Source organism: Barbus barbus (assembly GCF_936440315.1).
Source record: "Barbus barbus genome assembly, chromosome: 26".
NCBI lineage: Eukaryota > Metazoa > Chordata > Actinopteri > Cypriniformes > Cyprinidae > Barbus > Barbus barbus.
This window is the reverse complement of record NC_136754.1, coordinates 7,192,406-7,311,346: the sequence shown is the minus strand read 5'-3', so window position 1 is coordinate 7,311,346 and position 118,941 is coordinate 7,192,406. Positions and strand designations below refer to the sequence as shown.

The 118,941-nt window shown below is 36.8% G+C and overlaps 13 protein-coding genes across 24 annotated transcripts in view; 4 read left to right on the top strand and 9 right to left on the bottom strand.

Moving 5' to 3' along the window:
- Positions 1–3,493: 3,493 nt before the first annotated feature.
- Positions 3,494–18,518, bottom strand: LOC306846453 (3'-5' exoribonuclease HELZ2-like; the record flags this gene model as incomplete). Its single annotated transcript, XM_079379861.1, has 18 exons — positions 3,494–4,710; positions 4,892–5,059; positions 5,187–5,352; positions 5,582–5,803; positions 5,877–6,011; positions 6,644–6,836; positions 7,020–7,139; positions 7,379–7,523; positions 7,602–7,757; positions 7,879–8,016; positions 8,901–8,986; positions 9,229–13,315; positions 13,489–13,564; positions 13,813–14,605; positions 14,912–15,562; positions 16,935–17,470; positions 17,572–17,679; positions 18,021–18,518. 18 exons carry the CDS (start codon positions 18,516–18,518, stop codon positions 4,598–4,600), a joined length of 8,391 nt encoding a protein of 2,796 aa, XP_079235987.1. The 3' UTR covers positions 3,494–4,597.
- Positions 18,519–26,730: 8,212 nt separating this feature from the next.
- Positions 26,731–34,274, bottom strand: LOC306846456 (guanylate-binding protein 1-like). The gene is made up of 11 exons (XM_079379866.1): positions 34,215–34,274; positions 32,973–33,172; positions 32,741–32,868; positions 32,510–32,619; positions 31,489–31,688; positions 30,331–30,576; positions 29,996–30,144; positions 29,623–29,754; positions 29,147–29,359; positions 28,432–28,534; positions 26,731–28,298 (listed from the first exon to the last, which is right to left on the bottom strand). Exons 2-11 carry the CDS (start codon positions 33,163–33,165, stop codon positions 27,889–27,891), a joined length of 1,884 nt encoding a protein of 627 aa, XP_079235992.1. The 5' UTR covers positions 33,166–33,172; positions 34,215–34,274; the 3' UTR covers positions 26,731–27,888.
- Positions 34,242–42,650, top strand: LOC306846459 (guanylate-binding protein 3-like). Of its 3 annotated transcripts, none has more exons than XM_079379873.1 (12): positions 34,242–34,363; positions 35,733–35,859; positions 36,107–36,303; positions 37,635–37,762; positions 37,972–38,081; positions 38,190–38,383; positions 38,776–39,009; positions 39,146–39,423; positions 40,021–40,233; positions 40,858–40,960; positions 41,155–41,348; positions 41,870–42,650. In XM_079379873.1, exons 3-12 carry the CDS (start codon positions 36,111–36,113, stop codon positions 42,089–42,091), a joined length of 1,869 nt encoding a protein of 622 aa, XP_079235999.1. In that variant the 5' UTR covers positions 34,242–34,363; positions 35,733–35,859; positions 36,107–36,110; the 3' UTR covers positions 42,092–42,650. The 3 variants fall into 3 exon arrangements, with proteins under 3 accessions (XP_079235999.1, XP_079236001.1, XP_079236000.1); XM_079379875.1 differs by having other exon boundaries at positions 34,335–34,496; XM_079379874.1 differs by having other exon boundaries at positions 34,343–34,422.
- Positions 42,651–44,887: 2,237 nt separating this feature from the next.
- Positions 44,888–49,626, bottom strand: LOC306846460 (guanylate-binding protein 1-like). 2 transcript variants are annotated; one of them, XM_079379876.1, is made up of 11 exons: positions 49,572–49,626; positions 47,988–48,194; positions 47,775–47,902; positions 47,579–47,688; positions 47,293–47,492; positions 46,923–47,168; positions 46,671–46,819; positions 46,309–46,440; positions 45,971–46,183; positions 45,770–45,872; positions 44,888–45,578 (listed from the first exon to the last, which is right to left on the bottom strand). In XM_079379876.1, exons 2-11 carry the CDS (start codon positions 48,175–48,177, stop codon positions 45,184–45,186), a joined length of 1,866 nt encoding a protein of 621 aa, XP_079236002.1. In that variant the 5' UTR covers positions 48,178–48,194; positions 49,572–49,626; the 3' UTR covers positions 44,888–45,183. The 2 variants fall into 2 exon arrangements, with proteins under 2 accessions (XP_079236002.1, XP_079236003.1); XM_079379877.1 differs by having other exon boundaries at positions 47,988–48,205; positions 49,572–49,613.
- A 930-nt stretch (positions 49,627–50,556) lies between these two features.
- On the bottom strand, positions 50,557–57,777 carry LOC306846461 (guanylate-binding protein 1-like). The gene is made up of 11 exons (XM_079379878.1): positions 57,243–57,777; positions 56,461–56,671; positions 56,248–56,375; positions 56,050–56,159; positions 55,763–55,968; positions 54,519–54,761; positions 54,271–54,419; positions 53,801–53,932; positions 52,736–52,948; positions 52,527–52,629; positions 50,557–51,601 (listed from the first exon to the last, which is right to left on the bottom strand). The coding sequence occupies exons 2-11, from the start codon at positions 56,648–56,650 to the stop codon at positions 51,213–51,215; spliced, it is 1,863 nt and encodes a 620-aa protein (XP_079236004.1). The 5' UTR covers positions 56,651–56,671; positions 57,243–57,777; the 3' UTR covers positions 50,557–51,212.
- A 50-nt stretch (positions 57,778–57,827) lies between these two features.
- LOC306846457 (guanylate-binding protein 1-like) lies at positions 57,828–65,496 on the top strand. 4 transcript variants are annotated; one of them, XM_079379869.1, is made up of 13 exons: positions 57,838–57,950; positions 58,313–58,368; positions 58,440–58,547; positions 58,641–58,835; positions 59,496–59,623; positions 59,857–59,966; positions 60,074–60,267; positions 61,164–61,406; positions 61,819–62,096; positions 62,243–62,455; positions 62,653–62,755; positions 63,147–63,340; positions 64,600–65,496. In XM_079379869.1, the coding sequence occupies exons 4-13, from the start codon at positions 58,643–58,645 to the stop codon at positions 64,819–64,821; spliced, it is 1,878 nt and encodes a 625-aa protein (XP_079235995.1). In that variant the 5' UTR covers positions 57,838–57,950; positions 58,313–58,368; positions 58,440–58,547; positions 58,641–58,642; the 3' UTR covers positions 64,822–65,496. The 4 variants fall into 4 exon arrangements, with proteins under 4 accessions (XP_079235994.1, XP_079235995.1, XP_079235993.1 ...); XM_079379868.1 differs by lacking the exon at positions 58,313–58,368 and having other exon boundaries at positions 57,828–57,958; XM_079379867.1 differs by lacking the exon at positions 57,838–57,950 and having other exon boundaries at positions 58,106–58,320.
- A 5,018-nt stretch (positions 65,497–70,514) lies between these two features.
- On the bottom strand, positions 70,515–76,544 carry LOC306846458 (guanylate-binding protein 1-like). 2 transcript variants are annotated; one of them, XM_079379871.1, is made up of 11 exons: positions 76,295–76,544; positions 74,687–74,904; positions 74,474–74,601; positions 74,278–74,387; positions 73,992–74,191; positions 73,622–73,867; positions 73,370–73,518; positions 72,390–72,521; positions 72,081–72,293; positions 71,896–71,998; positions 70,515–71,704 (listed from the first exon to the last, which is right to left on the bottom strand). In XM_079379871.1, exons 2-11 carry the CDS (start codon positions 74,874–74,876, stop codon positions 71,307–71,309), a joined length of 1,869 nt encoding a protein of 622 aa, XP_079235997.1. In that variant the 5' UTR covers positions 74,877–74,904; positions 76,295–76,544; the 3' UTR covers positions 70,515–71,306. The 2 variants fall into 2 exon arrangements, with proteins under 2 accessions (XP_079235997.1, XP_079235998.1); XM_079379872.1 differs by having other exon boundaries at positions 76,396–76,535.
- On the top strand, positions 76,442–83,007 carry LOC306846462 (guanylate-binding protein 1-like). Of its 2 annotated transcripts, none has more exons than XM_079379879.1 (11): positions 76,442–76,690; positions 77,000–77,194; positions 78,718–78,845; positions 78,979–79,088; positions 79,199–79,392; positions 79,590–79,832; positions 80,164–80,441; positions 80,545–80,757; positions 82,229–82,331; positions 82,495–82,688; positions 82,799–83,007. In XM_079379879.1, the coding sequence occupies exons 2-11, from the start codon at positions 77,002–77,004 to the stop codon at positions 82,988–82,990; spliced, it is 1,848 nt and encodes a 615-aa protein (XP_079236005.1). In that variant the 5' UTR covers positions 76,442–76,690; positions 77,000–77,001; the 3' UTR covers positions 82,991–83,007. The 2 variants fall into 2 exon arrangements, with proteins under 2 accessions (XP_079236005.1, XP_079236006.1); XM_079379880.1 differs by having other exon boundaries at positions 76,638–76,695.
- Positions 82,340–94,326, bottom strand: cspp1b (centrosome and spindle pole associated protein 1b). 2 transcript variants are annotated; one of them, XM_079379862.1, is made up of 28 exons: positions 93,811–94,326; positions 92,911–93,009; positions 92,772–92,829; positions 92,582–92,676; positions 92,444–92,503; positions 91,964–92,115; positions 91,749–91,808; positions 91,538–91,626; positions 91,031–91,127; positions 90,436–90,481; positions 90,240–90,361; positions 90,059–90,153; positions 89,674–89,758; positions 89,128–89,233; positions 88,771–88,918; positions 88,606–88,674; positions 88,395–88,507; positions 87,673–87,822; positions 87,291–87,434; positions 87,101–87,163; positions 86,737–86,797; positions 86,286–86,412; positions 85,729–85,841; positions 85,461–85,495; positions 85,270–85,330; positions 84,873–84,967; positions 84,135–84,249; positions 82,340–84,055 (listed from the first exon to the last, which is right to left on the bottom strand). In XM_079379862.1, exons 2-28 carry the CDS (start codon positions 93,007–93,009, stop codon positions 83,895–83,897), a joined length of 2,619 nt encoding a protein of 872 aa, XP_079235988.1. In that variant the 5' UTR covers positions 93,811–94,326; the 3' UTR covers positions 82,340–83,894. The 2 variants fall into 2 exon arrangements, with proteins under 2 accessions (XP_079235988.1, XP_079235989.1); XM_079379863.1 differs by having other exon boundaries at positions 91,749–91,805; positions 93,811–94,322.
- Positions 94,327–95,566: 1,240 nt separating this feature from the next.
- Positions 95,567–102,409, top strand: LOC306845542 (deubiquitinating protein VCPIP1-like). Of its 2 annotated transcripts, XR_013781993.1 has the most exons (5): positions 95,567–98,266; positions 98,523–98,609; positions 99,732–100,404; positions 100,812–100,844; positions 101,077–102,409. XR_013781993.1 is itself a non-coding variant. In XM_079378413.1 (4 exons), the coding sequence occupies exons 1-3, from the start codon at positions 95,686–95,688 to the stop codon at positions 100,379–100,381; spliced, it is 3,318 nt and encodes a 1,105-aa protein (XP_079234539.1). In that variant the 5' UTR covers positions 95,569–95,685; the 3' UTR covers positions 100,382–100,404; positions 101,077–102,409. The 2 variants fall into 2 exon arrangements, 1 of the variants encoding a protein (XP_079234539.1); XM_079378413.1 differs by lacking the exon at positions 100,812–100,844 and having other exon boundaries at positions 95,569–98,266.
- Positions 102,410–103,606: 1,197 nt separating this feature from the next.
- Positions 103,607–105,986, bottom strand: LOC306845544 (uncharacterized protein). The gene is made up of 5 exons (XM_079378415.1): positions 105,797–105,986; positions 105,669–105,709; positions 105,419–105,577; positions 104,276–104,349; positions 103,607–104,200 (listed from the first exon to the last, which is right to left on the bottom strand). Exons 1-5 carry the CDS (start codon positions 105,861–105,863, stop codon positions 104,050–104,052), a joined length of 492 nt encoding a protein of 163 aa, XP_079234541.1. The 5' UTR covers positions 105,864–105,986; the 3' UTR covers positions 103,607–104,049.
- A 266-nt stretch (positions 105,987–106,252) lies between these two features.
- Positions 106,253–112,594, bottom strand: adhfe1 (alcohol dehydrogenase iron containing 1). Its single transcript, XM_079378414.1, has 14 exons — positions 112,311–112,594; positions 111,875–111,924; positions 111,752–111,804; positions 111,391–111,444; positions 111,028–111,182; positions 110,730–110,926; positions 110,492–110,569; positions 110,263–110,368; positions 109,627–109,779; positions 109,406–109,504; positions 108,953–109,031; positions 108,244–108,340; positions 107,843–108,000; positions 106,253–107,072 (listed from the first exon to the last, which is right to left on the bottom strand). Exons 1-14 carry the CDS (start codon positions 112,361–112,363, stop codon positions 106,989–106,991), a joined length of 1,416 nt encoding a protein of 471 aa, XP_079234540.1. The 5' UTR covers positions 112,364–112,594; the 3' UTR covers positions 106,253–106,988.
- A 3,551-nt stretch (positions 112,595–116,145) lies between these two features.
- The window catches only part of trim55a (tripartite motif containing 55a), a gene marked incomplete at its 3' end in the record, with an annotated part of 6,715 nt that continues 3,919 nt past the window's right edge, over positions 116,146–118,941 (bottom strand). The window contains exons 6-10 of one of the 2 annotated variants that reach the window (XM_079378597.1): positions 118,795–118,882; positions 118,624–118,646; positions 118,401–118,525; positions 117,991–118,316; positions 116,146–116,454 (exon numbers count right to left, since the gene is read on the bottom strand). In XM_079378597.1, the coding sequence (XP_079234723.1) occupies positions 116,374–116,454; positions 117,991–118,316; positions 118,401–118,525; positions 118,624–118,646; positions 118,795–118,882 (643 nt within the window). The remainder of the gene's footprint in view (positions 116,455–117,990; positions 118,317–118,400; positions 118,526–118,623; positions 118,647–118,794; positions 118,883–118,941) is intronic. The other variant, XM_079378596.1, reaches the window with a different exon arrangement.

The following is a 118,941-nucleotide window of genomic DNA, read 5'->3' as shown; positions in this document are numbered from 1 at the left end:
TAGCATTACAGCACTTTCTCACCAATGGATGCAGTGAATAGGTGCCGTCAGAATGAGAGTCCAATCAGCTGATAAAAATGTGACAATAATTCACAAAGTAATGCACATCCAGTAAAACGCTTCTTCCAGTGAAAACATCCATTCCCTGTTGTCTTCTCACATCAAAATCCACAAACATATTTACTTAGAACTACTTTCACTTGTTAACAGTGCTTGAACTGTTCATATTTCTCTCCTGATTCAGACGTTTCACTGGAGAAAGCAATATTATTGAAAGGGGAAGCACCGGTTTAAAGTTCAAAAAATGTCTTGATGCTGGATTTCTTTGTCAGAAACACAGCATTTTGCTTCACAAGATGTTAATTGATGGATTGGAGTTGTGTGGATTACCTGTGGATTATTACGATGGCTTTACCATTCACTGCAGGGGATCCATTGTGATGTAATGCTAAATTTCTCCAAATCTGTTAAAATGAAGAAACAAACTCACAAAACAAAAATGTTTTGAGCAAATGTAAATTTTTGGGTGAAGCATTCCTTTAAAATAATGTTAATTATACTACTACCTACTACTGGGTCAGTGATAACTGATTAAGGGTTATGAAATATTAAATCACAGTTTCCTCAAACTGTAGATACCACAAACAATTAACGCACTTGTGGTTAGTAAAAAAGATCAAATCTAAGAAGGTATTCTGAAATCAGTACAGAATCCCAAGAGTTTAGTCACCCAAGTGTCACAGTGATAACAGCACCAAGCCGTCCAATCACTGGATTCATACCTCAAAGTGCATCCTAGCAAAGTGTGTTATATAGTGCCTTATAATTCCTCAAATATTTTATCTAGCCCATCAATTATAATTTAAACTGAGAAAAAAACTCTCACAGTTTACATACTACAGGATTCAGTGAGCGGTTTTCGGCTACCATGTGGACTGTGATATAATGAGGTCAGAATCCTTCTGTAAACAGCACAATGTGCTTGTTTATTGAGTGTGTGGGACTGTTCTCATTCTTCCATGTATTTTCTCAATCCTGCATGAAGACTTAATTCACATAAGCCTTGAAAGTGCAACAACTTTAAATGAAAACATGTTTTGCATTTGAGCTCTTTGGCTGAGACTGAGAATTAAAGGAGACTGAGATTAGTATCAATGAGAACCGAGGACTCAAGTACATTGACAGATGTATTAGCCATTTCGTAATGTTTGAGGGATTCATAAGGTGAACAGAATGGAGTTGTTTTTGATGTGTCTTAATATTATGTTGATAAAGAGTGAGGCCTGCTCTATGTATACAATCATTTCTTTATGCACTTTTAGAGACTAAATGGTTGAATTTGTTGTTTGAAATTTCACTTCTAACTAGTTCACGCTGCTTCAACAGACACCAAAATTATCAAAGCTAATTTTATTGCTCCAAAATTTCACTTTCATGCCTCAAGAGGCTTAATTTAGTTTTTGGATAGGTTTAATTGAATAAAAATTGCTTAGGAAAAAAATTGCTTAGAACTTTACAATTAATGATAGCATAGACCAGATAATCTGGTCTTGGAAGAATTTGATGGGAACTTTTCTGAGATCAGACTCCACAAGTCTTTTTAAGGCTTTATGTATGTTACTTGCTGTGTCTTTCCGAATCCCAGATGAGGTAAGAAGTATCAACTGCCAGCAAACAAACAATTTAATTTTGATTATTATTGTTGTAAAGGATAAGATGTTATCTATGAGCCTTATGACATCACGACAGAACCTTTAAATGATTAAAAACAGAAGCTTCTGGCTCTTCTGAGGAGGAACATTTGCTTTAATGACAGCGGCGCTCAAGCTGCCTGAACTCCAGAAGTCTGTCTAAAACCTGATGAGCATATTCTCCAGCATGATTTGAATATGGTTTAAATTAGATTTTCAAAGTTGGCTGAGACCTTTGAACTCAAACATTTGAAGACAGAAAGAACGAACAAACTGGGGTCATTAGGCACCATCTAGTGGTTATTGGATAAAACTTACCATTTTCAGTAGCTCGCCCACGAGAGGAGACATTCATTTAAAAATCAATAAGGTGGCCAGTCCACACAATTGGTGAGCAGTTTTACTTAATTAATTTACTTATTCTGTTGACCAAATTTCACATTCATAAGTGTAAATTTACCAATAAAAACCCAATTTTATGGTTTTGTTGACTGAAATATGCATTTATATTGAAAGTATCAGAGACTCTGAGAATAAGAAAGCTGTAAGAACTTTGAAAGTTTGTGAATTTTACAATATGTTTATTTGATTTTATATATACATACATGTGTTTATATGTATATCTTGTTTTTTTGTTTTGAAGTTTAATACTTTCCTCCCCTGGCAACTGTTTTGTTTGTTGTAATTTGTCTTTCTATCTTTTTTCTTTTGCTTTTCTTTTTTCTTTTGTTTCTTGATCACATGTTGTATGTTATTGTTCTTTGAATAATAAAAAAAACTTAAAAAAAAAAGAGAAAACATTCAGTAAATAAACTAAATTTCAATTTGGTCTTCAGAATATTTACACAAAGCTATTGAATGCTTTAGAAAACTTAAGTCATGGCATGATGTCATCTGAAAGCTGAATAAATAAGTTTTCCATTGATGTATGGTGTGTTAGGATAGGACAATATTTGGCTGAGATACAGCTATTTGAATATCTGGAATCTGAGGGTGCAAAATACTGAGAAAATCGCATTTAAAGTTGTCCAAATTAAGTTCTTAGTAATGCATATTACTAATAAAAAATTAAGCATTGATATATTTACGGTAAGAAATTTGCTAAATATCTTCATGGAACATGATCTTTACTTAATGTCCTAATGATTTTTGGCATAAAAGAAAAATCAATAATTTTGACCCATACAATGTATTTTGGCAATTGCTACAAATATACCCCAGCGACTTAAGACACATATAGGGTCACATATAATGACTTCTTTCAACAATTCTTGTCTTCTGCATCTCTGCCATTATCAAGAGTACCTCGACGTGTTCTATGTCAGCAGCACCACACGCATGGTTCGTGGTACTCTTGACAATGGCGAAGGATGGTGATGCGGAAGAGAAGAATTGTTGAATAAAGTCATTATTTTTGTTTTCTTTGCACACAAAAAGTATTCTTGTAGCTTCATAAAATTACGGTTGAACCACTGATGTCACATGGACAATTTTAACAATGTCCTTGCCTGGGAACATTTCAGTTACATTGCTGTCTATACAGGGTCAGAAAGCTCTTGGATTTCATCAAAAATATCTAAATTTGTGTTCCAAAGATGAACTACGGGTTTGGAACGACATGAGCATGAGTGACTATGACAGAATTTTTATTGTTGAAGGGGTGGGGTTTAAATCATCCCTTTAAACCCCACCCCTTCAAGCTCAAGTTCTTCTACACAAGGAAAAGGCTCTAAAAGTTCCCCAGTGCCCAACGGATAAAGTCCCAAAGAGGTTACACTACCCCATGCAATCAGTCTGAGCTTCAGTTCAAGTGTGATTTTATTGACATAAAATAGTACATTTGTCAAAGCTTTTTCAGTTGTAGATAATGTAAATAGCAGTCCAGAGTAAAAAAAAAAAAAAAGTAAAAGTTTTCAAATCAGTAAAGGAGGGTGACTTTTTGATCTAGTAATGTTGAATTTGTAGCAGAAAGTATTAAAAAGAATGTTTTAGTGGCAGATATCTTAATTTCTTACCACAAAATCCATAAAATAGCTGGTATACGCAGAATAATGACTTTATTCTGTTCTTCTGTTTATGCTGACCCATGGTTAGTTGTGGGAATTGAGGAATAGATTTGACTTACCAGCAGAATCCCCCCCCCCCCCCCACCCCCACATAACATTCATCAGCCCTGTTAGGTATCCAGCACAATTCAGCGCAACAAACACCAGTGATCAGTCTAAAATTAGACAATGTTAATGCAGGTGCTTGATACATTTTGCAGCTTAAATGTTAAATAACTTAACAAAACTTAACATAAATGTAACAAAAAAACAAGCCATTAATAAACAGATGATTTGTAAGCCAATTTCTGTTCATAAGTGAACAAGATATAGCACCCTTACAAATATTGCTGCTACACTTACATTATGTACATTTGTTACTACAGTAGGACTGTGGTAAGTTGACATTAGCCAGCACTGTTATAAAATAAAAATTCTTAAAGCTTTTTTTCCAATGCAGAGAATTGGTTTATATTAAAAGTTTAAAGAAAAAGACAACACAGACACTGACAATGATAGACCGAGAAATGGCTCAGTAGATCAAGATGTGCGATATGTACGAATTTTTAAAACAAACGTTTTTGTGGAAATCTATGTATCAAAATAAATGCCTTTTTATTTTACAATCAATCAACAAGAGTTTGTATAGTTATATGCAACAAAATATATGTAATTTCTTCTCTCAAGCTGCCATGGTTTTAAATTGATTGAAAATGTCAGCGATGGCTAGATTTTCAAATTTGTTAGTTCATTAATATAATCATACCCATTTAAAAATGTGGTGGAATTACACTATAAATTTGTTTAAAAATATTATCTTAAAAAACACTGAGTGTAAAATGCTTCAAGATAAAATCTGATTTAACGGACATTGTGTACTGTAATCTGGTCTGCAGAGACCACACAGCCTTGACCTGAGTAATGTTTCAGTAGTTTATTCCACGCTGTGCTGCAGTTCAGTACCTCCTGATTACCTAAAGCACAGAATTAAATAAAATACATTAATATCTTATGATAGTAAATTAGTAATGGTAGTAGCAAGGATTCTATAATTCGTTTCCATAAAACATTGCGATTTTAGGACATTGGTATATGTATTTCATTAAGAATATTTCATTTAAAATCATGCCTAGTTGAATGTAATATAGGGATTACCCAGAATGCATAGCCCATTCTGTGCTCTTGTGATGCCCACATTGATCTGGTTTTCATCACCAACAAAGCCAATGTGTTTGGAGAGCCATTCTCTTGAAGGATAAGGTTCAATCTCATTGCTGGGGCAGGAGCGAACCATCGACAGAATCACATAGCGCCACTCGCTACCTGCGATCACATCATTATAACACTCCTCATCACATTTTTTATAATGCAGGTTGAAAATGAACACAGACATTAATACAATTGTATATTAAAGCACAAACACAAGAGAGTCTTCAATAAAAAGTGTCACCTTGGCTCTTAGTAATGGTGGTGACTGTGATTCTCTCCATCTGGGGGTCAGTGGACTTTCTCAGTCTATCTCTGATCTGGGCCACCTGTGCATTGTATGGTGACAGAATGGCAATGTCCTCCTGCTTCACACGGCCCACTGATACCAGCTGACCACAAATCTCAACCTGCATAACAACACAAATCTGGTCCTCTAACTGTATACTGTATAATATATTAGTAAGGTGATATTTAAAACAAAAAGGGGATTTATTTTTTATTTTTTGCAATTGAAATATCGACTTTATTTTATGTGACAGTTACAAATAAATACTGTAGGATTTGTGCAAAGTTTGTTTTCTGGTGTAAATGGGGTATGTTTTTTGATAGTTTTAATATTTTTTATCTTTCACTTACAGCTTTCTCAACCTCTGCAAAGTTGGCTTTCGAGTTCTCATTCCCTCGTGCAGTTGAAACAACCAAACTGATCTCGGCATCTCGTATGTCTCCAAACAGAATGTGTTTGCTGTGTCTCGTTCTCTCAGTTTCAATGTGCAGAACACTGGTCCGTTCATCCACTTCAGTTTTCAGCCTACCCAGATAGTAAGCCTCTGATGGGAATCTGCAGATCTCTTCATGCTGAAGAAAGAGTACCACATTAAATATGTGTATGTAAGCGTGAATGTGAAGCATATATGTGTTTGTCTTGTACCATTCTGTACTGGGTGTCAAGCAGCAGCGCTCTATCCATGTAACGTTCAAACAGAGAGCGTGTCATGCCCAGTCTCCGCGCATGCTCATTCTTCACGATCGGACGCAACTGCTTGTGATCCCCCAACAACACAACCTGCAAAACGAGTATATAAGATTGTGTGACAAGGAACTGAAAACCCTCACAGAAGGTTCTGAATGAATGTTTGGAAAAGTAAGATGAGAGAAATGTAGCAAGAAGCAGGTCATTAGACAAAATTTGCATTCATAATTAAAAACGTGATACATTTATTACTTATATTATTTAAAATTGACTAAAATACTATATTTCATCTACTGTATTATATATTTTTTGTTACATTTAATTTTATATTTTTTTTTAAATGCTTTTCTTTTTTTCTTATAATCAAGCATAGTGCTGTGCAAAATGTGATGTTCAAACTTCATTTGTTTACTCTTCTTCTAAGTTTCTGCTGTATTGTTTTCAAATGTGAGCTGGTAAAGAGTTCTTGGTGTCCAGCAGCTTCCTATGAATTCTTTTAGTGTGCTATAAAGGGTGTCTTAAGATTAGCGTTCTTCCAATACTAGGTTTCTGTGCTTTAATAAGTTGGGCTATGCAGGCTGTTGTTTTTTGGAAGCCTGGGTCAAGTGGTTTGCAGAAGGTTTTTGATTAGCATTTCTATAGGCAACAATTTATGTCCAGTCTGTATAGTTTATATAGTTTTTGACGGATTTGTTTGCTATGGATAGGTCAAGGGTCACTCTGACCTTCTCAGGTTTAAAGCTGACCAATGGGACAAGCGTCTGGGGTTCTGTTGCCATGGCACACTCATCGATGAGGATCTGTCGTGCACTGAGTGTCTTGGTGAGGTTTGGGGAGGCAGCGGCCGTACAAGTGCATAGAATAATATCATGCCTTTCCAGTTCATACAAACGTGCAGAATTTAGCAGCTTCTTATATCTGGGGATACACACAATTAAGTGTCATGCAGACATGCATTTACGTGTAATCACACACATGTAGACATACTGTTGGATGTGGAGATGTCCTTTAGTCGGTTGTTGATGGAAATTAAGCTAAAAGTTTTTATAGTTGTATTTGAGTTTCTAAAGAAGCATTAATAAAACAGAGACTTATACTTACTCTTCTATGTCTGCATCTGTCAGTGAATTGGGTTTATGTGCAATTCTTTCATCAAAGTCAGTTATTGCTTGAGAATGAGGATTGTGAATCATTCGAATTCTGTGATGAAGTGTTATGTCCCTACGAAAGAATGTGAAAGTTTTGAGTACTGTTCAGATAAACTAATGATCATTGAGCACTTTTACATGCATACTGATACCGTGATTTCTATAGAAAGAGATTTGCAATAAAAATCCGGCTAGTGAGAGTAAGGGCATTTAATCATAATTCTTTCATTATAGATTCAATAACTGACAGTACAATATCAAATGTGATGTTACGTGATCACAAAATGTCAGTTTTTGGTTCATTGGTAGTACCTGAGCTCAGGTTTAGACCGCTCTTGGCGCAGTGATTTGTGTGATAACTGAAGGTTGCTACCAGGGTAGGGATACTCCTGCATCTCCATCTGTCTGCTATACACACGTAATTGCTTCAGCTTATCTCCAAACTTGAGCAAGTATTCTGTACACACAACACAAGCACATAAATTCAGAAGTTTTTTCTTCACACAAATTCTAGTTCTCAAAATGCTTACTGTACCTGCAACTACATCCACAGACTTGTTTGAGGGTCCACAGTAAAGAATAACCTCTCTCTTCTCATTGTCTTTCGGCTCCTTCAGCTTCCAAGGATTCTTAGAGTTCAGCTGTGAGAACCAGTACACTATGTACGCTCCTACAACTGTCTTTCCTGTTCCTATAAAGAATAAAGAAAAGTTTTTCTTTTTAGTAAAAATGGTAAAATCCCTGTGACTGAGTCCATAAACTGTCTGCTGTAAGATTAAACTAAAAAACTGTATATGCTCAGAATGTGTAACCTGGAGGCCCTTGAATGACAGTGAATTTGCCGTTCAGTGCTTTTTCCAAAGCTTTAAACTGGCTTTCATTCAGTCGAGGCAGACCTGCTGGTGGTTCCTCTCTCATGAGCACATATAGGTATAGAGGTTGTACAGAGCCTGTGGATTGATAAAGCCAAAAGTACTTTTAAAACCAAAGGACTAAAGTTTATGCAATTAATCTCCAGTGTAAATATATCATTTTAAATTCACATTGTGGTTCACTGTGGTCTTAAATATAGAAAACAAAAATTAATTTAAAAAATTGTAAAAATTAGATGCATTAATAAGACACTAACATCCTGTCCCGGTATATTATTAATAAATAAACTAGTGCTGTCAAACGATTAATCGCATCCAAAACAGTTTTTGTTTACATAATAAATATACACAGTACACACACATATATATTATGTATATATAAAGACACACACATACAGCATATACTTTACAAATAGAAGCATACTATAAAAATATAAAATTTAACTGTTTCTTATGAAGTCAAAATGATGTTGAATATGTTGTACTTGCAAGAAAAAAATACTGCAAAAGAGAAAGTTGTAATTAAGAACAGTCTCATTCACTGAGCATGTATATGCATAACATCTATTTTCAAATGTTTTCACAAACATTCATGATTCGCCAAATATTTCTGTATAAAATGTTTTGACAATCTACAAAAATTTTACAATAGAAACAACTGAAACTATACACAAAATGTACAGCTAATGATAGATCTGTAATCTGGGTCTGTATTATAGGAGTTGTATGTGTTTGAACTGGTTTTGAAGATAGCACACATGGCATTGCTTAAGGATCTTGCTATTCATGCTCTCAGTTCATGCTTGTACATCTTTAGAGATCGTCATGTTTGCTGAGAGTTGAAGAAAAGGCTGTGCAACTATTTGCATTACCATTTTGACTGCATACAGTAGTTTTTCAGAACCACACTTTGTGTTTTAAAAAATTTTCATCATATGGCATATTATGAATTTAATGCATACTTTCTTTCAGAATCCGGTGTCTTAGTGCAATGTTCTTAACGAGTTCATTAGCTGCTGGTAAATTATTCACTGCACTTTCCTTCCGTCTGGATGAATCAAGCAAAAAATAATTAGACATCAATGCAACTGGTTGTCATAACTTTACATCTCAATGTTGGAAATATATATATATTTATGAACTGATACATGAATATACAAAAAGTAAATTATATAATAATGAGATTTTGTGTAATGCAGTATCTTTTAATGTTAAGGGTTTAGTTGTAGTGTATTGAAGACTCATAATATGGTTGTGGTGTAATGGATTTGTTGTATGTCACATGCTTACATGTCTGGAATGAGTTTAGGGATCACCTCCACTGTGAATGTGTCATTCCTCTTGAACTTTGGAATTTTCATGGATGCATATTTTATGCTAAAGTTAATAATTTTGGACTTATTCACACTGTTATCTGGAGGATCCAAACATTGGGTTGTCAAACCATGGGCCACCCAAGTAAAGTATTCTGGATCAAGCTTTGACTGATCTGCATGGTTCTGTTTCAGAACTCTCTTTCGGATGCAGATCAAACACTTGGACAGGTCAAATTCAATTGCCCATTTCTTGACATATTCCACAGGCAAAGAGAAAGTTCCAGAGAGTCTGGAATCATTAAAGTATAGCATCCAAGTTATGGGCACATTCTCTATGACAACACAGTCGCTATCATCTACAGCAGTAGCAGCAGACTCCATTTCACAGAGAGGCTTCCATATCTGCACATATTCCTCTAAATCCTTATAGTTACCTTTGGATGGGTGGTTTGCAAGTTTGGAAAAGCACCTAATAGGATTGTCAGTGTGTTCCACACAAATCTCAAAGCTTGAACTCGCGCTGAATAACTGTACAGTTGGCGCCCAGTAGCCCCTGTCCCTTTCTGAAGTCAGCTGGACCTGCACAGTGTCTCCGGCTTTCAAATTGAGTCTGAAGTCAGTGTAATGATCCTCTTCAGACATAAAAGTGCGATCAGGATCCAATTGAGATGTCTCATGCACTTCATTGATCTCACTGTGATCTCTCACATCTGTTGCTAATACAAGGGATTTTGCCTCTTCCCACTGTTCGTCTCGTACTGCCTCAACAATGGCATGCCAGGTGCTTAGCTGTATCTCTGAACAGGATCTCAAGTTCTGCATTGGTGTCTGGGAGCTCAGTGAGTATATCCGTTTTTTCCAAGTCAGTGTCACCTGTTTTTGTTTACTGTCAAATATTGGTTGATCCTCAAGCTGTAAATTTCTGTACTTGACAGGAAGCTTATCCGGGAAAGTTCCTTTGTCAAACGGAAATGACAATTTGAAATTTTCACTGTCTGGATGAACAATGGTGACAAAAGCCACTTTGTATGTGCTTTGTTTTTGTAGATTGACTGCGAGATGTAGTGACTCTGCTTTACTTTCGTACTCTCGTGCCCTCATTTCACCTCTTTTACACTTGTCACATAAGAGATCAATGTCTGTCTGAGAGTACTCAACAGGACGTTCACAGAGAACCGAATGCATGAGCCTCTGAAGAACCACATCTATGTACCGGCGAATGGGTGAGGATGCATGTGTATATGAATCCAAGTGTAATGAATAGTGCCCAAGTAAAGCATCTTTGCAGGAGAGAGAACGAAGGAGGAAAGCTTTATCGATGGTGGCTTTTAACTGATCAGTCGCTGGAATTAAATGTGGATGAATGTCATCTGTAGAAATCAGATCAGCCATTCTGTAAAAGTCACATGTCAAAGCTGCAGATTTGATCTTTTGCCACACAGATGTCAGAATGATGAAACTGCCATAGTGCTGCCAAGGATGTGAATCCAGACGTTCCTCCAAAGCATGGAGAGACCCAAACTCCTCATTGTTTCTCTTCAGTCTCCTCACCAATTCAGGTGAAGCTGTCACTGGACAGCTAAATGTATTTGGAAAAGGGGTTTCTTGATCGATCAGCTGATCACAAGCTCTTTTAAATATCAGCTTCAGCTCCACCATCATTAACCTGCACTTGCTGTCTTCAGATGATCTGAGATCAACATGACTGGAACTGTCCACATGTCCAGAGAGTCTCTTTTTCTTGTGATCAAGTGCAAAACGATACACCACAAGGATGCAGCCTTTTAGAGAATCACAATTCATCTCATTTTCACCTGGCTGGTTGATAATGCTGTCAGTTTCACTGTAGGACAATGCTCTACTTGACTTTATGCGGGAAAGCATCAACTTTTGCTCCACTATTTTGCCTTTTGTCTTTTCCACTTTCAGAATTAAAGAGATCGCGCGACGATTTTTGCCTGGCGTCAGACCCCACATTTCCGATTGTGCACCCAAGTTCTGAATATTGTCCCCAGACACACAGCTAAAAAAATCTGCTTTGTGAACTCCAATTTCAAAATGACATTCAGAGTCACTGACAGAGATGGCATCTCGTAGGTGGCTAAAGTTATCTTCAGGCTTAGGATTATTGTTAGGGTGAACATCTCTAGACCCTGTAGAATACACAGTGAAGGTGACTGTGTTATTCAGGTCCACTCGATTTCTGTCAATATGAAATGTCAGGTGTGTGGATAAAGGAATGATTTCCATATATTGATTACTGATCATCTCTAATTGTTCTGCCATAGGAGGAGCCTGACACCTCAGAGGAGTGCAGAGTTTAGTGTCTGTGTGTTCTGTCAGAAATTTTGACACTTCATGGTTAAACATTATGTTTAACTCTTCAACCATTAGATTTGCTTCTCTCTCCCCTGGCTTCCGGTGTTTATCAGGTTGGGCATAGTTCCAGTCTTCTTTAAGTCGTGCTTTGCGATGGCTTCGGGCAAAACGGTAAGCCACCCTGACACAGTCCGCCAAAGTATCAAATCTTAAATCATCGTCACACTGACTTATTATATCCTCAGCCTCCCTGTAGTTCAGCTTCTCTTTAGATTTTATCTTGGAGAGGTAAAAGGTCCTTTTTGTGATGATGCCTGATTGCTTTTCCACTTCGATAATTAATGAAATGGCTTTACGATCTTCACCTCGGAGAAGGCTCCAAGATTTGGTGGCAAGATGTTTTGGGAACATGAACGTAGGTTCTTTTCCTGGATCATAAAAAGTTGCTCCCATCTCTTTTGCAAAGCTATCAAGTGAACTGCCCTTAGACACAAAACTAGCCACATCTGCAACATGAACCCCTATTTCATAGCAGTTTCCCAGATCATTAATACTAATGGCATCATCTAAGTCTATAGCTTTGGTTGGATCAATGGTAAAGGTTTGTAAACCACTGAAATCTCTTCTTTTCTTGTCATCAATTCCATCAGCTTTCATCTCTGGAAATGAGTCCTCTTGAGTCCTCAGAGTTAGTTTGAACTCTGATTTTAAAATCTTAAGTCCCTCCTCTAAAGATGTCCCAATTGGTAGAACATCCGTAACTCTGCCTAGCGGAAATGAACAGTGTTCTTTCCAGCCCAAAATCTGAACAACAAAAACATGGCTGTGTTTTGTTTGTTCATCAACACGGAAATTTCTTGTTATTGTCCAATTGCCATCGGAATACTTCCATACTGGAATAAAATTGCGAGACTTTTTCCTCACCAAGACGCACATTTTTGTGGTGTTGTGACTGAGGGGTATCAACATTTTTGGCACTAAATATTTGTCAGTGTTCTGTGTTTGTTTGTGATAATTTTCATCCTCGAAAAAACACACAAATTCAGAGGATGTTGGTTGTCTGTTTGTGAAACCTAAAACTTTCCCAGTAAGAAAGCCTTCATCATCTTGTCCAGTCTCAACCACAACTTCATCACCAGAGAAAGACATGCCAATGTTCTTCCTCCCTTTAATATTAATATGTTCAGATGGATTGTCATAGGGTACTACATATCCTGACTGAGGTCCCTTCATCACCAATTCTCCACGCCTGTAGATAGCAGGCTGTTTCCTAACCAGCTCCAATAGGTTTTCCTTTTCAGAGGAAGAGAATAAAGGCCTCCTTTGTTCGTTCTCTTCATCTGAGTCTTGTACATCAGAATCATAGTCATCCATCTCTTTCAATATAGCATCAGTTTCAGCCTGAGGAGATATATCACTCTCAGACATTTCTAACTTTTCTGTCTTTTGAAATTTCAAAATTTCCAATACTTCCTGTTGTAGGATGTCTCTGTTAAAGTTATCTGGTTTAACACTCCCCTTGCTGATGCAATGTTCTATGTAGGACCTCCACGTTTTTGAGCACTTTCCAAAACAACAAAGAGCACCAGCATCTCCAACTACAATCACCAGTGATTGGGCTCTGGTCAAGGCAGTGTTCAATGTACGAATGTCATTAAAAAACTCTGGGCAGCTTGACTCTGATTGAAGAAGTCTGTCTCTTGTCTGAACTGTTGTTATGATGATGACCCTGAACTGTTTCCCTAAGGACACAGAATTGTATAGGTAGATTGTATTTTTAAAATAGCAATAATAAATGAACAGACACAATTTGTGACTGAAATAAAATGCAAGACTGAGATTTTTTTTCCCCCTAGATGAATCAAACATTTTTCCTAAACTCCAGCAGACAGTGATGTTCTGAACCCCCCAGTACCTTGAATGTTTGCTAAATTTTGAACAGACACTCCATTAACTCCTTTCTGGCGGAGATGATTTTTGATGACATCAACCTGAAGAATTGAAAGTGAAAGGATGAATTGATGATGTATCGGTACTGTGATTGTAACAGAATTCATGTCTTTAAGCAGAATTGTAAAATTACTTGCATTTCTCATGCCTGCTTAATTAATATTAACAGTTGACATAATTATTGTTGACAGAGCATGTCAGCATGCAGCAAGTAAACAATATGGTATTAATAAGTTTTAGTCATAACTCATTTGACATACGTCAGAGTCATAAATGCTTTGAATTGTACCTGTTGGCCTTCACTAAGAACACAGATTTGCTTCGGCTCTTTATGACCCCATTCCACTGGCCAGTCAGTCAGAAGTCCTCTCACCATGTTGACCACACTGTGGACCTCAGCAAGATTGAACCAGGACATGGAGGTGGAATTCAGACAACATTCTCCTCTGACATGGTGAAAGATCAGGGGGTGTAGCCTTGGGTGGGGAGGGATCTCTCCTTTGGCCATGATCCCATCACTCACATAGAAGTAAGTGGATACAAAGTCCACTATTTCTGCAGTGGAACGGTAGTTCTCATTAAAAATGACTCTACTTTTCTTGGCAATGTTGCTGCTCTCATCCTGGTAGTAGCGGAAGAGACGATACAGCAGTGTGTGTTCTGATCGTTTGTCATCGGTTACAGAGAAAAGTTTTGGTGCCATCTGCATGTGGTCTCCTGCTAAAACCACTCGAGTGTGTTTGCCTGCTAAGCCCAGAGGCATGAGCGCTTCACCCTCCAGCATCTGAGATGCCTCATCAATAAGGATATGACTGAAGAAACCTTCAGGAAGCTTCAGCTCACGGAAATGCCGTGCCATCGATGTGGTGGTTATAATGATACGGTGTGACTCTAGATCAGACCGTGCTGGGCGAATGAAGGACTGTCTATCTGGAGAGCAGAGACAGTATTTCTGAGTGATGTCATCAGTTGCCTTGATGGAGGCTCCACCTCTGTTTGCCTTTATCCTGAGTATTTTGATGTTTGGGTGTCCATTTGTAATGTATGGATGGAAGTGCTCTCTGACATACAAGTCAGCAGAACTATATGGAACAAAACTCAAAATTAGATTTCTTAAACATACATTTTAGTAGACAGAAGGAATATATCTATACAGATTAACTGTTGCTATCTCTTTATTCAAATAAAAAAACTGATAATATTGCATTTTATGGACACATAAGTATCTCTTTGATGCCATTCTTTTGAATAATGAATTCTGATTTGGTCAGTTGTTTGGTCAAATACTTTTGTATATTTACCACTAAACTATAGTTATTGTATAATGTCTGATATCATTTTTCAGTTTATTTCTTCTCACAAAATTATGTAAAATGAACATAACTTACCTGTTAGTATATGTACAGATGAGCACTTTGTTTTGAGAATGAAGGGCCAGCTGTTTGGCTGCAGAGGCGAGACAAAGCGTCTTCCCGGTGCCAAATGGTCCATATATAAGCAAGGGAGGAGCCAATTTGTTGACCTCGCACTTGCCAAGGATGAAGTTCAGGGCGATTTGTTGCTTGTTATTCAATTCAGACTGTTTTGTTATGTTCACAGGGACACAACTGTTACTGAAGTCAGGCAGAACATTGTGCAAGTCTGGTAGGTGGTCAATAGCCTGGTGTATCTGACAGAATGACAATCTATCCAACTGAAACTGAACCTCCATTTTACACCTGGTTTCTTTCCTCAGCTGTAGCTCAGACACACACTGTGCAGACAGAAGAAGACCGATGTGACCCTCGCCAGCAGCCTGTTTGAGCACCAATGCCTCATATACATGGTTTCTGCGATCTACTGACACACTGGCCTTTGCTGGTATGCAATACACCAAAGCCATCTGCACCCCTCGCTTAAGCATCAGCCCTTCAGGAGAATCTGGTGTGAGCAAGCAGGACACCTTCAGAGTGGCAAAAAGCTTCCCTGCAGCAGCAGAAAACTGTGATCTGCCATCACTCAACTGGTTAGAGAGAAACACGCTCCCACAAACATTTAATCTATAAGTGTGGAAAAAGAAGAAAACAGGATGAACCATTAATACATTACATATGTAATTTAAATATTAAAAAAGAGAAAATGAGCATGCACCATTAAAATATGTCAAGAGTTCAAAAGAGTGGCAATAGTGTTGTCACTGAGACAAAGTGATGGGAGTATTCTATTTGAATGTTAATGCCAACCCATTCATCCACTTCTTCATTCAGCAATCTATTTATCTTTTAACATAAAAAGATATCATGCTATACATAACAACGCCAACAGATTTTTCAAGCAGCCCTGCCCATGGCTTAGCCATTCATGGAAACAGCAATTAACTTGTTAGAAAAGACTGCCTTTAAACTTTGCATTGCTAGGGAAAATATGCCTGTGGGTGTAGCTGACAATGTGACATAGATAAATTATACTCCTTAATGATAACGTGGCCCTGTAGATATCAACAAAAGGTTCTTGGACTTAGATCAGCATGTAGTACTATTTACAATTACATATTGGATCTCTGTTACCATAAGGATATAACCTCTCTTGGCACTAAAGAACCAATCATTATAATAGAATCCACCTGCGAACCCCAACCCGAACCTGTTTATCCACCTCTCCATTCTTTTATCTATACATTACAACAATGTGAACTTTGCCCACATTTTATACTATAATTAGAACAGGATTAAATTAGCATTTAAAAAGACTAAAATATTGGTAAACACAATGTGTCCTTGGTCTATAATTTTAAAAGATGCACCTTATTTTTAACTAGCACAGCCAAAACAGCTGTGCGAAAAAAGCTATGCTGCTTGATATTACAAACTGGAATTTGTTATTATATTATTTTAACTTCTTTATTGCAATCTTGCACACACTAGTTTGTTGCATAAATAGTTTTACTATTTACTGCACATTGTTATTCTTCTAGTTATTTAGATTAGTTATCTAGTTATCTAGATTGCCTAAACCAGGGGTGTCAAACTCAGTTCCTGGAGGGCTGCAGCTCTACAGAGTTTAGTTCCGACCTTGCTCCAACACACAAACCATGTAGTTTTCAAATATGTCTGAAGGACTTGATTAGCTGGATCAGGTATGTTTAATTAGGGTTGAATCTAAACTCTGAAGGGCAGTGGCCCTCCAGGAATTGAGTTTGACACCTGTGGCCTTAACCAAGGACACCCAGTCCTGTTCCTGGAGATCTACCTGCAGACTTCAGTTCTAACCCTGCCCCAACATAACTGTTTATAATTATCAAGTGCTCCTAAACATCTTAAACTTTGCAAGAAAGTACATCTCCAGGAGAAGGATTGGACACCCCAATCCAAATACTAACCCATAACCCAGGGGTGTTTCAAGTGATGTGCTATTTCTACAAGTTATTTGTACCTGCTAATGAGTTCTTCCTCTGCGATTTCCTCTCTGAACAGGAAGTGGTGAGCTCTCTCTCTGTAATTGTTCCGATGGAGTGGGGAACTGTGATCTGCATGGGGATTGAACTGTAGGTTAATCTGGGGTGGTTTGTTTTTACTAAGTAACTGCTCGTCCTCCTCCCTTCTGGCAAAGAAGGGCACGATAACCCTGTTTCCTCTGTTCCAGCGCTCATCCGAAAAAATCTCAGCACATCTTCTGACTGCTTCGCTCTCTTCTGCCTCATCTGGCTGGTCATGGAACTGCTGACCGACTCTCACTTTCAGTTTCCTAAGCAGAACTGGACGTATGTCAAAATCGAATACCAACCACTGCTCGTACACACCGGGGCGGAACGAGAGGAACGTCACACTCAGCTGGTAGGTGGAGTGAGAGGAGCGAAGGTGGTGGCCTGCAATGTATGAGATTGGGGGGAAGGTGTTCTTTAAACTGTCACTCAAAGAGAAAACGGCACCATTTTCTGCTTTCAGTAGAGCCACATGAGCCAAGGACCTCTACACAAACACACAAGACAAGCAAGGAGATAATTAGTAACTGGTGTGCATTACGGCTGAGTGTAAGATGATGCTGGTTAGTGCAGTTTAGTATTTCCTACCTCTGTGGTGATTGTAAATTTCCATCTGATTTCACTGTCTTCTTGTAAACAGTCCAAACTGAGATTCTCATCATGTGTGACACACACATCGTCCACCTGCTCGGAGATCTGCAAAAAACACATACGTGCATCTAAGATATTAAACATTTTGTTGTGGAATTTATGTTAATGTTTAAGTTAGTAGAAGTAAAATAATTCAAGGGATAGTTCACCCAAAAATGAAAATTCAGTCATCACTTGCTCTCAAATTGTTCCAAACCTGTATGAATTTCTTTCAGCTGTTGAACACATAAGAAGCTCTCCTCCTGTGTTTCATGAGGCAAAATTTGGGTGAACTATCCCTTAAATTTGCATGGTTTCAAATTCTTAAGATAACAGGTTTTTAAAACATTGAAGTTCCGTGGTTGTGCACTGCTGCATTGTGCAGTTTTTTTGTGCATTATACTTACAATAAGAATCTCGTTGCAGCTGCATCTGTACTCTTCCAGGAGTTTCTCCTTGTATGACAAAGGCTCATGAGCTCTCGACTGACCATCTTCTTGTCTGCTCTGTTCGTCCAGGCGCTGTCTCTGAGTTATCAGATTAATTAATCTTTTGTGGTCAAGGTTTGTGTGTTTTTGTAAGTTCCACACCGCAGCTTCTTCTGGGCTACTGGCAAAAGTGCAACGGTCATGATGCACATAGCACCCGACATCCTCCTCAAAGTACCAACACACTTCATATAGATTAGGGCGTGGGTAAGTGGGCCGCATAGACACAGGGCTCCATTTGTGACCTCTGACCTTTGCTCTAACCAGCAAAAGATTGTGAGAACAACGGTGAGGCGTTGCAATGATAGAGTAAGAAATGCGTGACTGTTTATGAGTACAGTCGTTACAAGCAGCTCTCAGCTCATACATCTGCATGAACTCCTGCAGCTGAGCATCTCTAGACTGTACTGTAGACATTTCTAGAGATTCAGGCCATAACACACATACAGTCTTTAGATGGCACTCTCAGCTTCAAGTACTGCTGTAGAATCAACCTAATGTGAGGAAAGAGAAGAACACCTCAGATGACCCCTGTATTTTGCTTCAGTTTGTATTCTATTATATTCTATCAGTTTAAATAGTTTGTTTTGATAATATATTATGTTAGGGCTATATTATAAACCTGATAAATAATTGACCTGGTTTTTGAGTCTTTGACTTTGAGTCTCTTGCTCATCAAGGCTGTATTCATTTCAAAAATACAGAAAAAACAGTGATATAGTGAAATATTGTTGCAATTTCTAATATTGGTTTCCTATTTTAATACCTATACTTTAAAATAGCATTTATTCCTGTGATCAAAGCTGAATTTTCAGCATCATTACGCCAGCAGTGTCCCATGATCCTTCAGAAATCATTCTAATATGCTGATTTATTATCAGTGTTGAAACTGTTGTGCTGCTTCATATTTTTTTGGAACCTGTTACTTTTTTCTTTGATTCTTTCATTAATCAAAAGTTTAAAAGAACAGCATTTATTCAAAATAGAAATATTTTCTAACAATAGAAGTCTTTACCATCAATTTTATCCATTTAACATCCTTGCTGAATAAAGTTTATTTAACTTTCTTTAAACTTTTTTAAAGTATCTTTAAAAAAGAAAAGAAAACAATTTCTGACCCCAAACTTTTGAATAGTTTATATTGTAACAAAATCTCTATTTTGACTAAACACTGTTCTTTTTAACTTTTTATTTAAAAAAAAAAAAAATCACAGGTCTCAAAAAATACAGGATAAAAATTTAAATAAAAAAGCAGTACAACTGTTTCCAACATTGATTAAAAATCAGCATATTAGAATGACTTCTAAAGGATCATGTGACTCTGAAAATACTGCTTTTCTTCACAGGAATGAATTAAATTTAAGTATATTAAAATAGAAAACTTATTTTAAATTGCAATAATATTTCACAATATTATTTTGTGAAATAATAGTCAGTATTTGACAATACTCAAATCCAGTATTTTATCAAATACATTTTTTTTTAAAGACGTTTCTTATGCTCATCGGTATTGATCAGTGAATTGTACAGTAAAAATGCTTTCTCAGGTAACCTAAAATGTACATCATTTAGTTACATCAAGGGTCAAATCAAATATAAATGGCACATTGAAGTTAAAAGTTACACACTTTTGTGTGCATGCTGTACAGGTCTGGTATAAAGAATGCTTTTGCTCAGGTGCCCGAAATATCCGCCCAATAGAGAAAAGTTTTGCTCAGCAAGAAAACAAATTAGAGGGAACATTGCTCCCACGGGTCCTTAAATTTGATACAACTAAACTGAAGAGTTTTTAAGGCCTTAGACAGCTTTAAATACGTTAAATGGTGTCACGGAGCAACCCTGTGATCATGAATGAACTGTATGCACGTACACCATATCTGGCACACACACATACACTGCATGCAGCATTAACATAGTCTGTTTGCCGGCACTGGTATCATGTATACACGGACCTGTACAATGTCTGAGTGTTCGAATGTATTGTGTATTATATGTTTAAGATATGTGAGGGTACGATGTGTATTTTGTTCATTAGGTGTAGTGGATATATGCACAACGTGTTGGGTAACATTAGCCGCTACATTGTTCATTCATTTGCATTATAAATAACTACAATACACATGTTTGATTTAAAGTATTTTATTTAAGGTTAGGTTACACAGTATAACAAATATAACTTAGCTGCTTGTAATACACCAGGGACCAAACCTGAATTGTTTTAAACCCAAAGCATTTAAGCATGGTGGACGCAGCATCTGAATGGGAGAAACCATTTTTGGTATGACGTCACTGGGAGGTACATGTGGGTCGTCGTGGTCGAGGGTCAGGTTGGTTTGTGTGGAGGGAGTAAGCAATAGAAGCTTGTGCTTGGAAGTTTGTTCATCAAACTACGCAACTGTTGTTGTGGCTAAAGTAGTGATGGTGAAATGAAGCTTTTCAAAGCACCAAGGCGTTCCCCTCAAGTGTATCGTAAAAAGGTTCATTACTCGAAGCTTTCCAACACTGCGCACACTAACGACATCTTGTGAAGGTGAAGATGGCCCATTATTATAATAATAATCCATTATTTTATGTATATTGTTGATTGTTTCATGTAATAAATCACTTTCTGCTCTGAAAACCCCAAAAGCAATACAATAAAATTCTTCTGAAATAAAGTTTTTCTGCGTGGATGCAGTACACAATAGCTTATTAATGAATTCATGAAAGAATTAATAAATGGGATAAATTAACTTGTACAGAAACTATTTTTTATGAATGTGCTTTGATCAACACATGCAGCCTTATTCAAATAAGCTTCATCCTTATTCCTAAACCTATGGATTCATAGGCAAGGCTCATGTAGGCATATATAATCAAAAGAAAGGGTCATTATTGTGAAATGCTTGTGAACTGGTTAGTGAAAGTGCATGTTTAGCTCTAAAATGTCTCAACATGGAGGATGTGTTGTTATTATAAGAAAGCTGTTGAGAGGAGGTCACATGTATTAATATATTGAAATTATTTTCATACATTTATGTAGGCCTATTATTGAACATATTTTATTATACATTAAATAAGCATAAAATACACATGTAAATATTTATTCATATTATAGTTCATTATTATAATTTATTATTTTTAAAATACCAATCTTACTACTACTACTAATAATAATAATAATAATAATAATAATAATAATAATTAGCTTATTTTATTTGTTGATACAAGTTGAAAATGCTGCCAGACTTCCGAACGGCGTTTTTTCTTGGCTGGTATCATGCTGACAATTCACAAGAGCTCAGTCTCTGTTCCGAGGTGCTTGGCACGAGAAACCTGCGCAAGGGGTTCGAGCTATTTTTGAATCCGATTACAAAGCTAATCGTCACTGACGTCACTGATCACGTGGTTATGGCAAAAGAATCAAGCTCCGGTACACTGCTTCACTGCCAGATGTTTCGTATTTTTGATACAAGCTTTATTTTATTTGGGCTAGTTAAATTAATTTTCGGGCTACCAAAATCTGAAGAGTACCTGCCCGAAGGGCTACAAGGGATTTAGAAATTTTGCGAGCCCTGGAATTAATAAAACATTTCTTCTCTACTTCTCTTTAATTCTAAGTCCATTGGTAATAAGCAAAGATGTTAAGCTGTAGAAAGACAAGTGTTCTGTAATTATCGGCCAGATCTGTTATGGTTATGTGAGAAAGAAAAGCTAGGGGTGTAAAAACAAGTCAAAACAAAAGCGGTCACAACACCTAGCAACCAGATTTAAAAGGCATGTAAATGCCATGAGAATCTAACTCCATAACAGGTTTTGGGTGAAGTAGCATTCAGACAGATGTTACCCACAAACCTCTTAACCTGAAACCTGTGAATGACAGTATGCAATGTGTATTTGCCAGGGTGGATAAATTGAGTTGTGGGTCATGTTAGGATTATTTTAGATCAGTGTGTAATGAAAACTATGTAAAGTGCCTTTGTAAATATTGCACAAATGCATTACACAAAACCTGCATATACATAAGGATTGATTTTATCTTCTGGTACACAGACAGGGGTCAGATATCAAAACACACAGGTTGTTGCTGAGCAGCCCTGCCTAATTATGAGGTGATTACTTCAGCCTAGACTTTTTATTACTTTTTATTACTGCCCAAATGAGGGCATATGATGCATCATATATCCTCATTTCACAAGTATGCAGAAGTTTTTGTGCTGGCACCAGGAAATTCTACCAGTTTGACTACTCTTGAGCAATCAGGTGCCATTTAAACAAGTTTATCACTTCAGATACTAAAAATGGATTCACATCTTTCCACACATCACATACCACACATTCACGTTGAGAGATGGGATGTTTATAGGTGAAGTCATTCATTATTTCCTGAGTGTGTTCACCAAGGAAAGGAAAGGTTTACAAGGAAATGTGCAGTGATTTTTTTATTATTATTATTTGAACCCTGCGCGTTATAGCACCTTTTTGCACGACTTTTATGTAGCCTCTATAATAACCGAACAGTTGGAGAGCCTTTGTCCTACTCGTTGTGGTTCCTTTTTCTAGTTTGTGACTAAGGTTTGGGACAGTTTGGCACTGCGGTCAGGCCAGCCTCCACTTCGAAAAACACGGCAATTCTAGCCGCCACGTTATTTTGTGGTGCGCGCATATACTAGGCCTTGCGGTAATAGCTTGTAAAAACTCCGATCAAAGGAAAAGCGATCTCTGGCATTCATTCTGCCAATTTCTCTGTCAATGAATGAATAAATTAATTAATCAATAAAAATAATAAGTTTAAAACGGTCTGATGAGAAATAACAAATACATTACATAATAAGAGCCCTCCAAAAACTCATGTTCTACCCCAGGGTGTCACTCAACCAGTTTCAAGACGATCTGATGTTGCATTACAAAATAAAAGCCCTCCAAAAACTCATATATGACCAGTTTTGTCTTTAAATTCAAATAGCTCTAAAAAAGGAAACTCCCTGTTTCCACAGATCAGTTTCAATTCAGATTAATAGTCCACTACCCCAGGGTGTCACTCAATCAGTTTCAAGACGATCTGGTGTTGCATTACAAAATAAGAGCCCTCCAAAAACTCATTCTACCTGTTCTGCCTGTGATTTTAGATGGCTCTAAAAAGGCAACTCCCTGTTTCCACAGACCAGTTTTAATTCATATTAATAGTACACTACCCCAGGGTGTCACTCAACCAGTATCAAGACAATCTAATGTTGCATAACAAAATAGCTTTCCAAAAACTCACATATGACCAGTTTTGTCTTTAAATTCTCTAAAAATGAAACTCCCTGTTTCCACAGAGCAGTTTCAATTCAAATTAATAGTTCGCCACCCCAGGGTGAACTCCAACCGTTTTAACTGATGTGTCATTTAAAAATAAAAGTCCTTTAAAACGAATATGCTGTTTTGTCTATTGGTTCAAGTTGCAATAGAAATTAAACTCCCTGTTTCCACAGACCACTTTCATATCAGATGGATTGTACACGTAATCCCTCCAAAAACTCAGAAAAATGCATTTTTGACTGACAATTCAGATTAAAAATTAAATTCCCTGTTTCCACTCAATATGTGCCAGTATTCACTAATGTAATATATAACGAGAATGAACATTCACAATATTGTTATCATGGGCACTTAAAAATACCGTGACAATTATTTCGTACAAATTATTCATATTTTTGGATTGAATTCATTTGAAACTTTTTTTTATTATGTTATCAAGTTTGATTGTGGCAGTTAGCTGTATTTGTTAGTTATATATATATTTTTTTTACCTAATCAAAATAACCCAACTGTAGTTTGTTTGAGATTAGTTGGAATGCACAATGAAAAAAACTGCTTTTTGAAATTAGTTAAAAAAAATTTATATATATATATATATATATATGTATATGTGTGTATATATATGTTTCCTTTTTAGATCTCAATTTAAAGACAAAATTGGTCATATATGAGTTTTGCGAGGGCTTTTATTTTGTAATGCAACATCAACTCGTCTTGAAACTGGTTGAGTGACACCCTGGGGTAGTGGACTATTAATCTTAATTGAAACTGGTCTGTGGAAACAGGGAGTTTCCTTTTTAAAGCTATGCAAAATCACAGGCAGAACAGGTAGCATATGAGATTTGGAGGGCTTTTATTTTATAATGCAACATCAGGTCGTCTTGAAACTGGTTGAGTGACACCCTGGGGCAGTGAATTATTAATCTGAATTAAAAGTGGTGTGTGGAAACGGAGGGGTTTTTTTGTGGAGACGGGTTTTTATTTTTATAACTATGTGTATTTACAGATAATGCAAGTTAAATGCAAGTTGTAGAAGGCTTTTATTTTGTTATTTCTCATCAGACTGTTTTTTTCATATTAATTGGTCTATTTATTTATTTCAGACCGTTTTAAAATTATTATTTTTATTTATTTATTTATTCATTCATTATTGACAGAGAAACTGGCTGAATGAATGCAAACGCTACACCGTTTCCTTCCTTCATCAATGTTACATTTTCCACTGAAATGTTAAGCCTGAATGAAAAAATGTTTATTGTGTTTTTATCTTAACGCTCGTAATGTTTTTACGACCGTAAGGACAAAGCGCAAACAAAGAGTAGACTATCTAGACCTATTTCTTATTATTCTCAATAGTGTTAATGACCCTGTTGTAAATAGACTATACTTCCTGTTAAAGCGTCGCACCCAATGGCTGATGCAAAGAAACGACAACATTGCACTAATAATGAAAATGCTCTTTATTATAGGCAAAATCAAGGTAAATGGAAAACAAGAACAGCGCGTGCTGTGTAATTAGACGCCTGAGAAGCGGCACGCCTAAAACGGAACAGTACCCATCCTTGCCACACAAATAAAACCGCTTAATTCGTTTTTAACCAACCTTTACATTTTTGAGTAGAGAAACGTGAGCTTACCTGCACTCGAAAACATCTCCATCAAGTGCACACAACACAAAACCAACTTCATCTACCTGTAGGCTATTACTACGCTACTATTACCGGCGCCCTTACTTGAGTTTCGTTTTGCTGGGAGTGAGAGAGGACTGTCATTGGTCACGTTTGCCCTTCCCTTTTTCTGTTTGCATAACAACAGAGCGCATTGAAAAAGAAATATGTGTCCATCCATCTACATGTCTGTCTGTGTCTCATTCACTTGTATCTGCATATAGGGTAGGATGGTGAAGATGTATCCTATAGGCAGAGCTGGGTAGATTACTTACAAATTGTAATCCGTTACTGATTCCAGATTACATGACAAAAATTGTAGTAACGTAATCCATTACATTACACATTTTAGGTAATATAATCAGATTACTTTTAGATTACTTTTGATTTAACTCGTTAATCACATTGGTTTAAATAGCATTATCTTGTACCATAATGATGTAAAAAAATTCATTGTAATTTACAACATAAAGTGCATGAAACATTATATTACATCAAGGTTTCCCAAACTAGGGTTCGTAAAGGAACTGCAGGGGGGTTGTGTCATCATAACCCGCTTATACTGTGCATGTGCATTAGCTGGTCTAGTCAGGTTTCTATGGGAAATTCGGCCCTTTCATTTAGAAGGTGGGACTATTCCTACATATTGCGCATTGCAATTTCTCCCATTCATAAGTAGGCCTATAGGAGTGAACCGTCTTTGTATTTTCATAGTCTTTGTTTTAAATAAAACACTTACTAAAAAAGATGAAATATTTTTATTTACCTGCATGCCATGTGATCATTAATCAACATCAAAGAAACCGTAACGATGCAAATGTGATATTTAATTATAGAAATATTTATTTAAAAATCTCAGGGGTACTTAAAGCAAATATATTCGGTGAATAAGGTTTAGATGACAAAAAGTTTTGGAATGCCTGCATTACATGTAACTAAGAAATAATGTGAATATGTGCATTTTAATTAATTAATAATACATGGTTAAAAAAGTAATAATTCAAATAAAAATGAATGTGTTCATCAATAGTTGATGCAATATTGAAACCCTTCTTAAACCTGAAATCATTTTTGTAAATCCAGTGGTCAAATGCTGTCCCCACCTGACTAATGACTGATCTCTGTGTGAATGTCCACAAAAATGGACTATAAATACATATATAATATGTATATAATCGCTAGGCTATTTTAGAAAGGAAAATGCAAAAGATGAAATAGAGAAATTAGTGAGAATCAATCATTTATGAATAATTTATTGCTATTGTGTGAATAATATGTAATCATGTAATCTATAAAAAAGTATTTTAATGAAAGTGAAAATGTCTGAAATGGAAATATTAAATAATAGTCAGTATTACATTTATTGCATCTCAAAGTAATTGGATCTTATTTAATACAAATCCTTCATTAACAAATACACACAAATCTTTGATATTCAACATAATGCAATGTCATAGATAACTATTTTCCAGAGACACAATTAGAAAAAAATAGATAAATTCACCTCAAAATGGTTTTGACTGACTAAATCTCACAATGTTGATATTCAGATAAAATGATACAATTAAGATTTTGTTATGGTAAAGAGAATATATATATATATATATATATAATTGAATATGACAATAATAATAATTGCAGCAAAACATTGCACAGAAAAAAAGAACCAGATCAGAGGTGCTCAGAGGAAAAACAACTTTATTGTAGAATATTGGAATGTTACAGTATATTATGCTACAATATATGCTGTATGTTTTGTGGACCAAATTACATTGACATGAAAATACATTGTGTTACACAAGTTTTTTTATATAAGTACATTTTTAAAGTTAAAACAGGAACTAATAAATTCATTTAAAATTAATCTTTCCATAACACTTCCTTTTTGCATCAACATAAAAAAAAATCAAATCATGTTTACAAATCCATTTATCAAAATATTGCAAGAAAATATAATCCATAATAGTTTAGTGACGCTTTAGGTAACTGTTACAGCTGTAGGTGGCAACCTATGAATGGTTTTGAGCCAGATTTACTGATAGGGTTTGTTACGTCCCAGCTCTAGGGTCTAGGAGAAACATAAAAATAAAGGTCTTTACAGTGGACTCTGTGATCTTTCTTTATTTTTATTTTTATCTTGTTAACCTCAATGACAATCCGCACACACAAGAGGAAGCGAGTGAACTTCAGGGTTGGGCCAAGACCAAAATAATAAACAAATTTAAACTACCTTTTGCCCAAAGAATCTTAATACCCTAGAAATTCAAACAAAAATACAGGGACTGAACTAACTCCCTGACTATAGCATAGGAACACTTGTTCCTCCCAGCAACATTCAGCAAGTCTTCTTCAGAATCTGGACAGATTCCTTTACCAGTGCACACTTAATCATTATTCATTTCACTCATCCATTGGAATGAGTTTGGGAAGGGACCCATTTTTGTTCCATCAATGGTTGACAGAGGCATATTTTGGATTCAAAGTGCCAGTTCCAGTGAATGCTTTTTGTGAATGCAGTGTGTAATCTCTACACCACTAATGGCACAAAATGGAACTGCAATCCATTTCAGCTACCCAACCACCAGTTGTGTATGTTTGAACTTTGATTACTTTCCATCCAAAAGATGGACTGTTCACTGCATGCACCTGCCATTTTGCTAATTCTATGGGTGCTGCTAACGGTGTAGAAATTACATTGTGCACTTTCAAGGGTGCATAATGTATGTTCAGGATTCTTAGCTCATTTAATACCTGCTCTATAAAGCGCATGCTTTAGACACAATGGAGATATGTCAGTGAATGGAAAATATGAATCAAGGATGGTTTTGTATCAGGTTTTAACGTTTCAATCCCTTTTTCAGGCTTTTCATCATTGATCTCTGCATGAGGAGGTTGGGAACCGTTTCTACAAGAGGGCAAAGAAATGGCATCACATAGTCCTTAAATATGCCACCACCATGTGAGCGTTCCGTTTCATCTTTTAACTTCTTTATTTCTTCCTTAAGGTTATCAGCTTCCTCTTTAAAGCCTTTCTTTAGCATCTCCTCTCGCTCCTTCAGTTTGCTCTCAATGGCTCTGTCCATCTCCTGCTGCTGCTGCTCCAGCTCCTTGTTGAAGCTCTCCTGCATCTGTTTTATCCTGTCCTCATGCCGTGCTTTCTCTGTCTCCGTCATTTTTTCCCTCTCAATTCGTTTCTCCTCCTCTTCTTTCAACTTCTGTTTCAGGAGAGCTGCGTTCTCTTTCTCTTCTGAACATTCAGTCAAGACAGAAATAATATGAAATGACAATGATAAAATAACCTCTACCCTAAGCAATTGAGATTTAAGCGTTCAAGGTGCCTGCCTACATTCTGTGCCTCAAAAAGCCTAGTATAAACTTACTATTAATTTGTTTCTCATTTTCAGTAAGTTTATTATCCATGCAGAGGATGCTGTTTGCTTCAGGTTCCCGTTCTTTCAGAAACTCTTCCAGCACAGCCTCAGCCTGCACATAAACATAACTTAGAACAGTGGTTTTTAAATCAAGTCATGCTAACCATAATTCAGTTATATTTTTCTTGAAATAAAGTGTAAACTGGGGTAAATAAAGTTCAGATACTTTGCAGATATAGTATAGTTTAGATGCACTTGAGTCACATACACTCACAAATGTGACCCTGGACCACAAAACCAGTCATAAGTAACACGGGTATATTTGTAGCAGTAGCCAACAATACAATTGTATGGGTCAAAATTATCGATTTGTATTTTATGCAAAATATTATTAGGATATTAAGTAAAGATCATGTTCCATGAAGATATTTTGGAAATTTCCTAATTTTCCTGTAAATATATCCAAACTTAATTTCTGATTAGTAATATGCATTGCTAAGAACTTCTTTTGGATAACTTTAAAGACGATTTTCTCAATATTTAGATTTTTTTTGAACCCTCAGATTCCAGATTTTCAAATAGTTGTATCTTGGCCAAATATTGTTACTATCCTAATAAACCATACATCAATGGAAAGTTTATTCATTCAGCTTTCAGATAATGTATAAACCTCAATTTCAGTTTTGTGGTCCAGTGTCACAAATAGACACTGAAGTGTCCTTACCCTTATACCTTTGTTGGGTTCTCTGCGGTACTGTTCAACAATGGCGTCTCTGTCTCTGCAGTAGAGTTCATATCCTCCAGACTGACTGTACTCTCCATCCTGCAGTCGTTTATTCATGTCAGAGAACAGATTCTTCAGTAGATCTCTGCACTTTCTCTCTGATGCCTTCTTATTTTCTTCCAACAAGTCTATATAGCGCATACATACAGCTTCCTATGAACACACAAAAGGAGAAATAATATCTCAAACATGGATAAATACACTTATACAAAGACAGAATGTATTGGGCACTGTGTTTGAATACATTGTTGTGTGAATTAGTTGTATCAATCTGATGGATGTAATTCATGCGGTCACCAGATATCAAGACATGAAACAATCTCCAACCTGAGACATCCAGTGAGATCTATAATACTTGCAGAAAGTATATGATGCATACATGAGTACACAAGTATTAGTCGCTCATTCATACTCACCTCCAGTTTCTTCAAGTATTCCATTTTTTCGTCTTTGAATGAGCGTTTCGTGAATTTAGCAATGGCCAGCCTGCTGAATTTCTGGTGCTCACAGGCCACATTTTCTATACTGATTGGTAATGTCTTCTTCACCTGTAAAAACAGTGTGCGTTTACTTAAAGGGTGTTCGTGCATTCACTGAAGAGGTCCAAGCCAACATTGGTGGTTCTGATTTTGGAGACATATTCAAAATGCAGCTATATACAAAGTTTGGTGTTCTGACTTCAAATGGGATTATTACTCTGTATAGAGACACAGAGATGTACAGAGAATGATAGAATTTGGAAACATGATCATATAAAAAACAACTGAACTCAATCAGAATGTGCCTCACCTCTTCCATTCCTGTCTGATATAGTTTCAGAGCTTCTTGAACAGCTGTCTGGTTTTCTAGATTTGCCAGAACAACCACTGCATTGTCCAGACAGGGCACTTCACTACTGCTGATTGTCTCTACATATATCTCAACCAGATGCCCGAGCACTGACAACACACACAAATGGTTAAGAGTACAGTAAATGCTCCACGGTATCTTCAAACCACAGATGAAGAGTTTTACTAAATAAATGTTTAATTAGTTTATTTGTTTGATCATGCAAAGCTTATTCTGTATCTGAAATGTGTTAAAGATTCAAATGAATGAAACTCTTCATTTGGTAAAACACTCACATCGGCCAGTAACTATGTGTCCTCCTTTCAGTCTTTTCACAGCACTGTTGACAAATATGTGGTCACAGAAATGTCCCGTGACCTCCAGAAATTGTTGTGCAAGCTCCTGGTCTTGTAAGATCTCCAGGCGTGTCATGTCTTCGTGGGAGGTAACGGGAAACGGGAACACAAAACACTTCCGGCTAGGGAAATAACGCTTAATACATTCACGAGGCAGATTGTAGTCTCTAACTTTCTTATTCAAACCTAAAAAGAGATTATTCAGGAAAGAGAAAGAAATATTCACCAAATCAGTGGCACTGAGTCAGTCAACATACTTCATTTCCGTTTTTCAGGCATTGTTCATTTACAGAAATACATACACAAATATTCAAATAGGCTGTGAGTGCAGACAAGTATGTGGTCCTGTAATGAAATAGCAATCGTACCAGTTTAGCATGTAGTCTAGATTGCAAGCATCAATGGTTATTTTGAAGACCTCACAGAACAGACATCATGGGCCAGTGAACCTATTCGTGTTTATTTTTACAATGTTTTTAAATTCAAATTCTACTCCAGAATAGAAATTAATCCAGTAGATGGGCAAATAATTATTTTAACTTTCCTGTAGCTCAAATAGAGAATGGTGCTAACAATGCCAATATCATGGGTTTAATTCCCAGAGTAACCAAGAATTAATCAAACTTATACTATACACCTGCTTATACTGTAAATAAAACTTATACTGTATAGCTGCTTTGGAAAACAGCTTCTGCCAAATGTGTCAGTGTAATTCTGCCTTAAGTCCATCCTTCGGGTGAGACGTTAAACCGAGGTCCTGACTCTCTGTGGTCATTAAAAATCCCAGGATGTCCTTCGAAAAAGAGTAGGGGTGTAACCCCGGCATCCTGGCCAAATTTCCCCATTGGCCTCTGACCATCATGGCCTCCTAATCATCCCCATACACTGATTGGCTTCATCACTCTGTCTCCTCTCCACCAGTAAGCTGGTGTGTGGTGGGCGTTCTGGCGCAATATGGCTGCCGTCATATCATCCAGGTGCATGCTGCACATTGGTGGTGGTTGAGGAGATTCCCCCCTTCTATGTAAAGCGCTTTGAGTACCCAGAAAAGCGCTATATAAATGTAACAAATTAATTAATTATAAATTAATGAAATACCTTTCTTCAGATTGAGGGCAAATTCAAGGTAATAGTCATCTGTCACTTTCTTCCCATCAATTTCCAAATCCAAAGTGAAATCTCTCACGACCCAGATGAACGAAGGGAAAAACCTCACAAACTCAGAATCTTCCTCTTCCTCCTCATCTGCTGCTTCTGTCGATCTGATCTTGATCTGCTCAGTGAGCTCAGCAACATAGCTGCAGCACATTAAGAAATAACAGCATCTTGTAAAGCGTATGTTTGTACATGTGAAAGAAAGTGTTGGGGGTAACGCATTACAAGTAACTCGAGTTACGTAATAATATTACTTTTTTCAAGTAACTAGTAAAGTAACGCATTACTTTTTAATTTACAAGAAAATATTAGTTACTTTTTCCCATTTACTGACTGGCAGTGCACTGTGTGAACATGCTGTTACTGTAGTTCTAGACTAAATGGGAATGTGCATGAATTCATCCCACTCCCAAAAAACAGATTTAGTATTCATCAAAATGAATTAAAACATTGAAATTCAAACTCAGAATATGACGCAAACCTGCAATAATTAAATGTTAAATAACACAAATGTATCTAATCCTATTTAATGTCTTTGCTGCTGAACTTTGATGATCCAGTTCAACCATACTAATAAGCAAAAATGACTTTAGATAAACTAACAATTGTGCTTCATTGTTTTTTTATTGCTGAAGAGAGTTGAAACTTCTTCTCCTGCGTTCTACTGTACAGACGTGAATTTCCTTTTCCTTCAGCCTGAGGTTTATTCATTACACTTTTTGGTGTGAAAGGGCTTTTACATTTGCTATAATTAGAACTTCTTGTATTAAAAACAATCAAGCCCTGCTCATATTTAAAAAGTAATGCAAAAGTAATGTAACGCATTATTTCCCATAAAAAGTAGCTAAGTAACGTAATTAGTTACTTTTTTTAGGGAGTAACGCAATATTGTAATGCATTACTTTTAAAAGTAACTTTCCCCAACACTGGTGAAATAGGAATGAGTTGTGAGGTTAAAGGATACTGCAGCTTTTCCAGTGCAGTGTTATCAATAGTGCCACGGCTGTTGTACACCAGAGTGCTGCTGAGCAGAACAGCCAGACAGAAGATCCAGCCGTCATTCTTAGAGTCTCCCTGAAACACACAGTGTCTTCAGATCAAAGCATTCATTCAGAACACAATACAACTTCCTTCTAAGGTACAATGGCAAACTGAGACTGGGAATTTATTAGTAGTAGTTAGTGACTATGCTCACCTTTGCTACGTCCCCAAGTCCCTCTGTATCCAGCAACACCAGAGTGTGTCCTTTTTTATTAGGGTGAGGGACACACCACATCCAGATGCCTTTAGTCTTTGATTCAATAGTGCTGCCAAGAGCAAATCCTGCAGTGACATTATTATTATTATTATTATTATGCAGTTACTGTTTTCAGATGTTCTCGTTATCATGTCAACATATACTGCACTTGAGAAGGACTTTCTCTCACCGGATTGTTGTCCTGCCAGGCGGTTCATAAGGTAAGACTTTCCTGTACGGTAGAGTCCCACCACAGACACCACCACCACCGGCTCATTGATCCCATCCAGAATGTCTTTGGCCTCTTTTCTCACACGCAGCTGCCCATTTTCATCGTTTTCAATAAGACACACTGGAGCTGGCATGTACTTACTACAAGACATGATCCTCCTAATTAAAAATCATACACACAAAATCAAACAGACTTAACATACAGTGTCAATATGACACAGCTTAGCTTTAGCTGTGCTAAACTGCAGCTAGGCTGGGCTGAATTATGGTATTACAGCTCTTGATTATGAAGTATTTCTAGTATTTTAGTCCGTGTGTAATGTCTCTAAATTTGCTCTGCTGTAATTAAAGAAATATTGCAAATCTTTAGGCCTGCGTAAACCACTGCACCTACATACAATTAAAGAGAAACAGCTTAACACATCTTCTGCCTTTAAGTTTCTTATCCTCTGCTATATGCATGATATTGATTGGAAAAAATGCACTGTCACTGGCCTATACGTAATGGAGGAGTCAAAAGTGAAAGTGTTTTCAGATTCAGTTCACACTGACAAACAACTGCTCTGTCTGTTATCTGAAACCCCCTGAACATGGGCTCTGTAGAATAATAAAACACATGTGCATGATTATTTATTTATTTAGACAGAAATTTCATTCCACAGTCATTACTCTTCATTTGTTTTTGTTATGGAAGCACTTCCCATCATTAAATTGCATTTCAGTTATAATTATAGCCTTTATACATTAGTGTTATTCCTCTGCAGTGGAATAACTAGAGAATATGTGGAGTAGCTGTTTAAGCAGTGCTGTGCTGCCCCCTGGCTACAGTATAATATGCAGCTCTTTTTTATTATTATTATAGTGTTCAATAAAATTTGGTCTGAAAATACCAAATATACCAAAAGGACAGTAAAATACCAAAGACAAATCAAATAAAACAAACAAGATCCAAACAAATAAACTAAAAAGATTGGTTGTTGTAATATCTTTTTTATTGCTATTTTTCACATCTATACATATATATATCAATAGATTTCATAGAGTTTACTTAAATATGAAAAGCACTCTTGAAATATGGAAGGCGATTACAAACATTTGAATTACTGCATTAGACTGTAGGCCTATGGTTATGTGTTTTAAGATATTTTATTTCAAATGTCTGCTTAAGTAATTTAAAGAGGAGGAAAAAAATAGATCTTACTTCTGCTTGCCTTCTGTCGTGGATGGTCCTGCCTGAAGCTCGTGTATAAATACTGAAGAGGTGGTCAGCGCCGTCTCAGAAGTGCCCTCCCAGAAAGTGAGGTGATTTCCGGGAAAACATGATGCTGCAGAATTGACTTCGTGAACAAGGTGAGCTATTGCAGAATAAAGATAGGAGATCTATTCGTCCTCATCCATATGAATTTGAGGTGATTGAGTTGGTGGTCGTATATTAATTTCATTTAAATATGGATTTTGTCGAACTCTTTTATTAACAAATGGGGTAGGCTAATTTATGAATTATACTACATTTAACGTTTGTTAAAATGTTTACATATTCTGTCGTGTGTGTGTGTGTGTGTGTGTGTGTGTGTTTGGAGTGGATACTGTCGCAGCAGATGCTATATAGGTTTTCGGTTTCGTTTTCACTTTCTTTCTTTAAAATTGCATGGCACTGAGTTTATCACATACGCCAGTTTGATGAAAGAGCCATTGTAGAGACGTTTTTCTTTTTCTTTCGTGAGCCTTTATGGTTTAGCAAGTTAGGCAAAGCACAACAAAGCGTACAATGATTGGAGAATAGCTATAACTGCAGCCTGGAGATCTCCAAATCAGGGCGTGGGAACTTCCAAACAGGCTGGGAGCTCAAGAACAGGGCATGGCTTCCTCCCATTGACGGACAGAAACATGAAAAGGGGTGCTTATTTGTGCATGGTTTCCTTTCCTCGCGTCTTAGCTCCACCCGCCTTTTATGATATGAGTGGAGGATGCAAAGAGCTCGTACACAGTTCTTTAATCACCACAGGTGAACTCTGTAGCCTAAATTAAGTTTTAGAAAACGAACACCGGTTCCACTTGAAATTCAGCCAAACAGAAAACACAATGAACTCTGACGTAAATCAAATTTTAGAACAGGAACACCTACTTCAACTCACTGCTTATATATATAGGCTATAGGCTTGCTATTTACCCTTACAACAGCATTATAACAATATTATGGCTTTATAAAAATACATTAAAATTCAAACAATAAACATGAGACAATATGATAAATAAAACTGTATTTATCAAATAGGTCCTATCATAGGACTCCTATGATTAATATTTTTCTAACTGTAACATTTAGCAAACTGAGTACAACTTTTCAAATTTGGAACTCGATCTTTTCTATCCTTCATCAGGCTTATTATTTTTGCATTTTAGGCTGATTTTGACAACAATGTATGCACTTTCTGCTAATATTAATTGTGCAAGTGTGATTGAGTAGGATAGCTCGCAGCGCCCTCTGCTAGTTAAAATAATCGCAATCATACGAGTGTCAGCTGGCTGCTCGGGCTTTTACTTTTGTTTGCGTGTTGTTTTTAACGTGCTGTTAAACGGAGACAGCACACCAAAGACCGGGGACGTCTGATCTATGTTTAGCTGTTTATGATAAACGGGTGATTTCTGGGAAGCCGCTGGCTGCAGCCGTTGTCTCGGCGAATTGAACCAGCTTACTTTCACTTTCACTCCCCGGCAGCATCCCAGAGAGCTGTGAACAAAGAAGCACATTTAAGACGGGAGGAGCCTGGGAAGATCGGGTTTGTGCGGTTCTGGATTCAAGAACGTGTATGCTTTCGGCTGTTGAAACAATCGCTTTGCTAACGGTAGGTCTAGGCTATAAACAGCTTCTTTTTCTAACCTTTTTTTCAGTTATGTATTCAAATTTTAGTTCAATCTTTATTATATATATATATATATATATATATATATATATATATATATATATATATATATATTTATATATATATATATATATATAATTATTATTATTATTTTTCTTCTTTTTTTTCTGTGTGTAATATGAAATTACTGGCTTCTGACTTTGTGTTTTGTTGTTTTTTTCTTTTGCAGAGTCATGGCGTGTAGCAGGCTCATGTCTGCTCCGGTGTGTTTTATTGAAAACGATGAAAATGGGAAGCTGCTTGTGAGGAAAGAGGCCAAAGACATTCTGGATGGGATCAGTGAGCCGGTGGTGGTGGTGTCTGTGGTGGGACTCTACCGTACGGGGAAGTCTTACCTTATGAACCGCCTGGCAGGACAACAGTCCGGTGAGAGAAAATGCTGAATAACTGAATACAGTCAAAACAAAAATTATTCAGACAGACACCAGATATAGCCAATTTTTTTTTATTATTATTTATGTTTTTTACTAGTGGATGCAGGACACTATAGTACATTTATTTAAGTGAGGATAGCAAAATAAAGTAAACTGTGACACATACCCAAAAATTCTTCATACAGTGGACTACCTGTAAAATTTATTAAAAAAATAAATTGGGACCAAGAATTATTCAGACACTTAGACCTGACCATGTTTTGCTTAAGTGTTTTTCTTTAATTGCTAATGCAACCTTTTTACACCACAGTTTGAACAAAGCATTAAAAGGTTAGTTCACCTAACAAATGAAAATTAGCCCATGTTTTACTCACCCTCAAGGCATCCTAAGTGTATATATATTTTAAAATGTTATAAATACGTTTTTCTCACTTCTGCTGACTGTCAGACCTGCAAGCCGTTCCGGGCGGATGACGTTATATAATGTTATAAATATAAATGATATTTATAACATTTTAAATTTGTTTATTTTTCTTAAAGTAAACATGGTACAGCTATCCTGAGACGGTAATGAAGAAAAAAGTTTTAATTATATGTGACCATGGACCACAAAACTTAAGTGTCAATTTTTTCGAAATTGAGATTTCTACATCATCTGAAAGCTGAATAAATAAGCTTTCCATTGATGTATGGTTTGTTAGGATAGGACAATATTTGAGATAAGACTATTTCAAAATTAGAATCTGAGGGTGCAAAAAATGACGTCACAGAGAGGATATCAGTCGCTTTTCTTAGAAATAGTATTTGTTTTTCAGAGAAAACCAACATGAATACAAAGATAATTTTTTTTTCAGTTCTGGATCTAGACTTTTAAAAGTTTTGTCATTTGGGCATCCTTGTTTGTGACCCTGGACCACAAAACCAGTAATAAGGTTCAATTTTTGGAAATGAAGATTTATACATCATCTGAAATCTGAATAAATAAGCTTTCCATTGATGTATGGTTTTTGCTGAGATACAACTATTTGAAAATCTGGAATCTGAGGGTGCAAAAAAATTTAAAATATTGAGAAAATCACCTATAAAGTTGTCCAAATGAAGTTCTTAGCTATGCATATTACTAATCAAAAATTACGTTTTGATATATTTATGGTAGGAAATTTACAAAATATCTTCATGGAACATGATCTTTAATTAATATCCTAATGATTTTTGGCATAAAAGAAAAATCGATAATTTTGACCCATACAATGTATTGTTGGATATTGCTACAAATATCCAGGGTCACATTTGTCATTGACTTTAATAATGTGATTGTCTCAGGCTTTGCTCTCGGCAGCACTATTGAATCAAAGACCAAAGGCATCTGGATGTGGTGTGTCCCTCACCCCTATAAAGAAGGACACACTCTTGTGCTTCTGGACACAGAGGGACTTGGGGATGTGGAGAAGGTGAGGAGGAAAACCACAAAGCATCTGTAGCAATGTAATCTCCTATATAGCAATAAAATCTGCCATCACCTTATATTTTCACTGTCATTTAATTAATCACCAGATGAAAAGATTCACTGCACAGAATTATTTGGCCTTTACATGGCCTTTTGCCACTAAATGTAAATTAGTGGCCACTTACTGGCACTCACATACTTTTAATATTTCAGGGGGATGAGAAACACGACACATGGATCTTCTGTCTGGCTGTTCTTCTCAGCAGCACTTTAGTGTACAACAGCTTAGGCGTCATTGACAATATGGCACTGGAAAAGCTGCAGTATCCTTCTCACACACACACATTCATGATGTATTCAGAGTTAACAGTTAATGAACACAGTTAATAAATGGCGCCAGTGTTATTCCTCCTGAACAGTGCTGAATGTAGCTATGTTACTGAGTTGACGGAGAACATTCGTGTGAAGGCAAAAGTGGGTCAACATGAGAACGAGTCGGCAGATTTCATGCGTATTTTTCCATCGTTTGTCTGGGCTGTTCGGGACTTTACTTTGGAACTGAAAAGGGAAGATAAACTAATAACATCAGATGAGTATCTGGAGGGCGCATTGAAACTCAAACCAGGTGAGATAGAGTTGACATTAAACACATACACAACATATTGTTTTACTAGCAGGTATATATGCCATCACAGACCTTTTTTGTCGTGTTGAAAAACGTCAGTCATTAGTCAAAAATGCAGAAATAACAAGCTTTCAAAACTGATTTCTCACTTCAATCTAATAGAGCTGAGCCAATGCTGATAGATGGGTTGTAAAAAGAAAACAGCAATGTTGAAAGCTAAAAAGTGCCAATCAACCTACAAATGGCCTTTGTAGGTTGATTGGCATTTCAACATTTCAAAAACAGTACAGTTTTAGGTATAACATAAAAGTGTCTATTTACATACAGCAAATTAGCACTCATAATATAATATACTCAATATATATTATAATTTCATAATTATCTTATTTTAGGTAGCTCACCTGTGTATAACCTGCCCCGTAGTTGTTTGCGGCATTTCTTTGCGGTGAGGAAGTGCTTTGTGTTCCCTCGGCCTGCAAGTACGCAAAACATGAGGAGAATGGAGCAGCTGACCGAGGAGGAGCTGGAGTCAGAGTTCCTTGAGCAGGCAAACTCCTTCTGCCGCTACGTCTACAACAATGCAGAACCAAAAACCGTCACTGGAGGCCGTACAATTACTGGAACAGGTGTGTGCCTTCACAAAATCCTTTAAAGAGAACAAATTTATGACAGTTGTTAATCTGTTCTGAGAACCAATGATTAATGGACTGTGTACAAAAGAACATACATTTGACTAAACTATGGAGTTGTGTTTGCTGACAGCTCTGGGTAATCTCGCTGAGGTTTATGTAGAGGCGATCCGCAGCGGGAATGTTCCGTGTCTGGAGAACGCAGTGGTGTCTCTGGCTAAGATCCAGAACGTCCGTGCAGTGGAGGAGGCCCTGCAGTTCTACATGACAGAGTTGTTCAACTTGGTTCAGCTTCCAATGCGCCCAGAAGAGCTGTCCAAAATCCACACAGATGCAGAAAAGGCGGCCGTTGAAGTTTTCATTACCATGTCCTTCAATGACAACGACCAGATCTACCAAAAAAAGCTCATGGTAAAGTACCTTCTGCATACAGATCAAATAAAATTAAGGAAAACCGGGAAACTACTTGGAGATCAACTAAGTTCAACTTAAAACTGAACTTGAAATCTGTCCTAGAAAATAATTTTTACCTTTCTGTCAGATGAAAGAAAAAAAATGCAGAAATGCAGTCGATAAAGCGTGAATTGAACTGGACACATTCATTTACAAAATGCTGTGACCATTTCTCAACAGAAAATAAAAAAAAAAGCTATCACAGACATCTTGTCTTTTGCTAAATTTTCAATATTATCTAAAAAAAAAAAAAATGCATGCACAAATACACACAAAAAATATCGCAGCCTGTTGTTTTACAAATTTCCATTTAATGGAACTGAATAATCAAATGGTTTACATATTATGCATTTATGCATGTGTGTAGTGTATTGAAAACATTTAATTAAAAGTATTTAAATGCATGAACCTTTAAAACTTGTACCACTCTTGTTGATTATAGTGAATATGTGCATAGATTCAATTAATGGAGATTCAGTCCATGTACAATATTCTGTGTTTATGATTAGAGTATAACCAGTTTTGCTCTCTCTCTTATTGCTTCTCATGATTTAGGGAAAGATTCATAAGGAATATCAAGATATGTCCCAGCAGAATCATGAAGCGTCCCGCATGCAGTGTGAGGAGGTTCTGCGTGAGGTGTTTGATAAGATGGAAAAAAGAATTTCTAACGGATCATACTTGAAACCTGGAGGATACCAACAGTACAGGGACACACTCAGACATCTGTCCAACGACTACAGAGCAAGAACACACTCACAAATAATGGTACAGTTCACACATGCATGCTTTGCTCACATTTAATTGTTCCGGAAGGTCACAACAGCATCTAGCAGCTCTGATAAACATCTTTCATGCTGACGTGGTGACAGTCATGAAACTAAAACATGAAAACATTTACTCACTCCCAGGTTTGCAAATCTGTTTGCTGTTGTTGTTTTACTTGAAGCACAAAACTAAAAATTCTGAAGAATGTACATGTTACTTTTTATCCAAACAACAGTTTGTAATTAACAGGGATGTCAAACTTGAAACCTTGAAAAAAAACCACCATGAATGACTAATGGACTGATGTGCTTTATTCCAAGTTATCTGATGACATTAATATGATATTTAATATAGTACACAAGTAATCTGGGCAAATTTAATGGCACTTTAATTGTTATATGGTGCTTTAAAGGTTTTTATTTTCGAGTTTGACAGCCATGGTAACTACAAACTGTCATTTTATGGAAAAATTAACACCATGTTGGTTTTTCATGACATGAGGGTGAGTAAATTATAAAAAGTTTGATAAATTTGGGCAAATCTTTCTTTTAAGTATGATTTGTTGCAATCACAACAAAACTCCCATTGATATTTTGAATGATTAGAAATGTGTTTTTATCACAGAGTGAAGAAGTGTTGAGTACATATTTGAGAGCAAAGGAAGAAGCTGGAAATATGATTTTAAATGCTGACGAATCTCTCAGCTCAGCGGAACAGGAGAACGAGGGTACAATTTAAATCAGCTGCACACATTTCTATCAATCAAGGCTTTCAATGATACACTAGACAGTCTTGAATTAGAGCACAGAAGAGTAACAAACAGATTTTGTGATTAATATACTGTTTAGTAGCTGTAACTCAGGCTTTCATTACTAAATACCTGTTTTGTGTATTGTCTAAACTTTCACTTTTTCAATACAGTGCAAAGACTAAAGAATGAAATTCTGGAGCAGCGGCAAAAAGGTCTCGAGGAACAGAGCCGGTTACAGGAGCAGGCATTAAACGACATGCAGAGATCCCACGATGAGCATGTGAATCAGATCATTCATCAGATGGCGAGAGAGCAGGAAAGAATCAGCAGAGACAATGAACGAGTCCTGGAAGCAAAACTGAAGGTAAAACAGGATACTTACTCCAAAAAAAAATGTCATGTTTAATGCTGTGCTTAAAGGAGTACATAATGTCTGTAATACCAATGGAGTCTGTACATGTTTGGCTTTTTTGAATGAATTGCTTAATGCTTAAGGTTTATAGTATTGTACTGTTTTTGGAAAATAAATATAACGTGGTCAAGTTATTGTCACGTGTCGGTTTCCTTTTAGTTCTGTTTTGCCCTTATTTGGTATTTCCTGTTCTTGTTTCCAGTCATTAGTTAATCATTGTTTAGTCCTTTCACCTGTTTTGTGTTAATCATCTCGTTTGCTCATTAGTTTGTGTTCTTTATAAGCCTTCATTTCAGTATTAGTCTTCATCGTGTTTCAAAGTTATGTTCATACTGTTATTTCTGTTGTTAATACGGTTACTCAATTAAAGAACCTGTTTATCCTGAATCCCTCGTCTTCCTGCCTCCTACTATCAGCAACGCATAATAGTTATAGAGTAGACTTTCTTAATTCAGTTGCCGTTTGTGTTGCAGGAAAGAGAAGCTCTTCTACGGCAGGGCTTTAAGCAGGAGGCTGACCAGATGCAGCGTGAGGTTGACAGCCTAAAAGCAGACATGAATAAACAGGAGACGTCCAAACCCTCGATTATGAGCAAGGTTTTGGATGGTATTGGCACTGCAGCGACTTTGTTTTTGCCTGGTTTCGTTCCTAAAATAGCTGGTGTTGGTCTGTCCTTTATTTCAAAACTGTTTTGAAAATCGATATACATTATTGACATACTTGTATCTATATAGATAGATATAGAGATAGTTGCTGTTCTCATATTATAACTGACAAGCGAGCAGTATTTGTTATGAACTATGAACAAAGCCGCGACTGCCTTTCACGTAGTGTTAAAATGATTCACAAAATCAGTGAATCCTGATGTAAATCCTCCTGGGAACCTTTCAATTATTAGGTCATGATATTTGGCCAAATTATGGCCAATATCTGTGTCCAGTAGCAGCTTTGACATTAAATAATAGTGTGGTGCTTTCATTGTGTTTAAAGGTTTAGCTAATAGATTAAATGTTCTTAAACTGAGTTAGTGTATTCACTTTTTTGTTTGCTTATGTTTAGATGAAGAAAAACTATGCTGTTTATTTTGACATCCTTATAGGTTAAATGACTTCTGTTTTCTGTGAAATATAATGAAAGTTTATTTTGATTCAGGCTGATTGTGTGTATATATATGACAATGTGTCCTTGGCATTGAGTATATATTTGTGTATATACTCTAGAAATCAATAAACCTTTGAAGAAGCTTGAACACTGAATATTGTCTCCTGGCTGTTTCTTACCATGGCTGTACATAAAATGTTGTAAAAAATATCTACAGGTACATCTCAAAAAATTTGAATATCATGAAAAAGGTCAATATTTTTTGTCACTCATTTCAGAAAGTGAAACCCATATATTATATAATTCATTACACAGAGGGAAATATGTCAAGCCTTTATTTACAGATACTTACAGATCATGAAAACCTAAAATTCAGTGTCTCAGAAAATTTGAATATTACATAAGATCAATAAAAAAAAGGATATTTTAAACAGCAATATCAAGCTTCTGAAAAGATTGTCCATTTCTATGCTCTCAATACTTGATTGAGCCTCTTTTTGCATGAATTACTGCCTCAGTGCGGTGTGGCATAGAGGGAATCAGCCTGTGGCACTGCTCCAGTGCTGGAAGCCCAGGTTGCTTTGATAGCGGCCTTCAGGTCATCTGCATTGTTGGGTCTGGTGTCTCTCATCTTCCTCTTGACAATACCCCATAGATTCTCTATGGGGTACAGGTTGGGTGAGTTTGCTGGCCAATCAAGCACAGTAACACCATGGTCACTGAACCAGCTTTTGGTACCTTTGGCAGTGTGGGCAGGTGCCAAGTCCTGCTGGAAAATGAAATCAGCATCTCCATAAAGCTTGTCAGCAGAAGGAAGCATGAAGTTCTCTAAGATTTCCTGGTAGATGGCTGCGTTGACTGTGGACTGTGGACTGTGGACCAGCAGATGACATGGCAGCCCAAATCATAACTGACTGTGGAAACTTCACACTGGACTTCAAGCAGCATGGATTCTATGCCTCTCCACTGTTCCTCCAGACTCTGGGACCTTGATTTCCAAATGAAATGCAAAATTTACTTTCATCTGAAAAGAGGACTTTGGACCACTGAGCAACAGTCCATTTATTTTTCTCCACAGCCCAGGTAAGGCGCTTCTGACGTTGTCTCTGGTTCAGAAGTGGCTTGGTAGCCCTTTTCCTGAAGATGTCTGAGCGTGGTGACTCTTGATGCACTGACTCCAGCTTCAGTCCACTCCTTGTGAAGCTCTCACAAGTGTTTGAATCAGCTTTGCTTGACAGTATTCTCAAGCTTGTGGTCATCCATGTTGCTTGTGCACCTTTTTGGATGGGATTATTAATGGGATTATTACTCTGTATAGAGACTCACAATGTATCCTTGGCATTGAGTATACAGTATATATATATATATATATATAATATATATACCCTTGCAAAACAGTAAACCTCTTAAGAAACTTGAACATGGAACACTGTCTCCTGTGTCTGTTTCTTCCTGTGGTTTTGCATTATGATTGATGGGGCTGAGAATATTTGGGGTACTAAGAAAAAATGGTTAAGTAATGTACAGCACATTACTGTTTTGGAGTTTAAAGTCAGCAAGAGCTAATAAACAGCTCTGCTGACAATAGAATTCAGACTTTAACAGAGAAAACTTCCAAAAAATCCAAGCACTTTTAAACTAATCCTTTTGGTTAGAGTTAGTTTACAGTAGATTTTAAAAACATTCTAGGAACCACAAAATAAAATAAATGAAATACTTTAAAAATGTTGTAAAAAAAACACCGTCTTGGTATTAAAATACTTTAACTACTACTTCTAAAAAATTAAATCATCTGTATATTTCAATTATATGTTTTAGAAATGCTAAAATACAACGTTTTATGGCAAATCTGTGCCAAGGACTACATAAGGACTGCATTGAAGTTCTTAGATACAGTAGCAACTTCTCAGTTACATTGAAAAAAAAAACACTTCAAAATTCATTTTGCATTATGACTTTTAAGTTTTGGTAGAATAGTCTCTTCAAGTAGTGTTCACCACAGACCGTGTTTTACACAAAGTAGAAAGCCAGTATGAAACTCCGGAGATAAAGTAGCCTTCTAGTTTGGCCTATACATTTATGATGTCACTACTTGGCAAGATTTGCAGTGTACACGTGTGCATTTCTTCCATCCTAAATCCTCTCCCTTGTTCTTAGTAAAAAAATTAAATAAATAAATGGACACAAGAAATTGGTTCCATCAGTTTCCAAGGCTGAAGTGGGGAGTCAAAAATGGGAAAAGGAATAAAAGGAGTTTGTGATGACAGCAGCTTTGAAATGTCTGTTAAATAATGATATTTTATCTTATGCATTTAATGATTGTTTAACAAAAATGTAATGCTTACATTTAAAAAAATGGTATGAAATAAATGTCTACAAAATACTGTTTTACTAAGTTGGGTTGAGTCATCTTTATTTATATAGAACATTATACAATATAGATTTTCTTTCAAAGCAGCTTTACAGGAAAATAATTATTCAAGTGATGATGCAAACAGAATTCAATTCTGTAAAGACAATAGCAATTATTCAGTTGAAGTCATTTCATTGTTGATTCAGTTTGGTTCAATAACAGCCTAAACTAAAAGGCGAAAGAACCCCCCAAAAAAAAAAAACATGCTTTGTCTTGTTAGCTATATGAATAAATCAATCTGTGATGCAACAGTGATTTGCATGGAAGAGGTAATTATATTTTTTTGAGTCCTTTCATCAGCACTTTATAATTAAGAACAACTGGAATGATTTCTGTCACAGCTCCTAAAACAGGCTTCACATATTCCTTCATAAAACCACCAGAACTTTCCTTTTCTTTTTTTAGATTTGTTATCTCCTCATTCAGGAGATCAGCTTTCTCACTAAAGCCTTTCTTTATCATCTCCTCCTGCTCCTTCAGCTTGCTCTCAATGGCTCTGTCCATCTCCTGCTGCTGCTGCTCCAGCTCCTTTTTGAACTTCTCCTGCATCTGCCTCATTTGGTCCTCCTGCCGCTCTTTCTCTGCCTGCATCATTCGCTCGCTCTCAATGCGTTTCTCCTCTTCCTCTTTAAACTTCTGTTCCATCAGAGCATTCTTTTCCTTCTCCTCTGTCAGTCAACAAAGAAAACAAAAAATATGTGAAATATGATATTACCAAACCTCCAGAACCTGAACTCCAAGATGCCTTAGAGATGCTCTTGAGTAACAATTTGGGTTTTTGGGTTAATTAAATTACAAATGCTCCAGAATGAAACAGCGTAATGAATTACAAATATTCATTAGGTTGGTAAAGATTTACCCTGAATCTTTCTGTAATTTTCAGTGAGCTTTGTATCCGTGTAAAGGATGCTGTTTGCTTCTGGTCCCCGCTCATTCAGAAACTCATTCAGTACGGCCTCAGCCTGCACATAAACATACATTATTAACATTTACTGTATAGACACGCTCATCCCTTCATGTATATTCAAAGAACAATTTCACAGAAACACTGTGTCCTCACCGATACACCTTTATTGGGTTCTCTGCGGTACTGTTGAACAATGGCGTCTCTGTCTCTGCAGTAGAGTTCATATCCTCCAGACTGACTGTACTGTCCATCCTGCAGTCGTTTATTCATGTCAGAGAACAGATTCTTCATCAGATCTGTGCACTTTCTCTCTGATGCCATCTCGTTCTCTTGCAGCAGGCCTACATAGTACATATCTATGTCTTCCTAAACATACATAAACACACATACATGCATCACATATACATGCTGGAAAAAGTCTAATTGATTACGATAGCGGCGTTACCATTTAACGGAGTTACCACATATAATTATGTGCATTTCAAATTCACCGTCAGTTTATTCAGAAATTCTCTTTTTTCATCTTTAAAGGAGCGTTTCATAAACTCAGCAGTGGCCAGACTGCTGAACTTCTGGTGCTCTGAGGAAATATCATCGACACCTACTGGAAACTTGTTCTTCACCTGCAAAGAACAGCATGCTTTGTCACTGAATGGCTGTAACAATTCGGATCAGTTTCAAAAAATGAATAACTGTGAATCAAAGGAAGAAATTTATTGACTGAATATTATCATGTTAAATCTCAAATCAAAAATCTCAAGTTGCTTCCATAACACTCATTTTAACTTTAGTAAAAGTAAATTACAGTCTGAAGAGTACCAGCACTGACTGAATATGAGATTTTCTGTCTTACCTCTTCCATCCCAATCTGATAAGCTTTCAAAGCTTCTTGAACAGCTGTCTGGTTCTGTAGATTTGCAAGAGCAACAACTGCATTGTCCAGACAGGGGACCTTACCACTTTTGATTGTGTCTACATAAATCTCTACCAGATGTCCGAGCACTGACAACACACACAAACACATAAACAGATTTAACTTGCAATTATAAAAGCTAATGGGTTTGGACACTGAATTTTCTCAATATTAAATTGGTAAAACACTCACATTTGCCAGTAACTCTGTGTCCTCCTTTCACTGTTTTCACAACACTATTGTGAAAGATGTGTTCACAAAAACGTTCCGTGACCTCCAGAAAATCAGGTACAAGGTCCCGTTCTTGTAAGCTTTCTAAACGTGTCAAGTTTTGTGGTGATGCTGGAGAAGGGAACACAAAACACTTCCTGGGGGACGGGAAATAGTTTCGGATGCATTGCCGAGGCAGGTTGTAGTCACTGGCTTTCTTACTCACACCTTTTAGGAGAAAATAACACATTTTTACCAAATTGCAGTAAGAAAGATTTTCTTTTTTCAGTCTTCAGTCACTGTTTATTTACATGTTTCAAATTCTAGCAATGTTTATGTCTTTCTTAAATACCTTTCTTGAGCTGGAGGGCAAATTCAAGGTATTCATCCTCAGTCACTCTCTTTCCTTCAATTACCAATTCCAAGGTGAAATCTCTCACGACCCAGGTGAACGATGGGAAGAACTGCACAAACTTACAATCCTCTTCTTCCTCCTCATCTGCTGCATTTGTCGATCTGACCTTGACCTGCTCAGCGAGCTCAGTGACGTAGCTGCAGCACATTAAGAAATAACAGCATCTTGTAAAGTGTATGTGTGTACATGTGAAAGAGGAATGAGTTGTGTGGTTAAAGGATACTGCAGCTTTTCCAGTGCAGTGTTATCAATAGTGCCACGGCTGTTGTACACCAGAGTGCTGCTGAGCAGAACAGCCAGACAGAAGATCCAGCCGTCATTCTTAGAGTCTCCCTGAAACACACAGTGTCTTCAGATCAAATCATCCACAACATATTTCAACAAGACTATGAAGTCTACAGTTTTCTTCTTTTCCTCACTTTGGCCACGTCACCAAGTCCCTCTGTATCCAGCAGCACCAGAGTGTGTCCGTCTTTAAAGGGGTGCGAGACACACCACATCCAGATGCCTTTAGTCTTTGACTCAATAGTATTGCCGAGAGCAAAGCCTGAGACAATCACATTTTTATTATAATCCACATGATGTAGCTTATATGCACACATTAAGTTGGCATGTCTAGACGGTTCTCTCACCTGACTGTTGTCCTGCCAGGCGGTTCATAAGGTAAGACTTCCCCGTACGGTAGAGTCCCACCACAGACACCACCACCACCGGCTCATTGATCCTACTCAGGAACTCAATGGCATCCTTACAGACGCTGAGTGATCCATTCACGTTCTCCACCAAACATATGGGTGATGGCATTAGTCTGGCTTTAGACATGCTGGCTCTCTCTAGCTCTTCCTGTTTGCTAAAGGAAAAAATAATGATTTTGTTTTTACTGCAAACAGAATATTGTAAACAAAATGTATAAAAGCCTGTAAACACAACATACCCCAAAACAACACATTCTTCACTGACTCTCAAATATATTGTGCTATTTATATCATTACACCTTTTCTTTATTAAGTAATTTATTTGATAAATCACTTTTTATTATTTCACTAGAATTGTGATTTTATTAGAATAGCTGGATTTTGTTATCTGAGATATTTGCATGATCATATAGTGATTAGAAAGGGAAAAGGTCAATTTAGGGTAACTTAGTAGCTTTTGTCTGATTGTGAACACCTTCTAGAAGCAAAAAAAAAAAAAACACATAGAAAGAATGAATAATACACTGTAAAAAAATTCAGACCTCCCAACTCAAAATTTTCTAGTGACTGATTACATCTAAATCTTTCCATTGGCCCAATTTAATTTCTGCTAACTCAATATTATCAATTGTGGCAACAGTCTGTTAACATTGGCGCATTGAGGAATAATATGGTGAACCAATGGAAAATTTTAGATGTAATCGGTCACTAGAAAATTTAGTTGGGAGGTCTGAATTTTTTTACAGTGTAATAGTGTCACATTTGTCAGGTTAGATCACAAAATAAATAATGACTCATACACCAAATACATATTTACTGAAAAGCAATTGCAATCTTACATAATTTAAAACAAACAAAAGAAAAAAAAAATCTATATAAATATTAAATATATCTAAATTAAATATTTATGATAGTACAACGCTAAACAAGTATCTACATTGTTTTATGGGTGCGGCCTCAGGTCTGACCTAGTCTTGGTCTAAATGCGATTCAGAGGTTACATGACAAAAAGTAAAATGACCAGATAAGACAATATTCTGAGTTTAAAAGTTTGTGTAATCCAGCAACAGATGCAAAACAGAATACAACAAAACATCCTGATTTTCGAATCTCGGAGGAAAATAACCTTTGTCTCATAGGAACCATTATTTACCTCGCCTCAGGATTAATGTCTGTACGGATGTATTTTCAAAACTAAACTTGTATTCGACACAAATTTCTTAAAATTAACCAGTAGCTCTTCAGTTTTGTACACAAAATGTCTAATTCAAAGTTAAAATACGCATTAAATACATAGTATTAGGCTACACGTCAATAAACATCACGCTGTTAATAAAATTTTCAATTCCACAATTAAAAGAAAAGTCTTGAGTGGACATAAGACAACATACTGCACAGTCGCAAGGTCAACGGTAACCAAACAAAACTGTTTTCACCGAACTCTCAAAAAATGAAATAGTTTGCATTTTATATTTGTTTCTGAACAAATGCCAAAGAAATTAATAAATAAATTTCACTTACACAAATTCAAAGCGTGTCTTATCTGTACTGTATGATGAAATGAAAGATGACCAATGCTCTAGCGCCGCGGGGGCTGATGGGAAAAATCGCCTTTTTGTGAGGCCACTTGTTGTGACGCTTTAATCATGTTTTAATCATGGGAAGAACCTGTTGTGTCCGATGTAACCAAGCGGAGGCGGATGGCCTGGATATCCGCCATAAGACGCACTGCCAACATCATTGAAAGTTTGTTCCAGGCATTTTCATTCAGGTAAGTGTATAAACTTCACTTAGCAAATGATTATGTGCTCTCATTTTGTTCTGTTCCCGAGAGGAGTAGTCATAGGTTCCTCTGCATTTTTTAACTTTGCACTTATCGGTCGACATTGCGGCAAAGTGAGCAAGCTAAATTGGGTTAGTTCAAATAAAGTGCGCTGAATGAATGAGCCACTCAGGCATTCCGTAACCCAGCCAGAACTAGAGACTGAAGCAGGAGAAATTCACTTAATAACACTTGTAATGTTAAGTATGTTTGCCACCTGTGAGTATTGTTTTCCACATGAGTTCAGTTCGAACTGAAGTATGTGTGTGTGTGTGTGTGTGTGTGTGTGTGTACACTATATTGCCAAAAGTATTATTCCACACTGACTGAATCAATCATGTCTTTTTGAACCTTGCCTCATACACAGAGGCACTGTCATGTTAGAATAGAAAAGGGTCCTGTCCAAACTGTTGCTATAAAATTAGAAGCAAACAATTCCCTAGAATAGCATTATATGCTTTAACATTAAGATTTGTACTCATAGGAATAACTAAAATAGTCAAACCTGTGCATTTGAAGGGGGTGACTCAATACGTTTGGCAATATAGTGTATGTGTGTATGTACGCGCGTATGTATATAGTATTCCCACTGTTGATTGCAATAATTTGTTTCAATATGGATACTTTTGTCTCCCCAAAGGTAAACCAGCATATGAGATGGACGAGTCTCATTCAGACTGGGCTCCAACGCTGCTGTTTATTTGTCTTGAGTATGTTTTAACTTATTTGTTGCTATAAGTTTTTGCTATGATATTGACATTGAAATCAAAAGTTGGATTAAACATTAAACAATGCACTTCATACAGACAGTAACTTGAATTAAAATGTATTTTAATATGTTTTTGTGTGTGTGCCATAAAGTAATCTCCTGAGATTATAATGAAGCATAAATGTAATTTAAACATGCAATCAGCATTTGTCCCCTGATTAGAAAAAGTTTTACTGTATGTATAAATATATAATATAAACTTTCATGCACATTCACAGGTGCAGTTTAACACTCCAGTCATTTCAGTGACCTAAAAAAAATCTGCTATATTTTGCATGCAGTGGATAATCTCATGAGGGCTGACTTCTTGGGGTTATAAAATCAGACAAATAATGTTTGCATTACCTCAGTAACCCTGCGTTTACATATACACTTTTGGTTATGGAGTAAATGTAGCACTGGAAAAACTGCAGTATCTTTCTTTCTTACAGTAGGATGAATTTGGACACTACTCATAAACAATCAAAATATCATCCAAACCTTATACTGATGAATGTGTTTGTTAGCTATACTCCTTTTATGAATTCAAGAATGTTAAAAATGTGACAGGTGACTTAAATGTGACGGGTGTCTATGGTTTTCTGTTCCTCCCTTTGAACTCAAGCATTAAAGGAAGGAGTTTTTCCATATTGCTGAGAAGCGCCATCACCACATCCATAAAACTTCCAGAACTTTTTTCTTCTTTCTCTTTTTTTAGATTGTTTATCTCTTCCTCCAGGAGATCAGCTTTCTCTTTAAAGCCTTTCTTTAGCAGTTCCTCCATCTCCTTCAGTTTGCTCTCCAGAGCTCTGTCCAGCTCCTGCTGCTGCTTCTCTATCTCAGATTTAAACTTCTCCTGCATCTGCTGCATCCTGTCTGCATGCTGTTTTCTCTCTTCCTGCAATATTTGCTCTCTCTCAATTATTTTCTCCTCTTCTTCTTTACACCTCTGTTCCAGCAGAGCACTCTTCTCTTTCTCCTCTGACGATTTAATTGAGACATAGAGAGAAAAGAGAAAGAAATGAGATTCTGTGATTATTTGCAGCACCATGTTATGACAATCAGTAGCGCAGCACACTTGCTTGTTTAGTATTGCTTATTATATAAAACTGTTTTCATATAATTCAGTATTTACAAGACAAAAAGTTGAGAACCTTGGTGAGCAAGTTAGTTGCAGTTAATAGATTGTCACGGTGTGGCAAGTACAGAGTGGATCTATTTGCAGCAATAACTTGTATAGACAAAGACTAACAAAACTAAACTGAAAACACTGACTTAGGTACACAAGGAAGGTAAGGAACTAAACAAGGGACACACCAATCTTATAGTGTCTGTTAACCAAGGTGGCAGAAAATTTAAAGTCAATAGACTGACATGAAAGACACTGCATTGTATGACTAAAATGTGAATTTCTAGAAAGATAACATTGTTATACATTGTATTACTTATGCACTTTATTATTTGCAGCTATTTAACTGGTCCTGTATATGGAAAATTAGAATCAATTTTATTTTTATATTATATATTTATATATTTTTGAGCACATAACCCCACACATACCTAATTCTAATCATTTCTTAACAATGTACTGTAACACATACAAAAGGAACTATAAAAGTATTCCGGACCAAGCTTCATGAACTTTTTCACTGCTACACAGCAGTTTTAGGTTTTGTCTTGCACTATTGAATCCAAAGGTTTCTTATTGAAAGCAATGGGCTTGGGCTTACCAGCCACATAAAGATGCTAAAAGACTTTTACTGTTTGTAAAGTGACACATTTCTCTTGGACATATGGCAATATCAAATGCCTTCAAGGTTAGATTTTTCAGTTCCAAATGTAGCAGGATTAAACAGCTAAAGGAACAGAGAAATATTCATTAGGCTGATTATTAATAAAAGTTTACCTTGAATATTTCTGTCATTTTCAGTGAGTTTTGTATCAATGTAGAGGATACGTTTTGCTTCAGGTCCCTGGTCTTTCAGAAACTCATTCAACATGGCCTCAGCCTGCACATAAACATATACATTATTAAAACACACTTATAGGGACATTCATACCCATGTACTCTATATTCAAACAGCAATCTCAAAAACACACTGAAAGTGTCCTCACCGATACACCTTTGTTGGGTTCTCTGCGGTACTGTTCAACAATGGCGTCTCTGTCTCTGCAGTAGAGTTCATATCCTCCAGACTGACTGTACTCTCCATCCTGCAGTCGTTTATTCATGTCAGAGAACAGGTTGTTCAGCAGATCTCTGCACTTTCTCTCTGATGCCTTCTCATTCTCTTGCAGTAGGTATACAAAGCATTTACCTACAGCTTCCTATAAAACAAATGGAAATAGAATCCAAAACATGCACAAATAAACAAATTCAAAGCCTGAATGTACTGCACACCATCTTTGGATACACTGTTGGTTTAGTTTCACTAATCTGATGGACGTACAGTAGGAATTAATTTGGTCACAATTTCACAAAACATCAATACTATGAATCAATCTCCAACTTCAACATATACTCCCCAGTATGGTTAGATTCAGGAGTAGGTTAGGGTTAGGTCTTTGGGGATAGCTATCACAAGTGAACTTGGAACATTAGTGGGGACACATCATTTTCCTTAAAGAAAACATTGAACAACACCCCTTTCCTGATAGGTTAGGTTGCATTTACTTTCTCAGCACAAATTTAAACAAAAACAAAATGAAAAGAAACTAAAATTAAATATTAAAAAGGACAGCATCTAAATTAAACCCTACAAAAGATCTGTGTATTTTAGGATATTACATACACATCTGACTGTCTGAACACCTGACTATTATTTGTATGTGCATTTATATCAATTTACATAATGGTATTATAGTCAATAAAATACTTATGGTAGAATTCCTTGCTAATTTGTCTGTAATATTACCACAGATCTGTTATAAGTGAAAAACTAGAAAAAACTATTAAAAAAAAAAATCAAATGAATCCTTCTCCTCCAGCTTTCTTAAAATAAATGCACCACTGTTTTCCTGCACACACAAGAGGCTACACGTATATTAAGAAATAAACACAAAATATTGCCCAATGAAATAATTATTATTAATAATGGCGGATTAACTTAAAATAATAATTACTATCATATGTCTGCATGCTAATATGAGTTGGTTAGTGAGTGCGTATTTGAAACTCACCAACAGTTTTATTAGGTATTCTCCTTTTTCATCTTTAAAGGAGCATTTCATGAATTCAGAGATGGCCAGACTGCTGAACTTCTGGTGCTCTGAGGTAATGTCAATCACACTAACTGGGAACATCATCTTCACCTGGGAAACAGTATGTGTGCATGCAATTTGTCACTAAATTGCTGCCAAAACTGTGGTACCTAAAATAAAACTTTATTTGAATGATTTGAAAAGACATACTTTTGACTAACCTATTAATGAATACAATCATAAACTACAAAAGTTTCAAAATATTGCCCATGATAAGTGTCTATGAAGCTGTCTATGATAAAAAAAGAAACCTGAGATTTGATTAGTTATACCTCAGAAGTGTATTTGTATTAATGAAAAAAACTGAGGAAGGTTAAAGTAGCTTCAGTAAGTGCCATTTAATGTGTATGAGAGTGACAGTATTGAATATATGATATTCTGTGTCTTACCTCTCCAATCCCACTCTGATATACTTTCAAAGCCTTCTGAACAGCTGCCTCATTCTCTAAAATTACAAGAGTAGCAACTGCATTGTCCAAACAGGGCACTTCACCACTGCTGATTGTGTCTACATAAATCTGCACCAGACGCCCAAGCACTGACAAAATGCACAAACACAGATAAATAAATATGCCTGTTTAATAGGCTTTTGAACTTGAATATCTACCAATGACTATTAAATTGGTGAAACACTCACATTTGCCTGTAACTCTGTGTCCTCCTTTCAGTGTTTTCACAGAACTCTTATGAAAGACGTGGTCACAGAAACGACCTGTGACCTCCAGAAAATCTGGCGAAAGCTCCTGTTCTTGTAAATTCTCTAAGTGTATCATGTTTTCAGTCGAGGCAGGAGATGGGAATACAAAACAGTTCCGGGATGGGAAATAGTTTCGAATGCATTGACGAGGCAGGTTGTAGTCACTGATTTTCTTATTCACACCTAAATGAGTTTAGCGAGAAAATACATTCTTAGCAAAATAACCACAGTAGTGTTGATGCAGATGTCAGGGAGATGCTGTGTGTTTCATGCGGAAGCTAAAGCACTTTATTTGGCCTTCCGAAAGTAGATGCAATTAGGAATCGTTGGTTAAGATTTGATTACAACACAGCAGCACAACCCAAATGTTCGAATTTGTGCAACGCATTTTATGGACAACAGTTTCATGAACCTTTTTTCTTCTGGCTATGGCTATGCACGAAGGCTATTTCTAAAAAAAAAAGGGTAAATTCCAACTTTGCTATGACAATTTGGCGCTTCTGAATCAGTGCAGCCCTATATTGACTGTTCAAATGCGGAGTTTTGCACGTAACGCATCGTGTGTGTGAGTGTGTGTGAGTGTAAGGGGAACAGGGTCACATCACAGCGGAGTGTACAGCCTGTCAGCTTGTGTACTGAAAATACATACGAACATCATCACTGTGTCTGTCATGCGACTCTGTTTACCTTTCGGGCTTGAACTGATGGTAAAACTAATTTGAAAGCTGAAGCTCGCGATTATGGTAAGGGGCATTACATTTCCGACGAATGCTTGTGGTGTTCAGCCAATCACAATGCACTGGGTCAGTTGGCCAATCAGAGCAGACTGTGCTTGTTGGAAGGAGGGGCTTTGTAGAAAACGACACGTTTGAGAGAGGCAGGGCATAGAGGAAATACAATAATGTACAGTATTTGAAAAATAATGTGTTTTTTTGAACATTAAAGCATGTCAACATATTCTGTTATACCAAATACACAAAATAATGATCATTAAAAGCATCATATGACCCCTTTAAATCAATAGTCAGACCTATCTGTCACACATGGATAACATAATTTTAGCCAGGGTTTTTTCTTTTTCATTCTTTTTTTATTTGATTTCAGATTTCATTATTTCCAAATCTATGCATTTATAATGTTGAGGGGAAAACAATCAATAGATCTTGCAATTCTTTTTTAAATACCTTTCTTCAGATCGAGGGCAAACTCAAGGTACTCATCTTCTGTCACTTTCTTTCCATCAGTTTCCAACTTCAATGTGAAATCTCTCACGACCCAGATGAATGATGGGAAAAAACGCACAAACTGAGAATCCTCTCCTTCAGCAGCTCCTGCTGGTCCAGATAATGATGACCTGATCTTGATCTGCTCACTGAGCTCAGTAACGTAGCTACAGCACATTGAGAAATAACAGCATCTTCCAAAGTTTGTATAAATTAAAGAGGGTTACATGTGGCAGAAAAAAGGATACTGCAGGTTCTCTACTGCATTATTATCAATAGTGCCACGGCTGTTGTACACCAGAGTGCTGCTGAGCAGAACAGCCAGACAGAAGATCCAGCCGTCATTCTTAGAGTCTCCCTGAAACACAGTGTCTTCAGATCAAATCATCCAAAATGAATACATATTTAGAATATTAATAATTCTATAGCTTTATCCTTGTCCTCACTTTGTCCACGTCACCAAGTCCCTCTGTGTCCAGCAGCACCAGAGTGTGTCCGTCTTTAAAGGGGTGCGAGACACACCACATCCAGATGCCTTTAGTCTTTGACTCAATAGTATTGCCGAGAGCAAAGCCTGAGACAATCACATTTTTATTATAATCAACATGATGTAGCTTATATGCACACATTAAGTTGGCATGTCTAGACGTTTCTCTCACCGGACTGTTGTCCTGCCAGGCGGTTCATAAGGTAAGATTTCCCCGTACGGTAGAGTCCCACCACAGACACCACCACCACCGGCTCATTGATCCTACTCAGGAACTCAATGGCATCCTTACAGACGCTGAGTGATCCATTCACGTTCTCCACCAAACATATGGGCGATGGCATTAGTCTGGCTTTAGACATGCTGGCTTTCTTTAGCTCATTCTGTATGTTCAAGGACAAAATATTTGTGTTCAGAAGATGACCTAATTTCTTACAGGTTTGAAACGACACAAGGGTGAGTAATGATGACAGAATTTGAGTTGTGAGCCTTCCTGTGCATTTTGTTCCATAATCAAACAATACTTGCAAAAAGAAGATCTTTCATTCAAAAACATTCACGAAATTCTAACCTTTCTTTGAAGTAAAACAATTGAAAGTGGGGGGAAACTCCCATTATTTCCTCCAATGCATGTTGGCCACAATTATTGGCACCCCAAAAATTCTTATGAGTTCAATATCTCTGAAGTATATATTCCCATTTTATTGGTGTAGAAATGACTATGCATTTAGTAAAACTTTTGCAACTGCTTTCTATCACTTAAAGGCACACTTATTAAATAGTTGTCTTCTTTTACATAGGAACTACTGAACAGACATTTAAAAGTATACTTTATAGTGCAAAATATTACAAATCATACTGCTTAAGCTCTATAAAAACTTGTTGGTCCCTTGTAGCGCTAAAACTCCCACAAAGCTGAGTCATCACGTCCAAAGACTTTAAATCACTTCTCACCAGCACAATGCAAATGACTGAAAACTTGACAGGCCTCTCCCACCAGTAGACAATGGATGAGGTTTCCGGGTTTGGAATACAGAAGTATAATCCTTTTTACGGGGTTGAGCTTATAGAAGTAGACTACATGGAAGATCGTAGCAAATGTTATTTTTGTTTCCAGTTTTCAACAGAAAAATCCACTAATACAGAGATAGATCACGGCAGTCAAAAGAGAGAAAGATGTCAAATTCACCCTCTCTCTCACAGCAACAGTAACTACATCATGACAGTTCATTAGAGTTGCAAACGTATATTTTAACCAGTGCCGTATCTACCATTGAGGACACCGAGGTCATGTCCTCGGTATTTTTTCCCGAAATTTCAAATTAGTCAATCCAGCAGTGATGATCAATGCCAAACACAGAACCCGGTCCGTGTCCGAATCCATATATGTCGTCTGTATTTTCTGCCAATTAAATTCACATTCTCCGTCTAATCTCAAAGGTGAAATCTCCGCCTCTATCTGTCTTTGCAGGCAGCGGCACTTGACGTCACGTTACCTAGGCTACAGATTAAGAGAGGCGGGAAAGCCGTATGTTTTTTCACGTAAGCTAGTACATCGATCGGACATGATCGGAAATGCAGACATGAAGAGGAACTTGCATCAAACTAAATTAAGTTTTAAAAAGCCAACAACAGAAGGGCAGGGAAAGAGTAGGAGAGAAGGTGAGCCTGTGTGTGTCAGTGGCAGACTGTTCAGCACTGTCAAGCGCTAAGTTTCATTTGTCATTAGAATCCACTGATCTATAATAGAGAACTGGATAGCTCATGACGTCATAAAAGTGAAGCCACCGCACCGGTGTGTGTGTGTGTGGGGGGGGGGGGGGGGGGGGGGGGGTGTTTAGAAAAAATGACCTCGGTATTTGAAAAATCCTGGCTATGGCCCTGATTTTAACTGATTTATATATATGATAGGTTTTAAGTGTTTTTAAGCCGCATACATGAAAATAATGTCCCTTACGTTGACCAACCCTAAAAAAGGTGTAGATTGTAGAAGATCTTACCGATGTTGTTTCTCACTTCTGTAGTTCTGCAGGTAAGTTGAGATGAACTGATGAGTCACCAGACTACTGTCCAATAACAAGTAAGTTATACTTGCACTTTCGTGACAGCATCACTCCCAGATAACGCATATCCGTATTTTGTACCATTTAGAGAACAACAGGTAGCCTATGTTAACAAACCTGTAAGATAGGAAGAGCCTCCAAAAAGTTTATCAAAAGACGAGAACAACATTCAGACATTCAACTGCTTTTCAGTGAGGTAATAAACAGTCCGATTACCAGAATGGCTTTGTTGACATTTTATTTTGTTATGAATTTGTTTATTGTTACGTAACTTGCGTTATGTTTTTAGTCATGGCATGTTGCCGGTTCATGTCTGCTCCGGTGTGTTTTATTGAAAACGATGAAAATGGGAAGCTGCGTGTGACAAAAGAGGCCAAAGTCATTCTGGATGGGATCAATGAGCCGGTGGTGGTGGTGTCTGTGGTGGGGCTCTACCGTACGGGGAAGTCTTACCTTATGAACCGCCTGGCAGGACAACAGAGAGGTGCTGCTGAAATAAATAGCTTCAAATCTTCCTCTTGTGCAGTCACTACGATAATGACAGAACAATAGTGTGTGTGTGTGTACTTGCTTAACCTACATTGTGAGGACAAAATAATAGTCACGAAAATGTTGACATTCAAGGAAAACCATGCAAATTTTGGTTATGAAAAATACACAAAGTTTTCTGTGAGGTGGGGTTAGGGATAATATGAAAATATAATTATCTCAGTATAAAAAACATTTCCAGTCTATGAAAATTCAGCCTAATGATGTAAAAGTTTGTGTGTATAATCTGTCTAAAACAGTATGTGTAATCTGTGTTAAAACAGTAACCGCATTAAAATGAGCTATAACATGTAGTATAAAATAATTCTATCAAAATCCAACGTCAACAGCCGATGCACAAAAACCATTGTACTTTTTTATTTTGTGATAATTTGTTACACTTGTACATGACAATACAGAAGAAAAGATCTGTCACAATGTCCGTTTCATTGTGACTTTAATTCAGCAGGCCTGTATTTTTATGTATGAAACCAACATGAATAACAAAGACTATTACACTTCTTACATTCTATCTTGGCAACTAGATATTTAAAATATATTTTTTTCCTTTTCATCTTGAGCATCTTCATGTTTTTGATTAATTTGATTTCCTTAGGCTTTGATCTGGGCAGTACTATTGAATCAAAGACCAAAGGCATCTGGATGTGGTGTGTACCTCACCCTAATAAAAAAGGACACACTCTGGTGCTTCTGGACACAGAGGGACTTGGTGACATAAAGAAGGTGAGGAGCATCCAAAATGATGTTTTCATAGCAATGTTACATACTGTAGCAACATAATCTACCATCGCCTGTGCTTTCAATTTTCACTAGTTAATCAATGTACCATGCTGCACAAACGGTTTAGAGTTTACAGATCAGTTTTAAACTAAACTAATTAAATTATTGTTGTAGTCTGTTGCTAGTAAAGGTAAAAACAGCTGCTTATTGTAGCTGACACTCTTTTAATATTTCAGGGGGATGAGAAACATGACACATGGATCTTCTGCCTGGCTGTTCTTCTCAGCAGCACTCTAGTGTACAACAGCTTAGGAGTCATTGACAACACGGCACTGGAAAAGCTGCAGTATCCTTCTCACACAATAAACACAAAACATGCACATCCAGTGCAATAGATTGAAAACAATCTCTCATAGCACCAGTGTAACTCTTCCTGAACTGTGCTGAATGTAGCTATGTTACTGAGCTGACGGAGAACATTCGTGTGAAAGCAAAAGTGGATCAACATGAGGACGAGTCGGCAGATTTCATGCGTGTTTTTCCATCATTTGTCTGGGCTGTTCGTGACTTTACTCTGCAACTGAAAAAAGGGGATAAACCAATAACATCAGATGAGTATCTGGAGGGTGCATTGGAATTAAAACCAGGTGAAAAACAGAGTTGACACTAAACACATACAGTACATATACACTTTCAGAGTGCAGGGACATTTGAATGAGAATGATATAATTAAATTTTTAATTTAGAATTTAATATGATTAGATAATGTTTAAATACACAAATTACAAGTCCTATTAGGCATTAAGATTTGATCACATTGTGAACACATTTCAGCCATCTATCCTGCTAAATTTGTAGTATTTTTCATTCCATCTTAGTCCAGGATAAGTCGTGTCGTTTTACTGGGCTGCTTACAACACTAAAATTAAAATTGTTAACACAAGATAAAATAAAAATCTATTATGATCTGATCAAAGAATGATGGCAGGAACAGTGCATTGCTCTGCCTAACATTAAAAAATTAACAAACATTAATTATGAATGAAATATTGTTAAATACAATATTAATAAGAATTTGTAACATGTTTTTTGAAACCGTGTCAAACACAAAAACACATGCCAGTAAAACAAAGGAACATTGTATCAGTGCCACCTTTCTATCTTTGATACTAAGCTCTGAGATAAAGATGCAAAGAATGTAGATAAATGGCTGCCATGTGATTAATTTACAAATGTATTTATAGAACCTGGGACGGTAGATCTGGTTAAACCTGCTTATTTGATTTACATAAATTGTAAATACTCTTGTTTATTGTATAAATCAGTATCTTTACTTAAAGGAAAAATCTTTGCAACCCTGCAACCTTGATGTGTACATATGGCAGAAGAGTATATCCAAAACGATTTACATTGCATTCAAGATGTTCGTTTATCATGCATTCCTTGCCAATCAAACCCATGAACTTGCCACTGCTAACATCATGCTCTGATAGTTTTAAATATAATATGATATTATTGATGATCCATAATTATCTTATTTTAGGTAGTTCACCTCAGACTGAGCAGTATAACCTGCCACGCAGCTGTCTGCGCAATTTCTTTGCCGTGAGGAAGTGCTTTGTCTTCCCTCGGCCTGCTAGTACGGAAAACATGTGGAGAATGGAGGAGCTGCCTGAAGAAGAACTGGACTCAAAATTCCTTGAGCAGGCAAACACCTTCTGCCGTTATATCTATAACAATTCAGAGACAAAAACTGTCACTGGTGGCCGTACAATTACTGGAACAGGTGTGTGCCTTCACAGAATTACTTGTAGCTAACAAGTGCATAAAAACATTGTTATAAAACTCTTTTGAGAAGCATAATTTCTATCACTCTGTAGAAATCTGAGAAGTTTTCTACTGTGTGATTCACTTAAAGTTACTGTAAGTGATGAACTGTGCCACCAAACAGATACAAAAATCATCCTTTTTTACCCATTTTTTACCCATTTTTTACCCTATTCCAGCTCCAAACCTCTGCCACTGGTTGAAATAGACATATGCGTTCAAAGTTTGAAATTGACTGATGTTTAGAACACTCTTATTAAAATTAGTCAGGTATTAGGGACATTTTATGTGTTGTCTTATTAAAAAAAGAAGATCAATGAAATGTGAAACAAAGAGTAGATGTCTGACTGAACTATTGTGTTTGCTGACAGCTCTGGGTAATCTTGCTGAGGTTTACGTAGAGGCAATCCGCAGCGGGAATGTTCCGTGTCTGGAGAACGCAGTGGTGTCTCTGGCTAAGATCCAGAACGTCCGTGCAGTGGAGGAGGCCCTGCAGTTCTACATGACAGAGTTGTTCAACTTGGTTCAGCTTCCAATGCACCCAGAAGAGCTATCCGACATCCACACAGTCACAGAGAAGAAGGCCATTGATGTTTTCATCACCGTGTCCTTCATCGACAATGACCAGATCTACCAAAAAGACCTCATGGTACCTGCTGAAACAATAATAATAAGAAAAATAGAGACAGTCAGACAACAGAACACACACAATGTCATAGGAGCCTGGCAAAAGAAGCCTATAGTCTTTAACTTTAGTTTTTTACACATTTCACTTATTGCTTTTTGTTTTTTTAGGAGAAGATTTATGATGAATATCAACAGATGTGCCAGCAGAATTATGATGCATCTCGCATGCAGTGTGAGGAAGTTCTACATGATGTGTTTGATACACTGGAAAAAGGCATTTCTGACGGATCATACCTGAAACCTGGAGGATCCCAAAAGTACATAGACATGCTCAGACAGCTGTCAGAAGAGTACAGAGCAAGAACACACTCACAAATAATGGTACAAATCACTAATATCACAGTCACAAATAATGGTACAAAACCATTATTCCAGTTTTGGAATTACAAAAGAATAAGTAAACGATTTATTTGTTGTTGTTGTTGTTGTTTTGTAACAAATGTAAATTTAAAATTTAAAACTGTAATTGTGTAAACAGACATTTTGAATAATACTCGAATGTATATTTTTGTCTACAGAGTGAAGAAGTTTTGAGCAAGTTTTTGAAAACAAAGGAAGATATTGGAAATATGATTCTACAAGCTGACGAATCTCTCAACGCAGCAGAACAGGAGAAAGAGGGTACAATTCAAATCAGCACACTTCTCTATTATTCTATCAATTAAGTCTGATTGATAGAATGATATGATACACAAGACAATACACTTTCATAAATGTCTATTCTAAATACTTGTTAGGCTCTCATACTGCATATCTTTATTGCTGGGTGTTTATGCACAAGTAAACTGAAAGACTAAATGTATGTGGACACACCTTTCTAATGAATGTGTTTGGCTATTTTAGGCTACTTCCACTAAAAGGTGGATAAATTCAAGCATGCAGCCATGCAGTTAATCTAGATATTTTTAGTAGAATGGGGCGTAAAAGGATGACAATGACAATGCACAAAGCAAGAGTGATGGTAGAGGTATTCAGTAAAATACAGTTCAAAGTTTTCTTTGTCCCTTTGCAGTGGAGCAGATGAAGACACAGATTCTAAAGCAGCAGAAAAGAAGCCTAAAGGAACAGAACCGGTTACAGGAGCAGACGTTTAAAGACATGCAGAGAACCTATGATGAGCATGTGGATCAGATCATTCGTCAGATGGAGAGAGAGCAGGACAGAATGAGAAGAGACAATGAACGAGTCCTGGAAGCAAAACTGAGAGTAAGCACAGTTTTAAATTGATTTATATGACCCAAAATAGGTTGTAAATGAAAAATCAGACACATAATAACTAGAGGCATCAGCAATAATCAAAAGGTGCACATTTATTAATAAGCAATTTAAAAATGTTTATTTAATTATTATTTATTCAACTGTTCATTTATTGAACATATTAATAAATGTTCATTTTCAAACTAGTTGGGTTCATTTTAAGCAAGAAATATAGTTATTTTTAAGCAATAGTTGAGTTAACTAAAACTACCCAGATGCTTGGGTTAATTGTTTAACTCTAAAAAATGCTGGGTCAAAAAAACAACAACAATCACTGGGTTTGTCCATATTTCACCCAGCGCTGGGTTGTGTATACGTGACTTATCTTTTTTTTTCTCTCTCAAAAACGCGATTTTATGTAAGATATTTTTTAACCATGGAGCAAATGTTTTCAAATATCTTTAAAGTCCCTGGGAAATCAAAATTGTCGTTTTTTTGGCTTTTAGTATGAATATGTTAGCCTTAAGGTTATCTATAAGCTAGTGTGGTCCAAAAAAATGACAAAATTCACATTTACAATATATAAGCATTCAAAACGTACAGTCTCTACTTTCTGCCAATATGGACCAATATCACCCTGCACTTCAGCTTCTCTTCAAACTTTCTGTCCAATCAAATGCTCTTTAGAATCTGAAGAGTCCTGCCCCTACACTATAAATTGCCGCTGAAAATACAGCTGAAATCGGTCACTTGTTCAGAGAGTTAGTATTTTCTGTATGGCGAATTGCACGGTGCACTACATAGTGGATAGGGAACGATTCAGACAGTGTAAATATGCTTTCCATTTGAGCGAAAGAAGTCTGGTTTTGCGTTGTGCAGCACACACACAGTCTGCTCTGGTCCAGAGACACAATAGCATGGAGCAAATCATATGTGCGAATCGGCGCAGACCATAAAACGCATCAGGTGCATTTGAATGCTACGTAGAACGCTATATTTTATTGCAATATGGGTGAGATTGTGGCTGTCATACGATGTCAAATGCGGCTTTACCGAGCTCAACGGCTCTGTCATGATGAGCATGTCATGATCTCTTGAAATATATACAAATAAAAGTATTTTTGAATGTAAAATATTGTGAATATATAGAAAATTCACGACCCAGACATGGTATTTACAAGCTTCATTAGATTGCTTTTGTGGTTCACAGAATGTATTACTCATCCTGTTTTTTGGACCATATATTATTTATTTGCTCTTTATTACAGGAAAATCAAGCTCTTCTAAAGCTGGGCTTCCATTCGGAGGCTGTCCGGATGCAGAGAGAGATTGACAGCCTGAAAGCAGACATGGATAAAGAGAAATCATCACAGCGCTCCAAACTGAGCCAGGTTTTGAATAGTATCGGCATTACAACAGCTTTGGTCGTGCCAGGCTTCATCCCTAAACTGATTGGTGCTGGTCTTTCCATGGCATCAAATTTTGTTTGACTACAAGCGTATTCACACACACCTACTTTATATATAGTTTCTGTTCTCATATTATATGCCATATTAACATATTAACTAGCGAGCAATATTTGTAATGAACTATGAACAAAGCTGCTGTTATCAGAGTGACTGCCTTTCACGTAGTGTTAAAATGATTCACGAAATCAGTGAATCCTGATGTAAATCTTCCTGGGAACCTTCCAGTTATTAGGCCATAATATCTGGCCAAATTATGGCCGATATCTATGTCCAGTTTTTGACACATTTTGAAACAGGTGACATTAAACAATAGTGTGGTACTTTCTTTGTGTTTAAAGGTTTAGTTAACAGATCAAATGTTCTTAAACTGAGTTAGAGTGTATTCACCTTTTTTGTTTGCTTGTAATCAGATGGAAAAAAACTATGCTGTTTGTCTTGACATTCTTACAGGCTAAATGTGGTGACTGCAGTTTTCTGTGAAATATAATAAACATTTCTTTTGATCCAGGCTGATTGTGTATATATGACAATGTGTCCTTGGCATTGAGTATATATTTATATAGCAAACAATAAACCTCCGAAGAAGCTTGAAGTTTGTCTGTTTCTTACCATGGCTGTGCATTACTGATTGAAGGGGCTGGAAATGATGTAAAAATATCTACTTGGTCTACTATTTGAAATAAAATAAAAAGGTGTAAAAAGAAAAAGAAAATCTAAAATAAAAATGCTAAAACACAACCAAAATAAAGTTCTGTGGTGAAACCATGCCAACAGTGTAAGGACTACAACTACTAAGATGCACTTGATAAACTGGACAACCACAGAAGTGCTTATAAATCAGCTTCCTACTGGTGTAACTAGTTATTGTAGAACAGTCTCTTCAAATAATGTTAAAAAAGCCCTTATTTTACAGCCCTTATGGTTTGGCCTATAAATTCATGTCACTACTTAAGGTTGGCAAGATTTAAAATGTACATGTGGCCATTTCTTTTATCCTGTTCTTAGTTAAAAATAAATAAAGTCTTCTTAAAGTCTTTCTTTAGCATCTCCTCCTGCTCCTTCAGCTTGCTCTCAATGGCTCTGTCCATCTCCTGCTGCTGCTGCTCCTTGTTGAAGCTCTCCTGCATCTGTTTTACCCTGTCCTCATGCCATGCTTTCTCTGTCTCCATCATTCGTTTACTCTCAATTCGTTTCTCCTCTTCCTCTTTCAGCTTCTGTTTCAGCAGAGCTGCATTCTCCTTCTCCTCTGGACATTCAGTTAAGATAGAAAGAGAGTGAAATGATATATGACAAATTGACCTCAACCATAAGCAATTGAGATTTAAGTGTTTAAGTTGCCTACATGTCATGCTTCAAAAAGCCCAATATAAACTTACTTTTAATTTGTTTATTATCCATGCAGAGGATGCTGTTTGCTTCAGGTTCCTGTTCTTTCAGAAACTCTTCCAGCACAGCCTCAGCCTAGAGGTACTGGGGGGACTGTTTTTTAAGAAAAAAAAAAAGTTAAATGAAAGACATAAATTTTCAGGAATGCAAACTACTACTGGCCTTTTCAAATTTCTCTGATGTCAATGCCATTTACGTTATTCGTCACAATGTAGCCTACGTAATATAGCAGTTTTCAGCAGATATGAGATAAGAGTTAATGTAATATCTCTATATAGGCTTCCGTGATTTCACGTGTCTACGAAAATGTTTAAAAATCTATGAAAATCATTCTCAATCTTACTCTAGAACATTGTAAATCTGAAGACTTTTGCTTTCCAGTGCTGTGCATAAGAAAGTGATTTATATTATAAGCCTAATAAAAATATAATTTGCTAATTAATTCACATGCATTATTTTATATGGTTAAAAGTTTAAAATAATTAAGGCTTTTTATTTATTTATTCATTTGAAAGAATATTGCATTTATTAGATCAAAAGTACATAAAAACAATAATATTATGAAATATTACACTTAAAATAGTGGTTTTCTATTTAGGATATTTTAAAATATAATTTATTCCTGTGATCAAAGCTGGATTTTCAGCATCATTACTCCAGTCTTCAGTGTCCCTTCAGAAATAATTTTAATGCTGCTTAATTTGCTGCTTAATTATTATCAGTTATTATTTTTGATCAGTTCTTAATAATAATTATAAAATACCAATAACCAATCATTTTATTAATGGTTCTCGGTTAAAGAACAGCATTTATTTGAAATATAAGTACCTCGTAATAAGTTTAAATATCTTTACTGTCACTTAAATCAATTTAATGTTGAAGAAAAAGATATATTTATATATTTTTTTAATCTTACAAGACTGAATGGTACCACATTTTCCACAAATTTCCGTTTCCGTGTTATTTAAATTATTTGTAACCAACAGAATATATTGGAATATATTGTGGGTACACATATTGTGATATGTTCTCGTGACCTGTTAAAATCGTTTATTTATTATCCTTAAATCCAATGTTTTTCTCACAGCGCTCCCATACAGAGAGAGAGAGAGAGAGAGAGAGAGAGAGAGAGCGCATCGGACACGCGGGCAGGGCGCGTCACACAGATGTTCCCATGAGAATAATTCCAAAAACGCACCATAAAATTTTCAAAAACATTACTTGACAACTCATTTTTTCCACCAACCGGAATTTCACGCATGCCGATTTTCACTGGTTATGAGATCAAAGGTCACATATGGTTATCATTAATATTGTTATGAGGTCACAAAGGTCAAAGCCATCAATCAATTTGTCATTTGCTGGTGGATATTGACTACCGCCTTTTCCATGTAACAATAAATGATTCACATAATCTGTGAATCCTAATGTAAATTATCCTGCGACCAATTTCCAATTGACAGAGCAATATTTGGCCATTTTACATTTTACATAAGACTTTGGCCTATACGTGAGTCTAGTTGGCTGACAAAAAAGTTTAGACAGTGCACAATAGTGTGGTACTTTGTGTTTAAAGGTTTAGCTAACAAACCAATGTTCTTAAACTGAATAAGAGTGTATTCATCACTTTTTGTTTTTGTTTGCTTGTAATCAGGTGGAAGAGACTCTACTGTTTATTTTTACATCCCTATATGATGAATGTATAGTGACTGCAGTTTTCTGTGAAATACAATAAATGTTTCTTGATTCAGGCTGACTGTGTCTTGTACAGCACATTATAAACGTGCTAGTTAATCTGAGAATTGAAACCTGCTCTTAGTTCTCAGTTAAGGGGAAACGTACTGGCGGTGTGTGTTTTGTGCATGCCTTTGCAAATACCTCCTTACTCTTTATGTATAGTGAAGACATCACTGCCTGGTAGCCCATGACTTTTATATGCCAATGTATCCTTGGCATTGAGTATATATTCCCTTGCCAAACAATAAACCTGAAGAAACTTAAACATGGAACACTGTCTCCTGTGTCTGTTTCTTCCTGCAGATTTGCATTAAGTTTGATGGGGCTAAGAAAATTTGGGGTTAAGTAATGTACAGCATGGGAGCACATTACTGTTTTGGAGTTTAAAGTCAGCAAGAGCTAGTAAGCAGCTATGAATTTAGACTTTAACAGAGAAAACTTCCAAAAAATCCAAGCACTTTTAAACTATGCCTTTTGGCTTGGAGTTAGTTTACAGTAGATTTTAAAAATATTCTAGGAACCACAAAATAACTATTTAAATGCTTTAAAAATGTTGTAAAATCACCTTCTTGGTATTAAAATACTTTAACCACTACTACAACTACTACTAAAAAATAAATAACATCATCTGTATATTTCAATAATCTGTTTTAAAATTGCTAAAATACAACTAAAATAACGCTCTATGGCAAATCTGTGCCAAAGACTACAACTACAAAATTGGGCAACCAGTTAAGTTCTTAGATACAGTAACAACTTCTCAGTTACATTGGGGGAAAAAACTGAATTCATTTTGCTGTATGACTGTGTAGTTTTGGTAGAACAGTCTCTTCAAGTAATGTTCACCACAGACCTTATTTTACACATAAAGTAGAAAACCAGTATGCAATTCCTGAGAAAACCTATGGAAAAAGTAGCCTTCTGGTCTGGCCTATACGCTTATGATGTTACAGATTTGGAGTGTACATGTGTGCATTTCTAGCATCCTAAATCCTCTCCCTTGTTTTCAGTAAATAAATAAATAAATAAATGTACACAAGAAATTTCTTCCATCAATTTCTAAGGATGAACTTGGGAGGCAAACTGGCTCCAAAAATGGGAAAAGAAATAAAAGAAGTTTGTGTTTTCAGTTTGGTTAAATAACTGTGTGGGGTGGGGTTCCGGATAGGGGTGGGAAGATCATTCCACCAGACAGGAAAGGTGAACGAAAATGTTCAGGAAAGTGATTTTGTGCCTCTCTGTGATGGCACCATGAGGTGTCGCTCACTTGTATATCTCAGACTTCTGAAGGGGAAGTAGGTTCTCAAAAGTGAGTGGAAGTAGGAGGGTGCTGAGCCTGTGGCTGTTCTATATGCAAGCATCAATGTCTTGAACTTGATGCGAGCTGCAACCGGTAGCCGGTGCAGAGAGATAAAGAGAGGTGTGACGTGGGCCCTTTTGGTCTCGTTGAAGAGCAGTCGTGCCGCTGCATTCTGAATCATTTGTAGAGGTTTGATTGTGCATGATGGAAATCCAACCAAAAGAATATTGCAGTAGTTCACCCTAGAAATGACAAGGGCCTGGACAAGAAGTTGTGCAGCATGTTCCGTTAGGAAGGGCCTGATAGTATATCAGAATTCATAGCATTTGAAAAACAGTAAGTGAAAAGTACCCAGACGTCCAACTAAATCCAGTGAGATTCTGAAGTGTCCCTCAAGCCAATAGGCAAAGATGGCAAAGAGCCCAAACTCCCATCACCAGCAACATAGTACATACTTTTATTACACAGTATACAGTACATTAAGTATGTGAATTAGGACACTACTCTTTAACAAACAAAACACAGTCCTACTAAATAAAAGCCTACTTTATGTAAAAGTGGAAAAGGTCTAGGGCTGCCACTAACGACTATTTTTATTTCGATTAATCTATCGACTAATTTTCCGATTAATCGGTTAATCTAAATTAATTTCACGCAAAAAAACTAAAAACTATTTTACTTAAAAATATTTTATTAAGCCAAATGAAATACACATTTTCATGAAATCATTTTTTAAAGCAAAAGTGAAGTGCAACAGAGTGCAAGAAGCAAGTGTCCATCACATAGTCCAAATCACTGAAATCACAGTTCAGTATTATAGTGAGAATAACAACATATCCACGTGTTCTAATAATAATACAATTATAATCAAAACACAGTTTTTAAAGGAGTATTTACCAGAAATATTATTTACCAGAATTTATTTAGGCGAAAAATATAAATGTGCAGTATTTCTGAAAAATACTTTTTTTAAAAGATAAAATTAATTAATTGGAGATGCTTTTTATTATTAAAATTTAATGGAACAATTAAAATGGAATCCAGAAATAATGGAAAACAGAATTTGGTACAGATAAAACTGTAAAACTCAATTAATTAGACAAGCTTTTAGATTAATACAATTTTAAAAACTGAATTTGGAAATAAAACGGATTTCATAGGGCCCTATAATTATTTTTAAAAAATTGTGGTAATAAAAATGGATTTAAGTGAACAATAGCTTTTAAAATGACTTAAAGTACATATATAATAGCAATGATGCAATAATAATTAGTTCAAATAAAGTATCAAAAGCAAGAAATCATATGGTTTTATTGAACAAAACTGTTAAAATACATAATGTATTATAAACAATAGAGCTAATGTAGATTACGCATAACAACAAAGGCCTGCAGGGGCGCCGACGGCCTGATGATTATTTTTACACATTACTGTTTAATATTGACCAAGCACCATTTAATTCAAACGTACAATTAATCTTTACATTTTTGCAATTTCTTTAGGACAGAAATGCTACAGCCGCTGTAATTATATGAATATGTGGACATCAAACCGTGTAAACTCAGAGTGAGGATTTGAGCTTTTATTTTGAAATCGCGATGTATTCTCCTGTGTTTGTGTAGATTTATAAATGATTTACCTCACAAATCTGATTAAATGGCGCGCGTTATAATAAACACAAGCTCACAACAACATGCAGAGATGAGTTTGAGACACTCCACACATGTAAATGATAACAGTTTCTGCGGAAATACTGTGAATGGAGCTGCTGTGAGACGCACGTGCTTAACTACAGCATGGAAATAATTAAAGCGCATATACTGTGTTAGAACTGCATCGCATATAATTATTTAATTAAATCATAGCATTTGTGAATTCACAAGCATGCTTAATTGTGATTTTTAAATGGGTTTAATATATAATGCAGCCTTGGAAAATGTCTAAAAATGTGTTTTATGGATTCTCGTCCTTGAAATGCGCCACTTCCGGTATTTTGCCGGTTAGTCGACGCGAGCAAAAGTCGACGATTTTTAAAAATCGACTAGTCGACTAAAATCGACGAATCGCGACAGCCCTAAAAAGGTCATTTTACTTTTTTGAGTCCTTTCATCAGCACTCTATAATTAAGGAAAGATGGAAGGATTTCTGTCACAGCTCCTAAAAGAGGCATCACATATTCCTTCATAAAACCACCAGAACTTTCCTTTTCTTTTTTTAGATTTGTTATCTCCTCATTCAGGAGATCAGCTTTCTCACTAAAGCCTTTCTTTATCATCTCCTCCTGCTCCTTCAGCTTGCTTTCAATGGCTCTGTCCATCTCCTGCTGCTGCTGCTCCAGCTCCTTTTTGAACTTCTCCTGCATCTGCCTCATTTGGTCCTCCTGCCGCTCTTTCTCTGCCTGCATCATTCGCTCACTCTCAATGCGTTTCTCCTCTTCCTCTTTAAACTTCTGTTCCATCAGAGCATTCTTTTCCTTCTCCTCTGTCAGTCAACAAAGAAAACAAAAAATATGTGAAATATGATATTACCAAACCTCCAGAACCTGAACTCCAAGGTGCCTTAGAGATGCTCTTGAGTAACAATTTGGGCTTTGGGGTTAATTAAATTATAAATGCTCCAGAATGAAACAACGTAATCAATTACAAATATTCATTAGGTTGGTAAAGATTTACCCTGAATCTTTCTGTCATTTTCAGTGAGCTTTGTATCCGTGTAAAGGATGCTGTTTGCTTCTGGTCCCCGCTCATTCAGAAACTCATTCAGCACGGCCTCAGCCTGTACATAAACATACATTATTAACATTTACTGTATAGACACGCTCATCCCTTCATGTATAATCAAATATATTTCACCTCACCGATACACCTTTATTGGGTTCTCTGCGGTACTGTTGAACAATGGCGTCTCTGTCTCTGCAGTAGAGTTCATATCCTCCAGACTGACTGTACTGTCCATCCTGCAGTCGTTTATTCATGTCAGAGAACAGATTCTTCATCAGATCTGTGCACTTTTTCTCTGATGCCATCTCGTTCTCTTGCAGCAGGCCTACATAGTACATATCTATGTCTTCCTAAACATACATAAACACACATATATGCATCACATATACATGCTGGAAAAAGTCTACTATACTACCATAGCGGAGTTACGGTTTAAGAAAACTTACCATAAGTTTTTTCAGGTTTTCTCTTTTCTCATCTTTAAAGGAGCGTTTCATAAACTCAGCAGTGGCCAGACTGCTGAACTTCTGGTGCTCTGAGGAAATATCATCGACACCTACTGGAAACTTGTTCTTCACCTGGAAAGAGCAGCATGCTTTGTCACTGAATGGCTGTAACAATTCAGTTCAGTTTTTAAAAAAAATGAATAACAAAAAATTAAAAGCACACACAATGGAAAAACTGGATGCTCAACAAAAAAATATTGATAATGAAAATAGAAAAAAGTCAGCACACCTAGGCTCCAAAAATACAATCATACACTGCTCGAATTGAAGGGGGGCTGGGGGGATCCGGGACCCCCCATAAGGCATTAGGGACCCCCCATAAGAAGTAAAAAATAGACTTAGGGGGGTCCCTCAGACATTTTTACTTGGAGTAAGCCATTTAAAAGAAGAATAGTAGCTTATCTCTCTTTGTTATGCAACATTAAATAGTATATAGTTATGCATATTATGATCAAATATATTGTTTATTTTGTATAAATTGTATATTGCGAGACTAACCCCCACCCCCACCAAAAAAAAAAAAAAAAGTCTGATGGTGGGGACCCCCCATAAGACTTGATTCAATTCGAGCACTGCAATCATATACTCTTCAAGTACGCAAGCTGATCAGTCTGATGAAGAGCCTGCGTGCTCTAAATGTCACGTGATAGTCTGTTATTACATTTTGGTTTTCATGCTGAATAATATCATATTAAATGATTAACAGATGATGCTCTAAAACTAAAGCCTGCCCAAGTGATCTGTATATGGCTGTATAATTCCATTTAATGTTATATTAATCAAATAACAGTTGCTTCCAAAATACACATCTTTTAACTAAAAACCCTAAACACTAAAGCCAAGCTAAAGCAACTTTAGATAAGTAAAGCACAGTTTGATGAGTAACTACACAGTGAATATATAGATAATGTGTGTCTTACCTCTTCCATCCCAATCTGATAAGCTTTCAAAGCTTCTTGAACAGCTGTCTGGTTCTGTAGATTTGCAAGAGCAACAACTGCATTGTCCAGACAGGGCACCTTACCACTTTTGATTGTGTCTACATAAATCTCTACCAGATGTCCGAGCACTGACAACACACACAAACACATAAACAGATTTAACCTGCAATTATAAAAGCTAATGGGTTTGGACACTGAATTTTCTCAATATTAAATTGGTGAAACGCTCACATTTGCCAGTAACTCTGTGTCCTCCTTTCACTGTTTTCACAACACTATTGTGAAAGATGTGTTCACAAAAACGTTCCGTGACCTCCAGAAAATCGGGTACAAGGTCCTGTTCTTGCAAGCTTTCTAAACGTGTCATGTTTTGTGGTGATGCTGGAGAAGGGAACACAAAACACTTCCTGGGGGACGGGAAATATTTTCGGATGCATTGCCGAGGCAGGTTGTAGTCACTGGCTTTCTTACTCACACCTTTTAGGAGAAAATAACACATTTTTACCAAATTGCAGTAAGAAAGATTTTCTTTTTTCAGTCTTCAGTCACTGTTTATTTACATGTTTCAAATTCTAGCAATGTTTATGTCTTTCTTAAATACCTTTCTTGAGCTGGAGGGCAAATTCAAGGTATTCATCCTCAGTCACTCTCTTTCCTTCAATTACCAATTCCAAGGTGAAATCTCTCACGACCCAGGTGAATGATGGGAAGAACTGCACAAACTTACAATCCTCTTCTTCCTCCTCATCTGCTGCATTTGTCGATCTGACCTTGATCTGCTCAGTGAGCTCAACAACGTAGCTGCAGCACATTAAGAAATAACAACATTTTGTAAAGTGTATGTTTGTACATGTGAAAGAGGAATGAGTTGTGTGGTTAAAGGATACTGCAGCTTTTCCAGTGCAGTGTTATCAATAGTGCCACGGCTGTTGTACACCAGAGTGCTGCTGAGCAGAACAGCCAGACAGAAGATCCAGCCGTCATTCTTGGAGTCTCCCTGAAACACACAGTGTCTTCAGATCAAATCATCCACAACATATTTCAACAAGACTATGAAGTCTACAGTTTTCTTCTTTTCCTCACTTTGGCCACGTCACCAAGTCCCTCTGTATCCAGCAGCACCAGAGTGTGTCCGTCTTTAAAGGGGTGCGAGACACACCACATCCAGATGCCTTTAGTCTTTGACTCAATAGTATTGCCGAGAGCAAAGCCTGAGACAATCACATTTTTATTATAATCCACATGATGTAGCTTATATGCACACATTAAGTTGGCATGTCTAGACGGTTCTCTCACCGGACTGTTGTCCTGCCAGGCGGTTCATAAGGTAAGATTTCCCTGTACGGTAGAGTCCCACCACAGACACCACCACCACCGGCTCATTGATCCTACTCAGGAACTCAATGGCATCCTTACAGACGCTGAGTGATCCATTCACGTTCTCCACCAAACATATGGGCGATGGCATTAGTCTGGCTTTAGACATGCTGGCTCTCTCTAGCTCTTCCTGTTTGCTAAAGTAAAAAATAATGATTTGATTTTACTGCAAACTGAATATTGTAAACAATATGTATAAAAACCTACACAACAAAACAACTAATTCTTCACTGAAATCTTTTATTAACTTCCATAAAAACAGTATGAAATGGTTACTGTTATTATGGTCTGTCAAATACTTGATTACTTTACTAGAATTATAATTTGAGCTAGTTAGTAAGATATTTGCATGACTATACTGATTAGAAATGGCAAATGTTGATGACTTTTTGTCTAAGATTTTTAATAATCGAAGCAAAAAATGGAGAAAGCTAATAGAGGACAGGTTACAAAATAAACACTTCCATATGAAAATTAAATGAATATGAAAACATTTCCTATTCATCAGGAAATCAGGTTTGAGACCTTTATGAGGCAACAACTATGGCAACAATCACTGCCCACTTTCAGTTATGGATTTGCAGCCCACCGCCCACATAATATGACTATTTATTTACTTATTTTTATATAATGCAATAATAGCAATAATGCACTAAACAGGTATTTTTTAATGATCAAGTATCTCTACGGGTGGAGTTATGCAACTCATGCATTCAGTGTGAGAGCTTGATTGACATGCTCGCGAATTCTCTCATTGTCACAAAGTTTATACAAAATGTAAATAAGAGACCCATTGTGCAGTGTAGAGCTTAATTTATTACAACAAAACTGTGGCGAGATCTTGAAGAGAGTTAAAGGAAGTGCTCTTCTTTAGGCTATAATTTATTTTTATTTTTTTTCGGTAGAGGACAAACGATCACATACACTGTAAACACAGCACAGTTTCGGGAGATCTTCATTATGCCATATTTCACACCGATATTTCAATGTTTGACAGCGATAACCATGGATGAGAGAAAAATATAATTTGTCATACAGATGTGGAAGCAATGCAGACTAATAGATTTTTTTTGGTTTTAAATTGTGTTTCAAAATGTTTTTGGAATGCGTTTGCAATTCTTTATAAAAGCAATGCCTTGTGCATCCTCACAATGCTATATTCTTCTTGTGTTGAAAAGTTAAGTCTTGTATTGTAAAATACTAGTCATCATGAGCTGTCAGACAAAACGCTTTTTTTTTTTACAAAACAACCCCAAACAAACCCCAACCCCGCCTTCAGTTGAACTCAAAGCTGGCCCAGAGTTATGGGAGCGGCCAGGTCTGACACAACAAGCGTCCTGACATTTGAATGTGTTCCTGTTAGAGTTCATGAATTTAAAAGTAACCACAGTCCTTCAGGTGTAATTCAAAGCGTTAACTATTTATTAAATTAAAATATAATTACGTGCCAATTAAAATCTTAAATAGATCTTCTACATTTGGTTTTGAATCAATGTCAAAGAAATTAATAAAACAACGTTCACTTACGTAACCCTAAACTTAATGTGTCGATTTTAGTTTGGAGTAAAGATGGTCACGAGGCTCTCTCTCTCCCTCCGCGCGCACAGAACTGAATCGGTCTTATTTACCGCAGCGGATGAGGAGGTTGTCTCCTAGTATCCGCCCATCGTTCTCCTGTCTTTACGTTAAACAGTCGATTTCTGAGAAATCACTTATGCAGTGACCGAACATGTTGTTTCACTTTTAGTTTCACTTTCGTGTCAGCATCGAACACGCCCCGTCTCTGTATCATTTATGGTGGAAAGATACCGAAGTATCGCACAGGAGGAGCCTATGGGGGGCTGCAAAGCTTTTGCTCCAGTTGTGTTGAGACTACTAAAGCAGAAACTTCGCTAACAAGACATTTACGTCGTCTAACTATCGGTAAGGTAATACATTGTTGGATTAAGTCAATATATTATTAAAAACTATAAATATAGCTTACTTTTCAATGTTAAATCACTTTTGTGTGTATTTACCATCATCCCGACTGCACGCTTGCACAACCCTGAGACTGATTAGGATAATTACATCTGTTCAACTTTATAATGATTAATGACCTTTAGATTTGAGGTCAAATGTAGTCTGTACCTCTTTAAGAAACTTTTGACACTTGACACAACGTTTAAACAACATATACTGTCCAACAGCAGCAATGTAATAATCTGTAAGAATGTCTTTATTATTTCGCAGTCATGGCGTGTAGCAGGCTCATGTCAGCTCCGGTGTGTTTTATTGAAAACGATGAAAATGGGCAGCTGCGTGTGACAAAAGAGGCCAAAATCATTCTGGATGGGATCAGTGAGCCGGTGGTGGTGGTGTCTGTGGTGGGACTCTACCGTACGGGGAAGTCTTACCTTATGAACCGCCTGGCAGGACAACAATCCGGTGAGAGAACCGTCTTTCTCATGCGCGGTGCAGATATGATGATGAGGACAGAACTGTACGAAGTATCTGAAAACACTGACTACGTTAAAAGCAGACCATTTATGAAAAAATAACAGTAATAAAGCAATAGAGCGATATAATAATAAAACAAGAATAATGGATGTGTGTGTTCAGATGCGTTACTTTCCTGCTCTTCATACAGACTTAAATCATAGGAGAGGTGTATGTCCAGATTCAAATGAATGTAATTCTGGAACGGTTTGGAATATGAACCTAATTTTGGGCTCGTTTTTAAAAACACACTTGGAAGTTTCTTGTACAAGTGAAAGAAGTTGAATAAAATTTTTTATAAAAAAGTTATAGGTGTTTAAGTTTGTTGTAATAAAAAAAATAATTTAATATTTATTTATATTTCATTAAAAAAAAATTAAATATGTGGTGAATTTAATTTCATGTCAAATGAAAAGCCGTCAGTCTAAAGAAGTTGTGTTCCAAATTTGACATTGATATCACAAAAAAATGAGGTTTCTGTGTTATTTTTAGTCGCTATACCAACAATGTCCACTAGGTACTAGTCATGCTCCTTGTATGATTTGTAATGGACAACTGATTTGATTTACAATTTTTGTTTTATTCAAACAGCAATAAAACATGTCTAGATAGGTTGTAAATGATTTTTTTTAAACCATAAATATGACATAAAAAATGTAATATGACCATATACAATAAAACAACTACTACTGAAAACACATTGGCCTTAGAAACAGCTCTGGCTGCTTACTGAGACTTATCTATCTGAATATCTCCCCTGTTCATTACTGCATAAAGTTATGAGGATGGGCTCTTTCTAATCAGAAATCTTAATCAAACATAGCTACTAGACCGTTGTTACAGAAACTTCACCAAAAAAGTTTATTTCATGTATTTCATGAACTTGACATGCATTACATTTTTTACTGAATACTTGCAACATCAATCATATACAAATATACATATTCAATTTATTCTCAAAGTTTTAGATAAAAACTAGAAAATATGTTTTGTCTGAATTATTGGCAGCCAAAAAATAATAATAATAATAATACTTTTGTGATTGTATGTGTATCAACGTTTTGTAACAAAAGCCAACTTCTTGGTGTTTTGTTTTTTTTTTGCTATATTTTCTTGTCACAAATTAATGAATTACTGTCACTACATAATTTTAAATATAAAACAGTGGTCAAATATGAAAAATACAATCTCTACGGTTTCCAATGATATATAGTTTGTCAAGATTAGTTTAGGTTTAGTATAGAATATTACGGTTTTAAATATGTAATGGCTTTGGGCCCACCGGTGGGCCGGTGACACTTAAGGGGTTTTAAGGAACAGTTTGATAGCTTAGGGTCATAAATAGACAAACATGGTTATAATATACAATAATATAATATACATTTGTCTCTTTTTTTTTACATTGTATATGCATTTAAATGCAACATGCATATGTCATCTTGCATAATTATATGTCATTGTGATTGTCTCAGGCTTTGCTCTCGGCAGCACTATTGAATCAAAGACTAAAGGCATCTGGATGTGGTGTGTCCCTCACCCCTATAAAGAAGGACACGCTCTGGTGCTGCTGGACACAGAGGGACTTGGGGACGTAAGGAAGGTAGGAAAAAGACATCAGCAGTGATGTTTTCATAGCAAATACCTCCATTGTAACAAAAATATACATTAATTTCAGCATAAGCAACTATCATATTTATCCACTTACTGTAGCTGAAAGAGTCTTAATATTTCAGGGGGATGAGAAACATGACGCATGGATCTTCTGCCTGGCTGTTCTTCTCAGCAGCTCTCTAGTGTACAACAGCTTAGGAGTCATTGACAATATGGCACTGGAAAAGCTGCAGTATCCTTCTCACACTATAAACAAACAAAAACATGCACATCCAGTGCAATAGATTGAAAACAATCTCTCATAGCACCAGTGTTATTCCTCCTGAACTGTGCTGAATTTAGTTATATTACTGAGCTGACAGAGAACATTCGTGTGAAGGCAAAAGAGAGTCAAGACGAGGACAAGTCGGCAGATTTCATGCGTGTTTTTCCATCGTTTGTCTGGGCTGTTCGGGACTTTACTCTGGAACTGAAGATGGGAAATAATCCAATAACATCAGACGAGTATCTGGAGAGTGCACTGACACTCAAATCAGGTGAGGCATGACACATACACAGTAAACGCAATATTCTCCATTCATTACCTTCAGCTGTGCCATATTTGAGCACAAAATTAAATTAAAATCTCTGCTCAAAAACCCCGCCCTCCCGGCTGAGAACCACTGTTTTATCAGGTGCTAAAGAACATGGGAGAATTATCTGGTCTATGCTGGAATGTTGTTTCTTATTTTAGGCTGTTCGCCTCAGACTGAGCAGTATAACCTGCCCCGTCGCTGTCTGCGCCATTTCTTTGCGGTGAGGAAGTGCTTTGTCTTCCCCCGGCCTGCTAGTACGCAAAACATGAGAAGAATGGAAGAGCTGACTGAGAAAGATCTGGATTCAGAGTTCCTTGAGCAGGCAAACACCTTCTGCCATTACATTTTTGACAGTGCAGAACCAAAAACCGTCAGTGGAGGCCGTATAATTACTGGAACAGGTGTGTACTTTCATAAAGCCCTTGTTGAAAATAAACATTGTAGTGAATCTTCTGATCTATTTTTAGACACATGATGACATCCATCAATCTAAATATTCGCAATGCACAATATATTGGTTTCTAGCAGTTTTTTTTTTTTGTTTTTTTTATTCGTTAGTATTATTGACTTTCTAAAGGTGCTGTAAGTGATATCTGCTCCACTAGCAGCAAATATGACACTAATGATGTATTTCAAACACATAGTACTGCTCCAAACTCTTTTCTTACATTTTGGGTGTTGTTCCAAAATCTCTTATATAATCTGTGTTACATAATCTGTGTTTCCTGACAGCTCTGGGTAATCTCGCTGAGGTTTATGTAGAGGCGATCCGCAGCGGGAATGTTCCGTGTCTGGAGAACGCAGTGGTGTCTCTGGCTAAGATCCAGAACGTCCGTGCAGTGGAGGAGGCCCTGCAGTTCTACATGGCAGAGATACTCAGCATGGCTCAGCTTCCTATGCGCCCAGAAGAGCTGTCCGACATCCACAAAATTGCAGAGAAGAAAGCAGTTGAAATTTTCATCACCATGTCCTTCAATGACAATGACCAGATCTACCAACAAGAGCTCATGGTAATGTACCTGCTGACACAAAAAGCTCAAATAAACAGTATGTACAACAGAGTACAAATTTAACAGTTCATCACATTTTCTCTGTTTCTTTAATTTGTTTTAGGGGAAAATGCATGATGAATATCAGCAGATGTGCCAGCAGAATCAGGAAGAATCTATCAAGCAGTGTAAAGCTGTTCTGCGTGAGGTGTTTGATACACTGGAAAAAGGTGTTTTTGATGGATCATTCCTGAGGTCTGGAGGATACCGACAGTACAGGGACACACTCAGACATCTGACCAATGACTACAGAGCAAGAACACACTCACAAATAATGGTACAGTTCTCACACACCCACACACACACTTTGCTTTAGATGGTCACAACAGTACTGATCAACATCTTTAATGCTGAAAAAGGTTAAAAATAACATGCAGTCATGAAATGCGTACAAAGATTTAGAATTGTTCATTCCATTGGATTAAGTAAAGACTTAATGTTAAGACTCAGGAGCTCTTATTTATGTTCTTTCTTAACTCCTACAGCACTACTCTAGTGTTCACACTAGGGCCCAATCCCATTTCTACCGCTTACCCCTACTAAGAGGAAGGGCTATATAGCCCATCAAACAAAGATTTTTCGGGACAACACTTCAAACAAAGGGGTATAAGAATTATCTCGGCATAAACTGGCTACGGCAGCAACATGGCTGCCCAAGTGAACAAAAAGACACACAAATGTACACATTATTACGGAGCCCCTAAAGGTACACGGTGGTGGGAAAAAAATCATGATTTCAAGTTGATTTCAGACAAACTCTTCTTGTTTACTTTACAACTTGCAGTGGTTCATACAGCTCCATATCCTCACAATGGAGCAGTTCATAGAGTTTTATTTTGAACTTGGACTCAAGTATAAAGAAATGCAGTCAGTGCTTAGTTCAAGGCACGGTTTTGGGACATTCTAAAACGCTTAATGTTTTAAAACATTGACATTTGAGGACCAAATTCGATAATAATAAATACTGATAAAATTATTAGGCTAATATTAATAACCTTATTAATAATAATACTATTAATAAAGTAGAATATAGCCCAGAATATGAACGGAATGCCCTGCACGTTAAGCTTTTTCTACCCCATAGAAAACACTTAAGGTAGACTAATGAATGAAGACGGTGATTTAAAAATACCAAATCAGTTTACAGTTTAGAATGGTATGTGTCAGTAAGCAGTGCATTGCATTAATATAGGCCGGTAATAATTTAATGCACACCAGTATCGGTGTGTCTATTCTGTAGGAGCCAGACGACGTATGATGACGTGTAACAGTATAGTAGTGGTGTCACATTTCTTAGGGGAATATTTTCACCCCTACCCCTTGACACTCTGTTTCAAGGGGCTAGGGGTAGGTGAAGGGGTATAAAATAGAATTGGGATTAGGCCTAGATGTCCCTATGCCATATTACGTGTCTTCTGATACAAAATATCTATTAGTTGTTCAATGAAAATCTCACAAAAAGGTGCCATGTGGCTTTAGAAGACTTGATGTATTGATCAGTGGTATTTTAGTATTATTTATATGGTATTGCAGTATTAATATTTTGAATCGTTTATTTTATATTTTCACTTTTCATTCAAATTTTACAGTAAGGTTTAGTCAGTTTTTTTAATATTTGATCGATTTAGTTTTTCATCTGTGTATATTTATTTCAATTAACAAACTATTTTTAATACATTTAGTATTTTAAAAAACACTTATGGATTACTTACAGCATGTTTTAAATGATATTGGACTTTTTTCTACAGAGTGAAGAAGTGTTGAGTAAGTTTTTGAAAGAAAAGGAGGATATAGGAAATATGATTCTACAAGCTGACCAATCTCTCAGTGAAGCGGAACAGGAAAAAGAGGGTACAATTCAAATCAGCTGCACACTTCTCTATCATTTAACCATCACTCAAGGCTTTCAGTGATACACAAGATTGTACAAAGAACTGCAATAGACAAACTCAGCAATTGATTTTACATTAGAGTTAGGTCATTATACTGTTCATTATACTCTTTCTTTATATAGTGCAGAGGTTGAAGAATGAGATTCTAGAGCAGCGCCAAAGAGGTTTAGAGGAACAGAACCGGTTACAGGAGCGGGCGTTTAAAGACATGCAGAGATCCCATAAGGAACATGTGAATCAGGTCATTCGTCAGATGGAAAGAGAGCAGGAGAGAATGAGGAGAGACAATGAACGAGTCCTGCAAGCCAAACTAAGAGTAAGAACAGGACACTTTCTTTCAATAAAAAGTTCCAGATAAGTCATCTTCAAAGGTCAAAGTCATGGTTAGCAATTCTTTCACTTGTGGCTGTTTGTGTTGTATCGCAGGAGAAAGATGCTCTTCTACAGAAGGGTTTACAGGAGCAAGCCTCCCAGATGCAGAGGCAGATTGACCGTTTAAGATCAGAAATGCATAAAGAAGAGGAGTCAAAACCATCCACACTCAGCCGGATTGCGGACGGTATCAGTGCCACCGCAGAATTGATCTTGCCAGGCTTTGTCATGAAATGGTTCAAATAAAGAGTGATTTTTGTGCAAATAAGAGTGAATATGCTTCTCTCACACAAAGGTCTGTTAATTTACACACCAACTAGCAACACCAATTATAAGCATGCACTAATGTCATCTGCCACTTTATAAGCTCAAGCTCTTTAATTTCAGGTGGATTCTGATTGGCAGTCAATGTTTTTATCATTCATCTGCTGGAAAAAAAAAATAGTTCTGAAAGTGCAACTGTCATGCAGTAGATGTGTGGAATTTGCCATCTAAATTCTGAAAGTTTTTAACTTCATTATAGTTATCATCCTTGGTGTAAACCGGCCATAAGCCTCCAAGCAATCAATTTTATGATGCTTTCACTATGTTATTTACTCTGGTGAATCCTTGTGAAAAACAGTTTAAAAAGCTGTTAAAATGTTAAAAACCACTGATGCCTTCAAAAATACCTCACAAAAGAGCTCAGAAATATGTGACCCTCTCCGTGAAAACCCAGCTAAAGTCATTTTTCGTTTTACTGTTTTCTACATAGAATGTCCTTTACGTTATGAAGGTTGATTTTGTTAAAATGTAACCTTTATATCTTTAATACTGACTGAGTAAAGCCATGTCAAAGATTGAAATTACAGTGAAATTAATGGTTGAAATCAAACTTTGATGCTTGTTATCTCATAATTAGATTGAGACTTTAGCCTGGATTTCACAGAGAGGGTCACACATAGAAAAGCATAATTCCCTCTGTATTTTGTTAAAAATAACCACTTGCTATTATGGATCCACAAATCAGTTTACAGAAGAGATTTTGTGATGCAGTTAAAGCAGTTGATCTCATGGAGATTCTGCTGATCTACATAAAAATGTCCTATATATACTGCATTGCAATAACAAGCTCACACATTCAGTGCGGTCATGTATGTAATGGTCTGTCTTAAAGTTCAGAGGCAGACATCAGCCTCCTGAGTGTGTCTGATGACTCCGCTCGAATCCAGGGCTCGGTAGTGGCTGTATCAATGGAGCTGGGCCTACAAGGAGACTGCAGGGCAAAATGCTCATCACGACTTGCTTCATAGTCATCATCAGAGCAGCCTCCTAAACACATAATTGAAATAAGTTGTGCATCTCTAGAATCATAAAATATACACAGAGAGAAACACACACATACACACACCTGCTGTGGTGTTGTGTTGGCCGAAGGCTGGAAGTCTCTTCATCCTGGGAGGGTTTGTGTCTCTGAGCTTCCTCATATTGAAGGACTGCAGCTGCACTGGCTTCCTCTCTGCAGACTAAACACACACATATATACTGTTTATTATATCATGCTTGATGATTACAGTAAAGTCATCGTGTAAAATATGCGTAGGTAAATAAATAAGTGTAAATAGGAATTATGTAGTGATAAATCCAGGAAAAAAGCTAAACTATATATTAGTTACTTCTAGGTAGTAAGCATATGCTTAGATTACTGCTCTGGACATTCTCTTGTCTGACTTCATAAGGTGCATCCTGGGATGCTATCAGTATTAAACCGTACTAGTGTGTTCTCATGTGGTGGCCAGTTGTTGGCTGCTTTTCCTTCACTATCTACTAAAATGTATTCAAAAACAGTATTTTAAAAACAACAAAACTATGAGCAGAACATTTAAAAAAATATATTTTAAAATCAAAGCATTAAAAAAATCCCTATTTTTTGTTTGTTGAAAAGTTTTGAAATATTGCATATCATGAACTGTGCAAAATGTGTTTTTTTTTCCAAGTTTGCCCAAAATATCTAATAATGAATCAACTGACACATGAAGAAAAAAACTGAAAGTAAAATGCAATAGCATGCAATTCTATCAGTACTTTTTGCACTTGAGTCTGTAAGTCACTATACAGACACATGTTTAGATGTTTCAATGTGAATTACCTGCAGGTTTGCTAGTCTGCGTCGCTCTCGTGCAGACAGTTTAGCAGATGTCCTCTCAACGTCTGGAGGAACTGGGAAAGCAATTCCATTCTGATCTAATGACAAATAATAAGACAACTGTACACCAGCAGAAAGCAATCAACAGTGTGTATTCAAACAAAAAAACAAAACAAAAAAAAAGATGTATAAGAAAGTGAAATTGTAAAACTATGAAAAGTTATATTTTTCTTTCAAATAAATGTCACTTGGTTTGATGTTTTCTAACAAAATGGAAAGACATTAATAAATTTTTAAGTTTCCCTTTAAGTGTCCAAACTAATTTTGGGGCCACTGTATATAATACAGTAATTCTTTTTGGTTACACTCATCAAGCAGTTAAAGAAATGTGTGATCCCACCAATAAATTCACTTTCTGACAGAAGCACAGATCCTCGTCCCCCCTCAACATCTCTGTTCCTCTGTGTGAAAGAAAAAAAGGGACTGGCATGTTAAACATCATTCAGTACTGATGGAGCTGCTTCTAGTACTGCAGAACACAATGGAAGTAACAAGCACGCCTTACATTCATAGTCAGAGTGGAAAACTTACAGACTGCCGTGTTCTAGGAAGAGGCATAAAGGCATCTGGAAAAAATGAAGAAAAAAAGGTGTCGGTTCTACACAAAGGATGGCTTTACATGAGACCAAACATTAATTAAGCTCTAATTTCACACTCACAATATTTATTTTTTAGCTGACTACAAATGACTTTAGTATGATTTGACCACAAGGAACTACAAACACTTACTAATAATTATTTCAGCAATTACAATCCTCCTAGCTCAGATCAATATTGTTATTATCTTGCCAGATCTTACCCCTGTACATGATGTCATCGGCTCCCTTTGAGCTGATTGGCTCAGTGCCACGGGCGGAGGGGCCTCGCACAGGCATACGCAAACGAGCCATGTCAAACACATCCGTCCTGTGCCTGCAAACACAAGTGCTATTTTGTAAAAACAGTCACAGTTGAAGGCATTGTTAGGCATGCTGGAGTGCCTGCTACATTAGTTATGGTTATTCACAATATTGCTTTTATAAAACAGTGACTGCATGCTGTAGAGATAATTCCAAAGCATACTTTCCTTCAAGACAGCAAAATTCTAAACAATTAGTTTGAGAGATCACAGATGATTACTGATCCTCATTAACTGGAAAGAGTTTTCCAGTGATGTGAAGTCTATAAAAAACAGCTAATTTAGCTAAATCAGTACAAAGGCTGATGCTTATGCCTCTACAAGTACAACTGTACAGAAGTGCTGTATTCATGTACATGTTGACTAACAGGTCACATGTGGCTAATTATTAAAACATCCCTTCACTGTCAAACTTAAACATTACATTTAAACTTCATCAAAATAACACTGTACTGTACCTGTCAGTGAAAGGGGAGGGAAAATGCTCCCACTCCGTCTGCAAGAGCTGCTCCTCCAGACGCCGCTGTTCACTGCGCAGACGTCTTCTTAACGCACACAGCTCATTAACAACCTCACTTCTGTCCTCTGAAAAAAACAAATACAGTAAACCTTCCACAAATATGTGAGAATGTGGTATTAGCTAGTGAAAATTAAATATACTTAACTAAAGAAAAAAATACTTTAGGGACCAAATAATCTTAATGTTACTTAAACCTGAAATCACCCAAATTTTGGGGATCTCTCATAATTCAAATCTAAAATTGCAAAACATTTCTGTAAAGGTCAGGTTTAGGGTGTATATATAATCACCCTAAACCTGACCTTTACAGAAATATATATATAAACATAAAAAGCCAATAGGACATCTCCATCATGATACAATATGTGTGCACATGTACGAGTGTTTACTCTCTGTTCTCTGGTTGTTTCTGTTTTCTGAAGACGGAGGAGCCCGAAGCACAGAGAAATCCTGAAAAATATATAGACATTAGTGAGTGAGAAGTGAACATTTTTTTTCAGTTAGCTGAATTAAGGACCATAGAGTTTTGGTAATTAGTCTGAGGGTTTTGTTACAAGCTTTTGAGAAGATAATCATGCATAACAGAACTAGCCCACTAACACTATTCCAAATAGCAAAACTCAAAATATGCCACTCCTATAACCTAATATATATATTTTTTTAGTCACTGTTATGTGTTATACACAATTTAATACACATGAAGTGAACTTGAGCATTTGCAATGTTTGTTCAAATAAAGGCAGTTTTTGTTACCGTAACATTTGAAGGGTTACAATATTTATTTTGTAGGGTAGGGATAGGAGGGGATGGTGCACGCTGAAAAAAAAAAGATGACAATATGGTCACACACTCACTACATCTAGAGAAATTTTCAGCAAATTTAGCTTAAATATATACAGCGTTTGAGAAATAGCTCATTCCAGTAAATTTCACTTTCACACACCCGTTGCAGTCGTATTTGTCTCTCTTGCTCTTCCTGTTTTCTTACAGCTGCTCTCTCTTTCTCTTCTTCTTCTTTTTTCTTTTTCTCTGCATCCCTCCGTCTCTCCTCCACAAGACGAAGAAGTTCTTCATTCTTCAGTTTTTGCTGCAAAAATATAAGGTTACTTAAAGTCAGTGGTGCTGGTCACTGAGACTGAGGTCATCAGCTCACACAATACAATGGAAAATTATACACGACAACATGCATTTGATGGCATTTTCTTCAGCACTTAAATTCCCTTTATTTGGATGGAAAATGTGATTTGAAGTTAACAATTATCACATTATTACATTGTGCATCTCTAAAAATAAGGCAGGCAGGAGTGCATGTGTGTTTGCCTGACCTCCAACTCTCTGCGTTTTCTGCTCTCCTGCTCCTCTTCATACTCTCTCCTAATTTTCTCTCTCTGTTCTGCCAGTCGTCTGTCCTCCCTCTCCTCTTCTGCTCTCATCCGCTCTCTCTCCTCCTCCTCCTTCCTTCGCTTTTCTTCTATCTAATGTCACAGACACACACACAAAAAAAACACACGTGAAAAGATCATTGTTTATATACAGTTACAGTGGAAAGGAGTGTGTATACACCACTGTACAAAAGTCTGGTGTTGGTAATATTTTTTTCATATGTTTTTAAAAGAAGTCACTTAAGCTCACCAAGGCTGCATTTATTTGGTCAAAAATGCAGTAAAAACAGTAATATTGTGAAATATTATTACAATTTACAATTATTTCAAAATGCAATTTATTCATGTGATGGCAAAGCTAAATTTTCAGCGTCATTACTCCATACTTCAGTGTCACATGATCCTTCAGAGATCATTCTAAAATGCTGATTTGGTGCTCAAGAAACAGTTCTTTTTATTATCAATTTTGAAATCAGTTGTGCCGCTTAATATCTTTGATGAACAGAACAGCATAGGAGTTCATATTACCAGCCTTACTGTAACTTCTTTTCAGTTCAGTGCATCTTTGCTGGATAAAATATTTAATAACTACTAACATATGTTTTTTTAAATCCTAAAAAACTTCAAACTCAAAACTTGAGTACTTCAGTAGTGCATGTCTGTACCTGGTGTCTCAGGTAAGCTTTGTATTGGTCTTGCTCCAGTAGTTGCTGGGGTGACAGCATCTGATTAAACACATTTCCTCTCGCAAACTGTGGAGTGTGTGTCTCAACAAATCCTTCAAATACACACACATTCAACTTGAGGATATAAACAATCACTAAAGACACACCATGCATGTTTGTATACAAACTAAAACGTGTGTTAGCATGTTACCTGGCCTCTCCGGCCTTTGTGGTGGTGCTGCAGCTGCCACATTCAAAAGATGCATCTGCTTCAGATCAGCTACACACACACACACACACACACACAAACACATCATTTCTATAGTCACATGTTTCATAACTAACAGGAGATTAAATCATACTAAATAAATCATACTGATTAGATTTCCAGTGCTGTCTCTGAGTGGTGCACCAGCTCCGCCTCTTCCCCAGGGTTCATATGCTCTCATATCAGCTTCAAGTTCTGCTTCCAGTCTTCGCTTCTCCTCTCTGTCCACCCTCCTCTGTGCAGCCCGCTCCTCGATCTACTCACAGGGTACACAAACAAACAGCCTAATAAGCTGGAAGGCTTTAAGAAGCATTCTAAAGCTCTTTTTCATGTTGGAAGTTAGAATAAACATATAAATGCAAACCCAGTTTTCATGAAGACACACCCACTTTTGACTATGTCATTAAGAAATACTGTTTAATATGTAATAAGGATACACCCCTCAGTGAATATGTAATAGCACACCTGCTTTCTGAGCTCCTCTTTATAGCCGAGTCTATCCGTCTTTGCGTGATGTGCAGGAAACACTAAAAGACCTGAACCCACAACTTCATTCTCACCCAGAATCCTCCTGAAACACACAACATGCACAAATACACCCCAAAAACCAGATGTGTATTAACTGTCTGCATACAGGCATATAGTTTACAAGTGTGTCTTTTACAGTGAGAAAAAAATAGCTTGGGTTATAAATTCAAAACTAGCCCAAAACTAGTCCAATGACGCTATCCCATATATCAGTATACTCAAAATGTGTCACTCCCATACATAAAATACATTATTTACAGTCACAGTTATGTGTCTACATGATACATTTTATGGGAAGAAATATATTTGTATTTGCCAGTCTTGGGTACAGTCAGAGAGATAAAAAGTTAGCGAGATCTAACGAATACTACAAGACAACTTCATCTGGTGTTACTGCCTGTTTCTAAACACCCACAATTTATGATCAGAAATTTGTCTGGAAAATTGCATTTTTGTGAGTGTTTGTGTCGGTTGCACTCTTACTGTCTGTAAGTGCTTCTGCTGTGTGGACTGAGTGGCTGTGCCTCTCCTGATGATGTTGAAAAAGAAACTCCCGTTATTGGGTAATCTGTGGAAACACACACACAGAGTAATAATGTAGCACCAGTAGGAATCTGATGATACATGGATTTAAAAATTGTGGATAAATGGATTTAAAAATTGTTTTCATGCCAAGTAGATTCAACTAGTTTTCAGGATCCAGAATACCCAACACAGTGCCAAAATTATTTACAGAATAAACGTAAACAAATGTGATTCATAAATATTGATGCACCTACTCTCTGCACCCAATATTTCACTGCACAAAACCTTGTTTATCCTCAATGCAATATTTAATGTAATCTGCTGTGTCATATGTGTGTCTTACACCCTCTACTGGGGCTCAGCAAACTCTCAGCATCATTAATTGTAGTCTTATAGGCATCTGTAAGGAATGGGAGTTGAGTAGGTACAAAAGGCATCCTGCAGAAAAAAACAAAAACATGTTTGTGAGCTTGAAGTACAGTATGTGCAAATATGTGTGTTTCCACTTATGTATATCCATATACCTGCATGGAGACACAGGGTCTGTCCTGTATTGCAGAACACCCTCAGGAGGCTCAGCAGTGTCCAGGTGGATGTCATCTCTTGGTTGCTTTCTGTACGCAGACGCCTCACTCACAAAGAGCTGCTTTAAAGGTAAAGGTCAGAAAATCAGCACAAGAATGTCAACAAATATGTGCACACACACACACACATTGTTACCTTTTTCTCAGCATCTGCTGAAACTCTCAGGTCCAGTTCCTTCTCCCTAAAGAAAGTTGAATTACAGGGGTTGTTCATGAGAATGGCATGAACGGTCTGCCTAATGTCTCTTTTGTGTTCCACAGAAGAAAGAAAATTTGGTTTGGAACATCATGAGAGTCAGTAAATAAATTTTCAGAATTTTAATTCTTGGGCAAATGATCCATTTCTCTTTTTAAAGGTTTCTTATGAGGTAACAAACGATTAATCGCATTCAAAATAAAGGTTTTGTTTACATAATTGTATGTGTGCTGTGTATAGTATGTATGTATAAATACACAGATATACATTATATATTTTAAAAATACATGTATGCATTTATATTCTTATATTTTACATAAAAATATTTAATATATAAACATAACAGTCTTCTTAAATATATACATGCATGTGTTTGTATTTCTATATGCATAATAAATATACACAGTACACACACACATACATTATGTAAACAAAAACTTTTATTTTTGGATGATTAATCGCGATTAATCGTTTGACAGAAATAGAACAATATAAACCAAATACACCAGTCAGACTATTATGCATGAACACACACCTCCTCCTGTGACTCTGTTTCTCTGTGATTTGTTCCTGTAGTTCACATCTATAACGCTCCTTTTTCCTCTGCAGTGTGGCCTCCAGATCCACTGCACCTGTCAAACAAAATCAGTCATGTCAGAAGCCTGAGCCTAAAAATCAGTTAAATGGATGAATATCCTGTCAACATTTACATTTCCCAAACTGTATGACTTTCTTTCTTCTGCAGAACAAAAAAAGAAGAGATTTGGAGAACATTGGGAACTTACTTTTTTGGAAACTATTTTCATTCCCACTGACATCCAATGTATGGAAATAACACTGTTCCACAGTTTTGGAATGACAGTTTGCAATGGTGAATAAATAATGACAGAATTTTCATTTTTGGGTGAAGTATTCCTTTAAAATGAAATCAGAATTATTCTCCATCGAATGAAGGAATGAAAACAACTTCTCCAGTTATTAAGCCAATCAGAGCAGTAAAAAGGATCTCTAACCAATCAGAATCATGATAATAAACTCATACCTATTAAAAGTCCTGTGGTGCAAACTGTGTCCTGACTGGCCACAGATACAGATCTTTCATTGGCTTGGGTCGCAACGGATGTCGACATTCTACAACAGTGAAGGAAAAGAGATGAATGTGGGTGAAAACCATTCTGCCATTCAAGGAAACTAATTAAAACTGCCAATTTGCTGTAAATACTGTAAATCTAATCAGTGTATGAATCGTTTACCTATTTCTGTGCTGTAGTTTGCTTGTGTGATGTCCTGTCTCTGTGTACAGTTCCCCTCTTCTTATGAGAAAGAGAGACAGCACTGTTAATATATATGCATAAATTATATAAATAAATATATTTGTGAATAAAATAATCAGAATCAGCCCATAGAGAATAAAATGGGTTTGTGAGTCACCAGTATTAAACATCTTTCCCTCTGTCTCTGTCCTCACCTGTTTGTTGTCCTGGTGACTCTCTCTCTCTGATGTCGCCTTCCTTGCAAAAGCATGAGTTCTTCATCACTGCAGTCTTCCTCAGAGCTACACACACCCCATCCCAGCCCACACACGTCTGTAAGGGTGGCTACATCCCTCACACGGACCGTCTGAAAATGTAAGCAAGAGAGATTTGCCCTTACAAAAAAGTACTTTGGCAGAACCATGGAACAGTAAAAATATCAGACAGAAATATCATGGCAATGTATGATACACTAGCAGGTGATGTGGCTTTTCTAATGAAAAAGTTGTATGGTGGGGAGTTGGGTAGTGTCAAAAATGCCATTGTGCATGTAGTAAAACATGGTAATACAATAGTAATGTTTAGAAAGTGTAACAAACATTGCATTAAATATAATCATATTGTATCAGAATAGAATATGTGAGGTACAGAAGGAGGGAAACAGAAACAATCATGCTTTTGACCCAATAGTGTACCCTGGGTATTCGTCTTCTCTCTGGAACTGTGTGAATGTCACCAGCATCCCAGTGATCTTTCTGCAAGAAACACAAAGATAAAGAGAAATAAAGATTCTGGATCTGTATAAAGGTTTCTATTGTGCCATTGTGTCTCACCTCTGCCTTGTATTTCCTGTAATCATTCCTGAGTTCTTCTTGCAGTTTGTGTTTCTTTCTCTCATATTCCTCTCCGAGTGGCAAACTTACTCCATCTACATAATGAAATTTCACATACACACATTTAAAACCAGGTATCCATATAACAGAAATAATTTACAACCACAATAAAAAGCAAACAAAGCTGTACCTTGCTGACTTGTGCGTGGGGGGATGTTCTCTTTCTGGAGAGTGTGGCCTGTCCGCCTCTGATACATCAATATTTAACAACATTAAAATGAAGACCAGTCACACACATTCTCTTTTTCCCCTCATTTACTCTCTCTCACCCTCATCTCCATGTAAGGGGGCTCCTGTTCCAGGCATGCCTTCTCCTCTGCTATCTTTGATTTCTGATCTTCCAGAAACTTCTCCAACACCTCATCCATCTGGAACACGTACAAAATATGAATGCAAAGCCGATCAAAACTAAACTGCAGCTCTCCAGCACCACCTGTAGATACATATTATTTTACATAAACAATAGCAGTAACGCTTTACAGTAAGGTCCCATTATTTAATGTTAGTGCATGTACTAAAGTTAACTAACAACAAGAAATTTTATTTTTAGGTGTCCCAGTTACAGTGTAATTATACATTCAAATACTTCATGTACTTACTATATGGTTAGGGTTAGGATTATGGTTTGGCTCAGGGTTACTTGCATGCAATTATGCAAAATTTATTGTAGTTGCAATAGTAAGTACATGAAACGTGTAAAAAATAAAGTGTTATTACAGTATTTAATCATCTTTGCTTAACATTAAATGTACAAACGCTTATTCTCAGTTCATGTTAGCTCAGGCTTATTTAATAATATTAATACAACTTCTAATTTTAATATTACTTTACATGTATTTAATTAACTAATGTGAACGAATGGAAACTGTAGTGTTATCACAATATCTATACGTATCTCTATATATATCTTCATTTATAGATACAAAAAATTACTTAGTTTTAACAATGAAAATAAGAAAAAAGATAAATGAAACACAATAAGCAAGTAATACATTAAACAAGTGGTATATGCAACAAATTTGACATTTTCTAACTTAATATTTTAGCCATGTAATGACATTTTAGGTGAGGTGTACAAATACTTATGAACCACCCTTGCAAACAATTACCATGCTAGCCGTTAATGCTAACACACCATGACAAAAAACAAAGTGCACGTTAAAACACACCTCTCTGAATTTCTTCTGGTGTTGAAACTCAGTTTAATCTTCTGTCGACACGAGGCTGAATCGGAATACATCTGATCTTCTTCCACGCCACAATAGAAATATTCATCCGATCAGATCATATCGATATTAGCCATGCTAATATTGTTGTTTATTTACTAACTCTAAGGTGTTATCTGATGCAAACTCTATTCCGAACTAATAATCTCAACAGATAATGTGCTACTGTCCTGGTTTCATTGGGTAAAGGTAATAAATGTGTCATCTGATATCTGGATCTGTTCATAAATTGGAAATAATCAATGTTTTAAATAAACTGTATATTTATCCAATATCTTAATCGGTTCATAATCTGATTTCACTGATCTCTTGTCCGGTCAGACTGAATAGAAACAGAGCGCTGTTATTATTCCCCTCTTCCCCTCTTCCAGTCTTCTTCTTCTTCTTCTTCTTCTTCGGTGTTTACTGGCGGCTGGCAACCTGCTATCCCTCTTCCAGTCTTCCTCTGCATGGATGGGCAGAAGCGGAAAAGGACGTGACGTTTTCACGAGTATTAAAATTGAGGTTTAAAAATGTATAAAAAATGTAATTAATGAAAATTAATTCATCCTTTCGCTCTGTTCATTTCACAAAATTAGGTATTTTTGTGTAAAAAATTATCATGTGTTTTTCTTTGCAAAATAAACTCATTATTCATGTTTTCAATTGTTTATTCAATGTTTAAAATGCATCACAGGAGAATTTTCTGTCTTAACATTTCCTCTACATTACATTTATGTATTATGGCGTTCTGTTATGGATATTACATTTTAAACTTTTTTTTGTCACATCACTAGTCTATTTTTACATTTAGCATTTTGTGCATATTTAGCCTACTCTTTATTAACATGTTTGCATAATTCTACAAAATTAAGGATTTATTGGAAATTACTTATATAAAGAAAATTAGCTTTAAAGATGACAAGTAATTATGTCTTTTTTTTCCTCTGAAAGTTATGAACATTTCCTCCACATAGCAAATTATGCATTATGTTTAATAGCATTTTGTAATGGGAATTGCAATTTAGACTATTTTCAAATAAATTGGCCATAACTTTATTCATGACTAGCTTTACTATTTTGTGTACTTTTTTAATACTTGACTTTTGCATAATTTGACAAAAACACTGATTGAAAATGATGCACAGGTAAATGATTACATTCACAACAGCCTATTCACTTTTTGTGAATAGAAAAAAAAGATAATTATCTCAAAGATAATAATTTAATTTATAAATGTTAGTTGGCATTATAATAAACAATATTATTTGATATAGCTTATATAACTTGACATTACATTTAATTTTTTCAGCCTGTTTTCGTCTTCTGTAAGAAAGAGAAAGAAACGATGTATGAAACAGTGTATGTTTATGTATCTAAAACAAATGCAGTTTATTCTCACGCCCATGTAAAGATTGCTGAAGTAAATAAACACAACACAACCTTTGGCCTTCTTTGTATTGTGGTTATTGTAGTTTTGTTAAAGTCACTTTTGTTATTTTATCGTATGATTCGTCCTAGTCGGTAGTAAACAATTATTGCATTTCGTAAATAAAAGAAAACGAGAACATTTTTGTAAAATATTAGAATGCATTTTGATTATTTTTTTTAATAATGTCGTTAGACGACCTCTAGACCTGTGATGGTTAAGAACTTCATCTCCCAGCATGCCTTGCGCTGCCCATAGGGTCACACTGTGTTACAGAACCGCTTCCGTGTTGTGTTTGTTACTGTAAAACAGAAACTGCGTGAGGTGACATTTTTTTTCTCTCGCCCGTCACTGATTAAACAGCGATGCTTTTGTAAACCGCTGCGTCATAAGAGATATTAGATTGGACTATGTCGTTGATTCCGGGCTCAAAGCAGAAGGACAGGCGCATTTTATGCGGGATGTGCCCGGACCCGCAGTGCCAGGCGAAGCTCATCTTCCCCGCTCATACCTCCATGAGCATCGAGTGCACTGAATGCGGCCAGAGACACGAGCAGAAGAACCTCGCGAATGTGGAGGAAGTGACTGACCCAGATGTAGTGCTTCATAATTTGCTGAGAAATGCTTTGCTGGGTGTGCAAGGCCCTCCTAAAAAGGGCTCCGAGCTGGTGAAAGTGATGGGACTGTCCAACTATCACTGCAAGCTGCTGTCTCCCATCCTCACCCGCTATGGCATGGACAAACAGACAGGCACTGCCAAACTCTTGAAAGAAATGAACCAGGGAGAGCTCTTCGACTGCTCGCTTCTTGGGGACCGTGCATTTCTCATCGAGGAAGAGCATGTGTCCACTGTTGGGTATGGACGGGACCGGTCAGGGAGCCTGATCTACCTGCATGACACATTGGAGGAGATCAAGAAAGCAAACTTGAATAGAGAGTGTCTTATTCCCGTGCATGTGGACGGAGATGGACACTGCCTGGTCCACGCCGTGTCCAGAGCGTTAGTTGGACGTGAGCTCTTCTGGCATGCCCTTCGAGAAAACCTAAAACTCAATTTCAAGCAGAACCTCGACCGTTACAAAGCCCTTTTCCAGGACTTTATAGATGCTGCCGAATGGGAAGACATCATTAATGAGTGTGACCCGTTGTTTGTGCCTCCGGAAGGCGTTCCTTTGGGGCTTAGAAACATTCACATATTCGGCCTGGCGAATGTACTGCACAGACCCATAATCCTGTTGGACTCCCTGAGCGGCATGCGCAGCTCAGGTGATTACTCCGCCACCTTCCTGCCAGGCCTTGTTCCAGAGGAGCAGTGCCGAGGAAAAGATGGCACTCTGAACAAGCCCATCTGCATCGCCTGGAGTAGCTCTGGCAGAAATCATTATCTACCCCTAGTGGGCATCAAGGGCTTGAATTTGCCCCGTTTACCTGCTGCACTGCTCCCGAAAGCTTGGGGTGTTCCTCAAGAGCTGATCTGCAAATACGTGAGCTTGGACTCCAACGGAAGCTGTGTGATCGGCGGCGACCGGAGCCTGCAGGATAAATACCTGCTGCGGCTCGTAGGCGTGATGGAGGACGTCTTCATGGACAAGCACGGCATCCACCCCGCTCTAGTCGCCGATGTCCACCAGTATATATACCGACGCACTGGAGTGATTGGCGTTCAGCCGGAGGAGGTGACGGAAGCGGCTAAGAAATCCGTTCAGGAGGGTCGTCTCCATCGCTGCCTTGTCTGCAACGCCCTTTCGGAGCTCCACGTCCCAGCAGAGTGGCTCATACTGGGAGGGAAACTCTACAACTTGGCCAAGTCGACTCATGGGACGCTGCGAGCAGACAAGAACTACAGCTTTCCTTTAAATAGTTTGGTTTGTTCCTATAACCCAGAAAAAGATGTGCTGGTGCCTGACTACAAACTCAGCTCACTCACGGCCTGCACCTGGTGTCACGGGACTTCAGTGCGACGCGTTTGTGACGACGGCTCCGTCGTCTATTTGGACGGAGACCGTACCAACACTCGCTCACAGGGTGGAAAGTGTGGCTGTGGGTTTAAACACTTCTGGGAGGGGAAGGAGTATGATAATCTTCCTGAGGCCTTCCCTATCACTCTGGAGTGGGGCAGCCGTGTGGTGCGAGAGACCGTTTATTGGTTCCAGTACGAAATGGATCCGACACTCAACAGCAATGTTTACGACGTGACGATGCGACTTGTCACAAAGCACTTCCCTGGAGAGTTCGGCAGTGAGATTCTAGTCCAAAAAGTGGTGAACACCATCTTGCATCACACTGCCAAGAGGAGCCAAGATGAATACAATCCAGTTGCGATTGAAGGTGCTCATGTGCAGGATGGGAGTGAATCAGCCACTCACCCTCCAACTAAAATCATCCTGACAGGACAGAAGGGCAAAACCCTGCATAAAGAGGAGCTGGTGATGAGCAAAACCGAGAGGGTCTTGCAGCATAGCATCAGCGAGCAGGCGGCGTTGTCCCAGCGCCGTAGCACAGACCGCTTGCGCCAGCAGGATCCTCGCCCATCATCTCCTTCCTCTTCATCATCCTCTGCTCCTCCCACACCCACCAAAGTGCCACCCACCAGTGGAGAGAAGAAGATACGTGTAACAACCAGCGATGGGCGGCAGGCCATGCTTACACTGCAGCCGCACACCACCTACGGTGAGCTCCAAAACTCCATCGTCCAGGTCTTTAACTTGTCGCCCGGACAGCTGTGCATCCGACATGGATTCCCACCCAGAGAGCTGCCCCCGCCACGTCCCGAGGACCAGAACCAGCCCGTGGCACTTCAACATGGCGACCGCATCTCTGTGGAAGCGCTGAAAGAGAGCTTGCCCGATACTCACATGACCCAGACGCACTCTCACCAGCCTCAAACGCACGCTCACTCTGAGCCACGACTCAGCCGCACCAGTAGCAGGGAACTTCAGGACAACATTGACCTTGAGATGTCATCACTGTGTCTCCTGGCAGCACTTATGGGTAAGACACACCCTCCTGGTATAGATCTGCTTTATGAGTAGACGCTGCCATTCTAGAATCAGCATCTACTTAAGAGTGTCTATGATTCACTGGATTGTACGATACAAGCCTATTTTTGTAATTTACACATCAGGATGATTTTATTATTATTATTTCTGATCCTGTGTAATGAGTAATTATTGATTACTAAACAAAAATTAAACTATGGTAATCAATGTGTTTTCTCTTCTCATCTCTCTTGTTCTGTTTCTCTCAGGTGAAGATGTCTGGTCATATGCCAAGAAACTGCCTCAACTGTTCCAAGAAGGAGGAGTCTTCTATAATATTGTGAAGAAAGACATGGGTAATCTGTCTTTTTTCCACTTTTTCAAACACAATTTAAATTGAGTTTTCAAAATTCAAAATTGTACTTGGTATGACAAAGTCTATATTATATGTGTTGCCACAAGCGTTTGCAGTAACACTATATTGTGTGTGCGATTTGAGAACTGGTTCTAATTTACAACTGGTTTTATTTTCTTAAAAATACAAAAGAATTTTCATGATTTGTGGTGTGTATCAACACAGACTTTTGATTGTTTTGCCACTGGCTGAGAGATGCAATGCAGTGGAGTTAAATAATAATAAAATTTAGATTAACTGTACATGCCCAATAGTCAGAAAAGTAGTGAAAAGCAACAATTAGCATTTTAAATTTTAAAAAATGAATGTTTTTTTTTGTTTTTTTTATTTAATATATTTTGATTATTCTTTGCAAATTAAACTGAGCATAACAATTTAAGTGATAAGTTGAATTGAAAAATTAACAACAATGTCTTAGTATTTGATTTGTCCCTCTTTTTGCTTTACTGTAGCAGTAAAGCAAAGCACTCAAGCAGTAGAGTATGGCGCTAACAATTGCAATGTTGTAGGTTTGAGTCCCAGGGAAATTTAAATATGTACCTTTATTGCAGTGTCACTTTGAATACATGTTAAATGGTAGCAGGACGGAATGCATTTACTCCACAGATTTGTGTAAAACCCAATGATCATGTTTTCCAGTGTGAAATGATCTTGTGCTTTACTAAATTCAAGAACATCTAACCATTCAACTGGGCTTTGTCACATATTTATTTAACTTGATGTGACCTAAAAATAGTTCTGAATCTGAAATATTTCTTATTCAGTTTTTTTTTTTTAAGTTAAAACTTTTTGTTTTGTTTATTTGTGTTTACAAATGTATGATATGCCTCCTGAGCCAAAAAGATCTATTATTACTTTTCTGTTTTTTGTGATTTTATTTTTTGTTTTATTACTATTTTGTTGCTGTTCCACAAATACATACATATTGTTATAATTTTTTAGGAAAATTGTAAACATTTGTAAAATTAAATTGACAATATGAAAAATTATTAAATGGATCGTATCATCCACCTCAACGCATACAATGAGAAACTGTGCTAATAATCTTTATTTCTGTGTTAAGGTCTGTTGGACGGGAAGCACTGCACGCTGCCCCATTTGTCGGGTAAGACGTTTGTGTTCAATGCTGCGGAGGAGCGTTTGGAGCTGTGTGTGGACACAGCCGGTCATTTTCCAGTGGGCCCTGACGTGGAGGAGCTTGTCCAAGAGGCCCTTTCCCAACTCCGCTCAGATGCTGCCTCTCGTAGCCGTGAGGGAAGCCCCGCCCACGGCTTGCGATTGGGCGCCGGCGGTGCAGTGCGCAGGAAAGAGCAGACCGTCACAGCCTTCCAGGGCAAAGGTCACTCATTGGGTTCTGCCCCTCCTGAACACCCACCAATCAGGCGGCAGCACAGCAGCGGCGTGGATCTCAGCAACAGCGCTCGTGGTGAAGAGATAACTTTGTCAGGGGAAGAGTTGGTGCGTGTGGCCCCGGGCATGGTCACTTTACGCGAAGGCCGCGGTTTGGGGCTGGAGCCTGCCGTGATCGAGGCCCAACGGCAGCGTCTGCAGGAGATGGTCTCAAACATACAGGCATCAATGGACAAACACTTGCGCCAGCAGGCTGCAGCAAGGCATGATGTGAAGGAAGAAGAGGCTTCTGACAAACAGGAGGATATGGAAAGCCACGGTGCGGAGCCACCCAGCACCTTTGAACCCATGGACCAATCTTGATACTTCATTACCCGTATAGCAGAGTGAGCTTCCTGGCATAACACACATACACACACACACACACACACACACAGTGATACAAATAACGGTGCAGCCGATTTACTGACATATGCGTCTTTTGAGTGTGAAATGCATTCCTTAAATATTCTCAAAGTCTTAAGATGTGAAATTTGGAGTGATTATTACAGGAATTGAGTGTCTGCTTTCATTCACCTAAATATATACATGGTGCACACAGATTTAAAGAGACAGTTCAACTAAAATTGAACATACTGGTACTCATTTACTCACCATCATGTCATTCCAAGCCAATGCCTTACTTTTTCTGTAGGTCTCAAAGAAGATATTTTGAATGTTTCTGTCCATGTGATAAAAGTCAATGGGATACGAAATAACATTGGACACAAATGTCATCTTTTGTGTTTTGCAGGGGGGAAAAAAAATTATACAGAATGACATGAGGGTGAGTAAATGTTGACAGAAGTTTCATTTTTGGTTGAACTATCCCTTTAAGATCACTTAAATAATCAAAGTGCACTTTGACCCTCATTGCTGGGTTCACGGCTTTCTTACCAACTTAATAATTCACAATCCAATTTGAAACACTGACTGTCTCACTGAGTCTAAACTTCAGTCTGTGTGCACTTAGTAGGTAACAGGGTCTCCATGATCATATGTTTGTGTCCTCTACACAGTTCTGGCCTGTGGAACAAACAGGGCTTCTCTACCCACAATTCATCGCTGTCTATCCAAAGAGAACTACGCGGTAAAAGCCTGGAAACAAGATCCAGCAGGATTTCACGTTTACTTCATCGTCCCACTACACACTAGGAGCACAGAAACCTCTCTCAGCAGATCAGCATGGAGTATCCATACATCTGAGAATGAGTTTCTGTTCTGTAATCTCAGATTGGCCTTGTCAGCGTTGCCTTTAGTGCGGCCCAGGCTCATTATTTGGTTTGGTTGTACCATTTTGCATGTCCTTTCTTCTTTAAACATTGTTAAGAACAAGACAATTCATACACTTACTATCGGAATGTAATGTAGATTCTGGCAAAATCTAAACAGAAAGTAGCCAAGTGAGTGATATTTTCAGGATATTCTGATTCAGCGCTGTAGAAATATTGTTACCTGTGAGTTAGACCATATTAATATGCTTAAGTAGAGGGCAATGTGTGTCAAAGACGGTTTTCTTTTGAGTTCAGAGAAAAAACGATATCCCCATTCTGTTTTAGACAGATTTTTCTTGTCACCTTGGCAACTGATTCATATAAACCAAAAAAAAAAAAAAGTTTACAGTAAAACAGAGCTGTTGAGCTTTGTGCTTCAGTCACTGGGTAGAGGATAAAACAGATGGAAAATCCTAGAGATTGTGTTGAACTCATATCTATTGAAACTTGCTGAGCTGTTGCATTTAACCCAGTATTGCCAAAAACAGGTGGTTAAACCTGTTGTTAACAGCCTTAATGAGTCTTTTACCCTCCCCGGCTCTGATCTGCAGTGTTTGTGTGTGACACACTTTCATATGACAGAGGATCCGTTCTGAGAAGGATAAACTGGAGTATTGGAACGAAGCCTGACTTTGGTCCAAGGCCGAGCATGATGATGTTGGAGGCTTGATGAGCTTTTGATTTTAAAAGATTGGTTTTTGATTTTTAAGTCAACAACATCTATACCAGAGCACTTTTCTGTGTGGGTGTGTTTATTAGCTCTTGAACATAATTGATTTTGTTGGTATAAAGAGCAGCACAAAGTTTTACTGCTTCATGTAACACAGACTCAAGCGCAGGTTATTTCTCTGTGACTGCTGCCCTCCTGATATATTGTATTCCAGTGTACAATAGTGGTATATATTGTATTATACTTTCATCTGTACAGATATTGAATCTGTTTTTTTTTCCCTTCTGGATTGTTTCTCCTCTGTTTTTCAGTAAAACAGTTGGATGATTCTACGCAGCTGAGGAATCTGCTGTTTGCATGCTTGATTACTTTTCAGCCTAACAACAATAAAGTTATTCCATCTGTATGAAACGATGTGGTCGCTGTTTCTGAATCTCTTTCTAATGCAGTTTTCTATTATCTCTAATAGGTCACTAATGGACCACATCAATGTGAATTAGTGGTAATGCTACTAGGCCTATAAGTTATGTTAACATTTTAATTTCATGCTAAGATGAAATAATTAACAATGCTTTCTATCTCGAGTGATGATAAATTTTACATAAACTACTGTTCAAAAATTTGGGGTCAGTAAGTCTAATGTTTTTTAAAGAAGTCTTTGCTCACCAAGGCTGTATTTTTTTTTTAAATACAGAAAATAGTAAAAAACATAATATTGCGATATTAAATAAAAAATTTAATAACTTCTCTATTGTAATGCATTAAAATGTAATTTATTCCTGTTATTAAAAAAAAATTTTTTTTAGCATCATTACTCAAGTCCTCAGATGCCTTTACTGACATTTTGATCAATTTAAGGAATGCTTAATAGAATTACTTTAAAAAATTGCTGAGTGTACACTAAGTTTTTTATATTTTTGGTTGTAAAAATAAATGTACCAATGTTTTACGAACGAATGTGAACAATAGTACATGTACTAATATTAACTTCAATAAATTTTGTAGAAATTGTTCATTGTTAGTTCATGAAAACATAATGCATTCACAAACTGAACCTAATTGTACCGTATTACCAAATTAGTGTTGATATTAGTTAAGCCTGACGAAGTGATGATGATTATAGTCAGAGTGTTGATTAAAAAATTGACTTTTCATTTCATGACATTTTGCAGCAGTCACCTGTATGCCAACGTCCTAAAAAAATTAAAGAGCAGGAAGGGGAAACACCATAATTTGACTATATTCATGCCATAAAAAAAATTACAAACTTGGAAAAAATAAACAATATTAATAGTTTAGATACTTTGTGGTATGTTATGGTCTGAGATGTGGTTGAAATTACACTGATTTTGCACTGAATTACACTGAAATTCATTTTTATGTAATATGCAGAATTAAAAAACATTCAGGGTCCAAAAAAAAAAAAGTTCTGAAATCTAAGTGTACACTCCATAATATTCTATAGTACTTCCACTGTAAATGGATTTCTGTAAGCAAATTCTTCTGTGTGTTTTTATAAATTATAAATACATCAAAATAATTTTCTCTGGTAATCAACTTATATAAGACTCTTTAGTAGATGTACTTTTTTGGATTGATATTAACTTTGGCAACACTAGCATTTTAATAAAAACATTGCATATATACATATACATATATATACACACACACACACACACACACACACATTTATAAACTAACAACAATTTCTCATTGTAGTCTTTCTGCATTATTAGTCAAAACATATACATATTCAAACAAATACGTTCATAGGCGAAGAGTGTGATATTTCCAATGAAAATCACAATATTTACATATTTACATGGGGCAGTAATAGTAAAGATTCCTGACACCAGTTGCAGGCTCAGTGCCACAACCCGGCTATGAAGTAACTGAGGCCCCAAACTCTAATCAGGACACCGAACTTCTGTTTTTCTCCAAATCTGAAGGAGTTGCATACAGACTGAACTTTGGTGTCATACTGTCCTAGTTTCTGCTGTTCTGTGACCCATTTAGAAGAGGAAGGTGGAGCTCTAGGGTTAGATGCATCAGTCAGGATGAAACGCAGGATTGATGGAGCCAACTGAACGTACAGCATGTCCGTCACTACGTCGACGAGAGAGCAGCCGCTGAAGTAATCGAGGTGAACCCGGCACTCCTGACAGAGACGCTCGCCGCAGCAGTTTCAGAGAGCGCCCTCTAGAAATACAAACACCAGCGATCACACAACAGGACAAAAACAAATGAGAGTTACACAACATCATAAACACTCACCCAGAACAGCCACTCCGATCATTAGACGACGCCTGCGATACCTGAGTCACAATGGGCCTCAGTGGCTCCTGTTTCTGCACACATATATACCCATTTATTACACTTTAACATATGAATGTTAGATTCTTCAAAAAACATTGATTTAAGACAGGTATATATTTAGTTGTAGTGTGCCAGTAGGAAATATTAATTTTAGCATTCCCATTTGTTTCTAATGTTCCAAGCTTCTTGGATAAATTTTTACCTCAGTTTGCAAAAGGACTAAATTGATATGTCCTACTAGCACACCTAAGCAAACGATATAAATAAATCATCTTAAAATCAATGTTACAGAAACAAATGGAGTAGAAAACCTTTCTAGAAGACAAGAAGCTGTTATAGCAGCAATGGGAGAACCAACTCCCTATTAACCCTTTATGGAAAAGAAGTGTGCTTAATTTAAAATAAAAAAATTCTTGCAGATATAATATTAATGAAATAAAGGTAACTTTACTGTACTTAGAGTATACTTTTATGACTGTGCTTCTCATTACACTTAAGCATATTGTTAATAAAGTGCCCAATTTAATATCAAAGTACAATTTAATAATCGTTTGTAAAGTACTTGATTATAATGTAACTGTAGTCTTTTTTGATATTAGATTTAGTTAATACATTTTAAATGTACTAAACTTTAAGTTCATCATTACAAATGTGTATTTAGAAATATATTTAAGATTATACCATTCAAGTTTCAATAGAAATGACTTTAAAATATATTTTATTTACCAAAAATACTTACATTTTAACCCTTTTTTCAAGACAACAGAAGTATTTATGCAATTACATAAAACAAGTTCTATTTATAAGCACTATTATGTTCAAATAATTGTGTTTAATATAAATTTAAACTATAAAACATTTTCATATAATTGCATACAACTTGCTATTAACTGTCAAAAAAAAGCATATTCAGTTTGCACCTAAGTATATTATTTTAAACTATATTTTATCCTGAATGAGTACTCTTTTTAAAAGTGTGCTACAGTGTACTTTTTCACAAAGGGAATACACATGGTTTTGAAGTGAAATACACAGCACATGTGTGCTTTAGGCCATGTAGTGTATCATTTGTGCATTGTATGTGTTCATATGCATGAGCACCGTAGTGAAGCAAGCTGTGGGCAGGTATCCTTCCCTTCCGTTCTGAAGTCGGACGTAACACCAGTCAGCATTCTCCTGATACAGCAGCAACACCACCTCACCGGTACGGACACACAGCTCTTCGTCACAGTCTGCGCTGTAGTCTGCTGTCACCACCACCTTACAGACACAAAAAGCATATTTTGTGTTTACTATCAGCTCTGTAGTTTAAAGCACTGTAAGCTGCAGCTCAAATGAGAAAATGTGTTACCATTTCTCCTTGGTGCTTGAATATCACTCTCTTCCGACAAACTGAAAGATTGAATAATTTCACTATAATATTTGTAAATTGAACAGAAATTATCTAAAAAAAAAAGTGAGCAAGAAAAGATGACTAACCTTGAGGCGACAGAACAGTGGTGAACACCTCAAACTCTTCATGGCTCTGTGTGTAGATTTGCTGCATGATGAAGTCAAACCGCACACAAACTGCAAGAACTGAGACACTTTATTGAGAATCACTGCTGTTGCTAAACCTTCTCCCCGCTTTAAATACTCTCTTATACGCACACACATTACAAGATCTTAGTTAGGTGCTTTTCTTGGAAACATCAGCACTCTTAAGTCTATTTAAATCTGTTCCACTTCAGTTAATTGTTTAAATGCTGCAGGTCATAGCACTGATCAACCAATCACATGCTTCTAAAAGGCAACTCTCTGCACTTACAGAAATTCCCTCTCACTGTTAACACACAACACTGCACTTCAAATCCCATACCTAGTTCTTTAACAAAACAGGCTACTACATAGAAAATTGTATGTACGGTATGTCAAAAAAGAAACAAGAAAATTGTTCATATTTTCATATTTCATACATTTTATTAGCCAACAGAAAGAAATATCTGAGCAGGTATTCTGATTTCATAATTTTGCACAAAATAACCTATATACTCCATTAAGCTGTTAATGTTTCCAGCTCCATTTCAAATAAAATCACTTGTATAGAAATTATTAATATGAATGCAATACTGAGATACAAGACCACATTCATAGTATTATGACATCTGGATTTATTAATATTTCTATCATTTTCAGAACTTCAAATCCTATAAGGGTTTCGAACATTTCAGGATGAATTCATTATGCATTAATTTAAGAAATAAAATCAACAATGTTTCTTACTAGATTAAGTCTAATCCTGATTCTTAGATTAGACTCATTTAAATCCAACCTGCCTAAATCACTCTGATTAACAAACCAGCCTTAATAGTTAACGGAACGGAGAGTATGCATATTGTGTGTGCAGGGTGGTTTAAATATACTACCATGATAATTATGTTTAAACGCGTTACAGCACATTAAACGCATGCATGTGTTATATTTAGACTGGTGTGCAGAATCCAGTATCTGAGTGTGTTACTGTCTGTGCATTTCTTGCTCAGGAAAGTGACATCAATGAAGGATTAAAGGTCAGTGAGGTCAGATCAGTGTTGAGATCAGTGTTTCTGCTTACATAATGAAATCAGCACAGCTAATTAGAGGCTGTGCTTCTGAGAGCCCCGTCAATGTGTTAAAACGTCCTTCAGTTTTCTCAGTAGAGCTTCATGGATGCTGCAAACAGAGCGGTCAGATCCTCTTCAGTGTGAGCTCGAGGAGACAGTTTAGTTACCCGCTCCTGTCAAACATTCACAAACAAACTCAGTTAATCACTCGGGAGATAGTTTTAACACACTATATAATGTGATATCAATTGGTAAGCACTTTAATTTTAAGCATTTTAAGCTAGGGCTATTAAACATGAATATAGTACCCTATTAATACATGTACATTGTTATGATGATGCTAAAATTATAAAGTTTAAACTAAGCATTGATGATATAGCTTGTGCATTGCATTTTAATAAGACTTCATTCAATTTAATGTGAGGGACAGTAAAAATTAGCTTCTCAATTTTATCTTTGGTTGAAATTTAGCACATATTTTATTTTTTTCTGAAGAATTAGTTTGAGATTAAACAATAATTGGCAGAGCCACGGTTAAATCCTCTGAATGACATAATAATTATGTAATAACTTAATATTTACTTATATATGTATTGTATGTATGTGTGGAATACTGTAAATATTGTATTAATTCATATAATATATTAATGTAACATTAATATAAATTAATAATGTTAATTATATATATATATATTCGTTATTTAAATATAACATCAACAATTAATATGAATTAATAATCATAAATATAACATTACATATATTAAATAATAATTATAATTATTATAGCTGTTCTTTCTCTCTATTAAACAGACACTTCAGCTGAAACTGCCGTATTTCTCTCATTCTTGGGTGATTTTTGACGGAGCAGAATTTCAGCTTTCAGCAAAAAATGATCTCTGTAGTGTTTTTAGTACAGCGATGTGACGTGATGTGATATGTTGACCTGAGGGATGGTGCCCTTCACCAAAGATGGAATGTCCTCTTTAGTGTAGCCAATTGCAGACAAGCCATCCTCCACTTCCAGGTCATACAGAAACGATCTGAGAGTGTCGGCCAACACACGGCCAGCATCCTCTTTCTTGATGTTATTCACATCGGTACCTTATAAAACACATACACAAATATTAACATGATCAGTCAAATCATAAAATGTTTCAAATATAAAATTACAGAAAATATAGTTAATCTAAACATATAATCAATACATACTAACTACATTTACGTTCCAATACAGCAACACACTGATGCATTTCTTTAGCAGCTTTTCTGTGACATTTTCATAAACTATGACATACAGTGTTGATATTTGACACAGTTTTGAGTTTAGCCTTCTATGTGTGTTACCTAGTATTTGTGCTGCCTCCAGGTGGCGCTCAGGACACATATTTGCAGTGAAGGCAAAAACAGCAGGTGAAGTAAGAACTACAGAGAGTCCATGAGGCTGAAAGAAAACGGCAAAGTAAACTACAGCATGAAAAACACTGGGAATCTGCCACAAAGAAAAAACTATTTTGAAACTGAAAAAGCTGTGTGTACCAGTACTAGTTGTGTGCATTCATTTAGATACACATTATCACTCTGAAGTTTGGGGTCAATAAGATAAAAAAATAATAAAAAAAACAAGGTCCAGATCAAAAATACAGTAAAAACAGTAATATTATAGAATATATTTTTGATTTTAAATAATTTGACAAATTTAAATAACTTTAAAATATTTTAAAATGTAATTTATTCATATGAACAGCAAACTTTTTGCTGCCATTACTCCAGTCTGCAGTGTCACATGATCCTTAAGAAATCATTGTCATATGTTGATTTGGTGATAAAGGAATATTTCATATTGTAATTTTATAGTATTGTATGTTATTATTATGGAAAACATGATACATTTTTCCAGGAATCCTTGATGGATAGAAAGTTCAAAAGAACATTTATTTGAAATAGAAATCTACTGTAATACAATAAATGTCTTTTTTAAGAATTCTTAAGTTTTTTTTTTTTTTTACTTACTGACCCCAAATTTTTGAACTGTAGTATAACAATTTATATTTACCACTATAGGATGTTCTACATTGTAGCCTTTAGCCCTGTGAGTTTTGACATTCCCGGCAATGGGATATGACATTCCATGACTTGAACAAAGAAAATGAAAAGTCACTTTATCAGATAATGTCCACAAATACATATCAACAGAAAAATAAACTATTGTAAGGACATAACTGTACATCTGATTTTCCTATTGGAATGAAATTAAAGGTGTGTAATCATAAAAGTGGCCTGTGCCATTACTAAATTTCCACAAAAGCTGTGAGATCTCTACACCTCACAGCAATAAGTTCAGTCCACCTGTGCTGTCTGATGTACACAAATATGGTAAATTATTACAGCGCAGCACTAGTGATTCCATTAGCAGTCTTTTAAGTGTGTTGTGATTTGATGCTGCCAAACTCATTACCAGAATCAACTCTTTTTGGATGTTAATTTAATGTTAGTTGTATTTAATTACCATAAATGGACTCCAGCATTGCCAAAGCCAATTCCTGCAAACACACTGGCCAGGTGCATGCTGGAGCGAGCCTCCACATCTCCAGCATCACGCACTGCCCTACAATACACACATCTTCATATCTTAACAATATTACATTTCAGTATAACACTTGTAAAATATATCAAGTACCAAAATAGTCAATAAACAACAAAACAAATGACCTAAAAACAGAAACATACCGCTTCAAGTATTTGGCAACGATCTTAAGAGCGTGTCTTGCCCAAACATCACTAATTGGATTGCTGCCCTGGTAAGCTGGGCGATTGATGGGGTTGGATGGGCAGGGACTCCTTAGGTTATACGGCAAAGCAGTAAATGACTCTAATGCGTGACTAAAAAGAGAAAGATTTAAATCAAGCACAATGAATATCATAATCTAAACATAAAAATCAAATATACACACGACCGTTCAAAAGTTTGGGATTAGTACAAAATTTTTTTAAAGACTAATATTTTTACAAAAAAGACAATGATCAAATAAATTCTGCAAAAATATTAACCAGTTTTCAATATTTGAGTATATTAGAAAGATTTCTGAAGGATCGCATTACATGGAAGACTAACAGCTTCTGAAAATTCAGCTTTGCTGTCACATGAAAAAAATGATATTTCATTATATATTAACATTAATAAGAAGTTATTTTATTTTCTTTCATTCAAAAAATTTTAAGTACCAAATTGGAAGATAATAAAGTGTGGAATCCTCAAACCAGTGCTCACTGTCTTATATTTTCTCACAGATAATACTGTTTCCTTGTTTAGTGATTGCCTTAGTGAGAACATGGTTAATAAATAATGTGTGCATCTAAACACACCAGAGCACATCAAAGCCACTGTTAGCTGCCACTCTGGATGGCATGTGAAGTGTATGTAAGGGATCCACCATCCCCAAAGTGGGCTTTAGGGCTCGATTTGCAATACCTGGAAAGACAAATACATTAATGTGCTAAACAACAAAATTTGGGGCCTCAACACTTAACCTTTCTGAACTCTGTATATGGAGAACGGTGATGAAATGTTAATGAGTAAAATGTTTCTGCGAACCAGTTTTGGCCTTCATGTCCTCAAAGTCAAAGATCGCTACTCCTGTGGTTTCACTCCCCGTTCCAGCCGTAGTAGGAACTTGCACATATACACAAAATGTACATTAAAAAACGTATGTGTATAATGTATCAGCATATCTGTACGACTTTTTAAATGGTTGGTATATGGTTAATGCTTGTTAATACCAAGAGAGACAGAAAGGGAAAAATAAAGAGTAATACTGAGTTTGTCTTGGTACCAGCGATTAGTGGCTTCAGTGTGGCTGTGATGGGTTTTCCTTTTCCGATTGGTGCATTGACAAAGTCTAGAAATTCTGCCTCTGGATGAGATGCATAGAGATTGGCTGCTTTACAGGTGTCAATCACAGAGCCCCCACCCACAGCAACATAAACATCAAAATGTCCTTTCTTGGCAAAATCAATTGCTGCTTTAAAGCTGTAAAGAGAAACGGTTGCTGCTTTCACACTCTCAGATGCTTACATGGATATCAACTAAAACTGACAACAATCCACACATATTCTGTGCCATAGTTTCACCTTTTGTCTGTTGGTTCTACTCGGACATCCTCATAGATCTTGTATTTGATTCCATGCTTTGTCAGTGAGTCCAGCACTGCTCCAACCGGCAGCAGCTGAGACAAGGTCCTATCCGTCATCAGACACACATTACAGGCTCCCATGTTCTGCAAATCCTGATTATATCAACCAAAACATCAAACTTCATAGCCAACAAATGACTTCAAAGCTGAAATCAACTGAACAGGGACTTTCTGAGCAATATGCAATATGATGAGCAATAATAGAGTCTACTTAATCAGTTCAGTACATACAAAAACATGAACAACATGAGGGTGAATAAATAATGATCCAATTTAATTTTCAGGTGAAATATTCCATTACCATGCCGATTTCTCTGGTAACTCCAGCTCCGTATCTGATATTTGAACAAGCCATCTGAAACAGTACGAAAAGAATGAAATGGATAACCACAATAATAATAATAATAATATTTATAATTATTTTAGTATAAAGATCTTTGACGTTATGATGATACCTGGACATTCAGACTCACAATTATACTGACTGACACTGATTAAGAGAAAAATGTTTCACTTTAAAAATAACTGTAAATCATGTAACATGGCATAAAATAAAATATTTAAACACTGTTTTGAAAAGTTATAAACAAGTGGTGAAACTATATTTCACAATGCATAACTATAGAATATTAAATGCATTTAGGCCTATGTTGTGCACTTACTTCAAATGCATAATCTGTTTTCCGTTCACACATATGAGCTTCACCTGTAGAAACTACACACACAAAACCGTCACATGTGGCAGGGTTCATTTATTCAGAGAAAAATCACTGGTGAAAAATCACCTTGGTTGTAAGTGTGGGAGTATGCTTGAGAATGAGCAGGGCATCTGCACCTATAAAACACATGGCATGCAAACAATATTACTTGTTATGTCCTATGAGTGTCTGTCGAAAACAAAAGGAAGATTATTAGGCTATTAGGCAGGAGAAATCAAGAAGAAAGAAGAAGCAATCCAATTAAATGGAGACTGAGGTTGTCATTCTGCCTAATATCTTATTTTTGTTCCTTGTGAAGAAAGTCATCCAGGTTTGGAAGATCATGAGGGTGACTAGCCTACATTATGTCAGAATTTATTTTGGTGAACTGTCCTGTGTACAACTTTCAGGGCATTGAGAAGAGTCAACTTGCATAACCTATACAGATAGAAACACGAAAGTGCACACACTAAAACAGAAACACTGATAGCTTAAGGGTGTAAACTGATCGTATTAAACTTACGCCGCGCTCGCGAGCTGACGCATCAGATGAGCGACTCTCTCACCGCCTGCCATGATTTCTGCTCGCGCCTCCCTCCCAGTAGCCCCTCACTGCAGAACAAAGATCAAGGGGGCGGGGTTGGATCCACATCCACGGGGGGCGGAAATGGTAGCTTTAGGGGTGGGGATGGGAAGGTTTAGGGGTGGAGATGGGTGGTTTTAGGGATCAGGGGGTGGAGACGGGTAGGTTTAGGTATATGGATCTAGATCCAACCACACCCCCTGGATCTTGTGCTCTGCAGTGAGGACCATCTCGCTCCTCCTGACACGTATATATCCGTCTGCCACCTGCTGACAGGTATGCGCTCATGACTGAGGCGGAAACATAACTGCTTATTCTGGTAAAAGTCTGAAATAGAAATATCTGCTTACATATATATATATATATATATAGCCGGGACTTTTTTCTCTCACGTTTATTTTTGGATGTCAGTTTCTGTAGCGGGGCACATTGTCACTATATGGGTTAAATTGTCACAATGGTAGCTTACACTTAAATTGCCTAATATAGGATTATTTTAAGAAAACAATAATAACTGTTCACTTGGTCATCCAACAGCAACAGAGCCATGAAAAAGGAACCCAAGAAATAAAACAACTAAAATTTATAAAAATAAAATATAAATTTGTACATTTTGACTCACTGCTGCATACTCCAGAAAAATGTAAAAATGTTGCCTATTTATTTATTTATACATATTACAAGTCATGAAATGATGCATAAAGCACGTCGCTGCTGTGTTATAGTCTGCTGACAGTGTTGTGTTAAACTGTTCAGTGTGAAACAGGCAGCTGTTTGTGTTCATTGATTTTAACAGAACACTTTTTCTAACAGCTGAACCACTTTAACATAATTATTTAATCTGTTAGTAATTATACCAGAATAATATAACATAAACCATTTGAAGCACAAACACTTTTAAGAGCAACTAATTATTTTCTGAAAAGTTTTAGAGGGATGTTCATCAGCATTTTTTAAATGTTAGGCCTTTCAGAAAGTTTAAAGAACATTCAAAAGTAACACGTTTGCAAAATGAAAAATGAATGTTCCCTTATAACCAAGAATAAAGTTTTAACAAATGGATATAGCCTATACAAACAAACAAACTGGACCCTTTGAAAGTTCAGAAAACATTCATTAATAATTATTTTATACAGCGAAAATTCACACAAAAAATTAATTTAGCCAAAGTTCCAAACATGAGTTTTTTTCTTCTATAGTAGACTTAGTATAGAAAAATATGGAATTCATGGGGATCAAAAACGGTTTATTACACATCTTTCGAGTTCAGCAGAAATAAATTCATACAGGGTGCAATAAATTATGAATAAATGATGACAGAATTTTCATTTTGGGGTGAACTATCCCTTTAATAGGAACATTAGCAAAACGTTTAGAATAAACAATTTGTTAGCAAAAAACTGTAAAAGACATCTTTTTAACAAACGTAGGCATAGCCTATTTATGAAATTGCGTATACGTTCACAGGCTAACATTCTACTAAAGCAGTAGTTCTCAAACCTGTCCTGGCGTATCCCCACCCCTGCACATTTGTGACCCTGGACCACAAAACCAGTCATAAGGGTCAATTTTTCAATTTCTACATTTCTAAATACGCTTTCCGTTGATGTATGGCTTGTTATGATAGGACAATATTTCGCCAAAATACAACTATTTGAAAATATGGAATCTGAGGGTGCAAAAAAATCTAAATATTTAAAGTTGTCCAAATGAAGTTCTTAGCTATGCATATTACTGATCAAAAATTAAGTTTTGATATATTTATGGTAGGAATTCACTAAATATCTTCATGGAACATGATCTTTTTTTGGGATAAAAGAAAAATTGATAATTTTGACCCATACAATGTATTTTTGGCTACTGCTAAAAAATACCCCAGCGACTTAAGACTGGTTTTGTGGTCCAGGGTCACATTTTGTATGTCTCCCTCATCTCCTGATTCAACTCATCAGCTCATTAGTGGAGACTGCAAGACCTGAAGTAGGTGTGTCTGATAGGGAGACATACAAAATGTGCAGTGCTGGGGATACTTCATGGAGAGGTTTGAGAACCACTGTACTAAAAGAAAAAGCACCTGTTCCTCCTAAATAAAGCATGCACATGAATACATTATTAGTATAATGCAGGGTGGTGACTCAGTAACTGTCCCCTCACAGCAAGAAAGTCCCTGTAGTCACTGCTGGGCATTCATGTTTGTGCTCCAGCATTCCCATGACATGCAATTTGAAATAAATAAATAAAAATGGATGAATGAATTTTGTCCATGTTGGTGATTATTTAGGGTAAGATGTAAACCAGCTGATCCCGCGTGGGAGGTCCTCTGCCCCCGTACCCTGGATTGATTGCTCGTGTGTCAGATCTTGCGCGCATCGGTGCTAGTGATTTGAGCAGGTGGAGCTGTGCTGCTCTCCCTCGGCGCGTCAGCAGCAGTCTCTCAATTACCGGCGGTTGAATCAGATTCATTAACACGAATTAACAAAGTCCCGGTTAATTCAGAAGAGACTGTCTCTCGATTAAATCTACAGCGTGAACTAAACACACGACGGAATGCAAGAGCATTTTCACTTTGGATTTACTCGAACCGCAGCCAATTATTGCATGACTCGTTCCGGTGATTCTGTCCTCTCAGAAATAAGATGCTCTTCGGCTCATATAAATAAACACCACCGATGCTCGAGCTGCACCGACAAGCAACTCTCAAACGAAGTAATTTCCGGAGGACACCGACTGAGGTAAGCAAGAACTCAAATTATGCCTTTTGACATGACATGTTAATGAGTTAATGTGCTGTGTAAGAAAGTGTTAGTTAACTGAAATACTTGTTTGTAATGAAATCGAATCAAAAGTTTGAGCCCACTTTTTTTATTCTTAAAGCCAGAAATAAGGTACAGAATTTTGAAAACTTAAGTGAGACTACACTACATTGCAAAAAAGGGAAACCAAATGCATGAAACGTGAAAGCGTGTAGCCTAACTGCCCGCATGTAAAAAAATTAAATAAAATAAATTCTCAATCGGAAAAGAATATTTTCAGTTCATACAAAAAAAAGTTAAAAATAAGCATTTTCTAGTAGACTAGTGTCAGATTTTTAGAACACACATAGCTAGGCTATATGGGCCTATAGAAATAAAAGTTGTCATGCACACATTAAATAATAAAAAGGGAAGAAAAAAAGTCATCACGTTTTTATCTCCTGTTATATTACGCTTATTCAGATTACAGGGAGTTTGCATAAATGAAGCTGCACGTGCTACTCGCGAACACGAACACGCAGCTGCCGGTGTTGATGCGCTCAGGAGAGGAGTACTACTTCATCAAGCTGGACAACGCCTACCGGAGATCACCGTCACGCACCGAGGCTCTTCAGCTGCAGCTCACGCAGCGGCTGTTAGGAGGTAAGCTCGGACGTGTCGGTAACGGGATGGTGAACAGCCTCGAGGAGCGGGTGCGCCGGTCTGAGGATCCGCCAATTTCGCTGGATCTCACTTTTCACCTGTTGCGCGAGGTGCTGCAGATGGCGCGAGCCGAACAACTGGCCCAGCGCGCGAGCAACAACCGCAAGATCAGGAAAATAATAAACTACATGACTTACACAGTTACATTATATGTATACGCATATGTTTTTATGTTAATTTCTAAAGTGACATAAGACATGTTCAGAGTTAACTCTAATGCATAATTTAAGTCTTTTTGTAGGCCTTTTCCTTTTATTTCTTTTAAGTAGGCTAATTGGAACAGGCAGGCATATCTTCAGTATAAACATATACAAAAGACAACACGTTCATAATCCTTTATTTTGCATTTTAGTCAGCTACTACAGAAAATATTAGCCTATCAATTAATATATATATATATATATATATATATATATATATATATATATTTATCTTTTCCAATTTCTACCTTGCTATTAAATGTATATTTATGTGAAAGTAACAAAATATTAGCCTAGTTATGAAGTACAATAGGCTTTCTGGAACGTCAGGTTGAACATAGTCTGGTATTATTTTGGCATATTTAACCAGGAAAAAGAGAAAACGTGGCGTGGGCCATCCTCAGATGTCTGGTTGGGACTCGCAGTTACCTAAATATATGGAAAAGAAGGAGAAAGTCAGATGGAAAGAGACAGATGGTGATGGCTGGACAGATAAACGGAAACAAAGCAAAAAGGTTTTCATAGTGATTTGTGATCATAACAGAATACAGCATCTATCTGTGGTCATATGAAAAAGTTTTTAAATGACCTAAAAGGGTAGAGATGGGGCAGGTCAGAGTTTGGCATTTAGGTGTTTTTTGATTGTCCATCGTAATTCAGGATTATTCTGGTTTAGTCCGCACAGCTCTTTTGGGACAAAAACTTTCAGGTTTTGACGACAACAAGATTCTAAAACTACAAAGCCTATTCCCCATGTTTAAATCCCATTTTAATGATGGACAGCCTCTGGATGGACAGTGTTTGTATTGTTCTTTAATTCTGTTTAGTTGTACTTCTCAGGACACTTTCAGTTATTACTCAGTTTTTTTCTGGTTTCGGATTAATATAAGTAACTGAATTTACTAAAGCATATATGAGAATGATATTGTGACATTCATGAAATCTCTTGTGGCTAATAATGTGGCCAAAAGACATGATCTGTAGATTTGTAGAAAAGATTTTTCCCAGGCAGGCAGTTGCATTCTATGTTTTCAATTTTGCTTTAGTTTTGAGAGACAAGGTGACATGAAAAATTATGAATAAATAAATGAAAACACATGAACTATGTAAAAGTTGGTAATGTTGAAAAAGTAAAATCTATCTTTTCATGAATGTCCTACATCTGACATGGCTAATATTTTCACTTTTCAACATGTTGAATTCTGTAAGAAAACTTGTACAGTAGAAAATTATAATTTTGTCAACACGTGTTCTACTTTGTTTTACAAAAAGTAACTTGACTAATTTTAAATCCCATAATATAAAACAAAGGAAAATAAACTACAAAAGTGTCCATATTTTGGTGTGGTCTTGTACTGTCAGATTTTTAGTAAAAAGTAAGCACGAAGGTCCACTACTAACTCACTAGGATGTAACCAGATCATACAAAAGCATAGGAATGAGATCATATAAATTAGCAACCAATACCAATTCAACAAAACATAAAACAGTTATGAATTGCCATGTTAGTTTGAATCATAAGGTAAATCTCAGCAAAATATAAGATGATCCCAATAGAGCAGCCACTGTTTATGATGCCTATCCGTCCTCAGATGTTTTTCTGAGTCTTTCACTAACTGAAGTTAAAAACATTTACTGACCAATCCTAAAAAATTGTATTAAATGATCACAATTCCAAGGCATCACAAATATGGATGAGTGTAAATGTCCTTGCACACCAAGTGCAAAATTTCGTATGCATTTATTTTTTTTGTTTTCGTATTTGTCATCCTTTCCCTATCAAAGTGCATGCTACGGATCTGAAAACACAGAAAATCGAACCTGATCTGAATTCTTTTATGATGGACGAAAGTGTCTGAGGCAGTGTGTAAACGTGATTGACACAACGTGAGGTCGTATTTATTTTTTAACGTGTGAAAATTTTGGACTCCGTGTGCAAAGACCTTAAAGGAGACAGAATTTTACCTGAGCAGGTGCGTCTGTAGAAGAGTTGTGACTGATGTCCGGAGTGGGTGTGTTCTCTGCTGCATTGGTGTTCACTGATTGGCTAGGTTTTGATGACATCTGGGTGGAGTCAGCTGCCATTGGTGGAGAAATCGGTATAGGGGTTTGCCTCTGCGGGGATGGGATGGGTGTAGCCCCTGAAGCTGCCATGGGTGGAGGGTTCGGTACAGGGGTTTGTCTCTGCTGGGCCGGGGCAGGCGTAGCCACTGAAGATGTCTGAGTCTCTGGATTGACAGTACCTGCTAATTCTTCCTCATCATCATCATCCTCTTCATTGTCGTCACCATCTACAATAACAGAGAGAAAGATCTTCTATAAAGAAATTGATTTAAAAAACTGACAACCCTATGTTAAGATTAGGGTTAGTTTACCCTTGGTAAAATCTATGCTGAGTATTGCTCTTCGTTCAGGGCTGAAGTTTGCAGTGAAATGATCCATTTCTTCATATCCACGTTCCACCTTTTCTAAATGAGACACATTCCTGCCTTCTGCTATCCTGAGATGAAGACAGAATGAATAAAATGGCATAATAGAGAAGTGTCTACAAGTTAAAAAAAAAAGTTATAATCAGTAAAATGATTATTTGAATCTCACTTTTGTAGTAGAGGCTTCGTGTTCTGTAAGAGAGACATGTAGATTTAAAACATAGTATTGCATTGCTTAGGAAAAACATGCTGTCTTTTCTAATATGTAACATATTAAATTACTTTAAGTGTTTCTGATAAAGAAATGCATGCAAGACTACAATAAAAAATCTTGGCAGACCTGCAGGAAGATGGCCATCTCCGATTCCTCCATCGTCTGAATTCCTGTCTCCACTAATTTGGCTGTGTTATCCAGGTGCTCTCTGTACCTGCATAGGTGATTGCTGTGATTAGCAGAGTGTGTAAACATACGCCTGCATAAACATAC

What these genes read in the sequence shown, in the direction of transcription:
- LOC306846456 (XM_079379866.1), bottom strand. Translation starts at nt 33,165, where the DNA reads ATGTCTTGTAGTAAGTACATGCCAGCTCCAGTGTGTCTTATTGAAAAC. An exon ending in CCTGGCAGGACAACAATCCG is followed by an intron (nt 32,869 to 32,972) that starts GTGAGAGAAAGT and finishes ATGTCACTGCAG; the next exon opens with GATTTGCTCTTGGCAGCACT. An exon ending in ACTGCACTGGAAAAGCTGCA is followed by an intron (nt 31,689 to 32,509) that starts GTATCCTTTAAC and finishes AATGTGCTGCAG; the next exon opens with CTATGTTGCTGAGCTCACTG.
- LOC306846459 (XM_079379873.1), top strand. Translation starts at nt 36,111, where the DNA reads ATGGCGTGTAGCAGGCTCATGTCTGCTCCGGTGTGTTTTATTGAAAAC. An exon ending in GACTTGGGGATGTGGAGAAG is followed by an intron (nt 37,763 to 37,971) that starts GTGAGGAGGAAA and finishes TTAATATTTCAG; the next exon opens with GGGGATGAGAAACACGACAC. An exon ending in AGCGGAACAGGAGAACGAGG is followed by an intron (nt 40,961 to 41,154) that starts GTACAATTTAAA and finishes TTTTCAATACAG; the next exon opens with TGCAAAGACTAAAGAATGAA.
- LOC306846460 (XM_079379876.1), bottom strand. Translation starts at nt 48,177, where the DNA reads ATGTCTAAAGCCAGACTAATGCCATCACCCATATGTTTGGTGGAGAAC. An exon ending in CCTGGCAGGACAACAGTCAG is followed by an intron (nt 47,903 to 47,987) that starts GTGAGAGAACCG and finishes TGATTGTCTCAG; the next exon opens with GCTTTGCTCTCGGCAATACT. An exon ending in AACCCAATAAAGGTGTATCG is followed by an intron (nt 45,873 to 45,970) that starts GTGAGGACACAG and finishes GTTTATGTGCAG; the next exon opens with GCTGAGGCCGTACTGAATGA.
- LOC306846461 (XM_079379878.1), bottom strand. Translation starts at nt 56,650, where the DNA reads ATGTCTAAAGCCAGACTAATGCCATCGCCCATATGTTTGGTGGAGAAC. An exon ending in CCTGGCAGGACAACAGTCCG is followed by an intron (nt 56,376 to 56,460) that starts GTGAGAGAAACG and finishes TGATTGTCTCAG; the next exon opens with GCTTTGCTCTCGGCAATACT. An exon ending in AAATGACAGAAATATTCAAG is followed by an intron (nt 51,602 to 52,526) that starts GTAAACTTTTAT and finishes TTAAATCGTCAG; the next exon opens with AGGAGAAAGAGAAGAGTGCT.
- LOC306846457 (XM_079379868.1), top strand. Translation starts at nt 58,643, where the DNA reads ATGGCATGTTGCCGGTTCATGTCTGCTCCGGTGTGTTTTATTGAAAAC. An exon ending in CCTGGCAGGACAACAGAGAG is followed by an intron (nt 58,836 to 59,495) that starts GTGCTGCTGAAA and finishes TGATTTCCTTAG; the next exon opens with GCTTTGATCTGGGCAGTACT. An exon ending in GACTTGGTGACATAAAGAAG is followed by an intron (nt 59,624 to 59,856) that starts GTGAGGAGCATC and finishes TTAATATTTCAG; the next exon opens with GGGGATGAGAAACATGACAC.
- LOC306846458 (XM_079379871.1), bottom strand. Translation starts at nt 74,876, where the DNA reads ATGTCTAAAGCCAGACTAATGCCATCGCCCATATGTTTGGTGGAGAAC. An exon ending in GACTTGGTGACGTGGCCAAA is followed by an intron (nt 74,388 to 74,473) that starts GTGAGGAAAAGA and finishes TGTGTGTTTCAG; the next exon opens with GGAGACTCCAAGAATGACGG. An exon ending in AACCCAATAAAGGTGTATCG is followed by an intron (nt 71,999 to 72,080) that starts GTGAGGTGAAAT and finishes GTTTATGTACAG; the next exon opens with GCTGAGGCCGTGCTGAATGA.
- LOC306846462 (XM_079379879.1), top strand. Translation starts at nt 77,002, where the DNA reads ATGGCGTGTAGCAGGCTCATGTCAGCTCCGGTGTGTTTTATTGAAAAC. An exon ending in CCTGGCAGGACAACAATCCG is followed by an intron (nt 77,195 to 78,717) that starts GTGAGAGAACCG and finishes TGATTGTCTCAG; the next exon opens with GCTTTGCTCTCGGCAGCACT. An exon ending in TCCTGCAAGCCAAACTAAGA is followed by an intron (nt 82,689 to 82,798) that starts GTAAGAACAGGA and finishes GTTGTATCGCAG; the next exon opens with GAGAAAGATGCTCTTCTACA.
- cspp1b (XM_079379862.1), bottom strand. Translation starts at nt 93,009, where the DNA reads ATGGATGAGGTGTTGGAGAAGTTTCTGGAAGATCAGAAATCAAAGATA. An exon ending in ACAAAGGCCGGAGAGGCCAG is followed by an intron (nt 88,508 to 88,605) that starts GTAACATGCTAA and finishes GTGTATTTGAAG; the next exon opens with GATTTGTTGAGACACACACT. An exon ending in GTCAGAAAGTGAATTTATTG is followed by an intron (nt 84,968 to 85,269) that starts GTGGGATCACAC and finishes ATTTGTCATTAG; the next exon opens with ATCAGAATGGAATTGCTTTC.
- LOC306845542 (XM_079378413.1), top strand. Translation starts at nt 95,686, where the DNA reads ATGTCGTTGATTCCGGGCTCAAAGCAGAAGGACAGGCGCATTTTATGC. An exon ending in TCTCCTGGCAGCACTTATGG is followed by an intron (nt 98,267 to 98,522) that starts GTAAGACACACC and finishes TGTTTCTCTCAG; the next exon opens with GTGAAGATGTCTGGTCATAT. An exon ending in TATTGTGAAGAAAGACATGG is followed by an intron (nt 98,610 to 99,731) that starts GTAATCTGTCTT and finishes TTCTGTGTTAAG; the next exon opens with GTCTGTTGGACGGGAAGCAC.
- LOC306845544 (XM_079378415.1), bottom strand. Translation starts at nt 105,863, where the DNA reads ATGCAGCAAATCTACACACAGAGCCATGAAGAGTTTGAGGTGTTCACC. An exon ending in CACTGTTCTGTCGCCTCAAG is followed by an intron (nt 105,710 to 105,796) that starts GTTAGTCATCTT and finishes TCAATCTTTCAG; the next exon opens with TTTGTCGGAAGAGAGTGATA. An exon ending in CCACAGCTTGCTTCACTACG is followed by an intron (nt 104,350 to 105,418) that starts GTGCTCATGCAT and finishes ATATGTGTGCAG; the next exon opens with AAACAGGAGCCACTGAGGCC.
- adhfe1 (XM_079378414.1), bottom strand. Translation starts at nt 112,363, where the DNA reads ATGGCAGGCGGTGAGAGAGTCGCTCATCTGATGCGTCAGCTCGCGAGC. An exon ending in GTAGAACCAACAGACAAAAG is followed by an intron (nt 110,927 to 111,027) that starts GTGAAACTATGG and finishes TTCTCTTTACAG; the next exon opens with CTTTAAAGCAGCAATTGATT. An exon ending in TGAAGGGCACCATCCCTCAG is followed by an intron (nt 107,073 to 107,842) that starts GTCAACATATCA and finishes AATGTTTGACAG; the next exon opens with GAGCGGGTAACTAAACTGTC.